Consider the following 128,012-nt stretch of genomic DNA (forward strand, 5'->3'; position numbering starts at 1 on the left):
CGCGCCTCTGAATTTTGCAATGCAGTCCTCCAGCCAAGCCATGTGTACAAAAATGCATATACCATGGTATAGTGTGCATAAAAATGCATATATGCATGAAAACAACCTAAGAACATGCATCACATCAAGGGGAAATGATTTGCAAAAATCTGTACAGGCATCTTTCCGCTTACATGTGTTTGACTCATGCACAACCACGTATGTGCATGATACTGGGAAATAATTAAATAAATGGATTAAAACTGTCAAAAGGAGTGAAAACATCAAAAATGGTGCAAATGAGTTATCCCAGCATGGGCATAGCTAGAGGAGTGCATGGAGGGCAGCTGCCCCCCCAATCAAATCAATAAATAAAAATGCTTAACTAACTGATCAATTGGATTGCCAATAACTCTGTTCTGCCCCCCAACATAAAGCCTGCCCCCCCAAATAAATCCTGGCTATGCCCATGAATTCCAGGAGCCTTTGCAACAACCGTTGAGGCAGATGGTTGGTGTCTGAGAAAAGAGGTTTGGAGGGAGTGGTTGTGGTGGAGTTTGGCAGATATTTGTGGATTTGGGGTGGAATTTGGCTTTTTTGATGGTGTTCCCCACTATAAATGATTTTGCGTGGTACCTGGCAACGTGACCTCCACATAAGTGGGGAAGAGTCTGAATATTAGAGAAAACTGCTGGTTAATGTTCCCAGGGACTTTAAAAAATAAATAAATCACAAACTGATGTGGAAATGTGGAGAGGCAAGTCTGGAGAACTGAAAGGCACCCCACCTCTTAAAAGGAACCCATTTTCATTTAAAAGTTGCAATTTTGTTGCTTAATATTCCATTGTTGATGGGCGGTTGCTTCATCTTATGAACCCTGATAAACTAAAAATAGTCCCCAAAGGACCTACTTTTCTAAGGGTGTTCTGATGACCTAAGCAAAAAAATCTAAGTACAGGAATCTTGATATACAGGAAATGAGGCCCGTGGCACATTATTTACAGTAAAAATTTCATCCCCATTTGCTCTGCTGGCTCATAATAACTTCATAAGTTGTCTTTCAGTTTGTAAAGTGCCCCTTTTAACCTCCAGCTGCTTGATGACACCATCTGTGGTTTCCCATTAAATTAAATTAAGTGAAAATTCAATCAGGAGGGGGAAACGTTGCTCTTCTCACTTCTGCAGGAGGCTAGAGAACAGACACTTCCAAGTGTTTGTTGTTGTTTTTTAAAATAAAACACCCACCCACACCTATGAACCATTTATAATTAAACCTCTTCAAGTGGATGTTTCTGACGCCCCCAAGGCCCTATTATGGGACACGTTATTTCTATGGTTTAGATAAGCTTTCGTTCTTATTAGCATGTATGGGTTTGCCTTTTCAGCATACTGTAATTAGCTGTTGCTGTGTTGACCTCAGAGCCCAAGAGACTCAAACAGTCACATTTGGGATATTGGCCTCTGTGAGGCCTCTGTTACCCTTGACTAAGGTGGGCTGTTCTTTTGTGACCAAATGAAGGCAATTCAGCATTAGCCGTGAGCTGCAGGATGCAGTCATTGAAATTTGAAAAGCAGACATTGGCTGTGCAATCCTAGGCAGACCTACTCAGAAGTAAGTCCATTCTAGGGGAGTTCCTTCCAGATTAAGCTTTTCAGAGAGCAACGTTTATCGTCTGCCAGCCCTATGATGCATGCAAGGTTGGCAAGAAGGAGCGCTTCTCTGCCCTCCGCCCAGCTCATCCCCCCCACCCCCCCACCCCACTCTCACCCCACTGCTAAGCTCGCTTCTGGCTTCTCACAAACCCTATTAAAAAATTCCCCCCACCAACTCTTCACAACAGGAAGCATAACACTTTGAGTTCAAGAGAATACCAGTAAACACATCTCAAGGGGGAAATCCAAGTGGCCAAATTCAGGAAATATAGCCATCGTTATTGCATTTGAGATGGCATTCTGCCCTCCCCCTTCATCTAAATGCATCTAAGGGCAGAATGCGCCCTCCTCTTTCTTCCTCAGCGCCTTCCAGGCCTCCTGGCCCAGGCATGGCCGGCATCTTGCCCAAGCTCCCCAAAACAGAAGGTCTCAAACATTTATTATCGTAGGGTTGGAAGACACTTCAGAGGTCATCTAATCCAAGTCCAAGCAGGGTCCAAGCACAAGAGAACTCTCCCCTCGTGTGGCTTCCAGCATCTGGTGGTCAGAAGCATGGTGGCCGCCATCTGTAGAAGCAGAGCAGAGCCATTGTGGCTGGTAGCCATTGATGGACCTTTCCCGCTGAAATAAAAACTTACTAAAAGTGCTTCACTTTCGCCAGACCGTGTGCCAGCTTCCTTCCTCCTTCCTTCTGCATCCATGTTAGCAATTTATTCTGAATAATAATAATGTAATAAATTTTATTTATATCCCGCCCTCCCCAGCCAAGACCAGGCTCAGGGCAGCTAACATCAAATATATAATACATTAAAACATAAGATCAAACAATTGATTGAAATACAGATTAAAATCAGAATAAAATCAGATGGCAACCCATCTAGTAAAGCCGGTAGCGTTTTGATTGTTCTTGCTTTCTGCAGAGAGCCATATGGTTGTGGCCAATGGATGGGCCATTGGTGACATAAAAAGGGTTAGCAGCAGGTGGTAGGAAGTCACTGAAGAGAACATGAAGTGCAAGAACACCAAACTGAAGGGAGCCCTGGTGCCTCCAATTTATGTACTTTGCACCTAGGTGGGTAGGTAAAAGGTAAAAAGGTAAAGGACCCCTGGACGGTTAAGTCCAGTCAAAGGTAACTATGAGGTTGCCGCGCTCATCTCGCTTTCAGGCCAGGAGAGCCAGCATTTGTCCACAGACAGCTTTCTGGGTCATGTGGCCAGCATGACTAAACCACTTCTGGTGCAATGGAACACCATGACGTAAGTCAGAGCACATGGAAATGCCATTTTCCTTCCCACCTCAGTGGTACCTATTTATCTACTTGCACTGGTATGCTTTCAAACTGCTAGGTTGGCAGGAGCTGGGACAGAGCAGAGCTCACCCCACCGCAGGGATTCAAACCACCGACCTTCCAATTGGCAAGCCCAAGAGGCTCAGTGATTTAGACCACAGCGCCACCCGCGTCCCTACCTAGGTGAGTAACCGTAGCACATTAAGACCGAAGAAAGAGATTATTCAAATGCGGCACATGGATTCCTCTCCCAGGTTACAGACAGACAGCACACTTGTTCCCATACACGTGCACTATAGGTAGCCCCAGGAAATGGCCATATGGAGGAAGTGGCCCTTGGCTTGAAGGAAACTGCATCCCCCCTCCTTTGACCCCCCAACCCCCATATTTAGGACCATCTGCAATGCTAGGCCTGCTGCCCAGGGAGCTCTCAACTCCCCATGGCAAAGATGGTGAGGTCAAGGGCAAATGGCAGCCTCCACAGGGATGTGCAGCTGTGGATGACCTTTTAGCTCGAAAATGGCCACTCAGAGTGGTAATGCGAGAGCAAGGAGTCAGGCGATGGCCACTGAGAGGTCTGCCATGCTGACTCCACACTGAGAGTGCAAGGGGGCATTTATGGAAGCCCCATCCACTATGGCACACAGAGGAGGAAAAATGAAACTGGATACACTCCCCACTAAGGCAACATTTCTTCACATTTCTTCTTAAAAGCCCCATTGTCACCTGATCCCACAGCAAGGGTTGAATTTGGAGAAAACGGAGAAAGGGGGTTATTTAGGCGATGTGGCTTTTCATAGAATCATAGAGTTGGAAGAGACCACAAGGGCCTCAGCAGCACAAAATGACTTTATGTGACAATCGGTCTCATGGACTAGGCCTCAGGTGGCCAAAGAGTTTGGTTGAGCCACAGAAAATAATACATAGCCTTGGAATTGCTACTCTCCAGACAGCAGGTCCTTTGTGATGAGCTTCTGAAGGCTTTGAGAGGGAAGCACAAAGTCCCCAGCAGTTGATCACCTTGCTTTTGGCAAGAGTATTGAGCAGAAACAGCAGTGTTATGGGAATGGGGGGGGGGGTGAGGGTGGAGGGGTGGGCCTAACAGCAGATCAGTCATCATGAAGGAATCGTGTCTCTGTGTGTGTGCTCTTGCCTAGGCTGCCAGAATTCATTTAGGGGCTCTGGGGAATTTAATACCAAAACAGCAGGCAAGAATGCTAACTTTCAAAAAAAGAATATGAAAACACATCTTAAGAGTTCAAAAGAAGCCCCTGAAGCACACCCACCCACCCTTTGTTTTTGGCGTTGCTGGAAGATTCTCACAATGCAACTGGGAAGTTAAAAATTGGTTCCCTGATCAGGTCCAGCTATATTTAGCTCCTTGGAAAAATGAAGACATGTCTGCAGGTGCAACACCAGATTTACAGTACAGTGGTTCCTCGGGTTACATACGCTTCAGGTTACAGATGCTTCAGGTTACAGACTCTGCTAACCCAGAAATAGTACCTCGGGTTAAGAACTTTGCTTAAGGATGAGAACAGAAATCGCGTGGCGGCAGCAGGAGGCCCCATTAGCTAAAGTGGTGCTTCAGGTTAAGAACAGTTTCAGGTTAAGTACAGACGTCCGGAACGAATTAAGTTCTTAACCTGAGGTACCACTGTACTGCTTAAAGGATGTAAAAGTCTTCCATGTGTTCAGAGCTATGCCATGTGCATCCTTCAGATGCGAAAAGGGTAGTGGTCATATCTGTGCCAAACAGGACTGCTATCAAGTTAGTGCTGAAGATAAAAATATGGTGAAAATTTGCCACCAGCAGTTCCTTTATCATGCAGCTTTTTGATAAACCACTAGGAACTGGTTGCCAAGCAACATACTCAAAGGCATTGCTATGTTTTGGTAAACCCATTCTTTCAAGATTAAGCAGGAAGTATTATGGGGTTTTAGCAATTACTGGCACTGTAATTAAGAAAAAAGCAGGGAATGGGGGACTGGCCTCTGTTTTATGGCACTGTGGTTGATTTCCCCTCCCTTCATTGGGATCACAACTGACAACTGACTCCCAGGAAATCCCTGGTCGAGAGGAGGGCTAGGGGTGTGTGTGGGTGTGGGTGTGTGTGTGTGTGTGTGTAGGACTGTCCACACCCACAAAGCAATTGCAACTGGCCAGAGCAGTCACATGACTACTGGCTATAAACAGGAACTCTCAGAAGCTGGCAACGGTAAACTACTATCAAGCACAGATATTTGATGTTATTTCAATTTATGCTCCTTTTGCACTCATGTTTTAATCAGTTTCTGAATATGTACTTGTGTGTTTCCATGACGTCCTGTGATTGCATGGGGAAGGGTGGTACAGAAATTCCTAAATATATAAAAAGAAATAATTGCCGCTGCATGTTATCTATTAAATGCTATAACACAAAAATTCCTTTGCATGTCAACATTCAAATATGGTCAAGTATTAAGAAGGAGTATGTGGATCTTGCTTCCCTGGCTAGTATCTGCAATAACACAACAGGTTGTGCCTGATTCACAGAAAGCTCCAGGTGTTCTATATAGTTAGAAAGGGAGGTGGGATTTTCTCACCTAGGAAGGGTCCTGCCAGAAGCATTATGTAAGAGGCTCCTGGTGTTGTTGTTTATTCGTTTAGTCGTGTCCAACTCTTCATGACCCCCTGGACCAGAGCATGCCAGGCACTCCTGTCTTCCACTGCCTCCCGCAGTTTGGTCAAACTCATGCTGGTAGCTTCAAGAACACTGTCCAACCATCTCATCCTCTATCGTCCCCTTCTCCTTGTGCCCTCCATCTTTCCCAACATCAGGGTCTTTTCCAGGGAGTCTTCTCTTCTCATGAGGTGGCCAAAGGATTGGAGCCTCAGCTTCAGGATCTGTCCTTCCAGTGAGCACTCAGGGCTGATTTCCTTCAGAATAGATAGGTTGGCTCTTCTTGCAGTCCATGGGACTCTCAAGAGTCTCCTCCAGCACCATAATTCAAAAGCATCCATTCTTTGGAGATCAGCCTTCTTTATCAGTCCAGCTCTCACTTCCATACATCCATACATCACTACTGTGAAAACCATAGCTTTAACTATATGGACCTTTGTTGGCAAGGCTCCAGGTAGGTTTGCCATATTCTGAAGAGCAAAAAAAGAGGACGCATTTACTGACTTTTTAACTATTAATTGCTATGACAACTCTCATTTCACATACCCATGAAAAAGAGGACATGTCCTGGAAAAAAACCAGACATCTAAGCAGCTTCTGACCTGCTTGGCCTCTTCCCGCCACCAACTTGCTGCAGAGGCCATCCAAAACCATCTGGCATGTCAGGAACTGCAAACAGGACTTTGAGGACCATCTCTGGGGAATGCCAGCTCTCCCCGCCCCATGTTTGCCCAGGTTACATGAAAATACTTGCACAGCATGAAAAAGGCATTTGATCTTTCTTAAGGTTGAGCTTTTTATTTATTTTTTACAAGTACCCTGTGTGTTGTGGGTCCAAGAAGCTAAGGAGACTGTAATGGGATTCATTCAAAAGTCTTTCTGCTCTGAGGCTGATTAAGCTCTTTGCCTTCCTGAGAAATGCTTTGAAAATTCAAACAGACTTGAATCCAATTTCTGCCAATACAGCACAGAGCGTCTACTTCACAATTCAAGTAGTCAGGTATTGACTCCTGGCAATCTATATCTGCATTCGAATGGTGAGCTTTGGATTAATGGGGAGCTAAAAGCCCAGCAGAGCCGCTCTCTCTGCTGCCAGCCAGGCTGTAATTGCAGCCTGGATTTCGCCAGCCACAAAGGGCAAAATGAATGTGATCATCCCAGTAGTCAATGGGACATTGATTTTTTTCCCCACTCTACAATTTCTACAAATATTGAAGCTCATTTTTAAAGCAAGGTGCATTATTTATCTGTATTTCTCAAAAACAGCTGCCAAAAAAACTGACCTTGCTGTGATTCAGTGTGTGTGATTATGCAAATAATGGAGGAAAGGCCTTTCCTTTTGGCTTTTCTACATCCAATTGGAATCCTGACAGGCCACCTGAAAGCCACACCCCATTGTTCTTCTTCTGTGTCTCACTATTTGGTAAAGAGACTAGAAAGGAAATGTTGACATCACCTTGGACCTGAGTTTGTGTTGACTTTCATCCATCACTGAAGCTGCAGAATTTGTACCCTATTTTTGCAAACATGTTGGAATAAATGATATTTTTCTTGTGTTGTTTCCCCAAAATTCATTTCAGTTCTAGAAGGAAGAAAGAGAGAGAGAGAGAGCTCTTGGACATATAATATTCAATCAGCATCATTGTTATTATAGATGCCATTTTGCTAGCCTGAGTTTACATTAGATTGATGTTTGCATCAGGCCAGGACCTGATGTAAAAGGGACTGGGTTGTGCAGTTGAAGTTCTTTAATACTTAGCAAGGATCAATATAGGTTTGTTAAGAACCTGATTTCTTCTACATTTATGTTAATAATAAGAATGAAAATGTTGATTTTGAAAAAAAGGAATATCAATCAATGGAAAGGTGAGCCATGCAGAAGGCCCCACACAAATTAAACGAGCAGGAGGAGACTCTACTTTCTGGCTATCTGACTGGAAAGGGATTCCCCGCCTCTGGCCAGCAAAGTAAATTATGGAAGGCCAATGAATCCCTTTGCTGTCCAGGTAAAAAGAGTGGACTAAGCTAGTGAACTTTTACCCTCCTTCACCCAAGCTCCTGCCAAAGCAAAGTACAGATTTTTAAAAATCCAATAGCCAGTGTGGTGCAGTGGTTAGTGTGTTGGACTAGGACCTGAGGGACCAGGGTTCAAATCTTCAAGAGCAAGACAACCCACTTCCACATTAATATCATTAACAAATCTGAGCACTGTGTTGCTCAAAGTGGCCCAGAGCTTGTCCCTTCCCCTGTGGCTTTATGGTTCCACAGCTTCCCCAAGCTCACCTCACCTTCCCTTCACTTCCTGGCTTGCTGCCCAATCTCTCTCCCTGCCTCCCACAATCAGACTGCAGAGGCAGTATGATATATACAAGCTGCCCTGAGTCTATAGAGTGGTGGATTCATGTTAATAAATTGATTTAATTCAACCTGACCTATCTATTCATATTAGTCCTCTGGGGAAAGAGGAAATAAGCCAGCAGAATTAGACAGCAAAGCTTGTACCATGATGTATTTCCAAACCTCCTTTTTCATGGAGATCATTCTCCCTTGCTCAGGTCCCACCAGTCTGAAGTGGGGGATACTTTATTGCTCGGCAATTATTTCAGTCAGCTGTGTGTCAATTCATGGGGGAGTTGTAAACATGGAAATAGATATGAGAGGAGGGGTGGCTTAGTCTAATGGTTGCTGGTGATGGGAACAGTGACTGCAGTGCTATCAAATTCAACATATGTGTAATGGACAGTTGCAAACAAAAAAAATATAATTAAGCACCATCATGTTTAACTTCAAGAGAGGAAACTTCTGCAAAATAGAAGAGGCTAGTAAAAAGGAAGTTGAATGGCAAAGTCTCCAAAATGCTTCAGTGTTGTTTTAAAACACGGCAATAGAAGCTCATCTGAAGTGTATACCTCATATCAGGAAAGGTATCAGCAGGACCAAGCGAAGGCCTGTGTGGTTACCAAGCAGCATCGCAGCAGCTAATTGGAGGCAAGAAGGCTTTGTTGAGAAAATGAAAGTCTTGTCCAAATGAGGAAAACAAAAGGAGCACAAACTTTGGCAAAATGCAAGAAGACAATATATAAAGGTAAAGGGATCCCTGACCATTAGGTCCAGTCGTGGCTGATTCTGGGGTTGCGGCACTCATCTCGCTTTATTGGCCGAGGGAGCTGGCATACAGCTTCCGGGTCATGTGGCCAGCATGACTAAGCCGCTTCTGGCGAACCAGAGCAGCGCACGGAAACGCCGTTTACCTTCCCGTTGGAGCGGTACCTTTTTATCTACTTGCACTTTGACGTGCTTTCGAACTGCTAGGTTGGCAGGAGCAGGGACCGAGCAACAGGAGCTCACCCTGTTGCGGGGATTCGAACCACCGACCTTCTGATCGGCAAGTCCTAGGCTCTGTGGTTTAACTCACAGCGCCACCCGCGTCCCAAGAAGAAAATAAGAGGTGCTAAAAAAGAATTTGAGAAGCATATTGGGACCTGTGTTTTGAAACTTTAGAGCTAAGGATGAAGACTGAAGGAGTTTGCGGATGATACCAAATTGTTCAGGGTGGTTAAAACAATAAGAGGTTACAAAGAACTCCCAAATGAGCTCTCCAAACCAGGGGAAGAGGCAGTAAAAGTGCACATGCAATTCATTGTAAGCAAATGTAAAGTGATGTACATGGGGGGGGGGGGGAACCACCCTTAATTTTACAATGGTGAATGACCAGGGATGAGACCTTGGTATCATAGCGGATAGCTAGATGTAGATGACAACTCAGTGTGCAGCAGCTGTGAAAAGGGCAAATTCCATGCTGGGGTTCATTAAGAAAGGGACTGAAAATAAAACTGCGCAGCTCATAAGGCCATTACACAAATTTATAGTGCAACTGGACTTGGAATCCTGTGTACAGTTCAAAATATATTGTAGAGTTGGGTGTGAAGCAAATTGTGCGTGGTGTGGAGAAAATGGAGAGAGAAAGGCTTTCTGCATTTCTTGTATCATTAGAATTTATGGACATCCAATAAAGCTGAATACTGAAAAATTCAGGCCAGACAGAAGAAAGCACTTCTTCACACAGTGTGCAGTTGAACTGTGAAGCTCACTTCCCCAAGAGGCAGTGATGGCCATCAACTTGGAAGGATTTAAAAGAAGATTAGAGAACAGTGGAGTCTATGCTCTGACTGCACTGTCAGAGGCAGTATGCTTCCATGTATCAGCTCCTGAGGCACACAAGTAATGAGAGGGGCTCAGGTCCTGTTTGTGGGCTTCCCAAAGGCATCTGGTTGGCCACCATGAGAACAGGACGCTGGGCCAGATGGGCCACTGATCAGATCTGGCCTGATCTTCTTAGGGAAACATAACAAAAACTCCTGCCACATAGATTCTGAGGGGTCCAAATTGACAGAGTCTGCCCAAGACAAAGATCTTGCCTGGAGCCAAGACCCCCTGGTGGGTTATTGCCTGGAGGGTTATTGTGTTGGTTGGTTCTTTTACTTAGGACACTTCACAGTCTGCTTTTCAGTCGCAAATGAATGCTGGCAGGAGGAGCAATGCCATGAGAGGGAAGTCTGCTGTCTACTGCTGAGCATAAGCTGGCAGCCCACCAGGGCAAGGCTGAGACTCTCTGACCCTTTGGCCCATGCCCAGTTCCAAACTTGCTAGGCTCTGCTGGTCTCATTTCAAGGTGAGCAATTGCCCTGGGTCCTCCTGCAGATGGCCTGCTGACTATTCATCCGTCCCCAGGCAGCTTGAAACTGGCTGCTTCTCTACCCATTTTGGAGCCAACAAACATTTCGTATTGATTTATTGATCCCTGCCTGCTGTAGGAGCTCAGAACCAGCTCTTGCAGCCTCCAGCCTAGATGTGTCCCTTCCTTGCTACCTAAATATTATTGCAGTTTGTGGTAAAGCAACAATTAGACCATGATGAGGTCCATTGTGAAGTGCTGGATGTATGTGGCTCCAAAGATACAGTGGCTCTTTTCTTCCTCTGTCGCCTCATGACTTGCACAAACATTCTCTTGCTTTCTGATTCTAGTGTACCACTGAAGATAAACTCCAGAGTTCCCCCTGCACTGGTCAGTTCCCTGACCCACTGCTGTAGGGCACAGCCATTCCTTCTTCTGTGTACAAGGCAAAACTGACAATTGCTGCAAGTGATTCCATGTAGGATGTGAGGCATCCATGGAATGGACTTGGACAGATCTGCATCAAACCTACTGATGACACTGGAGCCAACTCCAGGGGGCCATGTTTGCTTTGGCACCCACAATAATATATTTGTGGGGCTGGGCCCCCACAAAGTCAATGGGCAAAGTTGAAGCCCTTCGTTGCAGGCACCCACAATCTTTGGCACGAGATAGCACCTATGACTGGTGATATAGAAACAAACAGAGCTCCAAGACTATTTTTATTCCAATCCAGAAATGGAGAGCTCACAGCTAGCAAAGTTAGGCCTAAGGCGGGTTCATGTGAGCTCTAAATGTCAAGCTGCAGAATGCCCTTTGAAGATTAAATCTCTCCTCTCCTCAAAATGAGAGGGAAATTCTCAAATGCACAGATGATTTAATAATGGAAGAGAAATTTGCTACCAACAATAGATATCTAGTAGAAACATATTTGGTCTTTTCAGTGTGGGTTGCCCTATGTAAAATATGGAAGTCATCCACAAAGGGCATCATTGCTAAATGAATTCTGAAAGCATCACACAGAGGATTGATTAGTCAGGATTAGGACTTTCCTGCAGGAGAACCAGAGCAAAATCAAGATTTTAAATAATGAAGGCAATAATCATATTAATCAAGTTAACACAAGTGACTCTCCACCCTGGTTCTGGCATAGTGTGTCTCCTGGTTGTGTCAGTGTATGATTTGGAGTGGGTGAAAACTTTTTGTGTGATACGCAGACCTGGTGCTTTCTTTATATATACACATGTTGGCTATTATGGGCAGTGTGCTTGATGGTGGTGTAACACCAAAACAAAGTGTTGAGCTGGATGCCCTGCTATGTACATCATGCCTCCCCGTTCCATACTTTGAAACATTGTTGTAAACTATTGGGAACAGTCATCAGGGGATGAGGGGTGAGGTGTCACCAGTTACACTGATGACATCCAGCTCTTCTCTATGTCATCTGAATCAAGTGAAGCTGTGCAGGCACATGACTCATGTCTGGAGGCAGTGATGGTCGGGATGAGGATGAGGATCAATAAGTTGAAGCTACTGTGTTCTGACACTTCCCTGACAGGGACTTACGTCTACTCTGTAGGGATTTCAGTCGCCCTGCAAGATCAGGTTCATAGCCTGAGGGATGCCTGGATTATACCTTGTTGCTGGAAGCCTAATGTTCTGTCCCAGCAAATGGTCCCAGGACTGGAAATATAAATTAAGTTCAAATATATCCTCTGCTACTTACCAAAATCCATCCAGTAACTTAATCCCCCACCCAAAAGAGAGAGAGAGAAACAGCTTCAAATCCACATTAAATTGCAGTGTGGACTCTGATGTAAGGCTGAAAAGAAATTAACATGGATAGCCAAATGCAGGAACCAACAGTGCAGCCCATTTCCTAGCACCAGCATCCTGCCCTGTCATAAATCCCTGGGCATTATGTGAAGTTTTATTCCAAGATGAAGGGAGCCTCTCATCCAATCCCTGTAAGGCATTTGTACCCCTCCTTCTCTCAATCTGCATGCCACTTCTGGCACATATGATACTTTGGGTTATGATTTCTCCCCTTTCCCCCTCTGCGGCTTCTGTCCACTTGCTATGCCCATGGACCTTCCCTGATCTTGTCCTTTCAGGTCCTTTCCCTCTGTTGACTTGGTAAGAACACAATATCCCACTCCAAACTCCAGCGGTGAGATTGTGCCTCCAGGTCCACCAATGACACATCAGATCCCTCCAAGTTCTGCCCCTTTCCATTGCAGCCCCGCTGCCATTCCATGTGCTCTGGTCCTCTAAACACATGCAGCCATGGTCCTATGCAGAATTGTCCTGTGCAGCTTCTGCCAAGAACAGCCTTAAGGGTTAATAATTAAAGAATGGTGTTCTTGTAATCAATGGAGTCCTCTAGCTGTATTGATCCAGATAACGGGCTTATTTTGCTGTTAAAGAGTGTGTTTTTTTTAGTCTGTTCAGAACAAAGACACCCTGGGGGGCCATTAGACAAATAGGCATTTAAGACCATTTTTGTTGATACTTAATTATTATTAGTGCCCAAATTCTCAATTTAAATAAAATAATCTAATTAACTCCACTTCTGCCTATTTTCTTGGAAGGAATGTCTGTGTGCAATTGCCTGTAAGTGCCTCTGTCTTACAAGATTGGTTTCTTTCAGATTTATTTATTAAGAATTTATAAACTACTCTGCAGTCTGAGAATCCCAGAGCAGGTGAACAGAAATAGGCCTAGAGCTGTGTCAGCCCCATGGTATTCTGAGGAGCTGGTGCAAATGGAATGATTGGGCCAATGGCTAGGTGGCCAGCAGGATCAAACACAGCTGGGGAGCCACATTCAGGCTTACACCGAGAACCCAGACTTTCAAAAAGCTTTTGCCAAAGTTCCTATACTTACAAAAGTATAAAAAGAGTTCACTCACATTCTGTTCACAATCAGATCCCAGAAGGCAGACTTAGGCTTAATGAAGTAATATACATTTAGAATATATCTTATAGGAAGATAGTCCCTTTCTCCTCTCTTGGCTGGGAGCCAAGAGGGCATCTTTAGCTTAGTAGATGTTGCTTCTTCGAAGATGGAGAGGTAAGAGAGAGATGGCTGCCCCTGCCCTGTGCTTTTGTCATTACCTGCACAGGTGAGGCCACACCCACCTCTAGTCACATGTGGAGGAAGTCTGTCCCAGCCCAGAGGGAAACAGGAAGTTTACCTGCTGGCTGGACAAACATCCCTCCCCATGTCTAAACATGTACACTCTAGGAATGTTGTACTGTAATTGACTGCTCCTGTGTTTCACATCCCACACTTTTATGGAATCAGGAACTGTTTCAAGAACAGGAAGTGGAGAGTAGGAATAAATGCACAGTTATCCCAGTGTGGAAGGATGTGGAAAATGGGTGTGAAGGACAGCCACACCACACTGCAGGGCTAACCTAGGGGGGTATATCACTACACAGGACAGCCACTTCTCTCTTCTTGCTACCAGTGGCATGGTTTTTACTTAGGGCAAGAGGTGCAGGGTTCCCACTGCCTTGCAGTGGTCTGCTTTGGAGTAGAGGGGGACTGCCAGCTGAACCCCAAGTATCCTGCCTGACTGCTTCACCTCCCAGCTGTCCTGAATTCCCAGACACTAAAACCAGTAGTGTAGCCCAAATGGGGCAAAATCAAATACCCCATGAGTGTGTCCAGAAACCAGTATAACCTAGAAATCTAATTATGCAGCTTATGTAGAAAAATGGGAGAAACAGTGGCCAGGCATAATCAAAAGGAAAATGAAAAACTAAAGCAAAATATTGGTGAATCTCATCACATCCTGCAGGAATGGATTTAGGCACTAAGAGAGGCTGTATTATTTAGTTATTATCCTTCCTTGTTTATGTGGGTGAGCTCAGCAGAGCACCATCCTTTGCAGCTTTAAACTTGGACGGTAAGACAAGGTTGATTTAACCTCAAGCTGTCACCTGAGGCTCAGGTGGCCTCAGTGGCACAGAGTGCCTTCCATCAGCTTTGGCTGGTGGCCCAGCTGTGCCCTTATCTGGACAGGGACAGACTAACTACTGCTGTCTATTCTCTGGTAACCTCTAGGTTAGATTACTACAATGTGTTATATGTAGGGCGGCCTCTGAAGACAGTTCAGAAACTTGCTCTGTGAGGCAAGATGGTTTGATCATATTACACCGATTCTGTCCGACTGCACTGGCTACCAATTAGTTTCTGGCCACAATTCAAAGTGCTGCTTTTGTCCTATAAAGCCTTAAACGGCTCAGGACCACAATACCTTAAGGACCAGCTCTCTCCATATGAACTTACCCAGACCCTAAGATCATCTTCTGAGGCCCTTTTTCATGTGCCACCTCCTCAAGCAGTCCAGAGGGTGGCAACACGAGAATGGGGCCTTCTCTGCTGTGGCTCCCCGTCTGTGGAATGCTCTCCCCAGGGGAGTTCAGATGGCGCCTTCATTATATACCTTTAGGCACCAGGCAAAAATGTTCCTCTTTAAACAGGCCTTTGACTGATTGACATCCAATACACTTATAACATGTATTCTGGAAGGGGGAGGGTTATTAGGTTGTCTTTGTTTTTGTTTGTATTATGTATTTTCTGTTTTCTATAGTGTGATTTTATGTTGTGAACCTCCCTGAGATCTATGGTGTAGGGGCAGTATAAAAATAACAAATAATAATAATAAAGCTTAGGGTACATCCTTCCCCCCCCCCCCATCACATGCTTTTTATTGGATTTTGTTGGTTGCAAAATCTGTCCCATCCAGAGGAGCTTCCTGTTCTCACAGTGGCCAGTGGCAGAGCACAGGCAACGGCTCTCTCCTTTCCCTGCTCTCCTAGGAAATAGGGGCTCTTCGCAAAAACCCAGGAGGAGCAGAAGACCCAACTGGCTCTCTACAGGCCAGAAGAGCCTGGAGGCAAAGCTAAGGTCTCGAGTCTGGGAGGCCTCATCTTCTGAAAGGAACCGCTGCTCCTTGGCAAAGGCCTGGTCAGAGCCAGAGGTCAGGGCAGAAACCAAATGGGAAAGGAGACAACCAGGTCGTTTCCAGGATGGGATGGATCCTGGGAGGAGGGGGACAGAGGGCAGACCCCCTGGAGCACGCAGAGGAGACCCTTTTGCGGAGGCGCAGTCTGGTGGCCCTGTTTCAAGGTGACTCCTCTGTCTGGCCTGAGCCAGCCTTTTCTGTCCCTTTCTCTGCCTGCGCCTCCCGCCCAAGTCTCAGCTGTTGAGCGCACCGGCCCCCCTTCCATCCTCCGCGGTGCTGGAGCTGCTCTGCAATTACCGCGCCGGTATCGATCCGGCTGCAGCTCAGCTCCCGGCCGCCTCTTAGCAGCACCTCAGCCGAGGCCCCGCCGCTGCCGTTGACACTCTCGCTCCCCTCCCCCCTCGCGTGCCCTGAATCCCGGAGGGCAAAGCCTCTCCACCCAACGTGCAGGCCGAGCGAGGGGCCCGGGGAAGCCCCCGAGAAGCCCCTTGCCCAGCCCGACGTGGCGGGAGGGGGCGGCCCGGGCGAGCAGCTCCAGCCAGCTCGCCTGGCAGCCCCTTCCGTCGGGCAGCAGCAGCAGCAGCAGCGACTCCTCGGTATCGAACGCTTCGATTGCTGCAGCTCAGCCTATTTGCATACTGATCTCTCCTCGCTTAGCCTCGCAGATCCATAACGAGGCGGGCGGCGATTCCCAGGCACGTCGCCTCTCTCCCCAGGCGAGGCGAGGCTGGCCAAAAAGCGCTGCCCGGCGAGCAGGAGAGACCAGGCAGCAGTCGGAGGAGGCCGTCTGCGCGCGGCACCGACGGGAGAGAGCAGGAGACCCGGCTGGACGGCCGAGCTGGAGTCCAGGCTGCAGCCCAGGAGCCTAGCGGCTGGGGCTTTAGCCATGGCCACTGTGCCCGGCAGCCTGGAAGAGCCCACGCCCCACTTCCGACGGGATGGCACGCCCTTCTCCTGCGCCCAGGGCCTTCGAGGCTGCCGGCCTGCCGGCCTTGCTGCTCAAGGGTCACGGAGTGGACCTCGGGGGTAAGCCTACTCTGCGGAGTGACGGGGAGTTAGGGGCACGTAGGGGGATGGGGGGGGGCTTCTTAGCTAAGCTCAGGAGAGACGGGGTAGCGAACTCCTTCCCTCTCCTGCGGGCCCTCAGGAGAGGCTCAGCCTCTGCCAGTCGCGGGCGCGGACACTGCAGAGACCGAGTGCGCGCGCAGGCTTCGCTCAGGCGGCCGGGGAGGGGGGCTGGAGGGTCCAGCGCCCCGAGCTTCCTTCCCTTGGAGCTGTCGTGCCTGTGGGGGAGAGGAGAGGGAGAAAGAGGGCCCCGTCTGCCTCCTCGGCTTGGCCGCGACGTGGCTTTCGTTCCACCGCCGGCTCGACGACGCTTGAAATCAACCGGACAAAAGCTGCCTCGGAGGAGGCGTTTCACAAGCACCGACGACCAGCCGGGTCAAGACCTTCAGAAATGCTGCTGACAGTTGGGGAGGGGGCAGTTCAGATGCGCCCAAAACAAGGTTGCGACGGGTTGGTTAGCTCCCTTTGCAGGAGATGGAGCTGATGGCCGGGGGGCGACCTCCGCCGTCCTTGGCTGTGCTTCGGAGCTCAGGGGGGCTTCCGCTCACTTTCTCTCCCCGCCCCACTGCAATTCGGGGTATGAAGTCTGAGGCGCTTTTTTCTGACTTCCCCTGATGTCCGACAGGGAGAGCGCGCGGGGGGGCTCTTCGAGGGCGTCCTGCCTCGGGTGCGAGACACCCCCCTGCCGTGCCCGCCCCCAACTCTCCAGCGCCCTGCTGAGCTGCTTAAGGAGTCTGCTCGGGCTCGGCCTGGAGTGGAGAGCGGCTCTGGAGCCCTTGGGCTAGGAAGCAAAGACGGCCGGCGTCCCCTTGGAAATCCACCCCTGCCAGACAATAGCCTGCTGCGCTCGGCTGGAGGGGCGCGTTTCTCGCGGCTTCTTGCGCCTGTCTCCCATGCTGCTTCCCGGCAGCCGACCTGCGGGCGAGGAAAGCTCAGGCAGCCGGGCCCAGTCGCTTGGGAGTCAAGGGCTTGAGGCGAGGCGAGGCAAGGCGAGCCTCAGAATTGCCACCCCAGTCATGACTCCAGTCGGGGCGGCATTTTCAGCAAAGCGGGGGTCGCAGATCTACAGAGATGCCCCCCTCTTCCGCTTCTCCTACGCCCTAAAGCCGGCCGAGCATTTTGCAGAGCCGTTGCAGAAATTACTTGCGGGGAACCGGCGGGAGGGAGCAGGGGGTCCTGGCCCTCTCCTGCGCTGGCTTTGCCGCTCTCCTCGCCGCCTTCCTCGGCCTCCGGGCAGGCAAAGTCTTCCGGGGCTGCCGCTCGCGATGCGCTCCTGGAAGCTGCCCGCAGGGACAGAGGGAGCGAGCTTTTCCCGAGCCTGGGATGGGCCTCAGCTTTCGCCTTTCTCTCACACCACCGCTTCCCTGTATTTGTCGCGTGCGCCTCGCCTACCCTTTGCAAAAAAAGCGCCCCGTCCCACTCTTTGCTGCGCTTTTAACAGAAGATGCCCAGCCGCAAAACAGTCCGACATAGGCGCCTGGACCACCGACCTTCACAGGCGCGAGCCGATGGGCTCAGAATAGGAGAGAAGTGGACTATAAAAGGCAGCAGGGACCTTCGAAGATCGAGGGGGAAGTACAGAAGCAGGTGGAAGCGCCTCGAAGACTAGCCACGAAGGGGAGGTCCAGCTCGCCCGCCCCAGAGCAGCCACTTCTGCTCTGCCCGAGCTTCACCTTCCAGTCGAGGCCGGCCAGCCCTCTACCCTGCTCCAGCGAGGCCGCAGGAGGATGCAGCCAGTTGTGGAGCCGCAGCGGCCTCTGCTCTGCGCGCCCGGAGGAAGAGAAGGCAGCGGAGGCAACAGGCCCAGCCCTGCGTGGGGGGCCCAGCTCCGGGCAGGCGGGGACTTCTCGGTCCGTCGCGTCTTCCTGCGGGCCACATCGGCTTCAGCAAAGGGCCACCCGGGCCACCTGTGGCTCCTTCTCCCCGGCTTTTGTAGGAGCCACTAACCCGCAGGCAGGCCGCCGACTCCGCTTCTTTACCCCTGGAAAGAACGGAGGAGCTGAGGCCAAAACGCCGCACTGGGGCTTCGCGGTCTTGTGAACGCACTTCAAATGGACGCGGGAGCGAATCAGCTCGCCGTCCACAGATCTCTTCGAGAGAGGCGGGGAGTCTTTGCAAATGTCTCAAAAAAGCTGATTTCCACCACTAACCATGACAGGTTTCCTATTATTATAAGAAAAGAAAAGAAAACGCAGGAGAGGAGTGTGTTTGGGGGCTTTGTTTATAAGTGGCAGCACAGCCCCCTCCTCCAGCCTCAACCCACCACCTGATATAAAAGCGCCCTCCCTCCCCTCTGCTTTTGATGCACAACGTGACGTTGAAGGAGCTACATTCAAATTTTTGTTTTCGAATTAATAGAAACAAATTCGTGCGCTCTGTCAGCTTCACAGCAAGGCAAACACCAAATAAATCCAATTCCAAGTTGTGGTTTGGCGGAATTATGTGAAGTTTCCTTAGTTGTTGTTGTGGTTGTCGAAATAGCGCTGTCTTCTACAGCAGATTTTAAAACATGAAAGCTTAGGAAACTAATTGTTTCAAGGTGGCAGATATTGTAAATTGCAAAGCATTTGCATCGTTAATTAGCATTGCAAATCCAGTCCAGCCGTTCTTACCGCAACGAAGGCCGGTGTAATGTTGGAAAGGGAACTTTGCACGTGACGCAATCTCCGGCGATTAAAATGTCATGACAATTAAACTCAATGCACACGAGTGAGTTTTCAATTCCTCTCTGTTCTTAGATCTCCTTATCAGGGTCAGCAAATTACAGCCATTGTTCTTGCTCTAGTCTCAACCACATCGGGGAAAAGGTTGTTCTGGCGTATGCCGTGCAAAAGAGCTTAGTTGGACGTTTAAAGGGGGCTTGAAGGTTTGATGGAGAATTTTAAGCGGATTCGTCGGTTCCGCTTAACTCGCTTTAATAAAACGGCACCGTCCTGGTGCTTCTCCCCGTCCCTTCTTGAGAGGCTGAGAGGAGGGGGCTACGACTTGCCAGCTCAGGGGTGGAGCTCCCTTGATGCAACCTCGGACCTCGGACCTCGGACCTCCAGAAAACTAGGAACAACCTCGGACCTCCAGAAAACTAGGAAATGTCACCAAACCTTCCCAGATGTATAACAACTAGTTTTACATTCAAACACAGATTACCTGGTTTAGACAGACATCAAAATTCCCCTCTAAGGGAATGATACAGTTTTGCCCCAAAATTGAGCCTCTTCCAAAAGAAAGGAAAAAAACCGGCTAGACACCTCCAAAAATGCCCTGAGAGGACCCCCCTTTTTCCATTATCATTCGAGTAAGCAATAACATAAAATAAATGTGGACGTCCGAGGCTGTTTTGAAACGAATGCTGTTCCTCTCCCTGCAGGACAGGCGGAGGAAATCCCGAACTGCGACCAGTCAGTCTCCATAGCCGGCACCAGGCAATATTTCTGAGGCAGCCACCACGACCCCAGTCATTATAAGCAAGTGAACGATGTTGTGCACCCCGCACCTCAAAAGGCTTTCACTTTTCCTACAGGAAAGAAAGAGAGAAAATTGATTTTCAGAAGACAGATCTATGTAGAGCAATTATATTGCCATAAATATTTTAAAAGATACAAAACTGAGGATAAAGAGAAATCTAGCCAGAGATTTGTAAGCACAATCGTGTCCATTTGCTGGTTTATTACAAGATCTATATTTTCTTGTGCCTGAGGGAGGAACGAAAGGGAACAGGGGACCCGGGCAGCGTCACAGCCACCCACATTTCTGGGGGACTGGAGAGATGGGGGTCTGCGGGACTCCTAGCGAGCCCCGGGGGGTAGCGGGGAAAGGAGACTGTGGTCACGGTGTTTGCGTGACGCAATCCCTAACTCACAGGAGCGATGCTCCGGTCCTCCCGTTGGGCAGCAATCAACGGGACAACTGGCCTACGGCTCTCTTTGTCTGCAGCGGAGGTATTCCTTAAAGGGGTGTGGGCATATGGCCTCTAAGCAGTTTGAAACCCTTGCCTTCCAGTTACCCCGTTCTGACTTGGTCAACTCTTCTTTCGCGCTCGGCTGATAATTATTAGGAATTCTGAATATGATCCCTAAGTTCGACAGAACTAAATCGGTTTACATCCAAATACTTCGATGTCTCCAGGGTTGCCAACTCAAAAACCCCGAGGTTTCGGATCTGGCCTTTCAACTTTTGTGAGCTACTCATAAATATTGGGCAGTCTCTGCGTTTTAAACTGCTAAATTAAATTAAACTAAATTGAGTACTGGAAGTATGAAAGGCAGCAAGGCAGATTCCAAAGGGCGTAGGATTAATAACGATAAAGATGGTCGGGTGAAAAATGTAGTCTGTCATTTTATGGGAGCTTGTTTTTGTTTTTTGTAAGCAGATTCGCGGTGATTTCTGCCCGGTTCCCAGCCCATTTTGGATGGGGAAGGCCAGCGCTTTCGAACCGGAAGTCTCAACTCCTTAAAAAAACCTTTTGCTAGAAGCTCGCCCTTTGTGGTTCTCTGGAACAACGAAAAACAGTTCTAGCTGCTGATAAATGCGCAGTTCCTAACTGATACAATTTGCGTTGAGGGGACCAGCTAATTTGATCTTTCTCATTCCTGGAAGCGAACCTTCCCCTCCCTACTCAGGCTGGTCCCGCTTTTCCTCCGCTCCCTTCCTTTTGGATCGCGCCGACAGCCCGGCCTAGGGACCCGACTCTTTCCCTCCGTCTTTCCGTCGTTTTCTCCGGTTCGACGGCGGCGCGCCTGGTCTCTCCCTCGCTCCTTGCCTGCCTGCCTGCCTGCCTGCCTACCCTTGCAACCTGTTGCTTGGGGGTCTTGATTTCCTCCTTCCTCCCCGCCCCATTAGTGGAGCCGAGGCCCCCAGAAGTTCAGAGGCAGGGGGCAGAAGAGTTTATCCGGTCTGGTCATAAATAATACCCCGACGACTCTCCCCAGCCTACTTAATTCATGCTTGATGGCCGGGACTTCGACGGCAGATAAAAAGTTCCTAAGTTGGTTGGGGTTTTTGTTTCCCTTTTCCAATCATTAACGTCATGGAGATAAGCTATCAATAACCCCGCTGTCCTTTCGGAGCTGAGTTCCACAGTATTGATCCGTGGGCCTCTTCATCTCTGCCAAGGAAGACACGGAATAATTTTCGCATTACAGTCACTTGGATTTGCTTTTAATTCATATTTAAAGCTGCAACCGACTCGGCGGAGCTTTCTGCGCAAAGACTGGAGGCGCCTAATTAATAATAAGTTAGAAACGAAGGAAGGCACCAGCCGATGAATAATTAATCCAGACATCTATGTCTCTTTGAATATGGCTGCTTTAAAAACGTGGGCTCACCAGCCCCTCCTATAAGTCTGCAATTTATATGGGGGTGATTTAAGATAGCGATTTCCCCCTGAAATACAATGCTAAATTATTTACAGTGTTTTGCAAGCTTCCATAAGTTCCCTCATTATCAAATGCTGCACTCGGCCCTTTGCGGTGGTTGGGGGGCTAGGCGCGGAATGAGTGGGGGAAATAAGGAGGGGAAGAGGGCCATACCTGGGGAGGGGGCGCCTGGAGCAGGACGAGAAGGCGGCGGAGGCGGCCAGCTCTGTTCCTCGTCCCTAGCACTAACTTAACCCTATCCGGCCCCTGCTGGATTAGATCACTCTGGGTGTGTAGGGGAGACCGCGTGAATCACCCCCACATCTAGGCACCTGCTCTTTCGGTGCTATTTGTACTCGAGCCTCTTTGAAAATTGGAGGCGGTGATGACAGACTAGAGATCCCAGGTTCCAATAAAAGAAAAGAAAGGGAAGGAAAGGTGATTGCCGTAATACATAAAGATAGTATAGAGTTTGATGCCTAGCCTTTGAATAACTTTATTGCTAGTATGAAAGGGGTGGGGGGAAGGAGACCGAGTTGGTCCGTGAATATATGGGGGAATCAAAAATAGACAGCTGAGCAGTGCTTTTTTATTTGGACCAATAAAATACTGGGCCAGCTTTCAAGTTCTGGAGAACAGGGCAGCTCGCTCCCTTGTCTGGTTGGTTCCAGCGAAGATCTTGCCCACCTACGGATTTGGGAATCGTTGCTAGCAACAAAACCTGGAATGCAAAGCGCTAATTTTGGTGGGCTGCAATTCCTTGGACCTTGTTGGAAATACCCCTGAGGAAGTTACCAAGTTTTTTAAAAATAAAACACCCTTTTTCTGGTGGCATGGTGGCGATACCAGAAAAGCTGGTGGAAAGCTGTAAAATATGCCTCTTTAGAGGTTGACCGTATGGATAGGTAACGGCTTCAGTTGCTGGAACTGACACGGACCTGCCCTTTGTCCGCTAGTAGCAGCTGGTCAGTCAGGGGTGGGGGGATGTTCTGAAGGTGGTCACCTTATGCTTTTCAGGTACAAGGTGGTCCCTTATGAATGAAAGCCTCTCCAAGTCTGTGAGGGTCCTGCAGCCAACCTCTCCAAAGTCTGTGAGGGTCCTGCAGCCAAAGCGACGAGAAGCCTTCCATGAAGTAGAACCAAATTAGGCCATTTTGCCATCGTTCCCCGCGATGGGGAAGCCCACCATCCCTGTGCGCTGAAGTCCACATCGGATAACATCGAAAGTCGTTTGGACTGAAGTCCAGTGCCTTCGTTGAGGTCAGCAGCAGCAGCGGTCGAGCTTCTTCCTGCCCGACGTAAAGGTCCCCCGCCGACGGCGTAGCCATTGGTGAAGTTGTCCGCCTTGGCTCCATTTCTTCTCATGCGCAGGAATGGGCATGCGTGTCTCTTGTGGACTGCAGAGGGGCACCGTTGGCAGCGGGGGCGGGGAGATGAACGCCCCCCGATGCAGTAGGGCGGATGTAATCAGATGCCCTGATAGCGTTCATATTTGGAGACTCTTCAAAGACACCGTCCGTTCCCCCCACTTTTAGTCAAACCCTCCCCGTTCTTTCTAAGCATTCCCACTGTGGGGTCCTCAACGACGGGTCGAGGGGCCGTCTGCGTCTCAAGAGGGGCCACAGGAAGAACGGGGGGGGCAGGGGGCAGGTTGAAGGGCAAAGGGGTGGCCTCGCAGAGATAGGCGGAGCGAGGGGCAGCCAAATCTTATTTTTCAAAATGAACTCGCGCCAGGGTGGAGAGTGGCAGGGCACAGGGCTGGTCGGGCGGCTAAAGGGGCTTCCGGACCAAGGCAAGGATCTGTAAAACGGAGCAGCCGAAGCATGAAATAGCAAAAAGGAACAGCTTTGCCAAATGAAAGGGGCGCGTGCCTACAAATTAGGAGGAGCATGAAAACACGCCCTGCTGATCGATCCCTTAGAAATCCCTGCAAACGCCGGTGGAGGAAGCGGGGCGTTCCGAAATGACTGCGCAGCCCCTCGGGTCAGGGCACCCCTGGTCGAATGGGTCGTGTGGGTTTAGGTAAATTGATCAGCCGAGGGAACGGTTACATTCCCATACATTTGTGCCCGGAAGGCAAGAGTTCTGCTGCGAAGACGCGGCACTGGCTTTGTTGGAGAGCCGGGCCCGAGTTGGTCACTGCGGGTCTCTGAAGAGAACCATCTCGCAGGCCCTGCTCGGTGGGGCTGGGGCAGGGGGCCACCCCGCCGTGAAGACGGAGTCCAGGTCTTTAAGAGGAACACCATTTTAGAAAATAATAACCTGCTTTTTAGTTGCTGCTGCTGCCGCCTTTATTTGCATGCCTAAAAACTCGGGGTAACCTACTTTTGGATAGACATACCAAGGATTGCGGTATATTTTCTCTTTTTAAAAAATAAAACGATTATCCTGTCAGTTGATATTGCAGCCCAGCGAGTTATACACTTATTTACGAATCCTCGTTTTCCTCCTTCCGCTGATCTGCTGATCTGCTGGAGTTCTCCTTCCACCACCCCCTTGGATAATGGGGTTCAGTCTCCGTCAGCCCCAGACCTCGGGGTTTGGCTGTTAGCTCTGCTGCTGACTTCCTTCTTCTTATTCACAATTCTGCTCTGTTGCTCTGCTGGCACACTGAGAGCAGCGCCGGAAGAGCCGTCCTCGATTCTTGCAAGCTTTGAAGAAGGACGGTTTGGAAGCTGGGGGGTGGGGAAGATAGCTGACGCCCCCTCCAGAGCCTGCCGGGCTCAGCAGGATTTTGCCCTTCCGCGTTCTGTTTTGCCCACACAGAGGAAGCAACATAAAGCCTTCTCTCTTTCTGGAAATAAGCTTTATTGATTTATCATAAACATACTGTATGCACAAACTCATAACATACAAACGACAACAAAATCACACACGGAGCATATTCAGTATTAAAAAAATAAATACAGAGATGCAGTTAACATATGGCCAAGATTCTAAGATGAGTCTTTATAGCCCAACCAGAAGGAGGAGTAAGTTATGGGAGGACTTCTATAAGACTCTCCCTATTTATTCCTGTATTCAAAAAATGGAGACCAGCCCGCTTCAAAACTGTCCGGTTTGGCTTCGCCCCACACACCAAGTCTGTGTCTGACCAGTCCTTCAAATAAAGCGATGTTCCATATAAGCCAAACGCGACAAGAGTGCCAGCCTTGGGTGCGCAATTCCTTCCACATTCTTCCGCATAGGAACTTTTGATTATTTTCAGTATGGGCTATTGCCAATCTGGCTGCGGACAGCAGCAACATAAGCACCAGATTTTTTAAAGAAGTTCTAGGAGGACTGGCATCGTTCTCTAAAGAAAAAAGGCCCATAGAAGATCTGAAGGCAAATATTGCCGAGTAATAGCTGCTGTCGTTGAGAAAACCCCGCGTGAAGTTTTCTGAAGAAGCCGCTTTCTGCACATCATGGCCTTGATCCGGCACAGAGCCGGATGGGACAGGCTCTTTCTTTCCCAAGCTTCTCAAGCTTCCGGATTGACTCCAAATGGGACAGGCTCTTTCTTTCTCAAGCTTCTCCGTCCTTTTGGGTTTTTAAGCCCGGTCGTTTCTCGGTCTGTCTGTCTCTCTCGCTCGGCTTTCTTTGTTCTAACGGAGCTCGGGCATAGCTGTCAACTCTTCCCTTTTCTTGCGAGGAATCCTATTCGGAATAAGGGAATTTCCCTTAAAAAAGGGAAACGTTGGCAGCTATGAGCTCGGGTTAGGCGGGAAAGTGATCCGGCCCTTTGCTTCGGAATCGTTACACGCAGGACATTCTTGCTTGAAAAGAACAACCCAGAAGTTCCTGCAAAAGGGATCCATTCTCCTCTCGTCCCCCCGCTTGCGTAATCTACTAGATCCCCCAGCTCTGGACCTTCTTAGAGCAAGATTTGCTCCTTGCTCAAACCTGACCCGTTTTGCCACTCCATCAAGCAGGGAGTTCGCGGGGTGATCCTAACTCTCTGCCACTGGCCCAAGAAGACCGACCTGCGGGCGACATTGTCTTCTGCCAGTCAGAGGGACCTCAATGACAGGAAGGCCCGGGAAGAGTTCAGAGAGAGTCCGCATCGCCGCGGGCTCGTTCATGGGCCGCCTGCCGCCCCCTTTGAAAGGCTGGTGGAGAAATCAGGAACACAGGCACGGCTGGTCTCTCTCTCCACGCCAAAGGCGAGGGACAGAACGAGCCTTGCTTGCAGTTTTTCAGCCAGCAGAGGAAAATAGGTTCCGGGGGCTATTTCTCCTTGTTGTTGTTGTTTATATTAATATTAAGTGGCAACAGTGTGTAGCAATATATATATAATATACATTTCCCCCTTGTTAGCCAGCAATACTATACCAAAGGGTCAACGAAAGGAAATTTTTAATTACAGCAGTTTATTATTATTATTCATTAAATTTGCATACCGCCCTTGGCCCTAAGGTCCCAGGGCGGTTCACAACAGAAAGATACAAAATGAGAATACAAAATACATAATAAAACAATAACAATAACCCCGCTCCCACGAACAAATTTCAAAAGCAATAGAATGTTGATTCTCTATGAAGGCATCCACGAAGAATGCTGTCAGGAAAAGTATTGGTGTCTTCTAGTCTGAATGGTCTGGTTTGTCTCTGTCTGTCCGTCGCTAACAGAGAGACATTATTCATGACGTCACAAGCAGCAGATCAGCCTTGAAAACCAGGCTCCGTTTACTGCCACGTGCCGCTGCTGCTGCTGTTGCCACTTACGGATTCCTCACTTCCCAGCTTCGATTCCTCACTTCCCAGCTTCGACATTTGCAAATCAGGGACTTTATATTTGCACTAATAATAATAATAATAATAATAATAATAATAATAATAATAATAATATAATATTATAATAATAATAATAATAATAATAATGATGATGATGATGATGATGATGATGTACTAATTATACCCCTCCCATCTGGCTGGGCTTCTCCAGCAACTCTGGGCGGCTTCCAACAAAATATTAAAATACAGTAATGCATCAAACATTAAAAGCTTCCCTAAACAGAATCTTTTGTCTGGTAAAGGCTGGGCGGGCGCTGGGCTTCCGGCACCCAGGAAACTAAGAAGACGAGAAGCCAGAAGACCACCACTCCTACCGCTGTGTTGGCTTGAGTGGTGGTCTTCTGGCTTCTCGTCTTGTGTGGAAGGCATGGAGGGGGGGCAGCAGCATTCTGCCAGGTCCACGTGGCCTCTGCTCACTGAGAGAGACAGGTGAGATGCGGTGCATAAAGGAGTCCCTTGGCCGCCCAGCTGCTACTCATCAGCTCTGCTGAGACAGCCACATCGCTTGCTCTTTGTCTCCTGTGAGGATTGTACTCTGGTCGTCCGTGTGGTTTTGGTCAGAAAGGAGCTTACCTCCTGTTGCTTGGAAACCTCAATATGTGGTTCACATGATGCACTTCAAGAAAGGAGACGTGGTCATGTCGCCCAAGCATTCATCCTAGTTGCTTCTAGTGATGTTTTAAAAACAGACTCAGCAGCTGGATCCTAGTACAGTGGTACCTCTGGTTACGAACTTAATTCATTCCAAAGGCCCATTCTTAACCTGAAACTGTGCTTAACCAGAGGTACCACTATAGCTAATGGGGCCTGCTGCTGCCATGCCGCCAGCACCCAATTTCTGTTCGCATCCTGAAACAAAGTTCTTAACCCGAGGTACTACTTCTGGGTTAGCGGAGTCTGTAACCCAAAGTGTTTGTAACCCGAGGTTACTGTACTTGTCTCCCAATTGCTAGGTCATTGGGCCCCCTTTTGTCTGGAGGAATCCAATGTAGGGCTAAGTTAAAGTTGCTTCTTCTCCTCACTCCTCTGGTGAAAAGTTTTGTGCCAGTGGAACATTGTTGCACTACAGAATGCAGAAGTAGGTTGTGATTAATGTTGCTGCACAACAGATTTAGCCCTTGTGCCCCGGGTTCTATTAGCACAACTGTTGTGCTGGATCCCTCTTGCATTGGAGCCCTTCTGCTTGCAGACACAGAGCAGAGGATTCAGCCTATAGTAACTAACAAATATCAGCCATACCTTACATTTAGCTAGCTAGCATTTTCTGTGCCTGCGTTTCTGCTTTTTAAATAACTTGATTAAGTGCACCTTTTGCCATGAAAGCAATCACACCCTCTGCCTCCTAAGTTTTAAGACACCACCAGAGTCATGCTACTAAATAGTTCCATGGTACTGAAGGAGGTGGCTTATCTTCAGGCTTACAATGCCTGGTAACAGAATTAGACCCTTTAAACCCAAATGTGTGGGAGAAATATGAGAGTAAACAGGCTGTGAAACCCTTTTAGCAGCGTAAAACACATATGTGCTTTTGCAGCTTACTGGAAGCTAGTATTTAGGCAATTCCTAAAAAATATATTCTTGTTTGTGGTCTGCTGACCTTCCCTTCTTTGTCCCCCATTGCTAAGAATGAACCACATATTTTAGTATGATAAACAAAAGGGTTTACTTACATTTAAGTGCAGGCAGCAAATACATCAGAGTAGTAGTATGCAGGTAAAATTACTTCTTAGTTATAAAATACAAAAGGCATTTCCAAAATGGAGTCTGGGCTCTGAGCAGAGCCCAGGCATGTGTGTCTGCTCCCATTGCTGGCTTGAAAGAAGAGAGAAAGAGCTCAGACAGGGAGGAAGTACATAAGATTATCTCCTTTGTTAGAAATTCCCACCAAAGCACTAAGGAAGTGACCTCATACAGTCCCTTTTATATTGATTCAGGAACTCTGAGCATCAGCCCCTCATCTGCCTGTCTGGCAATCATGCATTTGTGATTTTGTCTGGAAATCCCACACTTTTCAGCATGGCTGGTGTTCAAGTCCCACTGCAAGGGAAGGTCACAGCTGATTCAAGTGGGGCATAAAGGGCACTGCTGGTCAGATGGTTGGCGCTGTGGACTTTAAGCCCTGCTCTTGGCAGGAGTCAGCTCCCCTTGGCAGCACCAGTTAAGACTGAAACCTAGCCCAAGTGGGGCTTGCATTTGGTACCAAGTATAAAAGGTGCTGAGGACAAGCCCCACTTGACAGACACTTGTCTTTACTTGCTTCACACAAGATATCATAAATGATTTCATGTGTATGCATGACTTGAGGGAAATGGCCTAATGGACCAAATTAATATCTCTGCCGGACCTCATTTTGCTGGGAGTTTCCCATCACTGCTCTAAGGCTTGCATGGTTAGGAGAAAGAATGAGCTCAACCTTGTTGGTCACTGGCCAGTTGTCTGCACTCATTGCTACATGTGTCAAATGTGGATACCCTCCCCCCCCCATTTGTTCCAGCCTCATAAAGCTCCCATTTCTGCCCCTGACCATTTCCCCTCCTCCTCCTCAATGGGGGAAAGTGTCAGCGGTGCTAATCTCCTTCTGGCATCCGTTGGCTTTTGGAGTCTTCAAGCTTCACCTTTGACATATCCTTCTATGCAAAGGGAAACAACCTCTATCTACTGACCACAGCAAGCTGTCGCTATCCCAAGCACAGCAAAGAAGTCTATTATCAGCTGTGAATAAATAGCCCTTGCAAAACCCAGAAGCTGGAAAGGCCCGCTGATTTCAGAGAGTTGCACAATACCCAGGCTTCACTTCCATTGAACTGACTTGCCTTGCCTTGCCCTCCACTCCCCCTTTGTCTTTGCACTGTTTGACCTGCGCGCGCACACATACACACACACAGAGAGAGGGAGATTCTGTCTCCCCTGTGCTGTGGTTGTAATAATAATGAATAATAATAACCTGGATGTTTTGTTTCCCTGCTGTTCTTTTAAGCCTGCCATCAATAGAAATTCACATAGCAGCATTGATCAGTTTCAAGTGGAGGAACTGGAGGCTCTGGCTGGTCACTCCACTTGGGTTTGGGAGCAGAGAAACTCAAAGCTTCTGCATTCAAACTTAATCAGGTTCTTCTCAAAGCTGATAATCAGAGACCCTCAAACAAGGTAAGGACATTCTATTCAATGCATTGTATTTCACTACCAAAATAAAAAGCGGTCCAAGCAACCAAGTGAGAAGTTTGTGCTCTTGGATCAGTCCCATAAGAGACAACATCAAGACTAAAATATTACGAAGGCACCATTTCTTCCCCAAATTAGCCTCACCATTGGGCAGCAGTCAAGAATACTACTAATGAGCTTTAGCCTTGAACAATTTTCCTCAGCATGGATCACAGCTCCTTGCCTCCTTAACATGGAGGGTGAGAGAACAAATGGGTATCTCCAAGAACAGGTACCATGGCCTGGGCACCATGGGGCCAGGACAAGAGACGCAGAAGGGCACAATTCCAGCAGCTGTATCCTTTCGCCAGTTTGGCCAGGGAAAGTCAATGGCTGAAGCTGTCCATTACCACCAGCCTCTTGCCTAGAGGGGATGGACCTACTACCCCCACCCACAGGAGGCTTGTACAAACAAACAAACACATACACAACAGTTGGAGAGTGAAGGAGTTAGTTGGGGGAGGGGAGCACAATTTGTTTTTCCAGTGAAAGCAATTGTTTGTGAAAAACTAACCTGTAGAGAAACTTACTTGAAATGCAAATTGTATGAAAAATCCACTTTTAAAATAACATTGACTGCAAGAACCTCTTAAGGGTCTTTGCAGATGTTCTGCGTGTGTTCGTGATGGTGCCTGCTTTCCTACATGTGTGTGTGATTTATTATTTATTGATCAGGTTTTATAGCTACAGAGCTCCACAATATACTCTTGTGGATGTTTCCATCTCTTCCTGAGGAAGAATCAGCTCAGCTTCGGCTACGAGGAAGCCCACCTCACCAACATTTCACAATTCTTGTTAAGCGTATCAGCAAACATTTAGATAGGGGATGATGATGATCTCGTACCTGTCCTATACCTTATGGAAGGGTGGGTTACAATAATGTAAAAATGCAATATTAAAATGTCGAAACAATTCATAATCAAAATACGTTGCGTTCTAAAATATCTCTCTCAGATGTCAAAGGGCAGAGAAGTGTGTCTTCAGCAAATGACAAAAACTACACAATGGAAGTGCAAGGTGTACATGTGTGAGGAGGTAATTCCATAGCAAATGCCCTCTCCTGAGCCCCCCCCCAAAAGCCACCAAGGGAGATGGAATTACCATAAGGCCCCCTCTGCTGATTTTTACACCTGAGGTGGTGTATAGAAAAGGAGCTGATCTATATTTGTGGTTTTAGGCGCTTAAGACTTTAAACACTAATGTGCGCAATTTGAATTGGCCCCCAAATCAAACAGGTTCTAAAAGGAACCCCAGCCAGTAGCCTGGATCCTGCATTGTTAGACCAGCTGGCATTTCTAAGTTGTTCAAGGGCTGTTCAGAGGTGAGTGTATTGCAATAATCCAATCTGAAAGTTACCAGATCATAGAGCACAGTGACCCAGTCGCTTTCATTCAAAAGGTGCCACGAGTTCTCCACTTAAAATGTTGGTTCCAGGAGTGACCCAAACAACAGACCTGCTTCTTCTAGGGCAGTACAACCTCACGCATCTCCCCACCTCTTGGACCCAAGAACTTAGGAAGCATAACAGCTTCATCTTATCAGGCTTCAGCTTCAGTTTATTGGCCCATATCTAGCCAATCACTGCTTCCAAGCATAGGTCTAACACCTGAGCCACCTCTCCTCACTCAGGTGGAACAGAGAGAGAGAGAGAGAGAGAGAGAGAGAGAGAGAGGGTGCTGGGTGTCATCTGTGGTGCCTCATTCCAAATTTCCTGATGACAATAGATGTTTAACCAGCACGAGGGACAAGATGGAATCCTGTTGGACACAACAGGACGACTCCCATGGTGCTGAGCAATAGCCCCCTATTCACTACTTTCTGGAAACATTCCCCGAAAGAACAGAAATATAACCACTGCCCCCAAACCCCACCTCCTGGAGCCACTCTAGAAGGATAATGTGGTAAATAAATGACATCAAAAGCTGCTGAGAGGTCAAGGAGAAGAAGCAGACACACACACACCTGACACAGATCATCAGCCAGGAGGACCAAGGCAATTTCAAAATGAAACTGAAATGAGTCCAGATACTTAGTTTCCTCTGAGCTTAACTGCAGGTGGGTCACCCCACACTCTTGAGCACCTTGCCCCCAAAGGGGATATTCACCACCAGGAGATCATTGTCAAATGCTCTGAACTCTAAGGAGGTTCTCTCTCTCTCTCTCTCTCTCTCTCTCTCTCTCTCTCTCTCGGAAGAGGGAGCTGCCCAATTGTTTATTTATACATGTTAATTAATTATACAATATGCAGCTCTAAATTTGCCGACATTCAGAAGACAAATATTTAAAAATACTTAAAAGCCAGGAGAGAATGCAATAAAGGTACACACAAAAATGTAGAAGTACAGTGGTACCTCAGGTTACATATGCTTCAGGTTACAGACTCCGCTAACCCAGAAATATTGCTTCAGGTTAAGAACTTTGCTTCAGGATGAGAACAGAAATTGTGCTCCGGCAACGCAGCAGCCGGAGGAGGCCCCATTAGCTAAAGTGGTGCTTCAGGTTAAGAACAGTTTCTGGTTAAGTACAGACCTTCGGAACGAATTAAGTACTTAACCTGAGGTACCACTGTAATACCTAATTGTTCTGCTTAGTTTAATGCAGGATCACATCTTAATGTGAAATATGCAGTCTGACAGAAGCACAGGGCAGAGCAAGTGGCGGGAATCTGCCCCAGGATAAAAATAAATTCATCTCAGCCCATGTGCTCCATGGAGTTCTGAAAATTTAGCCACATACTAACAGCTAATACTCACTCTTTCTTTTCTTTCTTTCTTTCTTTCTTTCTTTCTTTCTTTCTTTCTTTCTTTCTTTCTTCCATTCCTTCTTCTAACCTATCCCTGATGGAAGTGTTTCCCCATTTATTTGTTTGTTTGTTTGTTTGTTTGTTTGTTTATAAATTCATAATCATACATAAATAATCATAAAAATGTGCACCCCACCACCGAGACCATTCCATTATAACTCTCCAACCTCCCAAAATTTTGACACCTCTTGTGCTGGTTTAACCCCTTTCCGTTTTAACAGTACAAATTCTACGAACACCCTCCATATTTCTTCAAAATCATTTCTCCTCCATATTCCCCTTCTTACCTTAATGGCACATGTTAATTTATCATTAATCGCTATATCCCAAACAAACCTCTTTGTACCATTCTTCCATTTTACATTCTGCTTGCCCCTTCCACTTCCTAGCTATCATAATTCGTGCAGCTGTCAATAATAACGAGGTTCTGTTAAGAAGGGGAGGCATCACTAGCTCCTTCAAGGTGGATGGTACCTCCCCGCCCCATTTTGGGGAGCTCTGGTGAACTAAGGATACAGAGGGCAGGTGGTTGGCTGCACTCCTACAAGGAGTGAGTCTTCTTCTTCTTCTTTTTTTTAAATAATATTTATTGAACATTTTCAAATATAACAGAAAAAAGAAAAAAGAAAAATAAAACATCCATTTTATAACCTTATTTTCATTGATATCCTTTCAGGACTTCCCCGCCCCACCCCCTTTTGTATTCCAATTCCTTCAAATAGATTCAACAAGTTCTTACCCCAAATTTTAAGCTTATTATGATTAACCCAATGTTAAAAAAATTTTTCCATCCCCTAAAATCGACCCCGCTCCCTTCCACGAGTTCCCCTCTTTAATATGCAGAACAGGTTAAAATAAAAAAAGATAGAAAAAAGAATAAAATATAGTTTAACACCCTTTGGATTCCAAAATCCCCCCCCCCCTTTCCCGGTTGCGTTCCCCAGTGTCCATCCCTGCTGTCATCCTGGAGATCCCACATCTAGGCCGAAATCCTTCACAAGTCCACTTTGCCGTCTTTTTAAAAGTCTTTGCCGCCTTTTTGGTCATCTTTAATTTTAAACGTCCAATCTTGGAAGAACTCTATCTCAAAAGGGCCCATTTTTTCCATCCAAATCTCTGTATTCAAGAGCAAAACCTCCAATTTTGTTTATTTAGACCTTTCAAATCTGGATGTCCCAAATGTTCCCACTTCCAACTTTATCCAATTCTTATTGTTCATGTTGTTCTTGTTATTCTCTCTCCTCACTTTCCTCTAGTTTCATTTCCTGCTCCCCTGCAAAAATGTTCTAATTCCAAAAGCTTCTAAATCCTCTACAGAGGCTTTGTTATTCAGGAACAAAACTTTACGTCAAGTCCCTTCCATTCTTCAATAGATAAATCCATTGTCTCCTTTAGTGTAGAGGCCTCTGTAGACAAAATAGTATTCCATTTCTGCAGTTTCCCAGGAGATAAAAAGTCCTATTCAAATTCCATACCAGCAATACTTGTAGTGTCCCACATCCCCTCTAGAGGGATTATAGTAACTCAGTTTCCTTCCAGATCACACCCAACAGCAAAAGTAACTTGTTATTCCTTATTTTAAACAGTTAATATCCAATTTGTAACAAATATAACCGGCAAAGTCCTCTTACAAAGTTCTCTTTTTATTCTTCAACTTTGACAGCTCCTTTGACAGCTGTCAAAGCCTCTGTTGCTCCTCTCCCGGCGCTCTCGCGGATCGCTCCCGGTTCACAGGGGGGTTGCCTTTTAGCTCACATTTTACTTTTCTCCTCCAGCCCAATCTTATAGTTTTCCATCGTGAAATTAGTAACTTTATCAAAATAAGGTAGCACTCGATCATATTTGTCAAATCCTTTGCTTTAAATCCTCTACAACCGGGGGGAGACTGACTTCCTTTTTGCACCTCCCCCGCTCGCTCCGAATTTAAAATTTTTTCCCCTTTTTAAGTCCAGTTTCCAATTACTCACGGGTTGTTCTTTTTGATCCAAATTTTCAATGGAAGAAGTCAGCGCTCTCCGCCAAATGGCATGCGGCTTCGCTCGGCAGGGGAAGCGGAGGACTCATAGCACCACACCCCCCCCGGCACCCGCTCCGCAGCCTTTAAAAAGGCTCCTTCGCGGGTCGGGGGCGCAAACGGTGCCCGCCGAGTCACCATGCCCATGGGTTTCAGCGCCCATGGTTTTTGAGGGTCCCCACGTCGCCGGCGCGGTAGGACCCAGCCCCTGCCGAGCTGGCTCCCTCCGGAGCTCGGAGGGAGTCCGCCATTCGGCGATGGCGCCAACCCGGAAGTCCTCCAAGGAGTGAGTCTTCATTCTCAGGCTGCAATAACTGAAACTGATCCTGTACAGATGGAACAGGCAATGCTCTGAATGTCTCTGTAGGACTTACTTTAACTGTGGCATCCATTTCTCCCTGAATCTGAACAACCTTTTCCCTAAAGCAGGCATGTCCAAAGTCTGTTTTGGGGGCCTAATCCGGCCCGCCAGTCAGTTTAATCCAGCCCCTGTGGCAGTTTATTTCCTGGGGTAAAATCCTAAAAAACCCTCAACAACTTCAACCCTAAGAAAAAGGTCAACAACCTTGGCTGGCCCTTTGGTCGACCCTCATGGCCCTTCACTTCATCAAATCTGGCCCTCTTTGAAGAAAGTTTGGCAACCAGTGCCCTAAAGTGCTTTGCAAAATTGTCATAGCAAGCTTCAGTAGGGGGCCAGAGCAATTATAGGCAAAATCCTATTCTTCACTTGAAACAGCTCTGCCAGATGCAATGGTGGTGAAAAAGTAAGCTTTCTTCATCACCACCAACATAGTTATGAGCTATAATGTGCTCTCATCCATGTTCGGTCAGCTTCAGATGGGCATTTATGTGGGACATTGCAGTCAAACTAAACCAATGCATACCCTTGCTAGTTAGTAAGTTTAAGGGCAAACAACCAGAGCAGCTTGATAGGCAGGCTCACACCATAGGAATGTAACTGATGGAGAGAGAGCTCTGTGTGATGTCATTTCCCCTGTTTCTAGTAATGGGAAGAAACAGGAGATATAAACCCTTTTCCTGTTGTTTTCTCTCTGTGTGTCTTCTTTTCACCATGATTCTGATGCTGATTGGACATGTTCCTAGGATCCAGGCACAAAGACGGACTTTAGAAACTAACCTCTGTACTTTTGTAATTAAGGATGCTGTACCTGCATATTTTTTACTGCTGCCTTTGCTGTGAACCAATGCAAGAACATTAAGTAAGAAAACACTATTTTTAAGACTTATTTCATAAGTTGTTGCCTGATTCTTTGTTATGCAAGGTAAAAAAAAAGGAAAGCTATCTTATTTCATAACCTGCAATTGCTCAGAATAAAAGGAGGCTTTACAGCTTATTTTCCTAAGATTTCATGCTGTCAAGAATGGGATTTTTAAAACTCTGTTTAAACCCACACACCTGGGAGACACACCTGGAGGGATAAATTGTAATTATTATAGCCACTCCAACCTAACAAAAAACCCACCCCACAACTTACACCACCTCCAATGTGCTTTGCATGCTCCACTGCAACAGAGATGGCACTCGGGAGCAACTGAATCAATGGTCCTATGCATCCCACCATTCCATAGTGAGACAATAGTCTCAACAGAAATGCCAGCCACGTCAACTGGAAAATCCCCCAAAGAAATCAGGAATCCATCAGATGCCGTAAGTCTCTGTGGTACAGTGCATGGAGAGCGGTCCCCTTGAAACATTCAATCCAAATGTCACCAGGGAGTGATGCATCCATGACAACAGACAATAGTAGCCATTCAATATTTGGATTTTGCAAATGGTTTTGAGGAAGTCTCTCACCAACTGCTCCTAAGAGAAACCACAAGATTCTCTTATGGACCAGTAAGTGCTTAAATTGTACAATGTAGCAGCAAAAATTAAACCAACTGTTTTCCTAACAGAAGGGAGTGTGGTATTCAACTACACCAGTGTGGTGTAGTGGTTAAGAGCGGTAGTCTCGTAATCTGGGGAACCGGGTTCGCGTCTCCGCTCCTCCACATGCAGCTGCTGGGTGACCTTGAGCCAGTCACACTTCTTTGAAGTCTCTCAGCCCCACTCACCTCACAGAGTGTTTGTTGTGGGGGAGGAAGGGAAAGGAGAATGTTAGCCGCTTTGAGACTCCTTAAAGGGAGTGAAAGGCGGGATATCAAATCCAAACTCTTCTCTTCTTCTTCTTCATGCATACACGACATGGAATTCAAAACTGATGGCAAAGAACACCAACTTGGCCACTGTGGAAAGGACATTGCAAGACAATAGTCAATGCAAATAAGTGCAAGATGATGGAGGCAAAATAAACAAGCCCATACTTCACATTATGCTGATGGGGTCTGGACTGCCTATGCAGGAAATCGGTCTTGTGTTTCTGAAGGGAGGATCACTGAAAACAATGCAATACAGCACAGCAGTGAAAAAACAGAAAAATTGAGGCTTTCTTAGAGGACACAAGGCCAGCCCAACCAAGAGGCAAACTGAGGCAACTGTGATTGCCTCAGGCAGCTGGATCCACTGGGGCAGCAGATCCCAAATGACCATCCTTTTTACCCCTTTGTCCCAATGTAGATTTACCCTCACCCCTTCTTCTCTGGCAGGGAGGAGGCACCATTTTGGGGTCCATCTCAGGTACTCTTTGGCCATCCCTGGGATAACAGGTCTAGCAGCCATTGGCCATGACCCTTAACTGACTTGGAGCCCCCCGTCCACACCAAATGCTCTTATTGTCCAACTGAAAACCTTGTGCTCTCAAAATTTCCTGGTTGCCCCATTGTTGTGCTCATAACATAAATGTGTTCCACATGTGGAATGTCCCCTTTTTGCTGTTGCAAAAGGCAAAGTGCTATGGATGCCACATGGCAGCACCACACACTCCACATATACTGGTGCCAATGCAGCAGAGACTGGCCCAGTAAGGAGAATGGGGGCATTGACCCACCAGCCTCAATTTGCCCTCAGCCAGCCCCCTTCCACCTTCCTGCCTTCTTACAATCAGCCCAGGGGGTGGTCCTGGCTGGCAGCGTCCTTCTCCTTCTCAGTCTGAGTCTTACCCGTGCAATGGATTGGGTTGGCCCCCTCCTCCAAATGCACCCGCTCTGTGTGAGATTAGCAGCCAAACTTAACAAATACACATTCTTGCTAGTTAGCATGAGAAGGGGCCAGGTCCACAGAGCAGTTTTCCTGATAGGCACTCAGACCATAGAAATGCAATTGGTAGAGAGGGCTCTGTGTGACGCCATTTCTCCTCCTGGAAAGGAAGAAGCATATAGCAGTTCCTGTTCCTCTTTCTCCCTCCCTTTGATCAGCACTGAATGCAGGTATTCCTCTGCTTGCTCCAGCTTCAAGGCATCTGGCTGAAGCTGGTTATACTTTAAATATAAGTGTTTTGCCTGCACAGTTTTTAATGCTATTGTTGCTGTAAACCAAAGTAAGTAAATCTTATTTTTAAACTTACTTCACACGTTATTGCCTGATTCTTTGTTAAGCGGGATAAGAATGGGGAAGCCAGCTTACTTCATAGATGGACTTACTCTAAACAAGGTTTTACAGCCTGATTCCTATGCTTTACATTTTGCTGCCAAGGAAGGGAATTTTGAAACTCTGTTCAACCCACACATGTGGACACCTGGAGGAATGAATTGCAATTAATATATCCTATCCTCCCCATTAAAGCCCATCCCACATGTTCCTCCACCCCTTGCAAAAAGAACTACACTTCCCAGGATTCCCTGGGGAAAGTCATGTGTTTCAAAGTTGGCTGAAAACTCTTTAAACATGAAAGGTGGATCTGCCCAAGGAAGAGGCAGCAAAGGCTCATTCCTCTAACCTGGCGCTCTAAACCAAAAAACGTTTCCCAGCAGTCTTCATACTGTTACGAGTTTGGAGGGGAGGAAGTGCACTGTGCAAGGTCCTTCCAACCCCAGGTAAGCCCCTGGAAGCCCTGATATCTCGCACCGCTTGGTTTAGAGACAGGTTGGTGGACTCAGGAAGCAAATCAGACCCGCGAGGAAGCTTCGATGACTTTTTTTCAGTGCTCTTTCTAGTGACAGAAAGGGGCAGAGACCAACCACAAGCTGCCCGCGTGAGATGGAGAAGTGGATGTCTGGACACTTGTGAGCCGCTTGCAGCCCCAAACCTACCCCATGGGGTTGTTGTGAAAATAAAGCGGGGGAGGGGCGGTAGGTACCCCCGCACTCTTTGGAAGGAGATGCGAGAGAGAGGAGGGGCACCAGCCTGAAGAGAAGGGGGAGGGCCCTGTGGCTCACACGGGCGTAGCCAGGGGAGTGCAGGGGGGCAGCTGCCCCCCCCAAATCAAGTAATATATAAAAATATTTATCTAACTGACCAATTGCGTCTCAGATAACTCGGTTTTGCCCCCCCCTTAACATAAAGCCTGCCCCCCTAAAATAAATCCTGGCTACGCCCATAGTGGCTCAGTGGGAGGAGCGCCTGCTGTGTGTCCCAGGTACAATTCCCACCGGAATCTCCTGCGGAGGTCCCTTGAACCTCTGGACAGCCTCTGCTGCCGGTCAGTCCTTCCCACGCCTACTGACTTCTAGGGGGACCTCCTCCCAGGTAAATGTGTGGCACGGGATGGCAGCCTTTTGAAGGCGAAGGAGTGACCACGGGGGCGCCTCTGACTCCCTCTTCCCGGCTTCGTCTGCCTTCGTCCCCGCCCACTCTTGGTTCTTCGGCGCTCCTGCTCGGCCGGCAACAGCGGAGACTGCGACCCGCTCCGAACCGGCGCTCTCCAGGCGTGAAAAACCCGCGAGGGAGTCTTCCTATCCGCCGCCCGGAGCTGCGCGCAGCTTCTCTGCTGGAAGCGCGAAGTCGCCGAGGGGATGGAGCACCCAGCGGCGCCGGAGGGAGACGCCGCCTTCTCGTGGAGCTCAGGGCAAGATGAGCCACGACCCGCGGGAAGTTCGGGGACAGTCCCAAGCCTGGGGCGGGCGGGGGGAGAATAAGGGGCGGCCTCTCCGGGCGCCCTCCTCCATGGACACACCCCGACGCACATTCTTGGTCAGTGCCTGGCACTCTCAGCCTCCGACGCCAGCGCGCATCAGCCCATCTCTGGACTAGCCGGTCTTGCGCGCGCGCCAGCAGCAGGCACGTGTGAGTGTGTGGGTCCTGACGCGCGCGCAGGTGGGGGGGGGCGTAGAGAGGGAGAGAAGGGGGAGGCGCTGCGTGAGTCCCCAGCGCGCATGTCCGCTTTCTCCCAACCCCGGCAGCTGCAACCGCGGAGCCCGTCACCAAAGCCACTGAAACAGTAAGCGGGAGAGCTGGCGATGGCGAGGGAGGCGCACGGAGCCCGACTGGCGGCGCGGCTGAGGCTGTTCTAGGGAGACCGGCGGGGAGGCATCTGCCGGGGGCTCATTCCCAACACCAAAGGAAGCCCCCCCCCCAGCCGCGTCTCCCCCCTGGAATAAAACCCAAATTCTAGCCAGCAACATCCCAGGCCGGGCGAGCGAGCTAGCTTGGAGCGGCCTCGGGGGCAGGGAAGGTGCCGGCGTTGCAGGCGAGCCGGCCAAGGGAAGCGCTTCCTCGGTGCCTCGCGGGCCACACAAGCCAGATAGATGTGCGCGCCGCCCGCCCGCCCGCGCGGCCACCATGAACACCCAACTGGCGATGGAGACTCTGGGCGACCTCCACGGGGTGAGCCATGAGCCGGGCCCCGACCTGCTCCGGAGCGCCCACCCCCGCGGCGGCGGCGGCGGCGGCGGCGGCAGCCAGAGCAACCTCTTGGCTCACGGCGCTCGCCCGCTGGGCATGGCCGCCCTACTGGACGGAGGGGACTACGCGCACCACCGGAGCGGCGCGGAGCACCCTTTGGGCGGCCCTCTGCACCCCACCATCACCATGGCTTGCGAGACCCCGCCTGGCCTGAGCATGAGCAGCACCTACACCACCCTGACGCCCCTGCAGCCGCTCCCGCCCATCTCCACCGTCGCGGACAAATTCCCCCACCATCACCATCACCCCCACCACCCCCACCACCCGGCTCAGCACCCTCACCATCCTCACCAGCGGCTGTCGGGCAACGTGAGCGGGAGCTTCACCCTCATGCGGGACGAAAGGAGCCTGGCCGCCTCCATGAACAACCTGTACTCGCCCTACCACGCCAAAGACGTCCCCGGCATGGGGCAGCGCCTCTCTCCGCTCTCCGGCTCTGGCCTGGGCGGGCTGCACGGCTCCCAGCAAGGGCTCCCCCACTACGCGCACCCGGGAGCCGCCGCCGCCGAGAAGATGCTGGCCCCCAACGGCTACGAAGCGCATCACCCTGCCCTGCTGGGCAGGCACGGCGAGCAGCACCTGACGCCGACCTCGGCTCCCGGCATGGGGCCTCTCCACGGGATCCCGCACCACCCCCACGCCCACCTGAGCGCGCCGGGCCACGGGCAGATCCTGGGTGCCGGGCCCCGGGAAGCCCACCCGGGAGCGGCGGCGGCGGGAGCGGCGGCGGCCTCCGGGCAGGTCAACGGCGGCGGGAGCGGCTCTGGGCAGATGGAGGAGATCAACACCAAAGAAGTCGCCCAGAGGATCACCACCGAGCTCAAGCGCTACAGCATCCCGCAAGCCATCTTCGCCCAGCGCGTCCTCTGCCGCTCCCAGGGGACGCTCTCGGACCTGCTGAGGAACCCCAAGCCGTGGAGCAAGCTCAAGTCCGGCAGAGAGACTTTCCGCAGGATGTGGAAGTGGCTACAGGAGCCCGAATTCCAGAGGATGTCCGCGCTCAGGCTGGCAGGTGAGCGGCGGGGATGGGGTGGGAGGGAGGCAGCCAGCAGCGGGCCGACGCGAGGTGGGGGGCTGCACACGCAAGGGGCTCTCTCGGCTTTGTTCCCCTTCGGCCAGCTCGGCCAAAACGCCCCCTGCACCGTTCCAAAACAAAGGCCCACCAGCCCGAAGATTGAGGATGGAGTGGGTGGGTGGGTGGCCACTGGGCAAGAGGGGTGTGTAGTGTCGTTGCGGTGCCTTCAGGAGCGAGGGAGGGACCTCTCCGCGCGGCCTTTTTTTTCTTGTCGCTCCCTGGCCGCGAATCCGGCTGGTCTTCCGAGGCGCAGAGCTGGCCGACAGCGCTTTGTGGCGCGTCCGGATGGGGCAGGAATCGGGGCCACGTGGGAAGCCCCCCTCCTGCCGAAAGCGTTTTCCACGCGCTCTCCTCGCGTCCGGAGCCGCACGGTTGTGCCAAGGGGCTGCGGCAGACACACACACACACACACACATGTGTGGCCACTGCAAGAGGCGGCGGCCGATGGCTGCAGCTCTGGCGTTTTCACCTAAACGTCCTCGGTCCTCCTGCTGCCCTGCTCCTTCTCGCGTGGAGGCCTCCTCTTACACGCGTGCGCCGCGGAGTGTCTTCCAGTCTGTCCGGATTAATGTCCAAGGTGGTGGCTGCAGGTCCCTTTGGATCGCGTTCAGTGCACGATTCCTTGCAAACAGAGCTCGTTACTGTGTTGATTTTTGGACCTCCCGCCCGCCCCTTGCTTTTCAGCAAATACAGTAGTAGCCAACGGTTTGCCCACAAAATTTTCCAGAAGCCAAAGTCGGGAGCTTCCCTAGCTGGCTCCTCCGAAGGCGAGGAGGGTCAGGCGAAAGGCTGGCCTGGGAAGGGGTTTCTTCCGCCTCCTTGACCCCGCAGGTCTCTGTTACGCAGGAGAGGCGTTGGGCACAGCTGGCTCTCTCTCTCTGCAGGGTCTCTCGGCTGTGTGGATGGAAAGAGAAACGAGGCGAGCTATTCGGGCTGAACTCCCTGGTGAAAGGCCGGACTGGCGCGAAGGTGGAGGAGCGCGCAGGTCCCGCGCAGGTGGCGCCTGTGCGCTTCAGAGCAGCGGCGCCTGGAAGAGCCGAGGAAGTTCCTGGCTTTTGGAGGCGCTGGCTTCTCGCCCTGGGAAGACAGCTCTTGTTTCCCTCCGGGCTCGGCCTGCTGCCTGCAAGCCGGCAAAAGCTTTTAACAGCCCGCAAAACTGAGGCTGGCGAAATGACCCTTTGACTGAGGGAAGTCCAAGCCGCTGAGGAGACCCGAGCCGTCGAGGCTCGCAAGCAAGAGCAGCGCTTGCCGGGAAAAGCCGTGGAAGGATGCGGCAAAAGTTGCGCAAAGCGTGCGCATCACCCACGGCTCCGTCCTGCCTTTCACGAGTGCCCGGCTGGAGGCGCTTTGGACGGCTCTCCCGCTGCCAAGAGGCTGCTTCCGTGGGGAGGGCGGCTGGGCGGGGAGAGAAGAGATTCCCCTTCGATTATTGGGAGGGGATTTGCATAGATCGATACTGGAAGGAAACAACCCTTGATCTCGGAATCACTCGACACGCCCTTTCCTCGAGAGGGAAGTCGGTGCGCGCGCGCAAAGCAATCCTCGTGGCTGGAACTGGAAGGTTGCATGTATTTTTGTAATGCAGTTATGAAATACATTTCGTTATTTTTATTATATTTTATTATCTAATAATTATGAGTCCATCCTATACAGCCGAGGCTGTATAAGACTACGGGATTTCCTACCCCGCTTCTCCCCTGATCATTCTGCGGGGAACGGACGATGAGTGAGGAGCCTAAAGCTCCCTGCTTGGCCATTTTTGCTCCACCAGCCCCGGGTAGCTACAGGGCGGATTGTGGCAACGAGGTGGTGACATCCCCAAGACGCAGCAGAGAAGGCGCCTGCAGCGTCTGAGGCGGCTTCCCCGCGGTGCCGGCGGCCCAGAGGTCTCGGTCTTCGAAGAAGGCTTTCTCCTTCCTCCCCGGTGGCTCCTCGGGGAGGCCGGGCAGGTTCTGGACCGCCTTCCTGCGCCCCCTCGCCCCGCCACCGCTTTTCCTGGCTTCGAGCAGAGCCAAGCCAAGCAAATGCACCCACGATCGATTTTATTTTGTGCAGGTTTTAAAGGCGAGATGATCTTCCTAAGTGGCAAAAATCTGCGCCGATTGATATTGATGTATGAACATCAGTTCGAAACGTCGTAAATTACTCCAGGCAATGCAAATTAAATTTCGCCTCCGGATTATAACTCGCTCTCCGGCATTTAAGGGAAGAATTATCGGGCCGATTAAGATCCCGCAGCAGCAGCAGCAGCAACTCGCCCCTTCGCTTCCCTCATTCCCACCTCTCGGCTTTTTCCAGTGGTCCGAAACACGTGGCATCTGCCGTGATCTCTCTCTCCTCCCCGCAGTCGCCCCTCCAAGCTGCTCTCGCTCCCCTGAAGCGCCCTGCCAGGCAGCCCAGCTGGCCCAGAATGACAAGCAGGCGGCTTCTAGCGCCCATCCAGCGTCTCCCAGCTCGCCATCTCCTAGGCTTAGCTGTGGCTTAACTGCCCGGAGAAAGGCCCAGGGAGGGGGGCTCGGCTGGGCAGGTGATGAAAAATTTGGCCAAGTTGCGCTTTGCCGGAGAGAGCCTGGCAAACCGAAAGTAAGAAATGGCGGACCCCAATTGACTAGGAGGGGGGCACAACAAGAAAGGGTCCCTTGGGGGATGGGGGGGGGAAGAGCGAGCGAGCAAGAACCTCGGGGTTTCTTCTTCTTCTTCTTCTTCTTCTTCTTCTTCTTCTTCTTCTTCTTCTTCTTCTTCTTCTTCTTCTTCTTCTTCCCTGGAAAAGTTTCACTGGGCCGCGAATGGGGCGGAATCCTTGAAATAGGGATAAAGACCGAGGATCCTCTCTGCGCATTTTGCAAGCATTTAAATTCGTGTCTCCTCTTGATCTTTCCAGACAATTGCACTAAACGGGGACTATTTCTTTCGGTTGCGCTATAAAAGAAACCTGGACTGGGTGCGGAGGTGCGGCTTTGCGTTTTTGTTCCTGGCAGGGTTTCCCCGTGACGTTGAACGCGCCCCTCCCCCTCCCCCTGGCAGCTTCTTCAGAGAAAGGCGAAATCCTGCCGCTGCTTTCCGCTGGGTCTCCTCCGACTTCCACTCAAGCCAGGAATTGCAGAAGCTTCCGCAGCAAACCAAGGGTGGGTTTTTCCAGGGCCTTTGCCCTCCTCCTTCAGCTGGGTTGCAGGGCTCCCTGTCTGCTCAGTGACAGAGCATCTGCTTCGCAGGCAGAAGGTCCAAGGGTTAGTCCGGGTACCTCCAGGCAGGGCTGCCAGAAACCACTCGCTGCCCATCCTGAGCTAGGTAAATCAATAGCTTGACTAAGTGCCTAGGAGCCAGCTTCTAGGGGCCGAGGTCCCTCCCTGAAGGAGCGTTTCCACCTCCATCGTTCTGCCCGGACACATGAGGGCCTTCTGGTTCCCTCATTGCAAGAAGCAAAGTTACAGGGAACCAGGCAGAGGGCCTTCTCGGTAGTGGTGCCTGCCCTGTGGAACACCCTCCCACCAGATGTCAGAAGAAAATAACTACCAAACTTTTAGAAGACACCTGAAGGCAGCCCTGTTTAGGGAAGCTTTTAATGTTTAATAAGTTGTTATATTTTAGTGTTTTGCTGGAAGTGCCCAGAGTGGCTGGGGAAACCCAGCCAAATGGGTGGTGTATAACTAATAAGTTGTTGTTATTGATAATAATAATAATAATAATAATAATAATAATAATAATTGCCCCCCATAAATATTTGAGGGGTGGCCCCCCAGTTAATGGGCATTGACATTAAAATGGTGTGCATGCACCAGGTTATGCGATCAATTATGTGGGGCGGGGCTTACCTGGGTCCTCAATATTTTATTCAGGTTGGCACCCCTGACTCACTGCGATGATGCACCTAAGTGGCTGGCTGTCTAGGCTTTCTACTGCCCAGCTGCCAGCACAGGCTGAGTATAGGGGGCAGGTCGTTCAGGTGGAGAAGGTCCTCTTTATCATGGGTCGGCAAACTAAGGCCCAGGGGCCGGATTCGGCCCAATCACCTTCTCAATCTGGCCCACGGACGGTCCGGGAATCAGCGTGTTTTTACAGGAGTAGAATGTGCCCTTTTATTTAAAATGCATCTCTGGGTTATTTGTGGGGCATAGGAATTCGTTCTTTCTTTTCCAAAATATAGTCCGGCCCCCCACAAGGTCTGAGGGACAGTGGACTGGCCCCATGCTGAAAAGGTTTGCTGACCCCTGGTCTTCCAGTGACCCCTGGTCACTGGGAAAAGGCCCAGTGCTGGAGGAATTAAGATGAAGAGAGAAAAGATTCCTATTTTCACCTGGGAATAGGAAGGAAAAGGGATAGAGAGAGAAGAGTTGTTGCAGGAGGAGAAAGGGAATGTGAGGGGAAAGGAGAGGAGATGTGAAATAAACTGGCAATGGGTGGGGGAGTAGTAAAGGTAAAGGTAAAGGGACCCCTGACCATTAGGTCAAGTTGTGACCGACTCTGGGGTTGCGGCGCTCATCTCACTTTATTGGCCGAGGGAGCCGGCATACAGCTTCCGGTTCATGTGGCCAGCATGACTAAGGGGGGAGTAGTAGTAGTAGTAGTAATTTATTATTTATACCCCACCCATCTGAGTAGAGTATAGCTCAGGTGTGAGAGGAGAAGGAGAGGGGGGAAATCACAGTGGAGTAATAAAAACACATTGAGAGGCATGGAAGGGGGGAATGTAAAACATGGACTTTCCTACTTAGATCCTCTGGGTCAGCAAATTCTGTCTTAAATGAGAAGGCTGTGTCACCATCCCTCCACAGCCCAATGTCTGTACTTAGCTCGGGGAACACTGAACTATGGAACTCCTTGCCCAAGGAAATAACGGTGACAAGAACTTCGCCTTTCCAATGGAAATGCTAACTGACTATGTATCTCCACCTCCACCTGCTGCTATTTGGGATCTGACCTCACCTCTGCAATGCCAGCGGTCAGAGGTGGTTGCAGTCCAGCACCTTCTGGAGGGTCGCCAGTTCCCCATGCCTTGCTGTAGAACAAGCAGAGGGAGCCAACCCCTCAGCCCCTTTTCGGACAGGAGCCTTGATCTGCAAAACCGAGCGGGGTGTGCATTGGGCTAAGAGAGGATGCCAAGAGAGGGCTGGAGGTGTAAATGAGTATCAGACTTTGAAAAGCTGGCTGGTGTCACTCAATCAAGTCCATCAGTTTTGTTCAATTAATTAAACAAAATAATTTTAATTGGATTTTGAAAAAATGGGCAATTCATTGTTGCTGTTACTTAGTGGGTTGGGTAAACCACAATTCTGAATACAGTGGTACCTCTTTATGCGAATGGGATCCGTTCCAGAGCCCTGTTCACATCCAGAGCAGAATGCAACCTGCGTTTGCGTGCCTGTGCGTTGCGATTCGCTGCTTCTGTGCATGTGCGTGACGTCATTTTGAGCGTCTGTGCATGCGCGAGCGGCGAAACCTGGAAGCAACGCATTCCGTTACTTCCGGGTCGCCGCAGAGCACAACCCCAAAATGCTCAACCCAAAGCTACTTCGACCAGAGGTATGACTGTAATGTTTTATAGGTTTGGGGGCACTGGGGAGCAAAGGGCCTTTAAATTAGGATGGTTCCCAGCACCTTCCTCCCTCTTGGGCTGCTCTTCCTGGAACTGCCAAGGTAGGCGAGTACGTTCTGCTATTGGCCTAGTGTAGGATGAGAAGACCAGGATTCTGGCATAGGTTTTTTACTTTTTTAAATATACTTTGATTTACATGCTCACTGTATCTCCACATTTCTCTGTTTCCTATACTCTGTTCAAAACTGCTGAACTGGATTTCTGGGCTGTCCTGGGCTGATTGTTCCCTGACCCATTGCTTGGACCATGGGAGTCATGCTGCTGGTGGTGGTCCAAGCAGCTGGGAAAGCACAAGGGGAGGTGGGCTGGGGTTGCCAAACAGGAGACTTGGAATTCAGTTGGCTGTTTTCCTATTCCTAAGGAGGCCACCGTAAGGTAGTGGGGACTCTGAGCCCCATATGCCCTCAGTGCCCTATACATGGGTGGTGGCAAGCACAGAGAGGGCAACAGAATGGGGCGCCTGTTGCTACCAGTGGTACTGCACAGAGTTGGCGCTGGAGGAGATGGTTCTTCTCCTGCGTTTCTTGTAGGCTATGAAGAGTGAAGGGTAAAACCAACAGCCTGGGCAGGGCCTGGTAGTAAACCACCTGGCAGGATAATTGAGGTGGGTGCGGGAGCTGGCCTGCTTTACTGAAAAGCCTGCTCTGGTTTTCTAATTTCCTGCTGTAGCAGCTTCTGCTAATCCCACATAACTATGGAACATGAGAAATGAACTAGAGGAGGTGACTTCAGCAGCTTGGCCATTAATCTCAGCCCCAAAGGAAAATGCCCTTGAATCAAGAACTGGGGGTGATGTGCTGTTCTAAGTCAGTGTCATCTTCCTTAGCTATGTGAGCATTTGTGAGGATAAGGGACTGTTCTTTTATGGATTTTTAAAAAATTGAAAATTAAAGAGCGTTTAGAAACTTGTTTGGGCATGAAAGCAAGGAAGGGAGATGCTCAACACTAGCATTATCCAATGGGTCATGATAATCAAAATGCACATTTAGGGCTGGTCATTGAAATTTCTTGAGCCAATGTCCAGTTTTTCCACATCAGCACATGGAAAGCAAAGGAAACCTGCAGAACTAGTTTCTGCATTGGCTACAGAGGGGAATGAATCTGAGAGGGAATAATAATAATAATAATAATAATAATAATAATAATAATAATAATAATTTATTTATACCCCGCCCATCTGGCTGGGTTTCCCAGCCACTCTGGGCAGCTCCCAACAGAATATTAAAAATACGATAAAACATAACACATTAAAAACTTCCCTAAACAGGGAATCCTCTTTAACACTTTCTTACAGCGCTAACTTCACACAGGACCCTCAAAGCAGTTCCTCCAGTCAGCCTGTTATGCAAATGTAAAGCTTGACATTTAGGTTTCTTTCCTGCATTAATCTAGGCCGCATGTGGCACTGATGCCACCAAAAAGGCTCAAAAGGTATTTTAGGCTCCATTTCTCAGCTGAAGTTCAAACCAGTTGGATTCTGGACCCCTTCAGACAACCTACTGAACATTTGTTCTGATTTGCTTTTTTCAATTATTTGAAAATTATTCACTCTTTCTTAGAGTATAGCAATGTGGCTTACAGCATATAAACTGGAAGAAAATAAGTTTACAAGTATTTGGGAAACATAATAAAAAACATTAATAGATATTGAATGCTTTAGATAAAAAATAATATTGCGAGGGCCTGTCTAAATAGGGCAGTTTTCAGCATTTTGCTGGCCCAGAGCTTACGTGGAGGTTAGGCCATCATTGGGATCCCAATTTGTCCATAGGGTGCCGACACACATTCCTGCTAGGCACTAATTCACCTCATGCTTTTCAATGCCTTTTTCCATGCTTTCCCAAACTACAAAAAGGTCCGGGGCTTTTTTAAAATGTGGATTTGTCACTCTTGGCTGACGGAGCCCTTTTTGTTGTTGTTTAGTCGTTTAGTCGTGTCCGACTCTTCGTGACCCCATGGACCAGAGCACTCCAGGCACTCCTGTCTTCCACTGCCTCCCGCAGTTTGGTCAGACTCATGCTGGTAGCTTCGACAACACTGTCCAACCATCTCGTCCTCTGTCGTCCCCTTCTCCTTGTGCCCTCCATCTTTCCCAACATCAGGGTCTTTCCCAGGGAGTCTTCTCTTCTCATGAGGTGGCCAAAGTATTGGAGCCTCAGCTTCACGATCTGTCCTTCCAGTGAGCACTCAGGGCTGATTTCCTTCAGAATAGATAGGTTGGCTCTTCTTGCAGTCCATGGGACTCTCAAGAATCTCCTCCAGCACCATAATTCAAAAGCATCAATTCTTTGGAGATCAGCCTTCTTTTTCAGCCTCAGCTTCACGATCTGTCCTTCCAGTGAGCACTCAGGGCTGATTTCCTTAAGAATGGAGAGGTTTGATCTTCTTGCAGTCCATGGGACTCTCAAGAATCTCCTCCAGCACCATAATTCGAAAGCATCAATTCTTTGGAGATCAGCCTTCTTTTTCAGCCTCAGCTTCACGATCTGTCCTTCCAGTGAGCACTCTGGGCTGATTTCCTTCAGAATGGATACGTTCTTTTGCACTTGTTGTTCTATGGTGTGGGTGTCATTAGAGGGAAATGCAGGTTTCTGGTGAAATCCCAATTGCCTCCTGTGGGTTCTCCTCTCCAACTTGATGTTTTGTAGCATCTCTAAGCCAGCACACATTTTTGCTACAGCACACTGCAGCCTTCTATCTGCCAAATTTTTATCTTGAACCATTTCTTTGGGCTTCTGCCCTCATTTGGAAAGTTCAGAAAATCTTTCAGCGCCCTTTAATACCTCCTCAATGAGCAAGTTGCAAGAAGAGGTCAAACGAGGACCCAGGTTCCCCTTCAGCCACTTTGGGGTTCACACCTAGGCTCTGACAATGTTCTAAGGCAGCCTTTGGGGAAAGAGAGAGAGATGGGCGTCACCAGCCTGTTCCATCGCTGGCCTATGGAGAAGGCTTGTGCTGACATTTGTATTTTAGTAACAAGTTAGGAAATGAATGCCACTGCAGCTTGAAATATTCCCAGCCTTGGACAGGTGATTAAAGCAATACGTTAAAGGCAACAATCAATCACCGCTCTCGAAAATGATAGCAGAATTCACTTTTGCTGCCAAGAGCCGGTCTTGTGCTGCTTCCAGGAGGAAGGGGTGCTGGGAATGGGGGGGGGGGGCTTCCTGCCTTGCCCCACTCCGTGCCGTGGTGATGCATGGAGGAGATGCCAAGACTGCATTCGGCCTGCTGGGACTCTTTGTACCTCCTCTGACTTGCACGGTGCCTCTGCTTCCAGGGTCTCTCAGCCAGCGCCCATTCCCTGGTCTTCTTCAACTGGACTGGCCAAGAATCTGCTGCAATATAAAGGGGCTGGTCCGCTGCACCCTCAGGTGAATTGTGAGGGGGCTTAGGAAGAGTGGGATACATTCTCTCTCCTCTCTGTCATTTCCACATGCTCTCCTGCAAATACACTCTCTCCCCCAAAGTCACTTTTTCCTGGCAGATTATCTGGCATCAGCCCAGCAAGAATAATAATAATAAAAGCTGCAATCAAAGCTTGGGGACACTGGATGGAATCACTGATCATCAGACATGTACCATAAATACGTTTTATGACCTAGGATGAAACTGTAATGTGGTGCAGTGGATCCTGTTATTATTGCATAATTAATTTGATCGTCTGCGCCCGTCAATGATTTCAGTCAGGTGCAACATTGCCTTCTGGTTTAAGCTCTGTAGCAGAATGTCTGCAGGAGACTGCTGCCCTTATGCAGTGCAGGGATTTTATTGTACAGTGGTACCTCAGGTTACAGACGTTTCAGGTTACAGACGCTTCAGGTTACATACGCTTCAGGTTACATACGTTTCAGGTTACAGACTCCGCTAACCCAGAAATAGTACCTCAGGTTAAGAACTTTGCTTCAGGATGAGAACAGAAATCGTGCTCCGGCAGCGCGGCAGCAGCAGGAGGCCCCATTAGCTAAAGTGGTGCTTCAGGTTAAGAACAGTTTCAGGTTAAGAATGGACCTCCGGAACGAATTAAGTACTTAACCTGAGGTACCACTGTATGAAGAGTGGGTACTCACAAGTTACTAGCCTCCCCACCAGCACCACATACTTACTTCAGCCCTTTGGGGCACGTTAAGAAATAAGGAAAGGGAAATGGCACTCCAAATACTTATTCACCTGAGTGCCTGGCTGTGGGCACCTATTGGCAGAACAGAAAGAGGGACTGGATCTCTTCCATGCCTTCAGATTTTGATGGACCCGTGAGGCTTTTTAACCCCGGCATCAGTTTGTTTCCAACTTTCTACTTTTAACGAATGCTCTTCCCCTTTGTCTTATCCAGTGAGGGTGAGGGGGATACATGCCACTTTGTGTGGGATTCTGGAGCATCTTGTAGGGCACATAGCCAGCTCATCTCACAGAGCCCCAGTTACCCTCATGGATGACCTTTACTGGGAGAGGCAGATGGGGAGTGAAGCCATGTCACTGTTGCTTGACCTCTCAGTGGTGTTGAATACCACTGATCATGGTGGTACCCTGATTCTGTGGGGTGGCTGTCCAACGTGCCATCCTTCTGTGATTCTGCTTTTACTTATGGATGCAGTTTCAGAGAGTGGCATTGGGTGGCTGCTGTGAGCAGGATTCCTGCATACCAGGGATGGCCCTCAGGGTCCCATCCAACTCTACAATTCTATCATTCTAGGACAACTGAGCTGTGGGATGTTGCAGAGTATCTTCTGGTCCCCAATGCTCAGCCCCAAGTTGTTTAGAGTTCAGTATTCTAACTGCAGAACCTTAAACTTGGCATAGCAAACTGACAACCGTTGTTCTAGCTAATGCACCAGGTATTACCATTCTTGGGTTAAGTGTCAGGGACTGGGCAGAGGAGGAATGGTGGAGCCCGCCTCCCCAGCCTGTGTCGGAGCTTGCATACGACCGAGCTGAAATGGCTCTCCTCCACGTCGTACTTCAGAATCCATCGAGGCTCTGCTCCGACGGTGATTAACGACCTAAGCCTTTAGGCACACTCCCATTACGCAAAGTATCCAAACAGCAGCAGAAGGAGCCGAAAATATGTGCTACATCGCTACGTTTATTTCTAACTATGCAGGACAGAAAGAACATGCATCTGCTCTCTGTGAGAGTCAGTGAACAACTGGAAGAAACAGGAAACCAGTAACATCAACGTCTGCCTCCCGTCTCCCGTGAGACTTCCAACAGTCTGGAATGTAAACAGAGTCTTGTGACTCCAAAAACTGCACATAACAGAAATCTAACAGCCTGACCCTTCCAGAGAAGAAGAAGACAGTTCAGAATTACAACAGGGGTTTTGAGGGAGGTCACTTCTCAGAGGAAGATGAGGGGAAAGGTTGAGAAATATGGGAGAGGAGGAGGAATAAGCACCAGAAGGGGGACAGCTGATGGGACACAGTGTCTTTAGAAAGCATTCCAGACCCCTCCCTCCTTCCCAGAACCTGGCAAGCATTGAAAGTAGGAGAGCAGAGAGCTCAGAGACAGAGGGTGCATCTCAGCACCCGTAATGATGACACATGAAGGGAGAGAGGGAGGGGGTGGAGACTCACTCAGGGCAATGCCATTATTCCAAGAGGCTGCATTTCCATGCCTCTCTCTGTGAATATTGAATAAAAAGCAGTTGGTAAGAACTTTTCCTTGTCTTATCCATACATGGCGACCTGCCGTGGAAGTTGGATCCATTGCCGCCTGACATTAAGACAGCTTGACTAGAGTGATTCAGGCACTAGTACAATACACTCTGTGTGGGGCTGCCCATAAGGTCATGAGGCCATCACTGAAGCTGCTGGAGCTTCTACAAGAGTGGGGTCTTTAGCACAGAGGCACCCACTATATGGGGGACACCCCCCCCCCCGCTGATATTAGACATGTGCTGATGATTTTCAGTTTGCAACGTTTGTTAAAGACCTTTTTGGTTTGTGGGGAGAGGAGGATGGGTATTTTATCCAACGCTTCCTCCTCTCATCATCCACTCCTTAGAAAACCACATGCAGAAAACCTTTGATGCTTTAATGGCAACTGCGCTGATGCCAGAAGGGACTCTGCAGTTGCTTTTTGGCAGCGTCCTTGTGGCTGATTGATTTATATCCTCCTCTCCTCGGGCTCATTTATTCTTTGTTAATGTTTGTCTACAAGTGAGGTTGGACGGTTGTTGCCCAGTAGTGGGAACAAGTCACCGGGGCCCTAATTCAGAACTTAGATAAGCACCAGTGGCAAATAAAACCCAAACCGCCAAATTCTGAGTGGTGGTGAAAAGAGATGGTTCTGCTCCCACCAGGTTGCAAAAGGAGCCCCAAAGAGGCTCCTCGGTTGCATGTGACTCCCCAAAAGACCACTTTGGAAACTGCTGCCAGGCGCGTTGCTTGCAGCCAAATGCCATGTGTCTCACCGTTTCTTACTTTGTTGGGGAAATGAGGGGGCTCACCTTCATTCCAGGCAACGATCCAAAATGTTCCTTCTCCACCTTGCATTTGCCAGAGTCTGGGATGCCCATATGGCTGTGCTTGACCTCTGAAAACCTGTTGCTGGGAATGGCAAGTGGGGAAGAGGACTGTGGGGGGAGGTACAGGGAGGGGGAGGTTATTGTTATTGTTATTATTATGTATTTTGTGTTTTTACCTTGTATTTTTATGCTGTGAACCACCTTGAGATCTATTGGTGAGGGGCAGTATACAGATTTAATAAGTAAAAAATAAATAATATAAAAATGGACGATACCAAGAAAGATGGGCCAATGGTCTGACTCAGTACAGTGATACCTCGGGTTACAGACACTTCAGGTTACCCAGAAATAGTACCTTGGGTTAAGAACATTGCTTCAGGATGAGAACAGAAATCATGAGGCGGCGGCACAGCAGCGGCACAGCGGCAGCGGGAGGCCCCATTAGCTAAAGTGGTGCTTCAGGTTAAGAACAGTTTCAGGTTAAGAACGGACCTCCAGAATGAGTTAAGTTCTTAACCCGAGGTACCACTGTATAAGGTGCTTCCTATGTTCCTCTGGCTGGCTACTGGGAGAACAGGGTGAGGGATTATGATGGGCTGCCTTCAGCCCAGTGGCAGAGCATGTCTCCAGGTCACCCAGGGGTGTGTGCGTCCTTGCTTGCTTCTCCAGGCCCTCACCATGTTTTATTCTGCAAAGAGAGAGGCTGTTTCAGACCAGAAGCAGCACTGATCTACACCTGGTCAAATATTGTAAGAGACACGCAGGTGGATAGAGGAAACAGGGGAGAGACTTGGTCCCCAAAATGGAAAGAAAACAGGTGATTGGCCATTGTGGGAGGAAGCAGGAATTCTGGGAAGAAAATGATCTCTACTGCCACCATCCATGGTTTCTTCAAAGGTGTTCCAGAATACCTAGCAATACTCAGCAACGGTTCAGGTGCAACATCTCTAACCTTGAATCTGCACCACATGACTAAGTTTTCATTTCATCAAGCTTGAAATCATGTCAACTCAAAATATTTGAGCCTTTGTTGTTGTTGTTGAAAAGAGGAACTTTTATCTGGGATTTATGCTCCTCCCTCAGTGCATCAGTAACCATTTAGAGTTATTGGAGGTCAGTCATTCATCTTGGTTCAACTGAAAGAGGCAGATTGTAGTGACATTGTCAGTAATTCTACTTCCTCCTACCTGGTAGAGTATGCCAGCTAGTTCCATTACCTTTTGGCAGAAGTTTCGATTCCGTTAAATTGGTTGCCTAATTTCTGTTTGCCACATTGCCGGTATTTCAGAACAGAGCTTAGAGAAGGCAACTTTGCCAGCAGCTATTTAGAGGAAATGGTTCATTTAGCACATGGGTAGGCAAACTAAGGCCCGGGGGCCGGATCCAGCCCAATCACCTTCTAAATCTGGCTCGCCAGGAATCAGCATGTTTTTACATGAGTGGAATGTGTCCTTTTATTTAAAATGCATCTCTGGGTTATTTGTGGGGCATAGGAATTTGTTCATTTCCCCCCAAAAAATATAGTCCAGCCCCCAAGGTCCGAGGGATGGTGGACTGGCCCCCTGCTGAAAAAGTTTGCTGACCCCTGGTTTAGCATTTCCTACTTCTGGCACTAAGTTGGCCTCATTCTGCACACTTCACTAGAGAAAAAGTGGCACATGCCATTAATCTTTACATCTGTTTCTATGTATATGGCCTTTTAAACTGTGGGTTTTTTATTGTTTAGTTTGTTATTATGTTATGTATTTTTGTGTTTTTGTACTGTAAACCACCCTGTGATGCTCAGATGAATGGCGGTATGATGATGATGATGATATGCAGAGGGCTGCTAGAATATTGCTGTTCTGACACCTCCAACATCTACTGAAATGGGAATAGATGAGTCACATTGAGCAGATGCCTCACTTTCCCTCTTTTGTTTGGCTGTGCTCCTCCTTTTATACAGAGAGCGTGTTCCATCTAGTGGACAACAGTAGCTAGCACAGGAAGCCAGAGCATCTCATGCAAAACTGTTTATTCTCTATGCACTTGAGATGTTGCAACCAAAATTTTGCATGCTGGTTCCTGACATCAAGGACCATGTTTTTGTCTATGTCTGGATAAAATCAAACACCATTTCAAATCAAGAAGGTAGACTGAATCTTTCAAAAGTACACTGATTCTGACCACTGATTTCAAAGCTGCACTGACTTTTTTGGGTTTCTTATAATTCCCAAGCAATGCTGGATAGGAGCTGCTAGTGCTGTCATACACTTGGTTTATTGACCACCTTGACTGCTTTGTGCAAACAGGTGAGAGAAATACGGATGTATTTTGGCTCAAAATTTGACCTAGGTAAAGGTAAAAGTACCCCTGCCCGTACGGGCCAGTCTTGCCAGACTCTAGGGTTGTGCGCTCATCTCACTCTATAGGCCGGGAGCCAGCGCTGTCCGCAGACACTTCTGGGTCACGTGGCCAGCGTGACAAGCTGCATCTGGCGAGCCAGCGCAGCACACGGAATGCTGTTTACCTTCCCACTGGTAAGCGGTCCCTATTTATCTACTTGCACCCGGGGGTGCTTTCAAACTGCTAGGTTGGCAGGCGCTGGGACCGAACGACAGGAGCGCACCTCATCGCGGGGATTCGAACCGCCAACCATATGATCAGCAAGTCCTAGGCGCTGAGGTTTTACCCACAGCGCCACCCGCGTGCGTCCCTATAAAAATTTTTTTTACCTAAAACACCCTAAATGAAGGTGAAAAGATAGCTGTAGATTTGCAATTGTAGATGGATGTCATTATCCCAATGTGTGGCTCATGCCTTGCTGTCTATAACTGGCTGTGCTCTATTTCCCAAACCACTGTTTTGTCTCTTGCTTCCATGGGGAGGGGAGCGGTACTTTAAAAAAAACAACAACCCTCTAAGCATCCTAAAGTCTGCTCTGCCTCCATGGCCGGTGGTGGTCATGCCCTTGTGCTCTTCTCCTGTTTGCTGGCTTCCCACTGTGCCAATAGGATGCTGGACTCAATGGGCCCCTGGCCTGATCCAGCAAGCTCTTCTTACTTTCTTATTCCCCATAGACGTATGAAGCTGTTCCTCCATTCATGCAAGGGCCTGAAGGGCCTTTTCAGTGATGGCTCTGACCTGGTGGAATGCTCTGTCCCATGAGACTAGGGCCCTTCAGGATTTAACCTCCTTTCACCAGGCCTGTAAGATAGAGCTATTCCACCTGGCCTTTAATTTGAATTCAGCCTGATCTTTTATTTCCCTTCCCTCCCCCTCCCCTTTTATGAAGATTACCCACTCTGAGACCCCACAGCTAATTCTCCCCTGGCCTCCTCGCTGGCCCAAGTAGGACCAATTCAGCCAGCTAGCCCTGGTGATTATCTAATGTTTATTTCCCCTAAATTGATTTCTGAAATTTGAATTTTATTGTTATTGCTGCTTTTACAATTAAGTGTTTTAAATTTGTTGTTAGCCACCCTGAGCCTGGTTTTTGAACCAGGAAGGGCGGGGTACAAATAAAAAAATTATTATTATTATTATTATTATTATTATTATTATTATTATTATGCAAGCTGCTCGGTTCCTATATGGAGCTGCATCGAGCCATAATCAAAAATGCAGGAAGAGCAAAAACTCTTTACTCGTTCCTCACAGTGTTTTTAAACAGAACAAACTTTGCATGTCTAGAACCTGTACTTATGATAAGGAATCCTCTGGCCTCCAAGGAAGACTTGTCCACTGCTGTTTTGGCAGGGACAGCGACAACACACTCCTTGGAGACTGGATCCTTGGCAGCCTTCTCCCCAAATGCCATCTCCAGAGCAGCGCTGCTGGTCTCCTTCCACCCCTGGGAGGTGGGGTGCCCTCTGGAGGACTCCAGGTTTCTGTACCCACCCCTGAAACGGCCTTTTATTCACACTTCAACCGTTGCGTAAGGTTGATTTGACTCCCTCGCTTGCTCCTGAAGTAGATCTTCACACCCTTCTTGTCCCTGATGTAGGTCTCCATTCACTCCTTCTTCCCTGGAAGTGGGGTGACATTTTGTGTTTTTGCCTCAGGAGCCAAAATGTTTTGGGCTGGGCCAGGGTTTGTGGGGGCAGAGCCTGCCAGTACAACCAGATGGAGCTGAATGCTCCTACTCTACTTAAATATGCTTCATCAATGAGAACAAGGCCACCACCTAGTGACCACCAAAGGGAACAAAATTATCGGAGCAGCTGGCTAAGCATGTTTATCATATTTATGCTGTTTAAAAATCATTCCTGGCCCCAGAAATCCTATGGAGACGGGGTGGAGTGGGGAGGGGAGGGGAGGGGAGGGGGAGTCTACACTTCATACAGGTAAAGGGACCTCTGACCATTAGGTCCAGTCATGGCTGACTCTGGCACTCATCTCGCTTTATTGGCCGAGGGAGCCGGTGTACAATTTCCGTGTCATGTGGCCAGCATGACCAAGCTGCTTCTGGCGAACCACAGCAGCGCACGGAAACGCCGTTTACCTTCCCACCAGAGCGGTACCTATTTATCTACTTGCACTTTGACATGCTTTCGAACTGCTAGGTTGGCAGGAGCTGGGACCGAGCAACGGGAGCTCACCCCATCATGGGAATTCGAACTGCCAACCTTCTGATCAGCAAGTCCTAGGCTCTGTGGTTTAACCCACAGCGCCACCCGCGTCCCTACACTTCATGACCACTTCCTAATCCTGCCAAGGCTGCACCAGTTCAGGGCAGAGGGTGGGGTGCTTCCCCCCTTTTGTAGTTCACTCAAATGGGAGAGCAAACAGCCATACTAGCTCCTGGAGGCTGGTGTGGTTTTTCTTCCCAGTCTGGTAGATCTCTGAGGAATAGCAGGGAGAGCTTTAGCTGTTGTGGATCTAAGGCCTCCCGGATCTGCCCTCTGCACAGCAGGCCCCAACTACTCAGCCACAACATCAGAAAACAACTCCTTTTTTAAAAAAAAATAATAATAATTTTTATTAAAGTTTTCCAATTTAAAACAAATTAAATCCAATTTAAAATCTTTTTCCAATAACCAGGACTTCCCCTCCCCTCCCCCTCTTGTCTTCCAGTTTAACAAATCAATTCAACAAATTCTTATCCCCAAATTACACTTATCGTCAATAACCCAATTTTTCGAAAATTCCCATCCCCTAAGATCGACCTAATTCCCTTCCACGAGTTCCCCCCCTTCAAGAATAATACAGATAAAAATAAACAAGATAAAAAATAGTTTTGCACCCTTTGGATTCCAGATTTCCCTCCCCCCTTTCCCGGTTGCGTTCCCAATATCCCTCGACATCTGATATCTTCCTGGGGTTCCCACATCTCTCTAAACCCAGACCTCTCTAGTCCTTTACCAGTCATTTTTAAATTCGAGTGTCCAATCATAGAAGGAGTCTATCTCAAAAAGGGGCCCATTTCTTCTATCCAGATTTTTATATCCAGGAGCAAAAACTCCAATTTTATTTCTGTAAGCTTGTCAAATCTGAATGTCCCAAATGTTCCCACTTCCAGTTCTGTCCAGATCTTGTTATTTCATTATTCTTATTAATCACACTCCTCCTTTTTATTTTTTGCTTTTTCCCTGCTCTTCTGCCGAAATGTTCTATTTCCAAAAGTTTCTAGTTTCTCTGCAGAGGCTTGTTATTCAGGAGCAAAACATTGCGTCATGTCCCTTTCATTTACATCCATTGTTTTCTGTAGTGTGTAGACCTCTGTAGACAAAATAATGTTCCATTTCTGCAGTTTCCCAGGAGATAAAAAGTTCTGTTCAACTGTTCAAATTTCCAGTCAAAAACACTTGCAATATCCCTCAGCTCCTCTAGATGGATTTCAGTAACTGAGTTCCCTTCCAGATCACATCCACCAATCCAAGTAGCTTGTTGATCCTTATTTGAAACATTTTATATCCAATTTATAACCAATGTAACCGGCAAAGTCCTCATAACAAAGTCTCTGTTTTGTTCTTCCATTTTGACAGCTCTTTGACAGCTGTCAAAACCTCCGTTTCTCTTCCCCAGGCATTTTCACCGGTCGCTCCCGGGGTTCCGGGGGGGGGTTACTTTTTAGTTCAAATTCCACTTTTCTCCTCCAGCTCAATCTTATATTTTTCCCTCGCGAAGTCACTAATTCATCAAGATAAGGTCACTCTCGATCTTAGTTGTTAAGTCCTTTGTTTTGGCTCTTCTACAATGGGGGGGGGGATGACTTCCTTTTTATACCCCCCCGCTCGCTCCGGATTTTAAAAATTTATCCCTCTTTTTAATCCATATTCCAATTACTCACAGGTTGCTCTTTTGGATCCAAATTTTCAATGGAAGAAGCCAGCGCTCTCCACCGAATGGCATGCGGCTTCGCTCGGCAGGGGAAGCGGCGGACTCAAAGCACCACCCCCCCCCAGGCGCCCGCTCTCCAGCCTTTAAAAAGGCTCTTTCGCGGGCCGGGGGGGGCTCAAAGGTGCCAGCCGAGTCACCATGTCCATGGGGCTCCGTGCCCATGGTTTTTGCGGGTCCCCGTGTCGCCGGCGCGGTAGAACCCAGCCCCTGCCGAGCCGGCTCCCTCCGGAGCACGGAGGGAGCCCGCCATTCGGCGATGGCGCCAACCCGGAAGTCCCCCAGAAAACAACTCCTGAGGCTTTTATCTTCCACCAGCCTTAAGGCTGGGCCATAGATACCAGGAGCACAGGAGCTTGTGCCTCCTCCCTTACAATCAAGTTATATATAAATTTAATGGGTTGGGGAAAACAAATCTGATCCTAAAATATCAAGAACTATTGCAAATGTCAGCAGTTACCACATTGCCGACATTCACTGTGGGAGACAGGGATTGAGAAATGTAAACCTCCTATCCCAGAGGTTTAAAGAAATAAAGAAAGTAAACGGGCTGTGAAGCCTTTTGAGCAGAGTAAAGCCGTTATACATTTTGCAGTTTACTAAAGTTTAGGATTAAGGCAATTACAGTAGTACCTCGGGTTACAGACGCTTCAGGTTACATATGCTTCAGGTTACAGACTCCGCTATCCCAGAAATAGTACCTCGGGTTAAGAACTTTGCTTCAGGATGAGAATAGAAATCGCGTGGCAGCAGCAGGAGGCCCCATTAGCTAAAGTGGTGCTTCAGGTTAAGAACAGTTTCAGGTTAAGAACGGACCTCCGGAACGAATTAAGTACGTAACCAGAGGTACCACTTACACCATTTTATCCCTTTTATTTGTGGTCTGTTGACCTCCCCTTCTTCACCTCCGTTGCAGAGAATGAACCACATTTTTTAGTAACAAAAAAGATTTACAGTGGTACCTCTAGTTATGAACTTAATACGTTCCAGAGGTCCATTCTTAACCTGAAGCTATTCTTAACTAGAGGCGTGCTTTCGCTTATGGGGCTCTTGCTGTCGCTGCGCCGCCGGCACACAATTTCCGTTCTCATCCTGGGGCAAAGTTCTCAACTCGAGGTAACTCTTCCAGGTTAGCGGAGTTTGTAACCTGAACCGTTTGTAACCTGAGGCGTTTGTAACTCAAGGTACCACTGTACTTACATTTCAGTGCAGACAGCAAATGCAATACAGGTAAGAAGTATCATAGATTATCTCTTTGTTACAGAATTCCTGCCCAGAGCAGGTAGGGGAAGTGACCACATAGAGAGTCCTCTCTAGGAAGTTCAAGAATTCTCTGTGTACTGGCCCTGTGCCTGTCTAGCAAAACATGCATTTATGATTTGGCTGCAAACCCCACACTTTGCACAGAAGTCAAGCCATAGTGTTGTGTTCTTTTTCATTTCTTTTTTTTTTTTAGATATTTATTGAAATTTTACAAAACGGAAACATAAGTAAAACAGACATACAACAAAAACAGATATATCAAAAAAGAAAAAGAAAAGAAAAAAAAATAAAAAACATTTAAAAGAAACAAAAAATAAATCCAATTTTTTAACTTCATAGTTCTATAACCCTCTTTCTTGACTTCCTCACATCTCCCTTTTTTGTGTTCCCCTTTACACAATCAGGTTCAGCAAATTCTGACCCTCTTTCAAACCTCGTTTATAATTATATGTTCCAACCTATTATGTCTCCAGTTTTTCTTCTCTTTCCACATCATTTTTTACCTAATCTTTATAACTTAGTCCCTTATACCACTTAATATACGTTTGACATAACATTACTCTGGTCTTTTCCCCCTTTCTTTTCCACACTTTTTTGCATACTCCTTTTGACTATGTCACTAATGCCATATTGTCTTTATATCCAACATCTTTTTAACATTCAAACATTTTACAATATTTGTGCAAATAGTCTTTAAACTTCTTCCAGTCCTCTTCCACCGACTCTTCTCCCAGGTCTCGGATTCTGCCAGTCATTTCTGCCATCTCCATGTAGTCTTGTGTTCTTTTTCATTTCAGCTTGCAAACGGAAAGAGCAAGAGCATGGGAAGGACAAAAGTAACACCCCCAAGAAGCCCAGGTTGGTCTTTACGGACGTCCAGCGCCGGACTCTACATGCAATATTCAAGGAAAACAAGCGCCCCTCCAAAGATTTGCAAATCACCATTTCACAGCAGTTGGGTCTGGAGCTCAGCACAGTCAGTAACTTTTTCATGAACGCGCGACGGAGGAGCCTGGATAAGTGGCAAGAGGAGGGCGGCTCCAGTTCAGGCAACTCATCTTCCTCATCAAGCACTTGTACCAAAGCGTAAAGAATTGACCACAAACTAATCTTCGGTGGAAAAGCTTTAAAAATAACTGAACAGGACTTCAAGAAAGCAGGTTTATACTTCAACTCTTTTTAAAAAATGTTATTTATAAGCCCCAAAGAAACCAAAGACTTAACTTCACCTGATGATGACTTGGCTAGAAGAAACACACTTTAGTGGGATGATGGCTTGCAAAATGAAGAGACTGGGAAAAGAGGGAAAGCTGCCGGCTTTACACCTTTACACCATGATCTCTTCCGCCCTATGTGGCCGGTTAGTGATCTGGAGGGCAGCCATTGCTTCTTACCAGTGACGAGGATGCTCTCGGATATGGCTCTTTGTTTCTATGGTAACACCATGGAGGTGAAAGATGTACATAGGATTCCGGGTGCCCACCAGCAGCGAGGAACATAGCCAGAGCTGGTCTCAGAAAGTACAACCATAACAGCATTGAGTCACATGAGTTCGTTTTAAAAAGTAGTGTGATTTTGCTCTTTTAATTGTTTGAACTTTTCCAGTTCAGTACCTGGATACAAGTTCAGATAAGGCAAAGAAATCTGAATGCTTCCTTAACCAATTGCATTCTCTTTGTTTGTTAAGGGATGTGTCCATTTTTAAAAAAACAAAGAAACAAACAAACCAAAACAACCCCACAATTTCATTGTAAAAATATCAGGTAGGTACCAAAGAACACATTTCTAATTATATTGCAGGTATTTTGTTGCAATGCTTTTAATACACCAAAGCTATTTTTACACAAAATTCTATGTAGAGATGTAAGGGTAAACACCTCATTGTTGTCAGGCATCCAGCTTTAAGCAAGACAAACCGTTGTTCCAACTGTGGCAATTTCCTCTCCACTCAAGTGGTACAAGATAGTAGTGTAGAGCCGATATGATGGTAAACTACACTTTGTGGAGGACCCTGCATTTGTTGATGTGAAAACCCAGGGCTCCAGTAGGAATACTTGATAGTCTCCCCAAGTCAGAAAAGAGGCGTATACTACAGAAATTCAGGTTGCCCATGTGTGTCAAACTACCTTTTTTATTACTAGAAATTCTAGGCAAACAGCTGCTATATCTCTAGACAGTGTGCATTTTATTTACATATATATTTATGCTCGTAAAATTTAAATTATAATTGTTTAAAATACAGGCAACAACTTTTCCGCTAAAGTGAGCCACAAGGCAACTGAGAGTTGTTGGGGTTCCCACTACCTCAGGGTAGAATCCTAGTCCATGATCTTAAACCAATGGAAGGAAGTTATTTTGAAGTCCGTGCAGATATTTTTTAAGAAGATATGGTTAAAACTAGGGAGGAATTTTAATGATATTGAAAGTAAATGAAGAAACCTCTGTTGCTTCCCTTAGGAAGCAGGCCTCACAATGTGTTCTTTTAGGATGGCAGGGGCAGAGGCAGTTTGGAGTGCCACCAGTTGTATGAAAGCTTAAACCAAATTTAACTTAAACCCACTTGACCTATTGCTCAAGATAAGCAACCCAATGTCAACAGCACCATGACATTTCCCTAGTGTTGCAGGGATGACAGGATGGCATTGCAGTAAGCTCAGGATTTCATCACCGGCTGAAGTGCAGAATCTTCTGGGCTATGAATCAGATGGTGTATTTGTACTGAAGCCCACATAAGCTTGTCATTTGGGAATTATATCTCATAGAGACCAAGAGCAAACCTCTTTTAGGCACCGCGAACAACTGAATCTGGCCCATTCCTCTGTTGGTGCTTACTAGGCTGTTCCCTGGGTGCAGGGTTTTGTTTTTGTTTTTGTTTTTGCACATCCTTTATTTATTTATTTATTTATTTATTTATTTATTTATTTATTTGAGAGAGTTCTATACAGATAAGATTTAACAGGCACATTGTTTTGTGAATGAAAAGTTTTGAATGCATAGTTGCAAGTAATTGTTCGCCCATCTAATGAAAACTTCCATTTTACATGTAATGGAAGCAGCAGTGTTTACATTTGGTGACTTGGCTTGTCTTTCGCTTATTTATTTATTTATCTAATTTGTATACGCCGCCGCCCCCCCCCTTGTCCGTAGATCTCAGGGCAGTCGACAGCATAAGAAATACAAGATAAAAACACAAAATGCATAGGACAATAGATATATAAATGTGCACATATATCTCTTAGATCCTGGGATATTGATATGAAAAACTTTGGTTTAGTAAATCAGGGTTGGAGTTAGAGGATCAAGTTACAAAAATTGTCAAGTTAAATCCATTTCCCCCCAGCCCCAGCCCCCCCCCAAGGTAAACTCCTATGAAAGGAGTGTGATGAGGCCTACAGAGTGCAATGCAACAGGGCCAGACTTTGACCATACAGGTCATACCTTGGGTTAAATGTGCTTCAGGTTGAGCTTTTTCAGGTTACGTTCCGCGGCGACCTGGAAGTAATGGAGTGTGTTACTTCCGGGTTTCGGCGCTCTCGCATGCGCAGACGTTAAAAATGACGTCCCACACATGCGCGGAAGCGACAAAACGCGACGCGCGCACGCGCAGACACGGGTTGCATTCGCTTCAGGATGCGAATGGGGCTCCAGAACGGATCCCGTTCGCATCCAGAGGTACCACTGTAAAATAAGCTTGGGGTGACTCTACAGAGACCAAGGAACCCATAAATATTTTGGAAACTCTTGACTGTGGGAAACTGAACCAAATTCTCCACTGTAAACCTTTTCTCCCTAAAGAGGCTACTTACTGGCAGCACTTAGTATAACTTATTTTGAATACAGGGCTTACACTTTGTTCCAGAGCATCAGGGTTGCTCATTGAGTATCTGAAAGAAGCAGATTTTGAGTTTCAGCTTAATCGGAAGAAGTTGCGATTCTGCATTGCAGGGAGTTGTCCCTTCCAACTCTACAATTCTGTGATTCTGTGAGTGTTGAGACCTGTGGTCAGGTCTTTAAGAATGCAGTCCCATGTACTCTGACCAGTCATACTGATCAGATGTGCACAGATTTCTGCCTCCAAATATGCTTTCAAAGTATATTATGCAACAGAGACTGGGCACATTTCAGGGTATGGAATGAACTAAAACTTAAGTAACTGAATCTCAACTTAGCTTGATATTCTGCCCCCCCCCCCCACCCTTGTTGGGTTCATTAAAAAAAAAAAAAGACAAGCCAATTTTCACTTGTGATATGATTTGTGACTATTTCACTTTATGATTTTAAAATTTAGGCAAATGTTGCTTTTGTTAAACCTCAAAAATTCAGAAATGGAGGAATATTTAAACTACATTACCACAGGCTAGTGTTATTTCCTCTGTTATGTATTTTGAGACAACATGCTAAAACCAAAGAGAATAATACCAGCATACGCTTTTTACCCAATTATGCAATTTCAGTATCTCTTGCTAGATGTTTATATTTAGAATTCATTGACTTCCACAAGCGATCATTTGATTCTCCCCAAATGCTCTGTTCAAGATACAGGCCATCCTCTTTGGACAAATGTAATATGTGAACTGGGCAGTTGTGGATGCAGCCATCAGCAATTTGTACCTTCGTAACAACTGGGACGCGGGTGGCACTGTGGGCTAAACCACAGAGCCTAGGACTTGCCGATCAGAAGGTTGGCGGTTCAAATCCCCGCGACGGGGTGAGCTCCTGTTGCTCGGTCCCTGCTCCTGCCAACCTAGCAGTTCAAAAGCACGTCAAAGTGCAAGTAGATAAATAGTTACCGCTCCAGCAGGAAGGTAAACGGCGTTTCCGTGCGCTGCTCTGGTTCGCCAGAAGTGGCTTAGTCATGCTGGCCACATGTACGCCGGCTCCCTCGGCCAGTAAAGTGAGATGAACGCCACAACCCCAGAGTCGGTCACGACTGGACCTAATGGTCAGGGGTCCCTTTACCTTTACCTAACAACTGGAAAAGGATCACAGTGCCAGAAAGTGCTGCCAGCTTATCTTTGTATCCATGTATATGCAGAACTGCCAGCTGATGTCTGGGCTGCTTGTATGTATAAAAAATGTCTTTTGGAGAAACGCCCCATATATTTTATAGCTTTTCTCACACAAGTAGGTCCTAGTTATTCCTTTGGGAGCTGGCCTCCCTAGGTATGTCCTTCTGGGTGGGAAATGGGTTGTGCAATTGGGTTCTGCATGCATCATTCCCCAACGTCATTGACCTCATCTGCTGCGAGAATCTGCTCTTGCAACTTGCTTCCCCTCCTGTCAATCAATGCACTTCCCAGGTCTATGCAGACACATTGGTCGGATCAGGCCCATAACGTTGTACTTTCCCAAACCCCGCTTCTCATGTTGCCCAAGGCAATTTGCCACCGTACATTTTGAATGGCCATGTTTGCTCTGGTCAGCCAAGGGTCTTTAGTAAAGCCAAACCTGAAACTAGAATTTAACTCCAAATACTTGAAGTGGCCCATTAAGTGGCGCAGGCTGGTTATCTAATTTTACTCTTGCAGAAACCTTTACAGGCAGAAACCTCTTATAGGCTTCCCCCTCCCCCACAATCCTTATAAGCCCCTATAATGTTTTACCTCCAAATTCTTATCGTTTTGGGGGTTCTGTGAAGACACATGCCACCAACACCAAAACATATAAATTGGTTAAAGCTGAGGTAGGTGGTCACTTTAAACACATCAATATGCTTCTGAATACCAGTTGATGGGGGAGTAACAAGAACTTCAGTCTTCTTATGTGATAACTTTGCTGAAATCATAAACAATGTAGAACTGACTAGTCACACTCCAGCTGCAGTAAAGGAAACCAGGAGGAGTATAATTGCATTTAATTTACTGCTCACCAAAGTGTTAAAAGTTTGTTTTCAACTCAAAATATCTCAAATGCTTAAAAAAAAATAATACCCCAAACATTGCAGCAAGGACAGGCTTTCATGTTTCTTCACACATGAAGCAGAACAGCAGAATATTTTCTTTATTTTTAAGTTGCCTCCCTGCAGCTGTATCTCAGGCGTCGGCCTACGCAGCACATTGCCTTAACCACATGAATGGCCCCACTAATGGCAAAGGGAACTTTCATGACGTTCAGTTCTATTGGGTGTGTGAGGTGTTTATATATTGTCATGTGTAAGCTGGACTGGTCTTAAACATTGCAGAATCTGGTCCAAGTCCACATGAACATTTTGCCCAAATGGACTGAAAGTCCATTGCTGGCTTTGCGTATACCAAAGAGTCCTAAGACACAGTTCTTCACCAGAGTTGAACAAACCTGTTCCTCACAAAGGGATAGTCCCATCTCATTTTTTCTTCCTTTGGATGTGAACACTATGCATTAAATGAACAAAGAGAAAGCAACAAGCTATCTAACTGTGTTTGGGATGCATTCAATGGCCCTAGAGGCCAATTGGGAGTCTTTCTTTGGCTTTATGGGTTATTTATTGTGGGTTAGTTTTACAATGCATTTTGTAACTATTTCCTTTAAACAAAGAAGCAGAAAGGAAGGAATACTTACACTACACCTTAAAAATAGAAAAGAAGCGGAAAAAGTGTGTTAAAGCTCTACTATTTATAGTGTGAACCAAAGATGCTACCTCACTCAATTTCCACTGGTGATTTTGATCGCATTGATGAAACCAAAGAATACCAAAGATTTTTCATGCACGGCCTGAGTCTGAAAGGGGAACTCATTCTGCTAAATCTTCCGTTTCAATTTACTTAGTGTATAAATTTGTCTTCATTCATATCTGTAATAACCACACTGGCTTATCACAACCATGATGGCAACCGTGACAATAGAGCTCTAGGCAACCGTGTTGCAAACTTTATAAACTAGGATGAGTGCCTTGCTTGAACCAAAGTGTTAAACCGCTCTTGACCTCTTTATATCTCACCTTTGAATACCTCAGCCTAATAGAAAGGCCACTGATTAAAAATAAAAACGGAATAATTCTTCACCGTGGTGCTTTTTGCCATGCTATCATGCAATGAAACTTTCTTTGATACCAAAGGAAAAATACTTGTTTTGATTTCCACTTCCTTGCTGACAAACCAAAGGTTTCTTCTTTCCCCTTGCAAGTAGCTTGAGTCCTCTACCTAGACAGGCCGTGCCTTACTTTTATCAATTCCTCCAAATACCTCATATAATAATAAATCATTAGGGTTGTGTTGTATAAAGAATCTATGTGCTAAGGCAGAAGTTACTCGTTTGCTAATTGTCAAGGTTGTTTTGAAAGTTTTGTCTTGTTTATTTGGGAAGTTTGATTTCCCAATCAAACTTTTATTGGGATTATTTTGCTTGAGCTGGGGTTTTCTTTCCTCCTTCTGTTTTGCCAGAACTGCTCAATAACCCAACAAAGATCTTTCTTCAAAATGGGTTTGGGATGTTGAGGCTGTTGTTGTTGAATAGTTTAAGAAAGGGATTCCTCACCCCACCCCACCCCAGTGGTTTGAAGACTTTTTGTTGACTTGTCAATGTCCTTTTTACAGGGTACAAACACAGATGTGTTCCTATTTTTTCTAATATTGTATGCTTTTAATTGAAATTATGATTTATATATGTTTATTAAACCAGAGCAGCTTATGACAAACTTGTATATAATAACCAATATTTTATGTTACAATATTTTGTGTTTCTGATGTTATGACCATCTGAAGTTCCATGTGCTTCACAAGACTGTTCTTTCCCCAACTGGATCTTCAGCACAGTTTTAGCAAGTGCTTCAATGTGCATTATTCTGAACACTGCCAGGTTCCCCTCCCTTCCTCCAAGATAACTTGTACACGCCAAAGTGAGTGTTTCAAGGTAGTACTTTTGTCACATAGAATGCAGAACAGCACTCTTAATGAAGTTTCCCCTCCCTTTAATTTATTTGCATTTTCCGTTAAAGGTTATTTTGTGGGCAAGAACTGCCCATCCAAAGAGCTTGACATTTGCTCCATTTTTAAAAGCACACACATTTGTGAGAGACTTTGCTTTTTGTTGTTGCTGTGATGGTGGTGGTGGTGGTTGTGTTCTTCTTCATTCATACAGATAAGAATAGCAGAATGCAGAAAACTAAGCCAACGTGAAATTGGACCTAGCTTTCAATAGATGAGCAACAGCAAACATCTTTAACAGGGCAAAGGCAATGCACTTAGATTTTCTCTGGCTGGGGCCAGTGGTGCGTGGAGTGGGAGAGACAACATAGATCCCAGGAAATGGGATCTTGCTATTACTAGATGGGTATCTCAGAATGAGGGAGAACATTCTTTCCCTTTCATCAGCTTGTAGGAATGTCCTGGAAGAATAATGTATCCATCACAAACTAGCATGCAAAAAAAAATGCTGCAATATTTTGCATGCTGGTGGTGAGGTGTCCACAATGTCCTCTGGGATTTACATTCTGCCTGTGGGCTGTGTGTATATGTGCAAGCTCACATCTAGGGTGTTCTCCAGCTGCATATACAAGATGCACTTAGATCCCTCCTGGTGCCCATGCCAGGCCCGTGATCTCTGTCTCCTGGGTGCTGCTACACTGGAGGAGGAGGCTGAAGCCTGTATAGTCCCCTTAAGCCAACACCTTTATGCTGAATGCACAATGGCTGGACTCTGGCCTTTCAAGGGAGAAAAATTCTCCCAGGCTCAAATAAGGCTAAGGATTAGGTGCTCCAGACCTTCTGGGGAACAGACAGCTCATTTCCCTCCATTTACTATTTAATCACAGAAGAAGGCAGGACAATGAACACCACACAGCAGGGTACATTTTCACGAAAGTTTTCAGGAATCGGCTTGGAATGAAGTACAGGGATTTCAGAACTTGCCTCAAGTGGGGCAAAACTGATATAGACTGTAATTCATTTCAGATGTAGGGCATTTGGGAATACTGTGGGGGTGTACTACACCCTCCCAAAGGGTGTCTTCAGGCAAGTTTCTGCTGGATTGTGGCGTGAGAGACGATGACCATTATAGCTGGGCTGTCAGGGATAACATCCCCTCTGTCTCCTTTCTGGCACTGAATGCACTGTGGATAAATATCCCTTTAAAGAACATGCCAAACTACCATGAAATACAAATATTTACTTAGCTGGGGTGAATTCAGCTTAAAAAGTTTGAATGCCTATATAGAAGGTGAGAGACTTGGTTGCAAAGAATAGGTGGGAAAGAAACTTCCTTGCCTCTGATCAAGGAGTTATGTTTATTTGCATATTCTGTTGTCACCATTCTAAAGTTTGCATTGCCTATGCAGTTTTAGGACTATAAAGGCTGATTGCTTTTAAAGAGCTGGTCTTGATCATTCTAAGGTATAAATTGAGTAAACATGCTTCCATTAAAAGGTTGTATATCAACATAATACGAAATTCACATAATTAGTGTTCTTTCCCGGTGCATTTCACGCAATATATTGCTTGAATTAAACGGTGGTATGACTGGAACAGGATTGCAGCCTTAAATGAACATATTACACTACAGTTAGTGAAATGGAGCAATAATGTGGCTCTGACATTCATTACCCTAGAGTAATCTCATTGTTTTGTTTAATCCTTAAATGAAAGCTGTGCAATAAGCTCGCTGTGGGTGAGAAAGTTTTAGAGTGCAATCCTATGCACACTTATGTGGGAAGAGGTCAGACTGAACTCGGCGGAACTTTCTTCTGAGTAAACATGCATAGAATCAAGTAGCCAGTCCACTAGTCCAGGATTAGAACTGTACAAAGTAAAATACTGGCTGTGTTCCTGCTCCTTCCATATATGGAGAGCTCCACTCAGGGGCGTAGCGTGGGGGGTGCAGGGGGGGGCAGCCGCACCGGGCACAACATATGGGGGGGCGTGCTCGCGCTCGCAGCTCTCTGCCCCTACCTAGCTCACTCACTCTCTCTCACTGCAGTGCTGGCTGTGCGAATCTGATCTGAGCTGCGGGTCGCCGCCCACTGTGGAGGGGGAGGGTGCCAGGCGTGCGTTGCGGTGCGGAGCGGAGAGAGAGCGAGGGAGGGACTATCTGGGGGAGGGACAGTGCAGCAGCCACCCAGCGCAGCGCTGAGCGCGGGAGAGAACCACACCCGACCAGCCCAGGCAGCAGCAAGAAGAAGCTGGCAGCGGCAGCAGGTTAGGGGTTAGGGGGCGCAAATTACTTGCCTTGCCCCGGGTGCTGACAACCCACGCTACGCCGCTGAGTCCACTAGTCCAGGATTAGAACTGTACAAAGTAAAATACTGGCTGTGTTCCTGCCCCTTCCATGTACAGAGAGCCCAAGTCTGGATCAGCTCCTTATATCGTGCAACTCTCTTTTCCATTCTGCCCTTATGCCAAGGTGCCAGATTGCCAAAAGGGGGCACCAGAGGACTTCAGGCAGCAGCAGAGCGAAGAGCAAATGCTTTCAGTTTCCTCTTGTGGTTGGTGCAGGCAGAGAGAAGCGGCCGAATGTTTGCTTGGGCTCTCCTGAGAGCTAAAGGAGTTGTGCATCAATGTGGAAATGAGAGCAACCCCCACCCACCCAGCTACCACCAGCCCTGCCTTGGGGCCCTCAGGTTGAGGGCACACTTCCCAACCTGGCAATACACCATTGGCATAAACAGGCTGAGTGAAAATGATGTGCTTTACTGAAAAGATTAACTCAGCCAGTTCTGCAGTCAGCACAAAATTCTGGCAACTAGCTCAGAAGTATAAATTATTAAATTAAATTAAATTAAATTAAATTAAATTAAATTAAATTAAAAAATAAAATAAAAATAAAATAAAATAAAATAAAATAAAATAAAATAAAATAAAATAAAATAAAATAAAATAAAATACAGCAGCGTGGTTTGATCTCCCTGATTGTTTGGCACAGTAGGAGCAACATTGATGCCATGTGAAGGCCAGGAGGTAGACAGACTCACACAGAGTCATGGGAAGGCATTCACTAGCAGGGAAGGGCGATGTGCAGGGACTCCTGCTGTCACTGGCAGCTGCTGCAGCAGCTGAGCTGCAAGTCATGCAGGACTGAGGCCTCTTTCCACGTGTTACTATAAAAAACTACATTCTACACCAATGCACAGCCATTTTAGGTCCATTATCCTAATCCACAGAACTCAATGGGACTTATTTCAGAATAGCCCTATATGGGATTGCTCTGTAAAAGAATAAACATTGTCCTTGCAAGTTGGGGTTGCATTTGTTCATCACTTTTGTGTTTTGTGTCCAGCCAAAAGACATCCATCCATCCGTCTGTCCACCCATCCTTCTGCCTTCAAAAGTTTGGATTTAGATGTTCTCTTGTAACTTCATTGCGTTTTCTGTCTTCAACAGCCTTTTTCTTTTCTATTTGTTTCTCTACCCGTCAGTTTCCCATGCTCAAGTTAGTTTGATTGTTTGAAATGTATAGGAAGCCAAAAGACAATCAACAGATATAGTATCAGTCAACCCAAGGGAATTTCCCTGAATTAGAGAATGTTCTTCCATAGCAGTGAAAAACAGGAGGAAGTTTTAAAAAAATAAAAAAAGAATAAGTTGTCTCTTTTCTTTATAGAAAACAACTGTCATTTATGAATTGCTGCTGCATTTCAGTTTCAAAAGATCCTGCTCTTGTTCCCACTTATTGAGTTTCCCCCCCTTTGCCAAGCATTTGTTCCTGTACTTCCATGTGCATCAGGAAGAAAAAGATAATGTACTAGGCATTGTTCTGAATTGTTTCCGTGTACCTCCTGCACTGTTTTCAGATTTATTTTTCTTCCTTTTTAAGCTTTGCTACTGATTTCATTTTATGACTTACAATATCATTGGCGGTGTTTGCTAAGCAAAAAAAGAAAGAAAGAAAGAAAGAAAGAAAGAAAGAAAGAAAGAAAGAAAGAAAGAAAGAAAGAAAGCAAATGATGTCATTATGCTTTTCAGTGTTAAAAAAAATGTTTCAGCATTTATGTAGTCACAAAAATGTAGTAAATAAAAGGTTGGAATTTCCAGCACTTTACATTTAGTGGACTCTTGCGTTCTTCTGTTTGCCTAGGATTGGAGCATGCAGCACCAATGGCCACTTCTATGGTCAATGACGATAAAGGGTTGGGAGAAAAGCGACCTGACCCCCGTTAACAGAGGGATGGTGGAACTAACTGTAAATGTTTGCAAACTTTTTCCTACCCTGCAGAGATGCCTCCCTTAGAAAACAGTCTCATCAATGGCATTCGTGACCGAAGATCTGTAAATGAAAAGAGGCTGCTCGCATTTGCCTGACTCCTCCAAAATTCCTGCAGAAACAGGTGTGAGTGTGAACAGTGCCGGATTTACGTATAAGCTAAACAAGCTATAGTTTAGGGCCCCACTCTCTTGGGGGCCCCCCAAAAATTAAAGAAAAAAATCCTGGGTGTACATTTCCAAAATATAAGATAAAAAACAAATAAAATAAAACCTACATACAGTTAGAGCTTAATAATTATTTCACTATTAATATACTTCTTAATTGTATTTCAGTTCAACAATTACTTTGATAAAATACATCTTTTGTTAAGTGCAAATGGCTTTAGATACATATTAGGTCCATATTTTCCATATAGCATATATTCAACACAAAAACCTGCAACAATTTGTTGTTGACAATGGACAGCTGGACATATAAAGGGCCCCATTACCTTCAGTAGCTTGGGGCTTCATCAAACCTAAATCCAGCCCTGGGTACAAAAATGACAGACCTGACCAAAACGCATTCCCAGTGAGACACGGGAACACAAGCTGAAATGACACAAGCCATCACAAATTCAACAGAAAGGCTAAATTAGACGAATGAATTGTGTGAGGTGCCCCCTTAGAACTTGGACCACCTACATGTCTTCAGACTGTCATGATACCTACAGCCCAGTAGACCCCTAGGCAGGCCCAGCCTTTGGCAAAGGTCAAAGCCCTCTCAGGTGTCACCAACCTTTTAGAGCTGGGGGGAGGGAGCACATTTGAAATGTTGAAGCGCCATGGATACAGTCACAAAATGGCTACCATAAGGGGTATGGTGTAATGTAAAATAGCTGGCATAAAGTGTGGCATAACTGAATTAGAGTGTACTTACTGCTGCAACCCAAGAAAACCTCACGCTTGCAGTGGAAAGTCAGCTATGTTGTACTGGCCCGGATTGTGGCGATCACACAATATTGATCCCCTCCACCAGACATACAAGGATGTTGCTGTTGAACAACAAAGCCTTGGTCCCCTTCCTGCATCCCCACCAGTGCTCTAAGTCAAACTGTTGTGTATCTTCCACTGCACTCGCTTAGAACCTTTAGAAAAGTACCGTATTTTTCGCTCTATAGGACGCACCCGACCATAGGACGCACCTTGTTTTAGAGGGGGAGAACAAGGGGAAAAAATGCTCCCCCTCTCTGCTCAGCGCCCTTCAGTGAAGCGGGAGAAACGGAGCCCCTTCCATTTCTACTCCCGCTTCGCTGAAAAGGGCATTGCGCAGCTCTCCCTCTCTGCTGAAGCCAGGAGAGTCTTGCTCTCGCGGCTTCAGCAAAAGGAACCCGAAGCTTTCGGAGCGCAGCGCGAGTTCCCGCTGCACTCCGGAGGCTTCAGGCGGCTATCCCTGAAGGCTGGAGAGCGAGAGGGGTGGGTGTGCACTGACCCCTCTCGCTCTCCAGGCTTCAGCGAAAGCAACGCGAAGCCTCCGGAGCATGGAAGGAGCGCTCCCTCTGCGCTTTGGAGGCTTCGCATTGCTATCGCTGAAGCCAAAGAGCCTGCATTTGCTCCATAGGACGCACACACATTTCCCCTTAATTTTTGGAGGGGGAAAAGTGTGTCCTATAGAGCAAAAAATATGGTAATTGCTTTTGTGAATCACAGGTCCACTCCCATCCAGGCTGCAAGAGTGAGAGGGAGGGTGGTGGCAGCTAGGGGTTTAGCCAGTGGGGGGACCCCTACAGGTCATGTCCCTGGATGGAGAATCTGGGGGTGGAGAGTGAAAGTGAAAGTGAGAGTGAGAGTCCCTTCCCCTTCAATCTCACTCTCGCCCTCCCTTTCACCCTCACCACGGTCTCTATCACAGTACCCCTACTTCTGTTTGCTCCTCAGCTGAACACAGTCTAGCTCCCCCTCCCCCCGCCAGTGGCCCAGATGTTTCTAAGTAATTCACAGAAAGCCAAGGTGGAACTGGCCTCTTCCTTGCCAAGTGATTTGATTTGCCTGGGAACTAAATGATGGAGATATAACTAGCGGAGGGCTGGCTCAAGACATTTTGCTGCCAGAGGCTGAGTAGAAAATGGTACCCATTTCTCCAACTCATGGTGCACACTGCCAATGTCTGGTCAAGTTATTTGGCACCAGAGACTGAAAAAGCCCACAAGGTTGGCTCAAAATGCAGTGTGTTTCTACATCAAAGTCACTTGTCTCAACAAATGAAACTGATGTGTAGAAAATGTAACTTGAAAAAAGAGACATTGCACATACCTTTGTAAACCAATAAATCTTTAATAAAAATACATTCATTTATTTTTTTAAGTCACTGTTCTGACCATATATACCTGTATGCATACTAACAGTAAACTTGGGGCATGGGAAAATGACAGAATAGGAAGCTAAGCTACTGTGACTCTTTCTGCTGATTTGACTTGATGGTGTAGAGACAACTCGAGCAAGGTTGGATTGGAGCCCCTCCAGACTGTTGTGGTTGTGGCTACTACTGCTGTTTGTAGGTATATTCCACATCCTTGATGTGACAGCAATGCACTAATTATGGTGGATTTATACTGGCCTCCCCATACATCATTTGACTTCCTTAGTTATCCCCCTAATGTTACCGCATTTTTTGCTGTCTGGAGGGGCAGGCTGCACTTTAACACAAGAAAAAGAGGATGAAAAGGAAAGCAGAACACTTGTGAGATGAAAAGTTACAGCATTTCAGCAGGAAGTTGCAGGGCATGAACTGATTGGAAGCAAAGCTATTTGCCTGCCCTGAAACCTTTGTAGGCAGAAATATCACTGAAAGTGGAATTGTGTACAACCACCCTGATAACATCATCATAACAACTACCAGACCTTTAGAAGACATCTGAAGGCAGCCCTGTTTAGGGAAGCTTTTAATGTTTGGTGTATTATGGTATTTCAATATTTTTTTTGGAAGCTGCCCAGAGTGGCTGGGGAAGCCCAGCCAGATGGGCGGGGTATAAATAATAAATTATTATTATTATTATTATTATTATTATTATTATTATTATTAGCACAAATCATCAAGAATGCCCATCTGAAGGGGGGCCCAGTCTCTTTCTCATCTTACCTTTCTGAAGATGTTATGGACAAGCTCATTTCCAAGGTCAACTCATAAAGGGTGAGAATGTCCTCTAGGTGGAGCACTGAGAAAACAAATGAAAAATAAGATGGATTGGGGGCAGGGGGAGAATGAAACGTGGTTTCACAGAAGATGCTAAGGATAGCTGTAAATCGCAATTGCATCACTTCTGAATGTTGTCCACGTAATTTACAAAGTGCAATTAAAAACTGAACATCCACTCTGATCAATGTTTAAAAACTTTCCTTTTGTTGGAAATGCCAGAACTGTGCAACAAATGCCAGAAGGCTGTATCTTTGCTAGACTGTTGCAATAAGAACAACAACATATTTTATTGCCCTCAGTTCACAGATTATCTGGTTTTTTTATGCACACATGCACACACACACACATTCCAAATTTTATTAGGACCAACTGACAGGTCAAGTTTTCCAATCTGTATCAGGCTAGAAGTTATACAAAGCAGTTGATAATGGGAAGAGGAGGAACCCTGCCCTCCCCCACCCCTCAAAATTGGGTTGATGTTGTAACCATGAGGTCTGTATCTAGACTCAGTCCCATAATGTGGACATTGCAGACTTGATTAATTAGCTTTTGTGCTGCAAGTCTCATGATACACCTAAGAGTCTGGGGCAAAGAGCCAATGGCTGACCTACATTTTTAGAAGTCTACCAATTACACAGATGCGTCTCCCGCCTTAAACAAACGATAGATTCCTTGTTATTTTGCTAGCAGAAATCAAGAGCAACAGTCTTTATAGTCGCAAACCTGGAGATGAGTTTAACGAATTTTTAGCTGAAAGAAAAGGGTAGTAAAAGGCAATGACCTTCAACTTTGGGGGGCCCCAATATGTTATTGGGGTGGCCAAAGGGGCCTTGGCCTCTAGGAGTTGGCCCCTGTTGGAGAGGATGGGGATTCAATTCAGTTTGCATTTAAAGGTGAACTTGTCTACCTCAAAGGGGTAACCTCCAGGCCTGTCTGTCTGGCCTCAGGACTCCTGAACCACACCCCTCATGAGCCCAGAGTTGCAGCCTCCTTGAGTGCTTTTGGCTGGCTAGGAAAAGCCCCCAAAGTCTGCTAATGCTTCTTGCTTGCCTGGATGAAGGACAGTTGTAGAAACGAGCTGATTGCACATAGGTACAATTTACATTTATGTCTCTGTCCACTTTTGCCTCTAGCCCAGTGGAAGCCTGCTCAGAAGGAAACGTGTCTCTCCACCAGAAAAATATTCCCTGCCCTGGTCTAGCCTAAAAGCTGGCCTGCAAATCAACCAACTGATCAAGAATATTAGTGACTGCCACAGCTTTGTGCAAATGCTCAGAGGTCAGCTCACACTGACAGCAAAGCAGGGAGTAAGGGGTGGGTGGGCACAGTGGGATAATGTGGGGGGGATGGAGGGACATGGCCCCATGCACATTTTTTGAAGGGGTGTGATAAGGTGCCACCACAACAGGCTCCCTTATTGAAGCCTGAATCGGCTCATCAAGCCTGACCCTCAGCAAGCCTGACCCGTGGATGGAGAGAGGAGTGTCACAGCAATGCTGCTGCCCACTCTCCTTAGCTGTGGCACACCGACCGCAGCAGTTCCACCCCTGGGTCAGGCTTGACCTGGGAGGGGGGCCACAGCGGGCTTCCTCTATGCCCTGTGCCCCTTGGGGACATGCCCCACATGCCCACCCAAATGTCTCCTGCAGAGAAGCCTCACAACTGCATCATCCTCCACATATGACACAAGAGGCAGAAAGGAAACACAAAGGTTAAGAAGTCTTTGGCCTCCATGTGCCACTCTCGTTGGTTCTTGACATCTCTTGAGCCAATGTCTTCAAAACAATCATTTTCAGTTTAGATAATGGAACAGGGAAGTCGATGAAACACAGATAGCCTTCAAGCACAAAAATCACAGGAGTCATCACGGACAAGGTCAAAACCTGTGATTTAATAATGGCTTCAACTTGCTCTCTGCCCAGATACCTGAAGGGTTACGCATCCTTTTGCCTCTAAGGCCTTTGCATTCCTTGAGCAACTGACAGGCTAGCTTACGCGATGATAAATCTCCCTGTGTGACCCACTGGCCTCACTTTACACACAGTGCTTAAGGTGGAATGGAAGCCCTGCTTTCAGTTTACCTTTCTGGACATTCCAACTTTGCTAAATTACATGCAGGTGGCAAAATCAGAACACAGTGCATCCTTTCCCAAGCTGGGAATTCCCCAAATATTTTGGACTACAGGTACTATCAGCCCTAAGGAAATGATGATGTGAGTTGCCAGGGGAAGACTGTGGTTCAATGATAGAGACTCTGCTTTGCATCAAGAAGGTCCCAGGTTCATTTATGCAGGTAAGGCTAGGATTATAGACCTTTATCTGAAATCTTGGAGTGCTGTTGCCCACCAGGGTGGATAACACTGAGCTAGGTAAACCAAGGATATGACTTGCCATAAGACAGTTTCCTAACTCTGGCATGGAATGAAGCATGATGGGCAACATTCATTCAATTCATTCACTTTCCACTTTTCCTCCAAGGATCTAAAGGCAGCATACATGGTGAGGCAGTTTAGGCTGAGAGATAGTGATTGGCTCAAGGTCGCCCTGCAGACTCCATGGCTGAGTTGGGATTTCTATGTGGGTCTCCCCAGTACCAATCCTATACTGAAAGCCTGGCCTGTAGCCCTCCAGATACTGCTGAACTACATCTCATGGCCATTGATCGTGTTTGCTGATGGGAAGGTGGAAGATCCCCCACATCTCCTCTAGGCATTGAATCATGCTGGCTCCCATTGGCCATTGAGTGCCAGAGTTCAACTTTCTCATTTTGCTGTGGCTCATTTGGGTGTGATCACTAAGCAAAGGCTTTCTCATGATGCCAATGCCTTGTGTCATCACTCTGAAGAGCTCTGGTGTGATGGGCGAGGCTCACCCTGGCTTCAGACCTAAGCCCTTCATTAGGGCAGCTCTAAGGCCCTAAGCACCAGTCTTTTTGGCAAAGGAAAATGCTGAAGATGGATGGGGCAATCCTGAGAACACTCTTCGAAAGCCACACCCCATTCCCTTATGAATGCCACCTTTCATCACTATTATGCAATTGCAGTTATTATGACAACCACTCTTTGTCAAGAACCAAACGGTGAGCGGAAGTGCCTTTCTAGGAGAAATGACCGTGTATGTCATGGAAAGCCTACTGTGGTTGGACCATTTGTGGGGTTCTGTAAATGTCTATGTGAAAGTTGTGGCAGTTTTGGTTGTTTTTTTTAAACGCCAGATTCACACCAGTAAAACTTTTTAACAATCACAGCTTAAAATATTTTTAAGCACCTGCATGGAATATTTTTGTTTAGGCAAGCCTATCCCAACACATAGATGTTGATATGTTGTTGTTGTTGTTGTCATTCATTTCATTTCTATACTGCTTCATATTTTAAAGAAAAATCTCAAAGTGGTTTACAACCTGCATTAAAACAACAAACAAAACAATCCTAAAGAAAATACTACGGAAGAAAATCAGATATGAAGCATATATCCAAAGTGACACAATTAACAGGAAACTAAAATATTACCTTAAGAGATTCCAAAATGAGCACATACAACAAAATTAACAAAAGAACCTATCTTTAACATTTCAAAATCAAACATAACAAAAATGCACATTTAAGGCAGCATAATGAGCAAGAGAATAAAAACATTATCTTAAAGATAGAACACATTTGTTGCTGTCTCTGCCATGGGTGGTTCATGGCAGTGGCAACTGTGGAAGCTCAAGCTCAGAGACCTGGGTCTGCACTAAGAGACCTGGTGCCAGACAGAGACGCACAGGGACTTCAAGGTCACTTGGTCGGTATACTCGGTTCTGTATACCTGAAGGAGCGTCTCCACCCCCATCGTTCTGCCCGGACACTGAGGTCCAGCTCTGAGGGCCTTCTGGCAGTTCCCCCATGGTGAGAAGTGAGGTTACAGGGAACCAGACAGAGGGCCTTCTCGCTAGTGACGCCCGCCCTGTGGAACGCCCTCCCACCAGATGTCAAAGAAGTAAACAACTACCTGACATTTAGAAGACATCTGAAGGCAGCCCTGTTCAGGGAAGTTTTTAATGTGTGATATTTTAATGTATTTTTAATCTTTGTTGGAAGCCAACCAGAGTGGCTGGGGAAGCTCAGCCAGATGGGCGGGGTATAAATAAATTATTATTATTATTATTATTATTATTATTATTATTATTATTATTATTATTAGCACGTGGCTTCCACAAATACATCTCTTACTTCAACAACTCTCCATATTTCCCCTCCCTACTCAACCATACAGCATCTGCGCCTGGTTTTACTGTTAATTCTAATTGTTTTTAAATGTTTTCAATTCTCTGAAACTGTTTTTACTGCTAAAAAACATTAAGAAGAGCCTGCTGGGTGAGGCCAATGACCCATCGAGTCCAGCGTCCTGTTCTCACACTGGCCAACCAGATGCCTGAGGGAAACCTGCAAACAGGACCTAAGCACAAGATTCCCCCCTTCTTTGTTTTGTTTTTGAATTTTTTATTGGAAATTTTATTTACAACATAACATACCCCCCCAATACAGAAATACAATAAGCATAACATACAACAATACAAACAACCAAATAAAAGGCTTCCTTTATCCTGTATCTGGTCTCCTTATTTACTTCTTATAAGCTGTTTCCTTTATGAATAATTGTTAAGATTTTTCCAATTATAACTTAAATATCCACAAAGTCTCCTGCAGACATTAATCGAAACAAGTCCAGGTATGTATTTTAGGGCACTGTTTTGTGAAGTATTCTCTGCATTTTCCCCATGCTTTTTGAAACTCTTGTCTAGTGTGATCTCTAATCGCCTCAATTTCTTTTTTTCCAGTTTTTAGCAATTAGGATCCTTGCCGCTCCTGTGGCATAGAGGAATCCTCTATGACTCTCCCCTTCTTTGGTCCCAGAAACCAAAGTGTTGCTACCTCTAATTGTGGAGGCAGAGCAAAACTAAGGTGGCTACCAGCCACAGATAATCCTGCCCAATCCATTTTTGAAGCCATCTATTATTTTTTAATAAGATATTTATTAAAGTTTTCAGAAATAATACATCACAATACAGAAAAAACAGAAAAAACAAAAATGCAAAAATACAAAAAAATAAAAACAATTTAAAAAACACAAAGAGTTTCCATTTACTTATTTTCTTTTAACTTCTTTTCCAGACCTCCTCATACCTCCCTTTCTTATATTCCAATTCAGGTTGTTTGTTCAGCAAATCCTCACCATTAGTTCTCTTACTTATTTCAAAACCTCATTTTCCATATCTCTTAAGCATTACAGCTGAAAACCACTTAATTTCTATCCAGCATCATTCTAGCATTCCTTAATTTTACAATATTTCTGCAAATAGTCTTTAAACTTCTTCCAGTCTTCTTCCGCCGACTCTTTTCCCTGGTCTCGGATTCTGCCGGTCATTTCTGCCAGTCCCACCATTTTTGAAGCCATCTAAGCTGGTTGCCATCACTGCCTCTTGCAAGAGCAAGTTCCAGAGTTTAACTATGTGCTGTGTGAAGAATAACTTTCCTTTATCGGTCCAGAATCTTCCGTCTCCCATATGATATGTGACGATCAATTGAGACAACCTCCCCAGACCCATGGAAGCACCTCGAGAGACCTATTGGATTTGTCTTTAATATGCATTATAAACTGGTTCTAAGTAGAGATTCCAACTTTAAGCTGCTGTTATGCCCTTTTCGAAGAAATGACGGACTAGCTGCTATTGTTGTTCACTACATTTTATGTTTAGTACATGCGAAAAAGCATAAACATACATTTTCATTTTTTAAAAAGATCTTCCGATATTCAGCTCCAACACGATGGGAGAGAAAAACTTCTCTGTATCCACATTCTCTTTGACATGCATTACGGTATTTGATAAACTTCTATCATGTCAGCTCTTACTCACCTGAAACATCCCAAATGCTGCAACCTTCCCTCTGAGGGGAGTCACTTCCACCCCCTTGTTCATTTTGGCTGCCCTTTTCTGTAGGAATAATGTGCAGAAGCACGCTGGCAAGCAAGCTCCAAGCAAGCTGCCGGCTAGCTCTGCTGAGGCTCCTTTTATTAGCAGAAGTCAACAATTGGAAAACCACCCTGAACTTAATGTTTTTCTATCTAAGCACATTTCCAGCGTTAGCAAATACATGTGTCAGCAGGTGTTTCCCTTAAATGTTCCCCCGATACTTGATACTTGACTGCGTCCCCTGTCATGCTCCAGCCAAGCGATATGTCTAACAAACAAATTATGGGAGGACAAAAGGTGGTGGGGGGGAACGACCCTGTTTTCTAGCCAAGAAGGTCAGGGAAAGAAGGCGTAACGCTCCTGGACATACTGTTGCATGTCTGGTGTGAGGTTTGCCTTTGCAAAGCGGAGTGTTACCTCCACACTTTTCCACATCTACAATATTATTTCTGCATAGATGTAGCTTTAGAAAGAATTACTATCATTTAAATAGAAACACCATCCCAATGTAGTGGGAAAGACTGTGGGATTGGGCGACCTGTTTGCCTGCCCTGCTGTCTAAGTGCAAACTGTTGATGGGCAACTTCAAAGCCTATCCTGCTGGGAAATGATATACAATGAATTGAAAAGGATGTTCAAAATAACTTTTATTTTAAAAACCAGAAGCTTTTCCTTTGGGAATTATAGGGACAGAACAACCTAATTGTACAGAAATTTATTTATGTATGCAACTACAGCAGCAAGAATGCTACTTGCCCCAAAGTGGAAAGAAGCAAAGGTCCCAGTAAAGGAAGAATGCATATAAAAACTTGTGGAATTTTGCAGAAATGGCAAAACTTACCGGAAGAATAAGAAATCAAGGTAACAAACTTTTTATAAAAGAATGGAAATGGTTTATTGAATATTGATAAATTTATTGATATTGATAAATTTATTGATAAATTGCAAACAGATAAGAACATTAGCAGGATTATTGTAATTACCTGCAGTTTTATAAGAGTATATATTTAAAGTAGATAATTAAATAAGCAAATTAAATGAATTTGGATATGCAGAAGATTAAAAAAATATATCTTGAGAAACCACAGAAAGAGGGGGAAGGAAGTCAAATTTTGAAATGTAAAACTAGTGAAATGTATAAACTTGAAAAGTATAAATAAAACCTTTTTTTAAAAAAACAACCTCTTCTGCTCTGCTTTCTTAGGGTTCTTTCTCTTCAAACTGGACTTGGACTGAATAGCCCTTCAAACAGAGAACTGCGCTCTGCAAATTAGGGCACAATGTATTTCTTCCTCTTGCATTTCTATCTGATGAATTGCAGAACAGAGCAATCATGTTCATTATTTCATCCCTAGGTGCATGACCTATTGACTTCTCATTTTGTAATATTGAATTCCATTCTATTTGTTATTTTATTGCATGAGTTCACCTTGTTCCTCACAGGTAGGTTCCTGATGCCTATCTTTATTTGCCTCTCAATTTCAATAGCAAATTTCATCACATCCCTTCTCCACAGCCACTAATGAAAATATCAGCTGTAACAAGGGCTGTCAACCTGTTAAGCTGACAGGTTTAACCAATTTAAGAATTTCCATGTTGATGAAGACCCTGGCTTAAAAAAAAAGAAATTCATCGCTGTCAGCTACAGCTATTTTATCATTGGTCTGCCCCCCCCCCCATATGTTTTAGGCCACAGGTAGGCAAACTAAGGCCTGGGGGCCAGATCCAGCCCAATCCCCTTCTAAATCCATCCAGTGGATGGTCCGGGAATCAGCATGTTTTTACACAAGTAGAATGTTGTCCTTTTATTTAAAATGCATCTCTGGGTTATTTGTGAGGCATAGGAATTTGTTCATTTTTATTTTTATTTTCAAAATATAGTCCGGCCCCCCCACAAGATCTGAGGGACAGTGGACCGGCCCCCTGCTGAAAAAGTTTGCTCACCCCTGTTTTAGACTATGGGCTCCTCCAGAGATGTGTTGTATTGAGGATGTATTCTGCATCATGCTCTTGACACAAAATAGTGCGTTAGTGGTAGATTTATTCTGCTTTAGCTTCTTCTGAGATTCTCCCCCAGGGCTGCCACCTTATTGCTGTCTGGAGGGGCTATTGCACAACAAAAGCGGGACAAAAATAAACCAGAACATTTGTGAAATAAAAAGTTGGGGGATTTCAGCAGGAAGTTACAGGACATGAACTGACTGGAAATGAAGCAGTGCGACCACCCCAAAATATTTTTTTATATCATTTCTGTTTGTAACAAAATATGTTTCAATTTATTTTCTGTGTTAATAGTTTTCTTAGTCTTTATTTTTTTAAATGAGTTTGTTTAATTATTAGATTTCCTGTGTGGGTTTCCCTTTTCTCTTCTTCTTCCTCCTCCTCTCTTAATGGTTAATGTGTGACTAATTGTTAAATTGTGTGGATAGATTGGATTTGTGGCAAGTTGGATACAATGATGATTAACTTGAGAGGTTCAGCGAGTCACGTAGTCACAGTTTGAGTGGCATAACTGACTAATTAATAACAAGCTGTGTAAGTCGTCAGACTTAAATGAACATTATGCTTGTGAGCAGCTGCTGTTTTTAACATTTGCCTTTCTCCTTCCACTTAGCTCTTTAAAAAAATGAAAATTCATTTTTATTAAGCTTTTCAAACAGAATTCAAATGATATAATATAAACATCAAAGCATGAAATATCAGATGCAAACAGAGTACATTAACTGAGGACATCTTTTCTTTTTCTTTTTAAAATAATATTTATTAAGTTTTCCAATTTAACAATCCAATAAAAGCCACTTTAAAAACATTCCAAATTACAAAATAATGGTGTTGGGCGATCTGTGGCTGAAGCTGCCCCTCCCGGCCCTGGGTGGGGGAGGATGATTACTCCCATCTCATCCTCAAAACGTTCCATGCGAAGCAGCTCCGATGTTACAATCAGTCCCTGCCATGGCCAGCCAAACCAGAAGTTGTTGACTGAGGACATCTTTTCACTAGCACTGGATACAATCTGTTTTATTCCTGGGCATTGATATTGGTTTATTGTAGAGTTTATGCACCATTGAAAACTATATCTCAGGAATAATTAAAACCTGCACCAAGGCTTGTTGGCATTCTGGAAGGTCCAGGGTTACAAGTTGCTTTGATTCTTAGTGAGCACCGGTTGCTTCACTCGACCATGGTTTATTGTAAAAGCCACTATAATTTCAGACCCCAAAAGGAAACCATTTGCTAGGTTTGAATGCCTGCTGGAAGGAAATGTCATCTTTCAACTTTGCCTTCTTCAAATATGGTGATGCGTGAAAGGAGTTGGTCATTGTGCAAGAGCAAACCTTGGCTATATATAGATCATGCTTTTCGAGGAACAACCCATGCCACACTCTTGCATTCGTATCTAACACTATGCCAGAAATTGGGTGGGTTCTTTTCTTCTTTCCCAGCATAAGTAAGTAAAGATAAAGGTAAAGGGACCCCTGACCATTAGGTCCAGTCGCAGACGACTCTGGGGTTGCGGCGCTCATCTTGCTTTATTGGCCGAGGGAGCCGGCGCACAGCTTCTGGGTCATGTGGCCAGCATGACTAAGCTGCTTCTGGCGAACCAGAGCAGCGCACGGAAATGCCATTTACCTTCCCACTTTGACATGCTTTCGAACTGCTAGGTGGGCAGGAGCAGGGACCGAGCAGGGACCGAGCAATAGGAGCTCACCCTGTCGCTGGGATTTGAACCGCCGACCTTCTGATTGGCAAGTCTTAGGCTCTGTGGTTTAGACCACAGCGCCACCCACATCCCAAAACATTTGTAGTAAACCATAAAGTCTGGCTTACCGTGATTTGTGAATGAAGCCAATGTGTTTCAAGAAGGATAAGGCTATCAATGTCTACTAGCCACAAGGGCTATGGCGTGTCTCCACTGTCAGAGGCAGCAGGGCTTTGCATAACAGTTGCTGGGAATCACAAGTAGGGAGAATGCTGTTGTGTTCAGGTCTGTTTGCAGGCTTCCCATAGGCATCTGGCTGGCCATTGTGAAAACAAGACAGAGCGCTAGATGGGCCATTGGTGTGATTCAGCAAGCTCTTCTTATGTTCTTATGCTTTTCAGGGGTGACTGTGACTGCAAATCCAATTTCTAGCTGTGACTTCTTACTGAATTTACAATGTGTCTCTGGGCAAAATGAGGCATGGCATCTGCTGTGTACTTTGCCATGACGACGGTCCTTTTTTGTTAAAGAAATCGCTTGAGCAGAGCAAGGTAGGGACAGGATAATCCACATCAGGACCGTGGTACAAGGGAAGGAAATCTTTAAAGCCTTCTCTCTCTCTCTTGCAGTCGGAATCCCCCACTCCATGGCTGCTATTTGCAAAGGGAGGAAAGCACCCACTGGGGGCAGTGGAAACAGGATGCAAATGTACTGATGTGTGTATATGAGAAATACTAATACGATGAAAGTGGAAAGTTAAAATGGTCCGTTGATTATGATTGCTTGTTTTGTTTATTACATTTAAATCCCATTCTTCCTCCCAAAGGCACTCAAGGCTCCAAACACATCTGCAATAAAAACACAATAAAAAATTTAAAAAGTATTGAAAACATTTAAGAAATGTCAGAAACATCTAAAAGCAATAACATATCTAAAACAAATTTGAGAACAGATGCCACCAAGTCATGTGTCTGGATAAGCCTGCCAAAACAGAAACATTTTCAGCAGACCTCTAAAAGCTTAATATCTATAGGCAGGGAGTTCCACAGTACAGGTGCAGCCACTCTAAAGGAATGTCTCATTTCAAATGCATAGTGGACATGGTGTGGCGCTTGTTGAGTGCAAGTTCCATGGTACACATTTATATTTGGTTGGGGCTCACTGATCAGTTGGCAAGGACTCACTGTGCCATATGAAATGCCAAACCACAAAGGCATTTTTTTATTTATTTGGTGGGGTTTCTGGACAGTGAAACCTATTATGCCATCATTGGCTCCTACATCATATCTAGATATGCTTCCTTTGAGGGGTGATTATTCAATGACAAACACTGAATAGGGAACACGGCAGGCAATACTAGCCAATTTAGTTTAAATATATGTCTATTTGATCACCGATCACTTAGTAAAGACCTGATGTGCAATCTTTTTAAAAGCAAGCAAAGCACTGTGGCATACTTTTTCTGGGTGGAGCACCCGGACAACTGTACCTGTTGAGTAAACTTGTACATTAGTACTGCATCCTGTATCTTTTGCTGCTTAGTTTGCTGACGGGAACACTTCCATTTACAAATTATCTCACACTGCAATTTAAACATTGCTACAAGCCAACAGAGTGGACTCGGGTGGTGCTGTGGGTTAAACCACAGAGCCTAGGAGTTGCCGATCAGAAGGTTGGCGGTTCGAATCCCTGCAACGGGGTGAGCTCCCGTTGCTCGGTCCCTGCTCCTGCCAACGTAGCAGTTTGAAAGCACATCAAAGTGCAAGTAGATAAATAGGTACCACTCCAGCAGGAAGGTAAACGGCGTTTCCATGCACTGCTCTGGTTTGCAAGAAGCGGCTTAGTCATGCTGGCCACATGACCCTGAAAGCTGTAGGCCGGCTCCCTTGGCCAATAAAGCGAGATGAGCGCCACAACCCCAGAGTCGGTCATGACTGGACCTTATAGTCAGGGGTCCCTTTACCTTTACAAGCCAACAGGGGCTGGGCCCACAGGACAAGTTTGAGGGCCTTGTGAGCATCCATTTTTCAGTTCCACAGGGCCCCAAGTGAGAAGTACAGTGGTACCTCGGGTTACAGACACTTCTGGTTACAGACGCTTCAGGTTACAGATTCCGCTAACCCAGAAATAGTACCTCAGGTTAAGAACTTTGCTTCAGGATGAGAACAGAAATTGAGCAGCAGCAGTGTGAGGCCCCATTAGCTATAAAGTGGTACCTCAGGTTAAGACCAGTTTCAGGTTAAGAACAGACCTCCGGAACGGATTAAGTTCTTAACCCGAGGTACCACTGTACAAGGCCAGGAATTCCAAGATTAGAGAGGGATGATGCCACACAGGGAGTGGTGGGGATGAAGTTTGATTCAGTTCTCATGTAAAGGCAAACTGACCCAATTTACACTTCTTGAAACAATATGTGAAGAAAAACATAAGACATCCCTGAAAATGCAATGCAGTTCTCCAGCCAAGTGATGTGAGTGAAAATGCACACGTTGGTGTAAAGTGTGCATATATTTCTAAAAATGACGTGCAAATATGAATATTAGAGAACTGCTTTTTAAAAATGTTTACATTAGGCAAAATTGCATACAAAAACAGGTATATTAGGAGAAATATGCTGTAAAATGCAGGTGAATTTTCACAAGAACTTGTTTAAAAAAGTGGAAAACTGAATTTAAGATTGGAGAAATAAGAAATGGTGAGAAACCAAAATGGACAGATCTGGCCATCCCTAAATAGATGCAGGAGGCCAAGTTGTATAATCAGGAGCTGAAGCTGAAAGGGCCAGAAAACAAAAGTAATTGAAAGCAGGCAGACCCCAAATCCTAGGACAGCACTGGACTGTGCTCAGAATGAAAGCTCAAGTTTACAACCAGATTGCTCCATCTTGTTAGCTGACAAGTGTGTGTTGAAGAACTGGCCTTTGGCGTTGCAGATTAGACAGTGCCCTTGTGGCACACAGGCAGAGCTGCAACCTAGAAAGGCCAGATAGGCCACTTACTTAGTGAAAGTAAGGCAACAGAACAAGTCAAAGCTTGCCTCCCACCCAAGACCTTTGCAAATGAAAGTCCTAGGAAAGGAAACAAAGGTTTGCTAGGGCCACAAATGATAAACTACCAGAACTTGTGTGCCTGCCAGTGAAATCAGTCAGGCTGATGAGCACATGGCCTTCTCAGAGGTGACCCCACAGATATGGAACTCTCTTTCCGTTCAGTGTCATTTGGCCCCATCAGTTCTGGTATTCCAGAAGCCCTTTAAAAAACCACACCTTTTTCATTACTGGATTTCCTTAAGAAAATGTTGATGGTCCATTGTTATATTAGAACCCAGAGACATATAATGAAGTTGAATGCTGGAAAAAGGACAAAAAAAAAAAAAGAACAGTACTTCTTCACACAGAAAGTACTTCCTCACACAGCGCAGTCGAACTATGGAATTTGTTCCCACAAGTGGTAATGGCCACCAACTTGGATTGCTTTAAGAGAAGGTTAGGCAAATTCATGGTGGATAAGGCAATCAATGGTTATGTTCTACCTCCACTGCCAAATTGATGTAAACATTGGGGTTTGGCTTTTGCTGCCCAACTCCCCATGGGACTCTGAGTCCCCTAAGTCCATGATTGGTCAGAAAAGAATGGATGGAGGCAGGATCAAGTGGAAAGCAAGGCAGATATTTATTTTTCTGTTGCAACAGAGTTCCCTCCCCTCCTTCCCAAGAGGGAGAGACCCTGAACAAAAGTGTGCAGGAACCTCTAAAGACTTTTGACATTGCCCAACCCCTTTAGCCAAAGACCACCCCAAAATCATCATACATACATCACAGGAGGCGGTCTACAGCAGAAGTCCTGTCTGCCAGGATACCTGATAATGGGCGCTGATTGCATTGCCTCAGCAGTCTGGCCATTCTTTTGTGATGGTTGAATTCTTTAGTTCCTGAATTCAGGTCACAGGCTGTTATGTACTGAGTTGAATAGGATCCAAAATGCAGCAGTCTGATTGGTCCTAGAACAATAGGATTCAGAATGCAGCAGTCTGATTGGTCCGCAGGAGCCACCCAATCCAACTCCAGGTGGAAGTGAATCTGCAACCTGATTGGCCTACAGGAGAATCCCAAAATTAGCCAATCATGTGGGGCCCATTGTGTAAATAATGTATTTAAAGCAGACATTTCGGGGGAACTTCCATTCCTCGCTACTATGAGCTGAATAAAGAGCATGAAATCCACACTTGACTCGAGTATATTTCACAGGCTCACCCTATTCATACACAAATACACCCTTTAGACAGGATTTGTAAGCGAAAAGACAATGGGAAGGCTGTCCCCATTTGCCTCCCTTACTGCAGAGGAATATCTGAGGTCACTGGGAGAGTCAAAATGGCTTTAGGATGGCTCTCTTGTACTATTTCAGACACATGGTTTATATATTTAGATACGTGTGCATTTGGGGAGTTTCAAGCAGCGAGAGTGCATTTGGGTCATGTTTGATGTTATCCCATAGGCATCTTGTTGTAGCACATAGGATGTTGGATTAGGTGGGCCTTTGGCCTGATCCAGCAGAACTGTTATATCAGCGACTGACTCTGAACTTTTTTGGATTGCAGAGCAGGTGCTCTATGGCTCTTTGTAGAGACAGGCAATCCTGCACCCATAAAACAAGAAGGTACTTGAATGGTCGTGAAGTGCAACCACTAGAGAAACAGACAGATCATGAGAGATTAATATAGCGTACAAAATGGATATAGCCTATGATAGGTAATCTGGAAAATTATAGCATACGGTACAAAGGCTATAAAATGGATCATAAAATATTACTCATAACACGCACACACTCCCCAACTGATATTCTACAGCAGGTAGTCTACAAGAGGGCCCCTCCAACAAAATGTTGCAGTGTACCCCTAATGTGCATGTGTTACCTGAGCCTGCGGTTGAAAAATAAAGTATCAAAGACAGGAGGTTATAATTTGTGGTGTAGAGCACTCCCAGTTTAGGATTCCAGCTACTCTATGCTATTAATATTCCCTGCTTGTTTTCAGTTTCCCCCCTCTGAACAGTCAGCATTCCACCGCCTTAAGTTCCCAAAGATTCATTGTGCTTTTGCAAACATTGGAGTTACCTTGAATCTGCTGTTTCCCCCACCAATGTGCATGTGTTTTAGCTTACTTTAAGTGTGAGCACCCAAATACGTGAGATCAGCTAACTGTACAGTGGTACCTCGGGTTACATACACTTCAGGTTACATCCGCTTCAGGTTACAGACTCCGCTAACCCAGAAATAGTGCTTCAGGTTAAGAACAGTTTCAGGTTAAGAACGGACCTCCGGAACGAATTAAGTACTTAACCCAAGGTACCACTGTATAGACAAGTGTGACTTGTGATTAAATGATGAAATGTGTTCTTTTCTTCAGTTACAGCCATTCCCCGTCCCCCGAAAAGGGCTCCCTCCCACTGCCTGCTCCCCCTCCCCATCGGTATTTCATGACCACTGCGAATCCATCTATATCTCATATCTATTTTGTATTAAAATTATATCAGATATCTACAAAAACAAATTATATCAGGTATCCATAAAGTCTCTTTTGCACTATAACTAGGTCAGCTACACATTCTAGGTCAACTGCAGATCCCGGGATTATTTGGGAGAGCATGCTACAAATGTATTAAAGGTTATTACATATATAAAATGTGCAGTTTTTAGTGTGCTTTGAGGGAGGCGGCCCCTTAGGATTTCCACAGACACCCGCCCCCCACATATGTTTTGTACTTCTGTAAAGCGTGCAGTTTCTCTCAATAGGACAATGCTATATTGGCTTCAAAAGGACATACACTTGGATAATTGAAATCACCCTTAGTATAAATGATGATAGTACAGTATATGATAGTCTATACTTTTATAAGATTATCTGATATGTTATATAGGTTTTAGATATATTATTTATTAAAACTGTATACCGCCCTTCATTCATTCAGTTATAGTGCAGCAGAGACTTTATGAAATCCTGTAAGATACCCAGTATAATTTTTCTAAATTGTTACTGGGAAATTAGAAGGTGGGCCGAGAGACCTTCTGCCGCCTGCCCCCCCAAGCCTTGCCTCTCCATGCTATGAGGCAAAGATCACATTACCAAATATAGCAATTCACTGATAAACCTATCTATGTAAAGGCTCAATAGGAAAACTTTAGAAATTCATTAAGAAATCACATTTTGGTATCAATCTTCTCAGTTCCAATGGCATTTAGGACCCAGGAAAGTGAGGTGTAAGGGGAGAGATGAGTGAGGCCACCATAATCTCCGAGATGTACAGTCAAGTCCAGGGGTGATTTCCTGCTTCGAGTGTCAGGCAGATAACCATCTCAGTCACAATGCCTAGCCAGCCCATAGTGGGATGAAGCCCAGACAAGACTTGACTCAGGGGCCAGGGAACTATAAATGCTTTCCTTTGTAGATGGGAGTATATTTGAGTGACAGGGCCATGCCTGGATCTCAGGTTCTACCTGAGACCACAACTTTTTCTGTGACATATCTGTGATGTCTTGATGATGCTTCTGGAAATGTATTCTGGGAAACTTTGGGAAACTTTAAAATACTGATGCAACGATTGTTCAGGGCTTCTCTCTGCTTCTTCTATGTGGTAGTTTGAAGTCTTGTTGCAACAATAAAGGTCAGGCCCACTGGCTGCTGTTTTGCTTCCATCTCCTGGCTGAAGTCTTTTGCTTGTGACCCCTAACATGAACCTATAGGAGCAAAGGTTAGGCAATTGTGGGGTTGCTCCAAGGACTGCCTGATACAAAACTGACCCATAAGAGGAAGATACAAGCAGGGTTGGGAGCCTCAGATCTGCAAAAGCACACATACAAAATCCCTAAGGGTGGTGGGGTGAATCCCACCCCCACCCCCAAAAAGAGAGGACTGAGCTTGTTCAGCAGCCAGGGAATTACTGGCTGAATGCTGCAGGCACCTGGTGCAGAACAGGGGAGTGAAAACAATGCAAGAAGAGGGATGCTTGGAGCTGCACAGAGGAGCAATGTCTTCTCCCAGCCTCCTATATATATAAGATTTCATCGTTTACAAAAATAAATGCATTGTCTCTTTTTTCAAGATCAGTTTCTTTTGTTGCAAGTCATTAGGTGTTGCATGCAATATTAGGTTAGGAAGAAAAAGAAGGGGAAAGAGGAATGGTGAGTGGGGTGGGGTTATGTGTCTATTCTTCCAAGAAGGGAATATTCTTCTCTTCTTCTAAGTCTGTGTGGGGTTTTGGGTGAGGACCCCCTTTTTTGCGTAAGCAAATAACACGCCCGATACATAAGAGGCAACGTGCCCTAGATAAGCACCACGAGGATAGCGCTGCTTCTATTCTTCCAAGAAGGGAATATTCTTCTCTTCTTCTAAGTCAGTGTGGGGTTTTGGGTGAGGACACGCGCAACACATGTGCCCTAGATGAGCCCCGCGGCGATGGCGCATGCAGACCTCACAGGTAGCGAGAGGGGCAAGGCGGCGTTGCGCTGCGGCTCCCCGCTCCACTGAGCCGGGCCCCGGCCGCGGGGGGCGAAGTCCGAGCTCTCCCGCTCCTCGCCGGCCGCCGAGGATAAAGTTCCCCGACCAAACAGAGGGCGGCCAGAGGCGAAGCGGCGGCGGCGGCATTTGGAGGCGCGTCCCCTCAGCGGACACCGAAGCGCGCAGCGATGGCGGCTCCCGACGGCGCGAACCTGTCGGTGGTGGTGCACAAGGCCGGCGACTTGCGCCTGGTACGGCCCCGCTGGACTTTAACGTGCCGTTTTCCCTCAGGGAGAAGCGGCCTCGGGGTGGGGCGGGGGCGCGCGGGCGTCGCATGGCGGCCTCCAATTCGGGGCGGGGGGCGGCCGGCCGCGGTTTCGTTTTGCCCGGGGCTGCAGCCTCAGCCGCCTTCATGCATGCACCTTGCAAAAGCGCCTTGCAAAAAGGCCGGGCCTTTCGGTTTTTCCTTTCGAGCCGGTGCCTGCGTGTGTGGCCCCGGGGTCGCCCGCTTGCAAACTTGCCCCCAGCTCGCCCTTGAAGCGAGAGCGGTGCAGCCGTGGCCTTATTTAAACGCCGCTTTCCCCTCAAGGGACTCTGGGTAGTGTAGTTTGCCTCTCCCGGACTTGCAATGGCTTTGCGAGGCTGCACGAACTACAATACCCAGAATGCTTTGAGAAAGGACTGTGCGCACTTACCCGGGAGTAAGCCCCGTTGAGCACAGCGAGGCTGACATTCGAGTAAACAGGTGTATGCTTGCAGCATCAGGAAGCAATCCTGTCCTTGGGAGGCCCCTTGAATTCAGCAGAACGTTTTATTTCTGAGTCAGCATGAGTAGGATAGGGCTTTAAAAAAAAATACTCAAATGTAGGATTATTGGTCTGTTTGTATTTGACGCAGCAGCTGTCCGTGTCTTCAGAAGGGGGTCTTTCCCACTCCTTCCTTGAGGTTGCACCAAGGACTATTTCCATTCAAAACATGTGCTTGTAGTGCTGAGTGACAGCTTCTCCTAGAGAATAACCCAATCTAATACTGTGGGTCTTACTTCTGAATAAATGTGCATAGAATTGGGCATTCCATGCCACTTGCAAAAATGGAGCATTTACTCATAAGTGAGTCCTGTGCTGTTTAGTGGCATTTGATCCCAGGTACCCGTATTTTTCGCTCTATAGGACGCACCGGATGATAAGGCGTACCTAGTTTTGGGGGGAGGAAGCAAGAAGAAAAAAATTCTGAACCCCAGAAGCCAGAACAGCAAGAGGGATCTGGCTTCTGGGATAGCCTCTTGCTGTTCTGGCTCCGGGGACAGCCTTTGAAGCCTCCGCAGAGCAGCGGGGTGAAGGCACCGCGCTGCCCTTTGGAGGCTTTGTGCAGCTAACCCCAAGCTAGAACAGTGAGGCGGAGCGCTGCCGCGCAGTCTGCATTTGCTCCATAAGACGCACACACATTTCCCCTTACTTTTTAGAAGGGGAAAAGTGCATCTTATAGAGCGAAAAATACGGTAAGTGTGCCTAGGGTAATATAGCTGCAAAAACTCCTTTGCAGTTCAGGGCAAGGGAGTTCCTTGATGCATGGCAAATTAATGGGCACACTGCATAGACACTCTGCCTTTACTCAGCTTGTGAACACTGATCTTTTTCTCTCTTTATGGGTACATAGCATGTGCTCATTAGTTACGTAGTATGACCCAAACCTTAATAGCTCCAGTGTGTGACACATGAGACCACCATCTTACTGAAGCTAAGCAGGTCTGGGTCCGGTGAGTGCCTGGGAACCACATGGATGTCGCCTTGGGTTCCATGCTGGGAGCAAGGTGGTGTATAGATGCATGCAGATAAATAAATCTTGTGCTGTTGATCAACTTGAGATGGAACATGAGCACCTAGCTGGATCAAAATGAAGGTCAATTTGGTCCAGAATCCTTCACCCCATAGAAGTTGACTAGATGACTCTGGGAAGCCATAAACAGGGAATGAAGGCAGTTGCCACCAACCACTCTTGCTCTAAGGGTATGTCCACATCCACTGCATTCTCATGGCTCAATCTTGAAGCTACGTACATACATTAGCCACAATTCATAGCAATCCTGTAGTTTCTTGACAAATACTTTTGTTTTATGTGGTCTTTTCTTCTTAAACCATCTACAGTCCAACTAGAAAACTTAAGCTGCATTCACTTTGTATTTAATAATGGTGTGGACATTTGAGACAAGTCATTGCACATGCGCAAATGATCATGCATGCACATATGACAGCTTTATGAATGGGCAATCCGAGAGTGGGTGGGTTGCTGGGGCAGGGAAACAAAAAAGGTCATGCGCTTTGGGTAAATACATCCCTGACCCCTCTCTGATGTGTTCAGCACTGTGCGAATGTGGCTTGAAACTCAGGTGGGGAATGACCTTGCTGTGTTTTAAGCCACTGCTGTGAGGTATTCTAAGCTGTTGTAATGTTCTTTTCTCATTTTCCGTGTGCTGCTTTCCTTGCAAGAACTTTGGCTGCTACTGTGAAATTTTAATAAACCTTAACCTCTCTGATGTCTTGAATTCTGATAAGAAAAGAAGATTTACCACTGGAGTTTAGTCACAAGGCTGATAGTGAACTATTAACATTTTCTCCGTAGTTATGGAATGTTGCTTTCCTCACAACAGATAGGTAATGATGCAACAGTTTATGCACCATCCATTTAAAGCATATGTTGTCCCCCAAAGCATCCTTGGAACTTTAGTTTACCCCTCAGGATTCTTTGGGAGAAGCCATGTGCATAACAACTATGGTTGGATGTGACCTATTTGCAGTAAGGGCACCATCTTGGTGTGGGCAAATGTTTCTGGTTTCTTAATGCTAGGATCACATTTTTTAAAGAGCAGGCTAAAATCAGATGATTAGCTATTTGGGTGGTAGCTATTTTAGGTGGTAAATATGCTTTGAGTTGAGCGCGTTTGAGGTGCGCTCCTCAGCAACCCGGAAGTAACAGAGCGCGTTACTTCCTGGTTTCGCCGCATGCGCAGATGCTCAAAATGACGCTTGCGTGCGCAGATGTGCCGTCGCTAGGTACGTTTACCTCTAGATGCGAATGGGGCTCCGGAACGGATCCCATTCGTATCTAGACGTATCACTGTACAGTGGAACTTCCTCTCCCTCTCCCTTCCCAATGTGACCCCTCATTCTGTTCTAAAGGTTCATTTAACACCCCCCCCCCCGAGCTGATTTACAGGGTGCGCAGGGAGATGAGCAGGCAGGGAGATTCCATCATGTAGCTAAAAGTCCTTGTGCCAGCAGAATTGTTAAGTTGGAAGCCACCAGTTGAGATTTTGTCATCTTGGACATGGATCCCTCACCCACAACCAATATTATGTTTGCTCACTGGCTAAACATTAAAGACTTACTTGCATGCTCCACTCCATCCCTACAGCAGTTTTAGATATTTCATCACACTTACCTTTTACTTATTACTCACTTTTCTTTAAATGGTGAAGACTGAGTTTGCAGTCCTATGGAACTCTTGTTTAGTCGTTTAGTCGTATCCGACTCTACGTGACCCCCTGGACCAGAGCACGCCAGGCACTCCTGTCTTCCACTGCCTCCCGCAGTTTGGTCAGACTCATGTTCGTAGCTTCGAGAACACTGTCCCACCATCTCATCTTATGGAACTCACTGGGGCTTAATTCTGAATGGATATGCATAGGATTGCCCCTTGAGTGTACTTTCTCTGAAGCTTTTCAATTTGAACATTGCATGTAGAGTGTTCAAAAAGCTTGTTGCAACGAGGGTAGAAGGCAATCCTACTTGAGTCTTCTTTGAAAGTGCTACATTTTTGAACATTTCTTCTCAGAATTAAAGTGGTGCAGAATCAGAATTGACTTGGAAGGAAACCTACAACCTTTCTGCTCATGTTAAGAACTTTACCATTTTTTGCCTAGTGGAAAGAGGACTTTTTATAGGTTTCGTTCTGATATATTGACGTATCCTGTGTAAAAATTATTGGGAAGCAACTAGGCAAAATCTTACATCAGGCTAGGAAGATTAAGGTTGCAATCCGAATTAACCCATTAATCCTAACTTAATAGTTTAAAAAAAAAAATCGGTTGAACTTGGTAAGATTTAATTCTGATTAGATTCAAGTTGGTGCTCGTATGTCCAGCAATGTAATAAGTTCATCCCCTTTGGATTCATTAGCACTACCCAGTCAGTTCATCTAAGTTGCAGGGAAGCACAGTCCTTGTAGACTCAGCTTCACAGCAATTGGAAGAAGTTGCTCATATTTCGACCCACAAGTGGCTCAAATAACCTCTATTTGCTTTATTCCCAGTTTTCTACCTCTGAATAGTGTTCTTCCAGTATAAGCCAAGCACTGTTGGCCTTTAGGATGGTGTGAAATTTGCTATAGTAGGCCACCTGAACCAGCCTTCCATATAATCCTAGACCTAGAGGAAGCAACAGAAAGTTTTCAAGAAAGCTGAATGTTGTCTGCTTTGTTTCCTTGCAGGAAAACCGGCCAGTACCTGAACCAGGTCCCAACGGTAGGTCTGTTTAGGCTAGCTGTCATTCAGCTTGTGATTTTTTTTAACAAAACGTATTTTATACCTCTTGTCAGATGAATCATCACTATGTTGGTGCAAAATAAAGTCAGGCTCCTTGAGTATTCAGATTAAATCTTCACCCTCCACTGAAGGCTAATTTATTGCCTTAGCAATACAGTTGGTTCAGTGAAAGGCATAATGGTAACCATTTCAATTCTTAGCTAACTCTTCAAGGGATAAACAGTCATAATATTCAGGGGAAATGTGACCCCGCCCCCACCCTACTCCAGTGCCAATTTTGAAAGTTCTTCTTTCTCTAAATTGACACATGAAAGATGGAGCTCTCAGAAGCTTGCAGTAGATATCTCTGACTAGGAGGAGAAAGCACCTTGCGATTTCTGCAGCCAAAGAACCAGCTGTTGTATCTTTCACATGTCTCCATTTCACATATTCTGCTGCTTGTGCATTGGAATGAAGGTTCACCTGCCGCAGGGGTTAGTTAAAGTAAAGGTAAAGGGACCCCTGACCATTAGGTCCAGTCGTGGCCGACTCTGGGGTTGTGGCGCTCATCTCGCTTTATTGGCTGAGGGAGTCGGCATACAGCTTCCGGGTCATGTGGCCAGCATGACTAAGCTGCTTCTGGCGAACCAGAGCAGCGCACGGAAACGCCGTTTACCTTCCCACCGGAGCGGTACCTATTTATCTACTTGCACTTTGTTGTGCTTTTGAACTGCTAGGTTGGCAGGAGCAGGGACCGTCACGGGGATTCGAACCGCCGACCTCCTGATCGGCAAGTCCTAGGCTCTGTGGTTTAACCCACAGTGCCACCCACGTCCCTGCAGGGGTTAATTAGATGCTGCCATTTCTGTACTGTCTCATGGGGGGGGGGTGGAATGAGTGGCCTGAGTTATATATATGTTTATGTATGTTTGCTATGGCTGTCCATGTGTTTAGCACACAAATCAAGGGAATGTTTTATGAAAGGCCAAAGGTCCTATTCAGAATGATTTGAGTTAACGGAGAAAGCCTTGTTTTTGGTTATTCACTAATATGAGGTTCAAGGGTGAAGGATCATTTGGCTGAGAGCCAAGCAGAAACAGGCAAGACATAGCAGGCAGCGGAAGGCAAGAATAGCAGTGTCAGTGGCAGAAAATTAGATTCGTAGATGCATAGAATTGTAGAGTTGGAAAAGACCCTGAGAATCATCTATTCCAACCCCCTGCAATGGAGCTGACCCATATGGGGATCGAACCTGCAACCTTGGCATCATCAGCACCACATTCTAACAAATGGAGCAGGATGGTTGATGGAAGTAGCCAGACTACAAATAGGATTGACACCTGTCTAGAGTGAAGTGGGTCCTAATTTTTAAGATGCAGGATGATGAAAGGGAGACTTCAGTCTAAAGCCCTCCAAATGCATCAGCACAGAGGCCTCTAGTGGCTTACGCAGGTGTGAACCAATGAGGTCTGTGCGGTATAAGCGTTAGGCGATTATGAGCAAGTGCAGCTTTTGCAGCAGATGGACTTTGCTCTTTGCCTCCGCTCTCTTTTGTTACCCTTCCTCACATCTCTGCTCAAACAATGCAGCCAAAGTATCAGGCAAATGAAAAGCCAGAAAGTCAGCATAGAAAGGAGAGATGTGGTTTCATGTGTTTTGAGTTGGTAATACAGATACACTGGGTTGCTTCCTATGACTGCATGCGTAAGTCTCAAGAAAAGCTAGTGAAATGTTCTCATATTTCTCTCTCCTTTGTGCTTATGTTGATTCACTGCCAGCTCAACTCAAGGTAGGGAGTACAAATCATTAACCCATTGTTGTATGGAAATTAAGGACTTCTCCTCCCAGTGTTGAAGCCCCGTGCATTTAGCTCACCGTAGGTGCACTGTAGGGTTGCGGGTGGCGCTGTGGGTTAAACCACGGAGCCTAAGACTTGCCGATCAGAAGGTCGGTGGTTCAAATCCCCGCAACGGGGTGAGCTCCCGTTGCTCAGTCCCTGCTCCTGCCAACCTAGCAGTTTGAAAGCACCCCAAAAAGTGCAGGTAGATAAATAGGTACCGCTCCGGCGGAAAGGTAAACGGCGTTTCCGTGCGCTGCTCTGATTCGCCAGAAGCGGCTTAGTCATGCTGGCCACATGACCTGGAAGCTGTACGCCAGCTCCCTCGGCCAATAAAGCGAGATGAGCGCCGCAACCCCAGAGTCGGCCACGACTGGACCTAATGGTCAGGGGTCCCTTTACCTTTACCTCTAGGTGCATACAAGACCCAAATAATGGCCCAGAGGTGAATTCCAATTAACTTCTCAAGTAAATTTGATTCTGAAATTTCTGATCAATGTACAAGTAATTCAGCAAAACATGTACATCTCTAAAATGCAGTGAGATTTGAAGATAAACCAGAGACTTTTTGGTTCCTGAAATTCATTCTGATTGTGCAGATAAAATATCACTGATAGAATTCCAAAGGATGTGTTGTTACTACTGCAAGACCCAAGGATCCTCAGGCATGCAGCAGACATGGAGATGTCGGGCACCGTCCTGGTGTCCAGTCGCCTTCATTTGGTCACAAGTGACCAATAGCCACTTAAAATGTGCCTGGAAATAAGTCTTTCCTCCAGAAAATGGTAACTCTTAACCACTCATAACAGATACAAGATAGCAAGCAGGTAGATTGATGGGTGTACATGAATCAGCAGGTAATGTGAGATGGAAAACAGGTAATCTAGGCAACGGCTGTCAAACTCAACTGGCCATGACTCAAAGCTGCCTGCACTAGATATTACATCTTTGAAACATTCTAGGAGCCTTCCGGCAAGAAACCAGAAAAGAAATGTCAACATTCCAGACATTTCCATTTAGAAAATAACTAGAAACACAAATATTGAAAAGCCAAGTGATTTCCAAGCTGTCCACTGTTTTCTTGATATTGGTGTATTTGCATTGCTGATAAGAGATTTTCACTGAGGAGATTTCACTCTCTGATTTGTCTCTTCTCTCCCAGAGGTGCTTTTGAAGATGCATTCTGTAGGGATTTGCGGCTCTGATGTCCATTATTGGACACATGGACGAATTGGGGATTTTGTTGTGAAGAACCCCATGGTGCTGGGCCATGAGGCTTCAGGAACAGTTGTCAAAGTGGGGTCCGCAGTGACCAAATTAAAGAAAGGTGAGCAGGGGGCCTTCATTTATTCACTCGTTTTTATTTTATTTAAACATGTATACTCCACTTCCTCCACAAAGCACCTTATAATCTGATGTAAAAAGCAACTCCACCAGACCGTGTTGTACAAGAATACAAAGTACAGTACAGCCAAACAATAAAAAAGCATAAAAAGTGGAGAACAGAATATAAAACATATTCCATAAAATAAAAAACAGTATTAAGACATAAAAAGCAACAAGCATTTAAAACTTCAGAAATAAAACCAGCCAATTTAGGGAGACTAGAGAGAGGGGGGGGGGAAATGGAACGTTGAAAGCATGACTATGTTGGGCCTTCACTTCTAATGGAAAAGAATTCCACAGAAATGGTGCCACAGCGCTACAAGCACATGACCAAATCCCAGCATGCAGTGTGGTGCTTATGGCACCATAAACAGGCCTTCATCCACAGATCAAAGTGACCATGGTGATTACATACCTCCTTTTGATGGCTGGTGAGATCTCTAGGATATATTAATGTCCTTAGTGGGGTGTATGTGGTGTTAGGGGAGAGGTAGGACCTCTGGTGGGGGACATGTCATGCTCCTTTTGGGGTCGTTTGTCCACCTTTGGTCCCCATCCTGCACTCCACTCTCACCTGTGGCTCCTAGAAGCTGTCAGCATGCAACAGCGGCCACACCCAGGAAACGGCTTAGATTGGCCAATTGAACCATGTGAGGGTAGTTGACGGGTCTCAGACCTTCAGTGAGTTAGGGACTTTCCCTGCATGTGAAAACAGGCTCTGTCAGATTGAGCAGACGAGGCCAATAGTGGGTCCAACAATCAAGAAGGCGGTTTCTGCACATGCTGTAGAGGGAATTAAGGGGCAGGTGAGGCTTGTCAACCGGGGAAGAAATCATTTAGGAGAATGATTTAGGAGAAGGAAAATTCTGATCCTAAACTTTTGTGTTTGGATGAAATGTCAGAAATCCTCAAAGGAAACTCTTTGTCAGACATCCGCCTCCTGAGTTTGGAACTGATGGAAACCTGATTTGAATGTTTTAGTATCACAGTGGAGAACATATAGCCCTCCAGATGTTGATGAACTACAACTCTCATCTACCTTGACCATTGGCCACGTTCACCAATGAAAGTTGGAGCCCAACAACATCTGGAGGGTGATCGGTTCCCCATCCGCTCTGAGCCCGGCCTTGGCTGGGGAGGGCGGGGTATAAATTAAAAATTATTATTATTATTATTATTATTATTATTATTATTATTATCCCTGTGCTCACTTAAAATCTCACTGACTTGTACCATGTACTCACTAGGTGACCTTAAGCATTTGATTATTATCTAAGATAGATAGATAGATAGATAGATAGATAGATAGATTCTTTATTGTCATTACACAAGTGCAACATTGCACAAGTGCAACGAAATTGGATGCCATCCCTTAAAAACAACAAAAGCAAAACAACAACAACAACCAAACAAACCACATTCCAGCCACACCCACACCCACACCCATCAAACTCCCAGGTCACACTATCGAGTTACTGCATTTAAGAAGGCCACAGCTCTTGGATAGAAACTATTTTTCAGTCTATTTGTCCTTGACTTGATGTTTCTGTATCTCCTGCCAGAAGGCAGTAGTACAAACAGACTGTGTCCCGGGTGAGATGCATCCTGCAGGATATTGTTTGCTTTCCTAAGACAACGGGAACCGTACAGTTCTTCCAAAGATGGGAGGGGATGACCAATAATCCTTTGGGCTGTGGTTATGACCTTCTGGAGCACCTTCCTCTTCCTAGCTGTACAGCTGGAGAACCAGGCACAAATACAGTATGTGAGAATGCTCTCTATGGAGCCTCGGTAGAAGGACACCAGCAGTCTCTCACTCAGATTGTTCTTCTTTAAAAGTCTGAGGAAATAAATTCTCTGCTGGGCCTTCTTCACCAGAGCAGTGGTATTTGCGCTCCAAGTCATGCCCTGATCGATAGTCACTCCCAAAAACCTGAATTCCGCCACCCTCTCCACCCGTTCCCCGTTGATATACAAGGGCTGAATGTCCGCCTTTTTTTCCCTGTAATCCACCACCAATTCCTTGGTCTTAGCCGTATTAAGAGCCAGATTGTTCTCTCCACACCAAGCACAAAGCCGCTCCACCTCGTCCCGATAGGCGGACTCATCCCCTCCTGAAATGAGCCCCACCACCGTAGTGTTATCAGCAAACTTGATGATTTTGTTGCTGGAATAAAAGGCTGTACAATCATACGTATAGAGAGTATAGAGCAGGGGACTCAACACACAACCCTGTGGTGAGCCGGTGTTAAGGCTAAGGGCTGTGGACATATGTGACCCTACTCTAACCCTCTGAGAACGTTCTGACAAAAAGTCCAAAACCCAGAGACAGGTGGAGTTGGAGAGTCCAATCGCCTCTAGCTTGGACACCAGTCTATGGGGGAGGATAGTGTTAAAAGCAGAGCTAAAATCCACAAACAGCAGCCTCACATAACTCCCCGGCTGCTCCAGATGGAACAGAGCAGCATGGAGAGTGGTAGTGATAGCGTCTTCCGTGGATCTATTTGCCCTGTATGCAAACTGGTAGTTGTCAAAAGTTGATGGAAGACAGGAAATAATGTGACGGCGCACCAGTTTCTCAAAACACTTCATGATGATTGGAGTCAGTGCAACTGGTCTGTAGTCGTTCAGACTACTGATTGTGGATTTTTTAGCCACATCACCTGAAATATAAGGGTACAGTGGTACCTCCGGTTTCAAACACTTCTGGTTACGAATGCTTCAGGTTACGAGCTCCGCTAACCCGGAAGTAGCTGCTCCTGGTTGTGAACTTTGCCCCAGGATGTGAACGGAAATCATGCGTCAGAGGTGTGCTCGCAGCGGGAGGCCCCATTAGCTAGCCTCAGGTTAAGAACTGTTTCAGCTTAAGAACGGACCTCTGGAATGAATTAAATTCATAACCACAGGTACCACTGTAATGGTCCTGGCACAGGGGCTATTGGAAGTTTTACTGAGATAATATGTGTGAAAATGGCTTGGAGTTCACCTACGGATGCTAGGATGTTAAGCTGCAGTGTCTGAAAATGTGATTTCCTAGTATGTTTTGATATATTTTGTGCTATTATTATTATTATTAATTAGTTATACCCCGCCTGCTGGGCTTCCGCAGCCACTCTGGGCGGCTTCCCAAAAAAATTTAAAATACTCTAAAACATCAAACATTAAAAGCTTCCCTAAACAGGGCTGCCTTCCGATGTCTTCTAAAAGTCTGGTAGTTGTTGTTCTCTTTGACATCTGGTGGGAGGGCGTTCCACAGGGCGGGTGCCACTACCGAGAAGGCTCTCTGCCTGGCTCCCTGTAACTTGGCTTCCCGCAGTGAGGGAACCGCCAGAAGGCCCTTGGCGCTGGACCTCATTGTCCAGGTAGAACGATGGGGGTGGAGACGCTCCTTCAGATATACTGGACCAAGGCCATTGCAGTCTGATCTCTGATCCCAAGACACAGGTCACCTCTTTACATGACAATTAGTCCAGTCTCTTATCTTGTTGCATCCTTGATGTGTCCCAGGTGACCGAGTGGCTATTGAGCCTGGAGTTCCCCGAGAAACAGATGAATTCTGCAAAACTGGCCGATACAACCTGTCTCCAAGCATCTTCTTCTGTGCAACTCCTCCTGATGATGGGAACCTGTGCCGCTATTACAAGCACAATGCAAACTTTTGCTACAAGTTAGTTGCAAATACCTGTCATGGGAACACATGCTAGCCAAAGGGATTTTCTCCACTGAGTGTGGTTTTGTGCAAATTGTTATTGTTGATCTTGAAGTCCAGAAGTCTTCTGGTCTGGAAGTCTTGATCTTGCATATCTAGACTATACAATACCATGACTGGGGTGGCAAATAAAATGGGAAACCATATCTTAACAAACAAGTGAATAGGGAAAATTGAGTGTGATTTTTGCAGGTGGTTTCTTGTTTTTAGTTCTAATTCAGGTGATATTTAAGAATTCCTATCAGCTTTTACGGCCCCTCTCGTTGATATCTGACAGATCATTCTTTTAAATGTTGCACAGTAGACTTGAAGCAACTCAACAAGACCATTGTACGCCATTACTAATTATGGTGGGCATTGTGTGTTTTAGGGTTATGCAGAGAATCCCATTTATATAAATGCTGAAAATACAGTGTTCTCACGAATAGACTTTTTTGGGGGGTGGCGGCTTTCTGTTCCCCTTTCTTTGCCAAGGGTCTTCAATCATAGATACACATTTTTGTATTAGTTCAGTTATGTCTTCTAAATATTTATCATGAGTTCTAGAGTAAAGGAATCCCAAAATATGGTACTATGCTAATCTTACTCAGGCCCCATCTATACTATACATTTAAAGCAGTATCGTGCTACTTTAAACAGTCATGGCTTCCCCCAAAGAAGTTTCTTAAGGTTGCTGAAAACCATTAGGAGACCCCTGTGCCTCTCTCAGAGTGGCAGTTCCCAGAGCCTCTAAGAGCTGGTAATGAATGGATCCTTGCCCTATGGCTTTTCACATCCTTCCTCAGAAAAACAAAGCTTTAGCCAGTGTTGAAGGGACCAAAAAACCCCCAACAACTCTGCCCTCCTTAGATGAGTAGACTAACTTGTGAATTTCAAGGCCCACTGGTCAACTTGGGAGGTTACAAGCAATGTGTTTGTCAAAATTTGCAGTAAGGAATTTTGCTCTTTCTTTAGACACTTTAACAGCTATGCTTCAGCAGTTCTAAGGTTAATAGTCCCAATCCAAGTTAGTGTAGGGTGACATTTCAAAGCAGCGGTGGGAACTTTGACCGGGTCTAAATGGACTTGGGAGGATATTTGTTATTCTGGAATCTGCCTCTACTGGTGTTTCTGATTCAGTAGATCAGTGGTTCCCAGTTGGCCAAGCACTGCTGACTGCCTTTTTTGAAAAGCAAAGCTGTGTGCCAGTATGAAAGGTCCCTTCTGGGAGCGACCCACCCGCTCACTTTTCCCAGGTGGCCCCAAGGCCACTGCAGGAGGGGCTGCAGCCATGGCAGGAGAGACAGCAGCCCCCATCTACCAAAGGTGACTGAGCTGAGCAGCCCTTCCCCCAGATCCAGGGACCACAATCCCGACACCAGGCTCCTGCCCTTCCCTGCCATGGGATGCTTAAGACACTTTACAGGTATGTGCCGCGGACCCCCTGGGTGGGTTATGCAGACCTCCTGGGGTCCACGGACAACCAATTGCGAACCACTGCAGTAGATCATAACTTTCTTCCATGACCATTCTGATTTTTGTGTGTGACATGTTTCTCTGTCTTGTCTTGCTGCAGACTTCCAGACAATGTGACCTATGAGGAAGGTGCCCTCATCGAACCTCTTTCTGTGGGAATCCATGCCTGCCGAAGAGCCGGAGTGACTCTGGGAAGCAAGGTCTTAATTTGTGGTGCTGGTATGGAATACCCTGTTTTGCTGTTCTTTGTTTATGCAAGCTAAGTAGCCATCTCCGAGTCCAGTAGGCAGTGCTTGAGGCTCACATGGGGATATGTTGCAAATCAGGAAACAGCTTTTTCATAACAAGTCATGAAGACTCAACTATTGCAATGTGCTTTATGTTAAACCACAAAGCCTAGGACTTGCCGATCAGAAGGCTGGTGGTTCGAATCCCCGCGACGGGGTGAGCTCCCGTTGCTTGGTCCCTGCTCCTGCCAACCTAGCAGTTTGAAAGCAACCCCAGAGTTGTTTGCGACTGGACTTAACTGTCAGGGGTCCCTTTACCTTTATAATAATCACCAGCTGGATTCTCTGGACCAGCCCAAGGGTAAGGGTAAAGGTAAAGGTAAAGGTAAAGGGACCCCCGACCATTAGGTCCAGTCATGACCAACTCTGGGGTTGCAGTGTTCATCTCACTTTACTGGCTGAGGGAGCCGGCGTACAGCTTCCGGGTCATGTGGCCAGCATGACTAAGCCGCTTCTGGCAAAACCAGAGCAGCACATGGAAACACCGTTTACCTTCCCGCCGGAGCGGTACCTATTTATCTACTTGCACTTTGACGTGCTTTCGAACTGCTAGGTGGGCAGGAGCTGGGACCGAACAACGGGAGCTCACCCTGTCGCGGGGATTCAAACTGCTGACCTTCTGATCGGCATGTCCTAGGCTCTGTGGTTTAACCCACAGCACCACTCACACCACCCACAGTCCCATTCTTAACATAAGATAGTATTAAAAGCAGTAAAACCAAATACCATCCTCAAAGATCCCTTCCCACAATCAAAAAAATAATGTAACCGTATCCAGCAGTTTGAACAATTCCAGCAGCACAAGGTAAACAAAGAACTGAACTAGTGGCAGCCTTAAGTGAAGGAATTTTAAAAGAGCCAGGTCTTCACCAACTACCTGAAGCAATATAGAGATGAGGCCTTATAGATTCACATGGCAAGGCATTCCACAACAGAAAAGGCCCTACCCTTGGATTGTGCTTTAAAATTATATTCCATTTTTCTTGTTTTGCTAATGGCTGCGCCCATGATTTCTTTGCTTGCTAACCCCAACTACTGCAACCCCCCTTGCTCAAGCCACCCACGTTTGCTCCTCACCAAAGCCACCTCTCCCCATACTCCACACCAAAATCACCCCATGGACCTCAGCAAACCTCTGTTTGCTGGCCAGGGCTACCCGCCCACCTGAGTCCCTTCTCTTCATCCCCCAGTGCTGTTGCAATGGCCCAACATCCTTAGGAAAATATGTATTCAGAAAGCTCTTCATCTTGTAAACCAACCTGGAAACAAATGTCAAAGGGTAGTAGAACACTTCCTGATTTTTTCTTTTGCTCATCTTCCAGGACCTATTGGACTTGTGACTTTACTTATTGCTAAGGCAATGGGGGCTGCACAAGTGGTGATAACAGGTAAGTTAGATTTTCCAACTCTTTGACGCCTTGTGCCGTAATGACACTCACTTTGGTCCCCTGGGTTTACATGGCGTTAAGTACTAGGGTTGTCAAGGCAAGGAAAAGATGAAGTGTAATGTGCTTAACTGCCCCTTGACAGTTAGGCCCAGTTCTCAGAGACTGTGGAAAAAGCAAAAGTGTTTGATTAAAACTTTGGTGATATCTCAATATTTTCTACTCGTGCATATCACCAGAATCAGGCAAGCCAGTGGCCAGTCTCATCTACACATGAAGAGTCAAACTCCCAGAATAATAATTTACAAACTATGACCAGTTAGCAGCAATTAGCATTTTTCAGGATTCCTGCAGATTATTCTTGCAGAATTCCTTGGTGTTCTTGGTTTCATGAGGAGAGAGCAGGAAGCTCAGAAATACGATACAAGATCTTTATTGTCATTGTCCCATGCAGAACAATGAAATGGAAGTTCACTGATTTGAAGTCTTGGTTGAAGTCTCAACTACAAGAAGTCTTGTGGTTCTTTAAAAAAGGTCGACCATTGGTGGAAAAAGGGTTCTGGATTAGGTATTCCCTGACTGAGGAGGGTTGTTCTTATCATCTTTGTCAGATGCATTGAATATTATCCAAAGCTTATCCAAAGCTATCCAAAGCTATTAATCCATGTGGGGTGGGGGGTGGGGATGAAAATGCAGCTATGGTCAAAATACCTTGTAAAGCAAAAGGTGAGATGATGTTTCAGTACAAAGCTCAAATATACAAAAGATAAGAACAATTTATCAGGAGATTTGATTCTATACTGTGGGTTTTGTTAATAATTGCTCAACCCAAAGGATAAGGAACAGGGGGAATAAGAAGCTGCAGCCACATTTCACATTGCATGCGTCCAAATTACATATGCAGTCCTCTCTCTCGCTTCACCCACTTCAAAGATTCACCCAGCTTCAAAAACCAAAGTCTATTTCAGCAACCCAGAATACAGAGCTACAACTCCCAGCACCCTTAACAAATTATAGTTCCCAGTTCCTTTGGGGGAAGGCATGTGCTTTAAAGGGACGCGGGTGGCGCTGTGGGTTAAACCACTGTGCCGCTTGGGCTTGCCGATCAAAAGGTCGGCGGTTTGAATCCCCGTGACGGGGTGAGCTCCCATTGTTCGGTCCCTGCTCCTGCCAACCTAGCAGTTCATAAGCACGCCAAAGTGCAAGTAGATAAATAGGTACCCATCCAGCGGGAAGGTAAACGGTGTTTCCGTGCGCTGCTCTGGTTTTGCCAGAAGCAGCTTAGTCATGCTGGTCACATGACCCGGAAAAACTGTCTGCGGAAGCGGACAAATGCCAGTTCCCTCGGCCTGTAAAGCAAGATGAGTTCTGCATCCCCACAGTCAGCCATGACTGGACTAAATGGTCAGGGGTCCCTTTACCTTTACCTATGTGCTTTAAATGTATGGGGTGTGCTCATCCACAGTTACCTGCATGCTGCTCTGATGCTGTCCTTGCCATTGTTTTTGTTATTTGTCTTCCCAACCCCCCTGTAGATTTATCAGCTCCTCGCCTTGAAAAGGCTAAGGAAATTGGGGCTGATTTCGCAGTTCAGATAAAGAGTGAGAGCCCAGAGGAGGTGGCCCACCTGGTGGAACAAGCGCTTGGTTGCATGCCTGACATCACGGTGGAATGCACCGGAGCCCAGGCCGCTATCCAGACGGGAATATATGTGAGTCTCTCTTAGCTCACCGGCATTAATTTTTCCTTGCAATGTGGAGATTATTTCTGTTGGAGGAAATGAGAGAAAACACACATGGAAATTATCCTTTTTATGCTGAGAGATCTTTATAACAGCATTTGACAAATGTATTGTCTGTGATGAAGCTGCCTGTTGTGATAGGAATTTTGAGGTCTTAGATATATGGCAATGTTCATAACCGCACATACATAGATCAGCACAGGAAGACCGACCTGAAGCCATTTTGATTCCTAAACTGAGCAAATGTTTTCTCTACAAGGTCAAAGTAGGAAAGCCTCCCCATTGTCTTTTCCTTCACAAATCCTGTCTTAAGGGTATGTCTGTGTTTGAATAGGGTGTAAGCCTGTGACCTGGCCCAGGAACTAAGTATTTATCATTACAAAAGACTGGCCAGGCTGCCCAGGCAATCCAATCAAGTAACCTGCCAGACAGGAGATAAACAAGGACAGGAGAAAAACAATATTAAAATTTCTGTTTTAGACCACCTTTTCTGTGATGTAGGTATGATGTATCTGAGGGGTGGTCTTAGGTTACACCCCTTCTGTGATGTATGTATGATGTTTCTCGGGGTGGTCTTGATCTACAGGGTGGCAATTTCAAAAGTCTTTATAAGGCCGTGCGCCCCATTTTTCTGGGTTCCTCCTCCTTTCCTGCGTGTGAGGGGAGCACCCTGTTGCAACAGATCAATAAAGATCAGGCTTACTAGCTGCTTTGCTTCTCAATATTCTCTGTTATTCTCTCCTACCAATAGGGAACCTATGTAAGGACTCTGTATGGGCTCTTGGATACCCCATAAGGGAAAAGGGCAATTTTTTGTTTACAGCACTGTCATTTAAGAACTTCAAAAAGGGCCCTTCTCCAGGGGACCCCAACCTCCTGAGGTTAGGTGATATTTTTGCATGCACTGTCTGCTACTGTTTCTCTTACAAGCTAGTTTGCATCGACAAAGCTGCCCTAAGATCCTCACCTCGGACTTTGTCCCAGTTTGCAAGGCTAGAAAGAGTTCTCCCCAAGTCGGCAGAAAGAGTCCTCTCATGTCATCCTTGATTGGAGATGCGCATTTATTTGGGGTCTCTCCTTTTGTCTTCAGGCAACACGTTCTGGAGGGACTCTGGTTCTGGTGGGCCTAGGACCTGAGATGGTCACGTTGCCCATTGTGAATGCTGCTGTGCGGGAGGTGGACATCCGAGGGGTATTTCGATATTGCAATACGTGAGTATTTTCTAGAGATACAGATGGTGGTTTTTTTAACTGATGCAAGGAGGAAAAAGGGAATGCCTCATTTTTTCCCCTCCCCCCTCCCAATTTTATTTATTTATTTTGGTTAAGTAAGTGGTACAGCAAAACAACAACAATAACAAAGAAAGAAAAAAAGATTGAAAACAATCCAAAAACACTGAAAGCAAATATTACATATTTATTATATGAAAGTCCACCCACCCACAGCTTTCCTCCGCCACAATTCGACTTCTTTGAATCTCTATTTCCACCTTTATCTTTGCATTCTCCAAATGTATCATTCTTTGCATTTCTTTTATCTCTTCTCTTTTCCAAATCATAGATATACTTGACATTTTTATTCTAGGCATATTAACATATCTTTCTTAGAACAATATTTTAACATATAATCTTCGAAACATTTCCATTCCTTTTTTTAAAATTTGCCTCGTTTTTAAAAGATAGATTTTGACGCAGAGCCTCACATAAGGATGAATATGTAGCACAGAAACTGCTTTGCAGAATATTTAAGCAGTGTCAGTGCAAGTCCAAATAGGGCTAGCCAGTGAAATCTGTATACGAGATTTAGAGCCATCCTTATCCCTCCAGTGAGCAACAGAGGGCCAAGGCGTTGGACATTTGTAAAAGAGTCTCCTGGTTGTTGTTGTTATTTAAACAGCCACTGGGGAAATTGCTTGAATTTTGATTTTTAGGAGGAAGGAGATTTTTAACCATTTCCCTCTGCTGTTTCCCCATTTGTAAGTTATTTAACAGCTACACATGAGATAGGCTTGCATATCTCCAGTGTCCCCTAAGCATTTGGCCCAGAGTGCCGGAAGAGAAGAAAATGAGGATCTTATCCGCAGCACAGAGTTAAAACTGGGTGCAACTTTATAGTTTGCTGATGGGCTTGGAGTCTGTGGCCTCCCAGAACTTGTTCAACTACAGCTTCCATCATCCCTCCCCATTGGCCCTGCTGGCTGGGAATGACAGATTCCAATAGGATATAGGGGGTCATGGCTTCCCCACCCCTGGTTTATAGCTGTCACAAATCTGTGCATTCTGTTGGAATGTCTTTATATTTGGAAAACTGTAATTAAAAAAAAGCTTAGAGAAGAAGAAATTGCTACGTGTTTTATTTTTATTATTTGAAACTATTTCTTTAAGGGCATTCCTACACATTAGGAATTTTGTTTTGGGGGTGGAGGTTTAGTCATGGAAGCAGTTAGGGTACAATCTGTAAGTGTGGTTTTCCAGTTCCTTTTGTGGTGGGTCCTCATAGTGATAAAACATGCACTTTTGAAGAGCAGGAAAGGCTGATGAAAGTTTTTTTCATAGCGCTCAGAAAGTTTGTTTGTGTCAATAGCTAGCTCACCATGTTTTCATTGTCATTTCCTCCTAATTTATACAGTGGTGCCCCGCAAGACGAACGCCTCGCAAGACGGAAAACCCGCTAGACGAAAGGGTTTTCCGTTTTGGAGGCGCTTCGCAAAACAAATTTCCCTATGGGCTTGCTTCGCAAGACGAAATGTCTTGTGAGTTTTTCCGACTTTTTTCCCTTTCCCCCCCTTCTTCTAAGCCGCTAAGCCGCTTATCAGCTGATCCACTAAGCTGCTAAGCCGCTAAGCCGCTAATAGCGCTAATCCGCTAAGCCGTCAATGGGCTTGCTTCGCAAGATGAAAAAACCGCTAGACGAAGAGAATCGCGGAACGGATTCTTTTCGTCTTGCGAGGCACCACTGTAGTTCATTCTTCTATCTATTCTTACATGCAACATCGCTTGCTACCATACATATATAAAACATTTTGTGGTTGGGGGTTTGCAGACAAATAATGGATGGGGCAATGCAGCTTTGTAACTAATGTTGTATTGGGGAACCATAGTCATGCTAGAGTATGGGTAGGCAAACTAAGGCCCGGGGGTAGGATCTGGCCCAATCACCTTCTAAATCCGGCCCATGGACGGTCCGGGAATCAGCGTGTTTTTACATGAGTAGAATGTGTGCTATTATTTAAAAGGCATCTCTGGGTTATTTGTGGGGCATAGGAATTCGTTCATTCCCCCCCCCCCCAAAATATAGTCCGATCCCCCACAAGGTCTAAGGGATTAGTGGACCGTTCCCCTCCTGAAAAAGTTTGCTGACCCCTGCGGCGCATAACCTTAAAATAAATATGAATGAAAACTCAGGAGACAAATAGTGAAAGTAATAGATGCAGTTTTATAAAACTTGGCATTCCAGAGCCACAGGAGTCTGTTCAGTTTATAACTGTGAACAACAGAGAGGAGTTAGTTCATCAAATAAATCTCATAACTAAAGAAATATGCCTCCTGTAGCTCTTCTATCATGGTGGTGTGAGCAGGAAGCAAATGAGAAGATAAGTTTGAATAGGAACCAAACATAATTCATTGTACAATGCTAATACAAACGTGGCATGAAGCTCAATGTGAAAAAATATGGTAACACCTATAAAGGCATTCAATCTAGTGCCTGAGCTTACAAAGTTAGAAAGGAGGAAGAGAAAATAGTGACCAACTAGTGACTTGAAAAATGATGTGAACTGTTATTAGAGAATGCCTTTGCTTCTTACAATTAATCACTTGACCCTCTGACGTTAAGATGTCTCCATGGAAATCAAACTATGTTCCTACTTTACATTTTGCAAAGTTGTCCGTTGGCTGTGCATTTCGATGCCTCTTTAGATGTAGTCACCAAATTCTGCATGATGGTTCCTGAGATCAAGGAGGAGGTTTTCATCTCTGATTGGATACAACTGAACACCATTCTGAATCAAGATGGCTGGCTCAGCCTTTGAATACTGCATTGTCTTTTTTGGTTTCTTACAATTCCTGAGCAGAACTTTCTTATAGAAGTTTTCATAAAATGAATAAAATTAAAACAAGTAAACCATTGAGGTAGCAGGAAATTCAATGGCATGGCGTGTTTAGCTGGTCCTGGTGCTTGACTCTCGCAGCTGCTGCTGTCCTCCTGTCTCTCCATTTGTTTCACAAGAGGCTACATGAAACTTGGTGCTTTTGCAAATACCTTCCTTCTCTTTTCTTGCAGGTGGCCTATGGCAATTGCTATGCTTGCATCAAAAAAAGTGGACGTCCAACCACTGGTGACACATCGCTTTCCTTTGGAAAAAGCTATAGAGGCTTTTGAGGCCACCAAGAAGGGGCTTGGGATAAAAATTATGCTGAAGTGCGATCCCAGCGACCAGAATCCTTGAAAAAAACCAGAATGCAACACTCTGCTGCCCTGCCAATGAGGGTAGTTCGCTTCTAAAGGACACTCAGAGCCTTAAAACTGCATCACCTAGGAAACAAATTTCAGTGAAATTATAAACCTTATGCTCTCTTACCTAGAAAAGTTAGCTCCATTTGATGAAATGCTGAAATCAGTAGGAGGAATTTGATTATAGGTGTTACGAGCTGAAACACACAGAACAGGCATGGAGTGCAGCTTTTGCTGGGCAGTTCAGTTTTGTACTGCCTGTTTGAGTTCCCCAGATAACAAACTCCCTGGATAAACAAAACTGTTATATCAAGGAGGAAGGTTCTAGCCTAACCACCTAGCTTTGTATGTCTGGGGAGCTGTTTCATATGGCAGAACACTCAACTATGGATTACCCACCTGTAGTCTGAAATAGTTCAGCCCAGTAAGAGCTGTACCACGTCACTGCTCTGATTATATGTTTCTACTACCAGATAACACTATGGACTTGTTCCTCTCATATTCTCCCCCCTCTCACCCACAACTAATGCAGATTTCACATCCACTTATATTCATTTCCTAAGCAGTCAGAACTTCTTTTTGATAAACATATGTAGATCCTAAGAACCTAAGAAGAGCCCTAGTCCAGAATCTTATTTTCCATAATGACCAGTCAGATGCCTATAGGAAGCCCAGTAGGAAGTTGATTGGTCACTGAGGACAGTAGACAGGGAACTCCTGCTATTGTTCCCCAGAGACTGGAATTTGGAGCCATGCTGCCTCCGACCCTGTGTACCATTCATCAACACACACACACCAGTTGCTTCCTTGCATATTTTTTTTACTACAGGACTTGGATGTGGGCTTTTGAGCTCCTTTCTCTGTAAGAAATGCCTGTGATGAGTGAAGGAGATAGAGTTGGGGGCATTTGGAAGTTTGACTAGCAAAGTTACATTCCATTCCACAGATATTTCATTTCTGGACGAAGGCTACCCCCGAATGTGACTATTTCAGTAACAGAGGAAGTACTTCTCCATTACGCAATTATATGTGCCCTGTCCTTGAAAATTTCTGTAATTCCAACCTAGATGGATATCTCTTGGCGTATCTAGGGATGGATAAATCTATTGGTTTCAGTTTCTAGTTTTTCCAGTCCTTAAGTTCAGATCACTACATATCTACATCACTTTGTGATATATTTGGAAGTCCTTGTGGACACTGGTCAGCACTTAAGTGCACATTTCTCTTAATATACACATTTTTGCAAGCAATTTACCCTAATATTATTTTCACCTGTTGTTTTCACTGATATATGCATTTTGTGCACATTTTTTTGATGGGAAAACTGCATTGCAAAATTCAGATAACAGAATTTTGAAGGATAGATGCACCATTTTGGGAAGTGTGAATTGGACAGATAACCAAATTTCTAGGAGCATCTCAGGGACTTCAACCATTTATTGCCACTAGGAAACAAAAGCAGAGGATGTTTGGCGCTTTGCCTGTGCACAGATTCCCTGTGCAAACATATCTCTCGTGTTCAAATATTCTGCACTGGAAACCTGCAGGGATTACCTAAACCCTTGCTTTTCCACAAGTGCTGTAATGAGAGCCACTTCCTCATTGTATCAAAGGCTTGAAAGGCATGTCGACATGCTTCAGCAAGCAGCCAGATTAAAGGCTGGACTGTAATTCTGAAGTGTGAAGTGGCCACATACTTAACTGACAACCCAAGATCCTGTGCCTTCAGCAAGGGCCTAGGGCAGAAACCACTAATTATATATTTCATTCGCTAGGGTCATGTTATACTGAGTCTGCCTTCCACTGGGCTGCCTCTGTTCACAGACGTACATTGAGCTATCAAAAGGAAATGCAAATAGGCAGAGTCTGTTGGAAGGGACTGGAGAAACCACTCTGACGGCTTTGAATTTTGGGGAAATGTTATTTTGTTTTAAAACTCGAGAGTAACTTGGAAATAAAGTAGCTGTATTGAGCAAATTTCTTTTTCAAGAACACTTCAATCTCCCAGGACATTCTATACAAGATCTCAAAGTAGCTGTTCTCTTACAAAGGAATTTCAGAAATAGACTGGAAAGAGAAGCTGCTGAATTGCAACTTATTACCAAACTTAAAACCATGGAGAGACCTGGTCTGAACAAAGACATTGGATTCTTATCTCATTATACATGACAAAGCCATTTTTCACCTTCTCACCCCTTGCTTTTTCCTGTAAGACCTATTGCAGTCGTTAAGAGTCGTCAACAGGCTCATCACAGCTATCTGCCAATCACCCATTCCCACCACCCTTCTGAGTAATACCCCTCCCCACCTTCTCACTATATAGAAGGGTCTGGTGACTTCTGTTTCAGTGTATCTGAAGAAGTGTGCATGCACACGAAAGCTCATACCAAGAACTAACTTAGTTGGTCTTTAAGGTGCTACTGGAAGGAATTTTTTTTTTATTCTTTTTCAACTGAATGTCTTTACCACAATTGGGAAAGCAGGAGTTGGCAGCTATTAGTGATCAGGTCTTTCCAATGAGCTGCATTTTTCTACATGAGGCACTTTCACAGGCATTGGGACCAACCTTTTTCACATGTTCGGCTACTTTAATAGGATTTACTTGCCCCTTTTCCTGAATTCCCTCCCCCACATGTCCTCATCTTCTCTGATTCCTGAGGTACAGATGTCCTCGTTTCCAAATAAGGGCACCTGTATGCAGCACATCTTGCAGGGCTGGCCGAGACATTTTGACACCCGAGGCAAACCACAAAATGGCTCCCCACCAGGGAAGAAGGGGTGAGTGAAGATCTACATCAGGAACAAGAGGGGAGTAAATACCTACATTGGGAACTGCTGCCCCTGTGAATTCTGCCACCTGAGGCAGTCGCCTCACCTTGCCTCATGGCTGGGTCGGGCCGGACTACTTGGGCTGAATCAATGTTTTCGCCTGGCTGCTTTAGTGCAGCAGTGTCTCTGTGCAAATGTCGCAAGATGGAGTTTTTCCTTTAAAAATAAAAGGAAGGAAGCACCACACAAGAATGAAATGGAAACCATCTTTGAAGTGGGTTAAAAAAAACTTGGAGGAACTCCTGGTGGGGGTGCAGAACGCAGACATGCTTGCCTGGGAATTTATCCTCCTACCTGGTGTCAAGGCCAGCAGTTCAGTGGTGGGTAGCTCCAGGTTTCCCCAGGGATGGTCTGACTTCTTCCTTCAGGAAGGGAAGCTTTGGATCCAACCCAACACTAACAATTCTTATGTAGCGATCATTGATGGATTTGTTTATTGGTTGGTTTACTTTATGGCACAATGGTTCCTGCCAGCACCACCAACTTCAATCAGTTTTGCAGCACTGTAAGTAATACAGTGTTTTCAGGTAATTGCAGGTGTTCCTTTTGATGGTCTTAAGGATGCAGTGTGGAAACTAAGCCGGAAGTCAGGTGGGATTAAGATAAGTGTTATTTTTATGGCATCATTCCAAATTTTGCCCTGGCTCTTTCAGGCAGTTGCGACAAGTAATAGTTCTTAGCTATGTACTGGAGTGCCTCAAGAATCCTGTTCTGCTCCAGCCACATACTAATGTTCCGTGATAGACTATTGGGATGGAAGGAATGGAAACTGGGGGGGGGGGGGTGGAGTGAATGGGAACGGAATCGAATATCCCAAAAGAAGACATGAGTGGTTGACAAGAGCACTGTGCAGACACATCCTGTGGGAATGTTGTAGATACTAGGAGAGGATATATTGATTTAATATTATGCTTCCTAACTTAACGCTTGCGAGTCAGCAGCAGAATGCATTCCCCAATACAGTGGTGCCCTACAAGACGAATGCATCGCAAGACGAAAAACTGGCTAGACAAAAGGGTTTTCCGTTTTTCGAGGTGCTTCGCAAGACGAATTTCCCTATGGGCTTGCTTCGCAAGACGAAAACGTCTTGCGGGTTTGCTTCCTTTTTCGTAAAACCGTTAATACCTGGGGAATCTGCGCTCCGCAAGACGACAAAATTGCAAGACGAAAAAACTCGCGGAACGAATTAATTTCGTCTTGCGAGGCACCACTGTATATAGCAGGAAGCTAGTTGGTAGATTCATTTGAATCTCTTTCCATGGTATGCCCCACAGAGGACCTTAAGGTCCATGAATAACCATAGTTTAGAGGTCCCGGGCCCTAAGGAAGTTAGATTATCCTCCACCAGGGCCAGGGCCTTCTCAGTGATGGCTCCGACCTGGTAGAACACTCTGTCCCATGAGACCAGGGCCCTACAGGATTTAGCTTCCTTCCGCAGGGCCTGTAAGACAGAACTATTCCGCCTAGCTTTCAATTTGAACTTAGCCTGATCTTTTATTCCCCTTCCTTCCCTCCCCCTCCCCTTTTTATGAAGATTACCCGCTCTGGGATCCCACAGCTAATTCTCCCCTAGCCTTCTTGCTGGCCCAAGTAGGACTAATTTAGCCAGCTAGCCCTGGTGATCATCTAATGTTTGTTGGGTGGATTTTCCCCCTAAATTGATTTTTGATTTTATTGTTATTCATGTTTTATACAGTATTTTATGCTGTGGTGTTGTTGTTTTTGTAGCATCAATTAAGTGTTTTAAATTTGTTGTTCGCCGCCCTGAGCCCGGTTTTCTTAACCGGGAAAGGCAGGGTATAAATAATAATAATAATAATTTACTTAAGCTATCTAATTTGGCTTTGTTCAGATTAAAGACACAAGAAGCTTCTTTTAAAAGTAATAGAAGTTTACTCACATTCAGTTCACAGCTGGATCCCTGAAGGCAGGCTTTAACTTTGAGTTACAGAAGAGGGTTTGAGACCATCCCATATGGGAATGAGCCCATGTCCTGGTGGCTGAGAGCCAGCAGACAGCAAAATACATCAGTATCAGGAGAGCATGGCATCAAGAGGAAGAAGAGGCGAAAGAAGGGGAAATGGCTGCGTGACCAGCCCCTCTTACGGGGTCTCCCAGGGTCACGCCCACCTACCTGGTCACACGCAGGGGGAGGAAGCTCCAGACCAGGTGTGACAGGAAGTCCTCCTGGCTGTGTCCACTCTGGGCAAACAGGAAGTGTTGTACTTGACTGCTTATGTTGCATCCCATGCAGCCCACTTAACATAATGACAACAAAACATCATCTTATGATACGTATTTGTATAAAAATTGCTGGTTTTATGTACACTTTTCAATCACCCTGCCTGATCGCTCCCCTGGATGCAGCTGCACATTTTCTTTCTTTCTTTCTTTCTTTCTTTCTTTCTTTCTTTCTTTCTTTCTTTCTTTCTTTCTTTCTTTTTAAAATAAACTTTATTAATTTAAATTGCACACTTATACAAAACCCTTAATCTTCCTAATTAATAATTAAACACATAAATAAAAAAGACTTCTGACAAGCTTTCTAGCTCACTGGGCTCAGGCTCTGACATTTCAGCTCCCCCCAATCCACTGGAACCATAGGAGCCAACTCAAGCCATATTTCAAGTAATAGCCAGGCAAGACAATGTATTTGGGTCAAATAAGGCCATAACTTTCTTGATTCCAGATGTAAGAGGTTCGGCATAGGCATTGGGTACAATCATTGATTTCCAGCCTGCATGCCAGAAGTATCACCTGCAGGGTCAATTCAGAGGTGGGAGAGTCCTGTGACCTATCTCAAATAGGAACCGCACCTGAGGGGATGCTGTCTGGAGGAGTGCTGTGGCCCCAGCCCTAGCCCTAGCATGGGTGTCTGGACAGAAGCAGCTCCCCTGGATTCCTTTAACAGGGTACATTGTCATTCGGAGGAGCAGGCAGAGGTGACAACCTCCCCTGAAATCCAATACTAAGGCTTGCCCAATCCTAAACCGCCAAAAGTTATGACAATTCCTATGAGGTAGGCAAAACCGCAAGGCCTATTGACCATCCGTAGATGGGGGTGGGGTGTGTCAGCAAGCTTAGAGGAAGTCCCAAGTTTCGCAGAATACAAAAAAGTTAGAAGAAACAGTTCTCTGATGACCTGGCAGGCTTAATTGGCAAAGGATGCTGATTGAATATTGGAGGGGATGGAATATCCTGAAAAAGAGCACAGTTGGATGAAAAAACTGAACAGTAGCATTTTTTGTGGCAGATCCCACTCATTTATATGGCTTGCGCTATGAATAAAAGAGCAGGAACGTGGCAAAGGGAAGAAGCAGGTAGCAGAATCACATCCAAATATTGATTATGAATAAGTAAAAGGAAGAGAAATATTTGCTATATATAACATTTTTATTACAAAAAAGCCTCTCTCCTTTAAGGAAATATGAGGACACCTTACCTGAAATGCAACATTTCTTGTGACCAACGTCACAATTTACATAGCATAAATGTGTCATCATGGTCTGTATCAAACTAGGTTTTGCTCGGAGTTAGATTCATTGAAATTAATGCACATTAGTTATGTCAATTTATTTCAATGAGTCCACTTTGAATGGGGAGCCTCTGAAACGCAACCTAATATTTATTTTGCTATTAACTAAATAAGACTGATGAATAGAGGGAAAATGTGTTCCTTCATTATCACACTTTGCTTTTGACATTTACAGTAAACTGCCTGGGTTAGACACCAGTGATTCACCCTATGCAAAGAATAAAAATCTTCCTTACTGTTATTCATGCAAATTATGAATGTAATGAGGAAGAGACCTCCGTTTTATCAGCATTTGCTGGTAATATATTTTCTATACTGTAAAATCGGGAGGGGATCGAATCTTTTACCCAAGAAGATATTCTAGGCATCTTTTAACTAATACTGTGAACAGTGTGATATTCAGTGATTCCCCTCTATAACAGCTTTAAATCACAGAGTTCACTGATTGAGGAAGAAGTATGTTTTTGTGACCAACGTAACACACTCAAGCAACATATGTTTTATTGTCCTGAGCTCATCTGAGTTTGTTACTGAGATTCATTCTCAGTTCACCACATGAGAAAGCAAAAGTATTAATACAATAAAGGGTCATTAACCTATTGTCTATTTTCTTGGAGAGGTCTTTAACTGAAATTTGGGAGAAACAGAGAAATCCTAAATCATCTTGCATGTCACGCTTCTGCCATTTTGAAAAACTGTTGCCAGATAATGAAACTTTGGGAAATTATCTTCAAAATGATATCGAACAATGTATACGAAAATAAAAACTGGGTTTGCAGGTTGAAGTTTTCATAGAATTCCCTGGGGACAAGTTAATCGCATGGTCCCAGACTGAGCTCTGCAGGTGAAAACAAGAGCAGGGGCTAAGTTCTGGCTGAGAAGGAGTTAAACGCCAGCCTCTTTTGCTGAAAGTGCTTTGCTGCCTCCCTTCCAAGGGCATTTCTCCTTCAAAATCTAGCCCTGCAGGAACCTTTCCTCTTGCCCCGGGCACCGCAGCACAGCGTTCGCCCTGGGAAGGGACACACCCAATGTATGCAAGACTCAGCGCTGCTTCAGTCTTAGACACAGATGATTTCTTGTAAAGCAATGACCTCTGTGTTTCCTTTCCGTCCACAATCAAGCGGGAAGAGGGCTATAAAATGTGCCTGGGGAATTCCACCCCTTGTGGAATTGAGTAAGATGGGGTAAAATCACAACTGTGCTCTTGGTGAGGCTCATTAATCATCCCCAGCCCTGATTCCCAGTCTATATTTAGCACTGATTTGCTATATACGGTATTTACTTGAATCTAATGCTCACCTCTTTTTTGGCCAAATTACTTTGCAAAAATTAAGGTGTGCTTGGATTCAATGGCACATTTACATTTGCTAGCAAACCCTATAAGTCAGGGGTTAGCAAACTAAGGCCCAGGGGCCGAATGTGGCCCCCCAGGCTCCTAATTCCGGCCCGCGTCACAAAGCTGGAACCCGCTGCGAAGCTGAGACTCCCGGCGATGGGAGGAAGAGGCCGAGCGGTGGTGGCTCTGCCACTCAAACGCCTGGTTTACCTCAGTGGCGTTTGATTGGCAGAGATGCCCCCGCGTTGCACTGAAGTAAACCAGGCACACATCGCTGGGAGTCTTGGCTTTGCAGTGGGTTCCAGCTTTGCAGCACAGCCTCTTCCTCCCATCGCTGTCGCCGCCCTGGTGCTCCTGTGGGCCAGAGAGCAGATGAGCTCACTCTGCCTACCCATAGAGAGGACTACTTGCTCCCCTCACCTCTTCTTCCAGCTCCCCCCTCCCTCGGCGCTGCTTCTCTGACCCGCCACAAGGTCTGAGGGACAGTGGACATGCCCGCTGCTACAAAAAAAATTGTTGACCCCTGCTATAAGTGGTACAGGGTCATCAGAGCTAGGTGTTGGCAAGACAGTTAGAGGAAGTGGAGTGTGTCAGGAACACAAGCCCAACTATACTCATATGGTAGCTTCTACACCAACCCTTGGCAATAATAATAATAATAATAATAATAATAATAATAATAATAATAATTTATTATTTATACCCCCACCCATCTGGCTGGGTTTCCATATACACCATAAAGTTAGAGCATACAGTGGTACCTCAGGTTAAGAACTTATTTTGTTCCGGAGCTCTGTTCTTAACCTGAAACTGTTCTTAACCTGAAGCACCACTTTAGCTAATAGGGCCTCCCACTGCTGCCGCGCCGCCGGAGCACGATTTCTGTTCTCATCCTGAAGCAAAATTCTTAACCCGAGCTACTATTTCTGGGTTAGCAGAGTCTGTAACCTGAAGCGTCTGTAACCTGAGGTACCACTGTATTTCCCCACATACCCAAAAAGTCACGGGAATTACAGTTTGCCCTTCATAGAGCCACAATTCTTGGCACCCTTAACAAACTACTGTCCCCAGGATTCTTCAGGAGTCATACTTCGACTGTATGGGGTTGTATTCAGCTAACTGTTACTGAGAGTAGACTCATCAAAATGAATGGATCTTAATCTTGGAATAATAATTAGGCTATATTTCTTTTTCTATCTTATGAGAATATATTATTATGGTGTTCCTCACATTTATTTATTACATTTGTATCCTACCCTTTCTCCCAAAGGATCCTAGGGAGCTCAAGTACACTCATGCCTTGGAAGTCAAACGGAATCCGTTCCAGAAGTCCATTCGACTTCCAAAACATTCGAAAACCAAAGCGCGGCTTCTGCAGGAAGTTCCTGAAGCCAATTGGAAGCCGTGGAAGCCCCGTCAGAAGCTCAGCTTCCAAAAATAAATTGCAAACTGGGACAGTCACTTCTGGGTTTTCTACGCTCAAGAGCTAAAACATTTGGGAACTAAGCTGTTTGACTTCCAAGGTATGACTGTACTCTGAGTTTTGCATGATTTCTGAAACTTTTGTATTTCTCATTTTCCTAGTTTAATTGTTTTCTTCTACCCTTTTCTGCTTTGATCTTTGGTAGCTTTAATACTCAATAGATTACTGTTCTAAATTCACTCGTACTTGTTTTCTTGTTTAACTTTCTTGGCAACTTAAAGGTGAGTGACGCTTTCGTAGCTTTCTTGTGATTGTGTGTATGTGTGAGAGTGAATAATCTTCATCATGACATATATATTTTTTAGTTTTTTAATTCAAAATTAAAACAAGACATATTATCCAAAAACATATCATCCTTGTTCCCCCCCATTTTCCCTCCCAGCCCACCCCCCACCCCCCAACTTCCCTCAGTTCCAGCCTTTGCTTTCTCTGAGACTGCTGAGACAACAAAGTTGTGTAGATCCTCAAACTATTTAAGTTTGTGGGTGTTTATTCGAAAATCTTCATCATGACATTTAGGGCTGCTTCATAAAATATTTTCCGTATACAGGTATGATCTCCAAATAGAAAATTCACGTACTGTGTATATGATTCAGTGTTGACACACGTACACACACACACCCTTGACTCCCAGTGTTGATTTTGAACCCTCAGCTGTATTTCTGAGAAGGAAGAAGCTAAAATGTTTAACTAAGCAGGCCTAATCTTTGTTTGATCATGCACACACACAGACGCCAATAATCAGTGGTGATGGGTGCTGTAATTGGGTTGGGTACCCTACAATCCAATTCTGGGCCTGATCCAGCACTTACTTCAGAGTGGCTCTGAACTAATGCAGGATGATGTGGGACCAACCTGACCCTGAATTGGGCCCAAAAGCAATGCAGGAAATGCATGGTCCTGTGGTCGGGGTGGGGAAGAGATGCACCCAAGCTGCTGTATATCCCCTTTCGCCCAGTGCCTCACTTGCCCAGCTTTGGGAAGGCAGTGTGAGGGTTTCAAATTTGGGCCTTGCTCCCCCCCCCCCAAGGCAGTGTGTGGCTCGTGGGTTCGGTGTTGAAGAACTCTTGTGGCCAATTTGGTATGAAAAATTGGGCCATCTTGGTCTAGACCGCTGGTGGTCTAATCTGAGGTGGGTTGCACCAGGAGCATTTAACATCATTTCAATATATGGTAAAAGATTAAGAAATAATAATACAGTGGTGCCTCGCAAGACGAAATTAATCCGTTCCGTGAGGCTCTTCGTATAGCGGTTTTTTCGTCTTGCGAAGCAAGCCCATTGACAGCTTAGCGGATTAGCACTATTAGCGGTTTAGCGGCTTTTAGCAATCAGCTGTTAAGCGGCTTATCAGCGGATCAGCTGATAAGCGGATTAGTGGCTTAGGAAAAGGGGGGGGGGAACCCGCGGGAACTCGCAAGACATTTCGTCTTGCGAAGCAAGCCCATAGGGAAATTCGTTTTGCGAAGCGCCTCCAAAACGGAGAACCCTTTCGTCTAGCGGGTTTTCCGTCTTGCGAGGCGTTCGTCTTGCGGGACACCATAATAATAATAATAATAATAATAATAATAATACCCTGCCCTCCCCAGCCAAGGCCGGGCTCAGGGCAGCTAACAAGCAATAATAAACACAAGTTGAATGAATACAACTTAAAAACAAGATTAAAATACATCAATTAAAATATTGAAACATTAAAATATTAAAATACAGCCTCTTCACAGGAGGAGAAAGGAAAAAAGAAAGAGGGGGAGGGAATCAAATTGATTCCAAGCCAAAGGCCAGGCAGAACAACTCTGTTTTACAGGTCCTGCGGAAAGAAATCAGATCCCGCAGGGCCCTGGTCTCATGAGGCAGAGCGTTCCACCAGGCCGGGGCCAGTGTTGAAAAGGCCCTGCCTCTGGTTGAGGCTAATCTAACTTCCTTAGGGCCCGGGACCACTAGGGTGTTGCTATTTATGGACCTTGAGGCTCTCCGTGGGGCATACCGGGAGAGGCGATCCTGTAGGTACGAGGGCTCCCATATGAATGTTTGGGTTGAAGGTGGGTCCTGGGTCTGAGAAAGTCAAAGGCTACTGGTCTGGACTGACTGGAAGTAGCTCTCCAGCGCTTCAGGGAAATGCCAGGGATCGAAACTGGGACCATTTGTATGCAAAGCAGATGCCTTATCTCATGTTTTGTGTTAAAGAATGTCAGGGTGAGCCGATCAGTGCCAACTAGAATTATATTTATAATGGTGACAAAGCCTTGGTCATTCATAAAAGTAGTTATATGGCATCCGCTCACAATGCCTCAGAGCAACGTCATAAACCTTTTAAAAAGAGGACAAAATCACTAAAACGAAACAATCACTAAAACGAATAGCTACTGGGTAGGCCTGAGAGCACAAAAGGGCTTCAAAAGACACCTGAAAATCAAAAGTGAGGGTATTTCTAAAGGTGCCTAAGGCAAAAGCTGAGGCTCACTGACACAGGTTTTCAAAATTTGTTAGGCTACAAACCAGAAATGTGGAGCATGGGTAGCCCAGTGTAGCCTTTTTAACAGACAAGTCAATAAGTGAGTGGTCTGTTCTGTCATAAAGTGTACAGTGACCCCGATAAATGTGTTTTTCGTGTTATCAGACAAACTGAGATTACCTCACAATAATAGGCCAGTTACAAGCTGTCTCTGCACCTCTACCAACCTTTTCATCCAGGTGTGGCGCAGGTTAAAAAAAATCTGGCTCTGCTGAAAGGGTGTTTGCAGGCACTGCCAACCTTGGCCTGCAAAGCTGCTTTCAGGTGCCATATGAAACAGCTCTTTGAAAGGAGCTTCCAAAGCTTTTGCTCAGCGGCCAAAAACATTTTCTTTCAAAAGGTGCCCTGATGTCACTGTGATGTCCAGTGAGGGGCCCATTCCCTTGCCCAGTGCCTGACAAGAAAAACTTGGACAAATGTCAGATGTTATATAACCCACCTCTACAAATCACTTTGCAAACCAGAACAATTTGAGCAGCTATCCACAGTGGATGTGTTTTCCAGTTGAAGAATGTGCAGAATCTGCATATGCCTCTTCCAGAAATCCTAACGCAAATCCTAACACAAGTTGCTCAGATTTTGGTCACCATCCACACCATACATTTAATCCAGGTTACCAGAGCTTTGTTAAGTGTGCTGGGAACTGGAGCTCTGTGAGGGGCAAATGACAGTTCTCAAGATTCTTGGGGGGAAGACATGTGCTTTGAAAGTATGGTATGGATGCGACCTGAGGCAGTGGCTTCATTCTGCCTTATTGGCAGGGCTGGCTCTGTAAACTCATATTGCAGACCCCCGAAGCCACAGGCCGAGAGAGTGGAAGAGAGGCATTTGCCATGCAGAGGAAGCGTCTTACAACATGATCTTTTTGCTTGCATGGCCCACCAGTTGGAGCAGAACAAAACAACTAGGGGAAAACGTTTTAAGGCACATTGGTAAAGGCACCCAACACCCTCACCTCAACCATCTAAGCCCCATGGATTTGAGGGGATTAGGATGCTCAGCTCTGTGGAAATAGTCACTAAACCCTGAGCTGCTCTGAACTAAGCGTTCAGTGAATCCTGACTAAACTTGCCCAGCTGCCCTTTGGTCTAGAAAATTATAACCCTTCCTTGCAGCAGAGAGCCCCAGGGCTTACGAATGTGGCTTCAGCCCAAGAGGAAGCATACACCACTCAACAGCCGTCCCATGAGCTGGCAAGGATAGCAGCTGCTCCCAGCAAGAAGCCATCAATGGAAACAGCTCTGCAGACAGCCTTACCAAGGAAGAGGCCAGCTAAGGGCACGTTGGAGAAGAGCAGCGTTTTGGAGCAAGTCTTGCCTGGCATTGCTGTTGCTCAGGCTTCCTCAACCTCAGCCCTCCAGACGTTTTTGGCTTACAACTCCCATGATCCCTAGCTAGCAGGACCAGTGGTCAGGGATGCTGGGGAATTGTAGTCTCAAAACATCTGGAGGGCCGAGATTGAGGAAGCCTGCTCTTGCTCATTTAAATAAAGGATGGGCCACAGAGGCTCCTCAATGGCAAAATCATTGTAGGACAACTGTGTTTCCCCCCAATATTTGTTTAATGTGAAGAACGTTTGTGTATTTTAATAGGAAAGGCTATTGTCAGGTTCATTAATGAATATGCCGTGCCCTATATTGTAACTAGGGATGGGGTAGAAACTCAGTTCCATTTAACTTTTAATGTGGACCTAAGTAATTAGCACTTACCTAAACAATATGTGAACCTAAATACAGCTACCCTTTGAAATTTGCACTTCCTTGAATTTTGTGATGCAGTTTTCCCAAACAAAAAATGGGTATGAAAAGCTGTATAAGGGGGGAAGTGTGCATAGAAATGCACATATTAGTGAAAATAAGATATGCAAATACAGTACATTAGGGGAAATTGCTTGCAGAAATACGTATAATCAGGAAAAATTGTAGACAAAAGTGTGTGTGTTGGGAGAAATTTTCATGAGGACTTTAAAAAGAAATTGTAAATGGGTGCAGACATGTGAACTGAATTTAAGACTGGGGGGGGAGGGGAGGGAAATGGAAAATTGAGAAAAACCAAAACTGGCAGATTCATGCACCTCTAATTATAACTTTTCCACTTTACAACACTGGCAGACACTACAGTGGTACCTTGGTTTGCAACCATTTTGGATTACAACCATTTTGGATTATAACCATGTCAAACCTGGAAGTGCGTGTTCCTTTTTTTGGATTACAACCCA

At 46.0% G+C, this 128,012-nt stretch overlaps 2 protein-coding genes and 1 long non-coding RNA gene across 4 annotated transcripts; all 3 read left to right on the plus strand.

Moving 5' to 3' along the window:
- The first annotated feature begins 29,367 nt into the window (after positions 1 to 29,367).
- Positions 29,368 to 35,690, plus strand: LOC309328979. The gene is made up of 2 exons (XR_014150980.1): positions 29,368 to 29,572; positions 35,555 to 35,690. It is a non-coding gene; the product is annotated as an uncharacterized lncRNA (long non-coding RNA).
- Positions 35,691 to 39,713: 4,023 nt separating this feature from the next.
- Positions 39,714 to 62,793, plus strand: ONECUT1 (one cut homeobox 1). The gene is made up of 2 exons (XM_081839098.1): positions 39,714 to 41,195; positions 61,696 to 62,793. Exons 1-2 carry the CDS (start codon positions 40,061 to 40,063, stop codon positions 61,986 to 61,988), a joined length of 1,428 nt encoding a protein of 475 aa, XP_081695224.1. The 5' UTR covers positions 39,714 to 40,060; the 3' UTR covers positions 61,989 to 62,793.
- A 30,673-nt stretch (positions 62,794 to 93,466) lies between these two features.
- Positions 93,467 to 116,076, plus strand: SORD (sorbitol dehydrogenase). Of its 2 annotated transcripts, XM_081839212.1 has the most exons (11): positions 93,547 to 93,580; positions 97,815 to 97,848; positions 99,627 to 99,728; positions 100,100 to 100,130; positions 100,848 to 101,012; positions 104,579 to 104,738; positions 106,336 to 106,454; positions 107,845 to 107,910; positions 109,443 to 109,618; positions 110,739 to 110,860; positions 113,931 to 116,076. In XM_081839212.1, exons 5-11 carry the CDS (start codon positions 100,862 to 100,864, stop codon positions 114,094 to 114,096), a joined length of 960 nt encoding a protein of 319 aa, XP_081695338.1. In that variant the 5' UTR covers positions 93,547 to 93,580; positions 97,815 to 97,848; positions 99,627 to 99,728; positions 100,100 to 100,130; positions 100,848 to 100,861; the 3' UTR covers positions 114,097 to 116,076. The 2 variants fall into 2 exon arrangements, with proteins under 2 accessions (XP_081695337.1, XP_081695338.1); XM_081839211.1 differs by lacking the exons at positions 99,627 to 99,728; positions 100,100 to 100,130 and having other exon boundaries at positions 93,467 to 93,580.
- Positions 116,077 to 128,012: the final 11,936 nt, after the last annotated feature.

This window comes from Podarcis erhardii (genome assembly GCF_964252035.2).
Source record: "Podarcis erhardii genome assembly, chromosome: 14".
NCBI classification, from domain to species: Eukaryota; Metazoa; Chordata; class Lepidosauria; order Squamata; family Lacertidae; genus Podarcis; species Podarcis erhardii.

Bases quoted from the DNA above. Each gene is read 5' to 3' on its own strand.
- ONECUT1 (XM_081839098.1), top strand. From the start codon at position 40,061: ATGAACACCCAACTGGCGATGGAGACTCTGGGCGACCTCCACGGGGTG. The intron at 41,196-61,695 runs GTGAGCGGCGGG...TTTTCATTTCAG, and splicing joins GTCCGCGCTCAGGCTGGCAG to CTTGCAAACGGAAAGAGCAA.
- SORD (XM_081839211.1), top strand. From the start codon at position 93,518: ATGGCGGCTCCCGACGGCGCGAACCTGTCGGTGGTGGTGCACAAGGCC. The intron at 97,849-100,847 runs GTAGGTCTGTTT...CTTCTCTCCCAG, and splicing joins ACCTGAACCAGGTCCCAACG to AGGTGCTTTTGAAGATGCAT. The intron at 109,619-110,738 runs GTGAGTCTCTCT...TTTTGTCTTCAG, and splicing joins CTATCCAGACGGGAATATAT to GCAACACGTTCTGGAGGGAC.